Below are 142,803 nucleotides of genomic sequence, written 5' to 3' on the forward strand. Positions count from 1 at the left end.
GCAGTATAGAGAAAATTAATACTTGAAGACACCAACAGTTACCAGGTAAAAGTGCCAGAGGCTGCTAGTAGCAGTGTGTGCAATGGACCAAAATGTTTATGTAAACAAATGTTCTACTGTAATGATAACATTGCAAATTACTCAGTGACAAATAAAATAACTTAAAACCACTTTTTGGTCTTAATCAACTCAAAATCTATTAAAATAATACTGAACCATGTAAAAATATGGTGCTACATACAGCATAATTGGCAAGTTATGTAACAGTGAAAATTGCCAACGGGCAAAACAAATTTAAAAATTACGATATAGAATAAAATGAAATACAGATATCTCCATAGTATTCATAAAAGACCCTAAAGCACCCTAGATGATGTAACATGTTGTCATAGTAAAATATTGTACAATATCATGTTCATAGTTGTGGATGTAGATTGCAGCTTGCACAGGATAGAGTAGCATGGAGAGCTGCATCAAACCAGTCTCAGGACTAAAGACGACAACAACAACAACAACAACAGTTATGGATAGTATATTTCTTGTCATTTAATGAAAGAATTAATATGAAATTAAATATAATTATTAAAATGATGAAATATCTACAGAGTATCAGAAAAGGGACCTTATAACATACCCTGAGGCAGAACATATAACTAAATTTAATGTACAAAAATGTCTTTAATTACAAACAATAAAACTTCTTATAGGGGGGTAAGCCATCCATAGCACAATCAACCTTCACACATCAGTGAAGACAGCACACCTACGTGCACAACAAACATCTCACAACACAGCACACAGAAACAACAGGCTACAAAATCTGCTCATGCTAAAGTTGTTCAGTATTCTACTGTGAAAATTATGTAAGTTTATCATATACAGTATTGGATAAACAAAAGCAGTGAACGAGAGGCTTGCTAAATATGCTACCTCCATCTGTGCCAAGGTACACAAAACATGGAATACTCTTCATAGCATTAGGAAGCAGGCAGCAACATGCAAATATACAAGAACTAGATATCAGCTCAAAAACATACATATATAGTAAATATGAACATAATTGTAGACTTGCTATGCAGCACCATATTTGCTTAATATCATAGTAGTCCCATGAGTTTGGACTAATATCGGGTTTTTGCATGTTTGTGGTTGTTATTGTTGCAAGTAATGTCCCATATTTTTATACCTTGGGACAGATGGACGTGGGGACTGATGACCATAGATGTTAAGACCCATAGTGCTCAGAGCCATTTGAACCAACAGATGGACGTAACATGTTAAGCACACCTGCTGCACACTGCTTTAGTGTATCAGAAAATGTATAGGACATACTTATATCAGGGTGCACATAAAGTCCGGAAACACTTTCAATTATTTATTGCACAAGAGCCAAACATTGTACAGCTATTATACATGTGTCATTTTGAAGAGAAATGATGAAAGTTTTTTTTATGTATACCACCACAGCATAGTCTGCTAATGTGCCGATAGTCAGCACTAGTCGCAAACATGGCAAGTTAAGTGCGGAGCGAGTGTTCTGTATGTTGGAGTTTGACAAAAACAAGTGTGCTGCACCTGTTCAGTGGATGTTTAGAACCAAGTATGGTACAAGGGAGGCCATTTACCAATGGCACAACAAATTCGTTACGGTGGGTTGCTTGTGCCCTGCAAAGAGAAGCGGATGTCCCAGTGTGAGTGAAGTGAATGTGGAGTGTGTACAGGAGACATTCGTAAGGAGTCCAAAGAATCGGTGTGTCATGCATCCTGTGAACTCAAAATGGCTCCAATGACAGTGTGGAACGTCCTGCAACAGAAGCTGTCTATGAAACCATTCAAATTGGAGCTAGCGCAGAAACTGAATGACGACGACAAAGACAAGCATTTTGAGTTTTGTTCGCAGTTGCAACAATTGAATGAGGATGGGGATGGCATTGTTGACCGCTTAATTTTTAGCGACAAAGCCACTTTTCCACTAAAGGGAAAGTGAACAGGCATAATTGTCAAATCTGGGGGTACAAAGCATCCACATAAATGCATTGAATCTGAACGTGATTCCCCAAAGGTAAATGTTTTTTGTGCCTTGTCACATCGAAAACTGTACGGGCCATTCTTCTTCACCGAGAGCACTGTCACTGGATATTTCTACTTGGACATGTTGCAGCAATAGCTGATGCCTCAAATGCAATCGGACTCTCTGTTCATCTTTCAGCAGGATGGGGCTCCACCTCATTTTCATCGTGAATTTCGTGGTTACCTGAGCAAGGAGCTGCCGCATCGATGAATCGGCTGTGCTACAGAAGGGGACAGCTGTTTCATGAAATGGCCTCCCCGATCACCAGATCTCACTCTGTGTGACTTTTTTCTGTGGGGCCACATTAAAGATCTCGTGTATGTACTGCCTCTACCACTTGATGTAGCAGAGCTCTGGGAGAAAATATGGGTAGTGACTGCCATGCTGGGATGGATATGGCAAGAATTCAATTACCGTATTGACATCTGCTGGGTCACTCATGGTTTGCACATTGAATGTTTGTAAAAAACTTTCAGAGTTTCTCTTCAAAGTGCAATATGTATGACATCTGTACAATGTTTAGTTCTTGCGCAATAAATAATCGAAAGTGTTCCCGAACTTGATATACACCCTGTACTTTTATCTGTAGAATAGTGAGCAACTTTAGCATGAGCATATTTTGTAATCTATGGTTTCTGAAAGTCTTGTCATGAGAGATGTTTTGTGTCTGTAGGCATACTATTTCACTGATATGTAAAGGCTGATTGTGGTGTGGATGACCTTAGCATGCTTACTCCCCATAAGAAGTTTTATTATTTGTAATTAAAGGCACATTTTTGTACATTTAATGTAGTTATATGTTCTGCATCAGAGGACGTTATAAGGCCCCTTTTTTAATACTCTGTAGATATTTCATCATTTTAATAATTATATTTTATTTAATATTGATTCTTTCATTAGATGACAAGAAATATACTATCTGTTAGTACTGACACAGTTTTGTACAATATTTTACTATGACTTGATGTTGCATCATCTAGGACACTATAGAGTTTTTTATGAATACTATGGAAATATTTGTATTTTATTTTATTCTATATTGTAATTTTTAAGATGGTTTTGCCCGTTGGCAGTTTGAGCTGTATCCTTCTTATGTAACTTGCAAATTATACTGTAAGTGGTGCCATATTTTCACGTGGTTTGGTATTATTTTACTGTAGTTTGAGCTGATGAAGACCAAAAAGTGGTTTTAAGTTATTTTATTTGCCACTGAATAATTTGAAATGTTGTCATTACAATAGAAGAACATTTGTTTACATAATAAAAATTTTGGTCCACTGTGCACACTGCTATTAGCAGCCTCTGGCACTTATACATGGTTAACTTTCGGTGTCTTCGAGCATTAGTTTTCTCTGTACTGCTCAGCATAATTTGTGTATTGTGTGTTGAACTACCTGTATTGCCATTATGGTTTGTCTGCTGTGGTTACTTCCAAGAATGTGTATATGACTGTATATTAATTACTTGTGAAGATGGTATGTAACCTTTCAATAACATGAACTAAAGCCTATATTCATGCCTCATTTGTATAATTATTGTAACGTGTACTGTTACTTTGTTTTTATAGGAGGGTTTAAAAATGGACATGATGTGTGTAACTAGACACTACCAATAAATAAATGATACTTCTTAATGTGGCTTGTGGCGGAATTCCATACATTTATGTCAATAAACAATAATTACCTGCAGCTTGCTGGAGATCTCTAAAAAAAGAGGCTTTTAACTTTATTTTTGCTACTTTACACCACATCAAAAGATATGCTGTGCTAAACAAAGTGGAGGGTGTGGCTGTCGGTGAGCACACGGCATCAGGCATGATCATTTGCTGTGTCTGCCATTGAGCTCACAGCAGTAAAAATGTTTTAAAGAAGGTCTTTTTTAAGTGTGGGATGGAGTTATAACAGCCTTTTGGCAACAATAAAATAGCACTGAGCTGAAGATTTGATTGTTGCATTTTGTCACAAATGGTAGTACATCACTTACACATTAAACTTTCGTGGTGGGGCTTCTCCAATTATTTCATTATCACAGACGATTCTTGCCACGTAATGTCACTTACTCCACTGAAGACTTTTTGGTAGTTTCCTCGAATCGCCACTGGCGATCTCGCCTCTCTTCATCATCTTTTTCTGAGGAATGTGAGCTGCTGGAGGAAATTTCGTTCCCAACAGCTTGTAGTGGAGGTCCATAAGTGTCGATGTTGTTGTGTGCGCTACCTTTCTTGTCGCGTGGTTGTAATGGGGTGCTAGCAACGGTGCTAGTGGGTGAAACCACTCGTGTTACCGACGAGTTGCTGGCTGTGGAGTTGGAGAGGGCGGCTGCAGCTGGCTGTAGCAGGTCGTCGCCCAGGTAGAAGGGCGGCGGGCAGCGGTACAGCCGGTTCAGTTTGGCGACGTCGCCGCGGCTGAAGCGCTCGCGCTGGCCCATGACGGCGACGGCGGCCGGGTCGCGCGGCTCCAGCGTCAGGCTGGAGCCGTCCCTGGAGAAGGCGCGCGCCCGGTAGTGCATCACGCTGCCGTAGTCGTAGGGCAGCCCCAGCGTGCGCGTCTGCGACGCCGGTCGCTTCTTGAAGTTGAACTCTCGACCTGCGGGCATCCAAGTGTTAGGCTGATGCGTAAGTTCGTGGCGCTTTTGTTTTGCATGTTGGTTCCTGTTGCATTGGGTTTATTTATCGATAGCCATTTTTTGACTGTAGTTCACTGTCGCTATTTTAGGTTACATATTGTCATTTTGTTATTTGGAGATGGTGAGTGGAGTTGTGGACGCTGGAAAATGGAGTGCAAAATGGTGAAATCGGAACACTTCCTACATATTCTTCTGTTTGATTGCAGTAGAGGGGTGACAGCAGCGAAGATAGCGAGAAACATCTTCGCCATGTTTGGGGATAATGCCACTGGACAGAGCACGGCAAGATAATGGTTTTCTCATTTTAAGGTGGATCATTGTGACGTGGAGTAGATTGACTGTTTACGTTCAAGAAGACCTTCGGGGTTCGTTGAAGATCTTTCGAACGCATTAATCCACAATGGTGTACGTCAGTTACTCGAGAACTGACAAATGTGATGAACTGTGATTATTGCACCATCGTGCGAAATCTGCATGACGAGCAAGAAGAGATGCACTCGATGAGCCGGGCGCGGTGGCCGAGCGGTTCTAGGCGCTTCAGTCCTGAACCGCGCGACTGCTACGGTCGCAGGTTCGAATCCTGCCTCGGGCATAGATGTGTGTGATGTCCTTAGGTTAGTTAGGTTTAAGTAGTTCCAGGTTTTAGGGGACTGATGACCTCAGATGTTTTATCCCAGTGCTCAGAGCCATTTGAACCATTTGATTTGCACTTGCTGATTGTTGTGGTTTGTGGCTTAGAGCATGTGGTACCCATAAACCCGATTTTTGAAGAGGTGCATCTCTTCTTGCTTGTCATCAACCGACTCTTGAACAACACCAACCAGTCCTATCCTGTATCGCTACTGGTAACGAGAAATTGTGTCTTTATGCTGACATAAGGAAAACAAAAAGAAAGGTTGAACCCAAAGAAAGCAACAGTTTCCGCCTCTCCCGCTCCCCGAACAAAGACCTGCGCACATCCACAGAGTATAATGTTATGCACCTGGTGGAACAGCGACGGTGTTGTGTTCCACGAATTGCTTCCCAGAGGTGTAACCATCACTGTTGACATTTATTGTCAGCAACTGAGACGTCTTGCAGACGCATACCAAGAAAAACAACCAGATAGATTGCGTGAACTGTTGCTACTCTGCGATAACGCCCTCCTGCGTTCTACTAGGCACAAAAAACGCTATACGGTAGTTGGGTTGGGAAGTCAGTCTGCATCCACCTTATTCACCTGATCTTGCGCCTGCAGATTTCCATCTCTTCTGCTATCTATCGAACAATCTTCAAGGATCTTCCTTTCCGGATGAAAATGCGCTCTGAACATGGCTCGACGAGATCTTCTCAAAACCACATGATTTCTACAGTTGCGGAATCGAAAAATTAATCTAGCGTTGGCAGATTGTTGTAAACAGTGAAAGAGAATATATTATTGATTACTAAAATCTGTTTGTGTATCTGTTGTGTTTGTTAAACTCATGGAACAACATTACAAACTAATGCACCAACCCAGCACTTTGAATGGCGTGGAGGGATCTTCACTAGATGTAGAAGCACTATTTTATGATGGTCAGAACACTTCGCTAATGCCTCCTCCCCATCAAATCCCTCGTATATGACAACATTGAAAATTACTCAGTGGCAAATAAAATAATTTAAAATCACTTTTTGGTCTTCATTAGCTCAAACTCCACTAAATAATACCAAACCATGTGAAAATATGGCACCACTTACAGTATAATTTGCAAGTTACATAACAAGGATACAGATCAAATTGCCAATGGGCAAAACCATCTTAAAAATTACAATATAGAATAAAATAAAATACAAAATATCTCTGAGCACTATGGGACTTAACGTCTCAGGTCATCAGTCCCCTAGAACTTAGAACTACTTAAACCTAACTAACCCAAGGACATCACAAACTTCCAAGCCCGAGGCCGGATTGGAACATGCGACCGTAGTGGTCGCGCGGTTCCATACTGTAGCGCCTAGAACCGCTCGGCGACTCCTGCCGGCAATAAAATACAATTATCTCGTTATAAACACGGTTTTATCAACTCTCGTAATGTGATAACTTAGTCGTAAGCCTTTGTTGGGATGGAGATCCCGAAGCTTAATACAATTGTGCCGCCCAATTGGTAAGGTTTTCCTTCCTCGCGTACAATCTCACTTTTCCTTCTAAAAGTCTGAAGAGTTAAATAACAACGATGAGTTTTGTATAATGAATAAATCTCTCACTCTACAGCGGAGTTTGCGCTGTCTTGAGTCTTCATGATAGATTAAAACTGTGGTGGATTGAAATCGAACATGGAACCTTGCCCTTCACGCGCAATGTTTTCAAAACACATAATGTCCACTGGTGGACAAACTTGAGTTTGATAAGAAATCATGTATTTACAGACACTCTACACGCTCCTACAATCAGATCCCATCAAAATGCATTTTACACATGCAAAATAAGCTTTCAGAAGTAGCAAATATAACAAATAGCATTTTGTTCTCTAGTAGGAATGAATCAGACTGACTCAATTTACTTCATTTTCTTTTTTTATTAAGCAGTGTTGTTTGTCATGTCACACCAGTGGACTGATGTGAAAAGTTTTAACTGACTAACAACGGCCAGTTGGTATTCGTTTTCAGAGTTACAGCTTTTTTTTCATTCTGATTTAGAAATATCGAAGTCAGATGTAAAAACTTAGTTCTGTTGAGGTGTAGAGTATAATAAAGTTTGGATGTGTGACAGAGATTAAATGAATCGTGGAACAAGATGAATAAAGATGAAATAACAAAGGGAACCCAACAAACCGCATTTAGCCCATCACAAAAGTCCTCATATCTTGAAAATAAAGAAAAAACAATTATCTCGTTTAAAACAAATTTTTATCAACATCTCTACCTGAGCATATTGCCTAAAAATTCGAAAACTTTAGTAAAATACTTTTTGCGGCATAAGTTTTTCGTTTCTTCTGAAAATTTTGCTTTCGTAGTATCACGCGTTTTGAAAAGTTGCTCCTCTTTTTTTATGTACAGGGTGAGGCGGCAAAGACAGGCCACCACGAATACGTACAGAACGAATAAACATATCGAGCTGCGGTTGCCGCCAAGTTGTAGCGGTCAATATGGCGAATTTCCTTACGTTCGCAAGTAATTTTTATCCTTTGTAGTCGCCGAATTACAATACCGACTTTGTTTTATTTCTAGTGGAACGATAAACTTTTTCTGTGGCATTTGAAAGAAGCTGATAGGAGAACTTCAGCGACATAACATTATGGGACTCGATCAAATAGTATCAAGGTAATAGCGCCGCAACCACTGTCCCGCCATCAAGAGAAGAGGTTTCACAAAAGCCTGCCCTGTCATACCTAATGAAGGGTTATAATGCTAAAGGGGCAAACACGTGTAAGTAACAAATGTGTGTCTAGTTTATTCCAAATAAACTTCATTCAAACAACGTGAACTCCACATTAATACATTCTCATTGACTTCAGGAAAGCAATTTATCACTTGGCGTGATACAGCAATAACAAATAAACACTGACTTTGCTAAATAAATTTGCCCTGAATTGCTAAACGGGCTAAGTTCACCAAACAAGTTTTGTAATACTTTACCTCTAGTGGTATGTTACAGTTCAGTCTTGGCGCAGTTCACTGGAAAAGGGTTTGTCTACCTCTGGTAGATGTTCCAACATACTTTTGAGGTTTCTCTTCTCCGAAGACAGTCCTTTTGCACCAGTGACCTCACTGAATTAGGTCGTTTTAAAATATTCATTGCCGGCCGCTGTGGCCGAGCGGTTCTAGGCGCTTCAGCCCGGAACCGCGCTGCTGCTACGGTCGCAGGTTCGAATCCTGCCTCGGGCGTGGATGTGTGTGATGTCCTTAGATTAGTTAGGTGTAAGTAGTTCTAAGTCTAGGCGACTGATGACCTCAGATGTTAAGCCCCATAGTGCTTAGAGCCATTTGAAAGATTTATTTCGCCGCCATTATTTTTTTCTTTCAAAACTCATTTCCCTCCCCGCTGTTTCACCAAATGTCTTTTTTATCTTTTCAATCCATGAGACAGAACTTATATTAACCTTAGTTGTGTTAAGGATCATGTAAGCTACTTGCTGAAAGTCCACAGAGTAACTGCGTTTAACTTGAACAACTTTGAATGCTTGCTCATTGCGAGATGTTGCTACGGTGTTCATTACATCGTCAGTAACAAAATGCTTCCTTACCTCTCTCTTTTCTCAATAACTGACCTCTTTTAGAGTAACCAGTTTTTCTGTTATTTCTCTTTGCTGCATTATTCGCATTGTTTTCACTGTCCATTGTACCGCCAATGAAAACATGCAAGAGACCAGCTACAAAACAGCAGGAGCAAGCGGAAGTGTGATGTCGCTATTTCATCTATTTTGAGTACTTCAAAGTTTCCCTTTATGTGCGACTGTGTTTTGATGAAATGTAACCTCTTAATTTTATCAAAGTGATTCAACCATCTTAAAAGATGTATTTTGTAAGGATTAAACGTACTGACTGTCTACAACTACTCTGAGCGCCAGTCATTGTATGCAAGCCTCATCCCATTGCTCCCCTGTGTGTCCACGTGACGCTCTTGCCCTGAAGCTGCGGCGGTATGTCTGTGTATTCTGTTTAGATGTGTATACCCGTCTTTCGTGTGCGTGGTGCTACCATTGCATTAATCTGGCCTGCTATTACGACTCCATTAAGATATGTTTCGTTCAATTTCATTATTTATTTAACGTTCTATACCATCGTTACAAGATATTATATTAGTTATTTTTGACTGGGCCTCAGCGGGTTTATCGGGTTTGATACGTGCTTCAGTGTAGCACAGGGCCGTTTTATGATTTTTAAAATGTTGCAAATCAAAACTAAGGTTAGTAACAATTCCTTATCCACATTTAGAATCGTTCATGCTAGGACCATACGATAATTTTTGCTTCTTTTTGTTAGCCCTATAGGTAATCTGAAGATGCCCCATAAAGGCGCAATGCGTTATTACTAAAAGAATAGATTGCATCCAAGACTGTTTTCAATTCGAAGGTCATTTTCTGCGTACAAAAATACTCTATCAGATAAACGCATGAAGTTGAGTGAACAAAATTTGGAGAAATTGGTTGTTGTGTATTGTTTTGGGAGGAAATAGATATATAGTATCGAAGTTCGGTACCGCATATTTACATTGTTTTGCTGCCTCAATATGCACGTTTAGTGATATGATACTGTCTGACTGCAAGCATGTTTTACGATTAGATAGAGCATGAGAAGCCAGGTTCACGTGATATGTTGTGTAAAGCAACATTACGTGGGCTTCTTTTACAACTAGGTGACAAAACCTGTCACTTAACTGGCCTAGGTCAAATGTTGTTGAAAACGAAATGTGGAGGGTAGGAAGAAGGACTAAATGCGAAAACTTTTTGTAGAAACAGTAACAGTGCAGCAAGTAAATACAAAGAACCTGAAATAGTTGGCTTTGTAACTAGGAAAGAATGCCACAAGCAAGAATAGCAAGTAAAGTATTTGATGAAAACAGAAAATAGAGAAGGAAGATAAGCAATGGGCAGGTTGAGGAAACGCTTACTAGAAGTCAAAGAAATAATTTAATGAGAATGGGTCTCAAAGGTGCACAAGGGTGGAAGCAAGCAGACAAGAAGGAAGCAAATTCGTACTGGTGACATGAGTACTAAGCGGAGTGCATTACACGTAAGACCAAGAATAAATCCCAAAAATCACATATCACGTAGGAAGATAGCTTCACATCTTAAAATCCAGCTTGGTGCTAGCAGGTGAGACAAAGGGTTCCGAATCTGAAATAGAATGCACGTATAAACAGAACTGCCTCAGCGTAGAACCAGTTCAATCTGTGAAGCTATGTAATCACTAATCAAGCCGACTGTATTGTTGAAATAAAGAATGAAATTATCCTTTCGTTTAAAGGAATCTGTACCACACATTAACATGCAAAATATTCCCAGCTGCTCGTCAACTGTTATTTACAGGTCGCATTTGAGACAGAAACCGTAACTTAACCCCAATAACTACCATATTTCACTTGACAGTATGGCCTACGAGCAGCGCGGTCACTAAGTACCTGGCTGGATGCGCTCCCAGTGCACGGTGACGTGGCGGTCGCGGTCGGCGCGCGTGTGCTCGTGCCAGAAGCCGAGCGTGTGCAGCAGCTCGTGCTGGACCGTGCCGCGGCGGGCGCAGCCCGGCTGTCGCAGGTACACCGACATCGCGCCTGCCCCTGCCATGTAGCCTACTGGAGACGCACATCTGTAACACAGCACAGCCGGACAGTCAGGCGCTCACGCTACGGAACAACTGCACAGAGTTACAGGGAAAAGCCAAATACAAAGAAAATTTTAAAAAAAGAAACTTTTCATTGGGGAAACTGTACTGCAAGCAACATAAGTTCTCTAAATAATCGCCTTCAATCTCTTTGCACTTGTTCCATCTCCTGACAAGCTTCCTGGAAGAAACTTTGTAAGATTGTGCACATCCACTATTGCACTACCTCCACAACCTCGTCATCTAACCTAAAATTAGATTCACCAAACTGCTCGTCATCGCACCAACAAGGTAAAAACCACTTAGAGCTAGACAAGCACTAGTGGGAGAGTATAATCTTTACTCTGTTTATGATGACAGGAAAGAGAGAGAGAGAGAGAGACGGGGGGGGGGGGAGAAGGGAAAGGGTGAAACTCGTTTTTGGCCCATAGCATGCTCCCCTGGAACAGCAACGAGCTTAACGTCCCCATTCAATGCATAAATGTCCATCGAAGGTGTCACATGCCTACATGCCTCACTCCGTGCGTGAGACATTGTGTGGTCAGGGCACACTTCCTTTTTTTATTTTTATTTTTTTTTTAATTTTTTATTTTTTGAGTCATCACCCATCTGACGTGTTCCTTTCCTGTGCCAACCTCACGACCTCAGAGCAGGACTTGTACCGCATCCTCAATTACTTATGAATGTTGTGAGCGTGGGGTTGATCTGCTACTCTGTTATTCTGCGCAACGGATTAATCTGAGATTTACCCTTTACCCTGTGGCTCCTGCAAGATGCAATTTCCACCCCCACACTACTACAGAAGTCAGACAGACGCTCCTAACGTTCTAAAGAGAAATGCCTGAAAAACTTCCAGCAATAAATATCTTGTGGAGTCGTCTACTGTAAGGAAATGACACAAAAATTCACAAAATTTCTTACGTAACTAGTGGGACACTTGGGTACTGGAGTAGTGCTAGTTAGTGTAAGAAAAACTTGAAACTAACGAAAATTATAATTTATTTTACAAAAATTCTGAGAAATCACAATGGCACTTTTAGTTATGTATTGAACAAGTTATATCTGGGTTCTTTTCAGAATGTGAAGTTACCTCTCAAGGATAGGATTCGCTAATGAAATTTCTATACCAAGTTTAAGGTTGTTATTGACTTGGCAGAATGGCTGAGAGGTGCGCCTACTCAACTTGAATAATTATCCGTTAGAATGTTGCTAGGTACGGTCGAGGCTGTTGCGTGTGAAATGCAGTTGCAGTGAAGTGTACTGTTGTGGAGGAAGTATGGGGCTCGCAACAGCTGTAGCTCACAATACCGTAAGCTGTGATGACTGCTGTCTGCGCCGCTCGCTGCTGACAAATAAAATAACTCTCGTTCTATCTGGATTGACCTTCGCCAATCAAACTCTCACGCCTTGATGAAGTCAAGGATTCCTATTCGCTCCTAGTCTAACTATTGGCGTGGTACACCGGTCAGATAACCAGTCCACCGCGATGCCACTCAAAAATTCGCTCACAGGCGTTTCACTATAACTCTGTCTGTTCACACCGCACAATAAGTGTGTCGGCCAACACAGTGAACAACGCTTAATCGCAAGGACTCAATATAGAGTCGCATTTCGATTCGCTCTCGACAGAGGTGCTCTCCCAGTGAAGTACTGAGGAGAGACTTGTTCCTCACTTCGAGAGCGACAACAGAACGGCGCCTCTCCATGCCAGACGTTAAGGGGTATATCTTTCGGTCTCTTCCATTACTCCTTCAGCTCAAAGCGTCAGAAATATCGTCTGCCAATCAGCATTGCTCTTCTAAAACGGGAGAATGTCGTTTAGTTTACGGCGACCAATATGGAAACCTGTAGTATCGGCGTTTGGCGTTTGCTGTCTCTCTGTGAAAACCTCTGAAACTGCGTGCTATGTGTAAAGAATGCGTAGGCTGGTCGCTCCCACACAATGTAGCGGAATTTGCTTAACCCTGGGTCGTTCCTCCTTTCCCTCGGGCGAACGCTGTCTGTTCCACGGGCGACCGACGTAGACGGGTTGGGACTGGCCTTCTGGCGTGTGGTTGCCTCTCTCGAACTAAAAGCTCCTGTGACCGTCGTGTCTGGAATGTATGTGTGTACGCCAGCCTTGAGTGTTTCAACCACGGTGAGCACTTGCGATTTATTAGTTATTTGCATATCGTTTACATGAATTCATACAACATTGACTTTATCTTATCGAGTTTGGGTTCGAATGAAGCGTCTTGATGTGCGGAATATGATTGTGAGGGCGGAATATGTAAACAATGAAGGTCAGGAGACCACGACGTCTTACAATGTATTCCAGTCTCTTTCATTTCCTCATGTCTTGACAACTCTTTCTATTCATTGTTTTCGACATGTTTGATTCTTCGGCGAGTCTTTGGAGAACCTTTCTTTATCAGCTCACTTACTTTACAACATCATTATGTGAACCTACATTCCAAACTCTTCGATCCTGTTCTTTTCCCGTTTTCCGACAGTCTGTGATTCATTTCCATAGAATGCTATGCTCCAAACATAAGAAGGGGAGAGGAAAGGTTTCCGAAGGTGCGGTTTTCTTCAGGAAAATGGCCGCCCACTTAACGTTGGGAACATAGTCCAGTACATTCAAGACTTCGATATTCAGCGGCTGTAGCAGCTGAGGATCTATTAGATGACGATCAGTTTGGCCTACGGAAAGGTTACGGCACCAGAGGGGAAACTCTGACGTTGCTATTGATTATGGCAGCAAGGCTGAAGAAAAATCAAGACACGTTCAAAGGATTTGTCGATCTACAAAAAGCGTTGAACAGTGTAAAATGGTAATATTTGTTCGAAATTCTGAGGGAAATACGAGTAAGCTATGAGGAAAAATGGATAATTTGCAGTATAAACTAGAATAAAGAGGGGACAATAAGTATAAAAGAAGAAAAATTGAGCTATTCGGATTAAAATTGGTGTGAGGCAGAGCCGTAGACTTTCGCCCCTATTCTTCAATCTACATATCGAAAAGCAATGATGGAAATAAAATACCAGAGTGGGATTAAAATTCAAGGTGAAAGGATATCAATGATAAGATTCGTTGTTGATTCTGCTATCCTCAGCGAAACTGAAGGAACATTGCAGAAAGTATTGAATGAAATCGACAGTCTACCGAGTACAGAAAATGGATTGCATCGATCCCAGGAACTTTTTTCAATTTTAGCGATTCCAACTGTTTCTCAGCACCACTGACTCTAATATCTACATCACTCATCTTTTCAGTGGTGAGAGAATTAAGCTGGACTTTCGTTTGTAAAGAAACATTTGGAAACCGCATTAAGTTTTTCTGCTTTTGCTTTGCTACTGTCAGTTTCAGTGCCGTCCCGTCCGTGAGTGTCTGGACACTAACTTTGGTAACATTAACAGCCGGTACATATGATCAAAATTTCTTTCAGTTTTGTGAGAGAGCCTTCGAAAATACTCTGCTATGAAAGCTTCGCGCCTTAACAGTCTAATGCGTTTCATTCAGCTTCTACCTACACCGATGTCCAAAATTAAAGCAACAAACGGAAATTTTGTAAGGTTGCGTTTATTTTGCCACAAAACATTACAAACAGATGATAGTAAAGTAGAAACAGTGTAAAGAATACAGAGCATAATCAACTGCAACATGCATAACAGTAGACAAAAATCTTCTTCGTTTTTTCTAACTTAACGGATTTGCACACACATTCTAAAAACTGATTAATGTGCTCAGAATGGGGTGTGACCATCTCTGGCACCAATACATGCCTGACAACGATGGAATATGCTGTGAATAATGCCATCTATCTCATGTTGAGGCAATAACGCCCATTCTCCCTGCAGAGCTGCTCACAAGTTTTGGACAGTGGTTGGTGAATGCTGACGTAATGCAAGCCTTCTCCCTATGTATCCCATACATGCTCTATGGGCTTCAAATCGGGAGAACGAGCAGGCCACGCCATGCGTGCAATATCGTCCGTTTCTAAAAAAAAAACATCGAGCATTTTCGTCCATCGATACGAAGTCTGAGCTCACAGCATCTTGCAACAACCGTGCACGAGATCCCAGGATCTCCTTACGGAACCTGACAGCAGTTAAATCTTGCTGATTCACTCGTACATTTTCATGAAGAGGATTTCGAGTGGTCAACAGAATCCCTGCCCACACTATTAGAGATCCTCCTCAATATCGGTTCTTTTCACAATGTTTGGGTCCAGAAATCGTGTTCCATATGCCCTTCGACTCGAATCTGTCGAGAATCGCTCTCCAGATCAAATCGGGACACGTATGTGAAAAGAACGTTGACCCACTGTTCGACCGTCGAGGTGGTATGCTGACTGCTCCTCTCTAGACGTTCCCTTCTGTGAAGACACGTCAGAGGTAACAGACAGTAGGTCTTCAACAATAAAGGCCACTCTGCTGAAGCCTTCTGTACCCCACTCACCTCGGTACAACACGTCCAGGGGATGCTGCGAGGTCAGATTCCAGTTGCAGTGCAGTACTAGGGAGGTACCGTAGTGATCATACAACCAAATAACAGTCCACTCTTTCTGATGTCACACGTGACTGGCGCTGTCCTGGTCTCCGGGATACAGTTTCGGTCTCTATAAACAGTCGCCTCATCCGAGCAACAGCAGAACGAACCACAATAAACCATCGGGCCACGTCAGTTTGCAACTGCCCTTCTTCCATTCCTCCTATGGCCCTCCACAGCAGAGAGTCTGTAGGCGTCTTCTCTGTGCCATACTGCACCGTCTGTGACTGTGTACACAGTGATTGTGGATGTGGGACTACCCGCCAGACACCACCCTGCTTGATAGGTGTCCTGACGTCATTGCTGGCGTGGTTGTCCGTTGATCGGAATGCCATCTTCCGTGCAGAACACGATTGTACGGTCATCTGCTGACAGTTTGTATGATTATATCGTGAATTAAACACAGAACGGGGAAATAGCAGTTTGTTGCTTTCATTTTGGACACCAGCGTTCCTCTAGTCCCATGCTTTGTTTTACAGCTATTATGCAGTATTCTGTGTTTCTTCCGAAGCTGCTTTACCGAGCGAGGTGGCGCAGTGGTTAGACACTGGACTCGCATTCGGGAGGACGACGGTTCAATCCCGCGTCCGGCCATCCTGATTTAGGTTTTCCGTGATTTTCCTAAATCACTCCAGGCAAATGCCGGGATGGTTCCTCTCAAAGGGCACGGCCGACTTCCTTCCCCATCCTTCCCTAATCCGATGAGACCGATGACTTCGCTGTCTGGTCTCCTTCCCCAAACAACCCAACCCCGAAGCTGCTTTACAGAGACTGTATTCCATGGTGATTCCAAGTATTCTTCTAAACCTGAGCTTCAATTCCCGCAAACACGGCTCTTTATTGTACATCCATACCTGCACTAACCGCAATCTTACAGTGGAGGTCGCTCATTCTGCTTCTTTCGAACTCCTTCACGTGATACAGCGTCCTCTGATCACGACGACGTGTACTGTCTCTCGGAATTTCATTTGACGACAGCTTGGTCCAACACTGTCCGTTCCAGTTGTACAAGCGACGACGCTGATACGCTTTCGTGTGCCTAATCTCTCTGCGATGTTAATCACGTATTACTAAACAAGTGTTCTGTTCATTAGCGTTTTGTTTTTACGTTTTATAATTTTCACAATAGTTTGTTAATTTCTTTCTCCATAAGATAGTATTCATATTTCAAGAGGGAGAAAGTCATTAACCGATTGTAGTATAATGAACTGAAGGTTTTGACGCATTTGACGCATCAACACGTAACATAAATCGAATCGAAATAAAAACGACTGTATCTGTCGTTTATATGCAGAGCCACCATGAAACACCGTCGCCACACACAGACATTACCATTGATCGTATCCTCTGAAATCAAAGGGTAGAAATATTAGGGTTTAACGTCACGCCGACATCGATATTACTGGAGACGGTGCACAAGGCCGGATTGTTTCAAGTAGGGGGAAGGAAATCGGCGGTGCCCCTTTTCAAAGGAACCATCCGGGAACTATGTAGGGAAATAATGGAAAACCTAAGTCAGAGTGGTTGGAGACGGATTTGAACCGTCCTCCTTCCGAATGCGAAACCAGTGTACTAAGCGCTGCTCCACCTAGCTTGATACCTGCAATCGGCAACGACTTAGATACACTGCACATGCCAAGCAAATCAGCAACCCATCTCTTCAACCACATAAAGAATTACATTGACACAGAGACTAGGCTTTCATACTTTTTCTGTGGGACAAATTGCCCCAGGATTCAGTTAAAAATAGGTCCTATCCCCCAGTTCCGAACAGGGTTTCCGGGAGATTTATCTCGATTGTAAGGTAAATTCCGGGAATGCAAAGCACCTCTCAGATATTCCCAATTAGAACTCCTTCTACCGCACTATCAGCTAGTCTGGTTTTAAGATGAAAAACAAACTATAACTCGTAACTCTACAACCGATCAAAACTGAAACAGCCTAATTTACCTTTAGGGATAGTGAATGAAAAGTACTGAAAAGAAAATGTCGTCGAACGCTCACTACAGCATTTTAATTTTTTTAATTAAAATAATTTTCTCTGGCTACTTTATTTTGAGACTGGACGATCTAATAAATTCGTTCTGACTGGGTATTCGGTTTCTGATAAGGATATTACGCGAGTTATTGTAGAATTATATAGACGCGAATTAGTAGTATTGTGCTTAATACGCAGGGCTTGCCCGATATGAAAGGCACATGTCGCCGTATGCGATTTTAGCATGCAAGCTCAAAGTCGCGTGCGTTAATCGACCATTTGTAACGAGAAGTATCCGGCGTTCAAGCGTCATTGTCCAGGCCGCATATCCATTTCGCTTCGCTAAGCAACACCCCGGTGCGATCGAAACATGGTTCACAGTGAACAGCTGAACTGTTTTCAGAATTTGTTGACAGGAACTGTACTGATACGAAACATAGTCTCTATTTCATATTGGGATTGTTTTAAGTGAAAGTAAGAACCGGCATGTGGTAACTTGTGATACAAAATACACCAAGTACATAAAAGAGGTCTGATTATAGGTATACAGGTCGGTCAGAAACAGTCCGGAAGGCCTGTAAGGGTGTTGATGGGGATGTTATTCTGAGAAATAACTGATAAGAAAGGAATTCAGTACGTTGCGCCGTTTCAGAGTTGATTAACATTGAAGTTAGCGAAACAGACCGTTGCGCGTGCAAAATATCAAATTATTAGTGTTCACCATTATCTGATATCACTAAACTTCATTCTGTCCCTTTCGTGTAGAGGTAACGCATTACTAATGTCACGTAAACAGAGGAAATGGTGAAACTGCCTGCTCCTTATAGTTCTTGTATCGAGGCATGAATTTTGAATTCTTGCAACGAAATCACACAACGAAATCACATTAGTCGGGGAACAATTGGTGTAGCATGATTGGTCTACTGTAATCTGTTCCTGTGAAATTGGAAGGGTGAGTTACGAAATACTAAACAGACTGAAGTTGATGTACCATGATGAGATTAACAGTGAACAATCTCTGATATTCATCTAGGCTAGGTAACATAACTGGATACATAGGGCGATTAAGAGGAGCGATAATAGTGTGCCGCACTTGTTATGGCCTTAAATATTATACTGCACGAGAACAGGTAAGACCTGTGTGTGGAACATAAATATTTCTTGTGGTGGAGAGTCGTCGACAGATTCAGAAGTAACTTCAAGCGTGCCGCGCGGAAGTGAGTTGGGACGCTTGCTGCTCTCGCTGCGTATTAACGATGCGACAGCAAATTTTAATAGTGACCACAGATCTTGATATGGTGCAAAGATTGGCAGTCTACTTTAAATGTTCAGAAATGTAAAATGCACCTCACAAGCCGCAAAAGCGTAGTGTCCTATGAGTACAGTACAGGGAATTATAAATCACACAGGGTTAAACTCATAGAAATACCTTAGTGTAACAGTTTATGGAGTTGTGAAATGGAATGACCACATAGGTTTAGTGATAGTCATTGCAGCTGGCAGACTTGATTGACAGGTGGCACACTAAAAAAAAAAAAGAAAAAAAGACGCACCAACAAGGCTTTATTATGACGAAAATCGGTGGATGTGGTGTACATAGTACAGACAAACAAACAAGTACAATTTCAGAAAAATTGGATGATTTATTCAAAAGAAACAGCTTCACAAACTGAGCAAATCAGTGACGCATTGGTCCACCTCTGGTCGTTATGCAAGCTCTTGCCGCGCGAAGTGGCTGCGCGGTTAGAGGCGTCATGTCACGGATTGCGCGGCCCATCCCGCCGGTGGTTCTTTCCTCCCTCGAGCATGGGTGCGTGTGTTGTTCTTAGCATGAGTTAGTTTAAGTAGTGTGTAAGTCTATGGACCGATAACCTCAGCAGTTTGGTCCCTTAGGCATTCAGACACATTTGAACATTTTTTTGCAAGTTGTTATTCGACTAGACACTGATTGATAAGAGTTTTTTGGATATCTTTCTGGGGGAAATCGCACCAAAATGTCCAATTGCGCGATACATCAACAAAATCCCGCGCAGGTTGGAGTGCCCTGCCCATATTCTCCAGCGCTTAACTGGGTAGAGATCCGGTAACCTTACTGGCCAAGGTAGGGTCTGAGGACGAAGACACGCAGTAGAAACTCTCGCCATGCGTGGGGGAATTATCTTGCTGAAATGTAAGCCTGGTATGGGGTGCCATGAAGGGCAACAAAACGGTGCGTAGAATCGTCGACATACCTCTGTGCTTTAAGAGTGCCGCGGATGACAACCAAAGGGACCGTGCTATGAAAAGAAATGACACTCCAAGAACATCACTCCTGGTTCCCGGGCCGTATCCCACTGCTGTCTGGGGGCGTCCATAGACAAATATCCGCAAGTCATCGGGGCTCAATATGAAGCGCGGCTCATAACCAAAGACAATTCTATTCCAGTCAATGAGATTCCAGGCTGAAGACATGTCTGGAGACGCCCCATTCGGTGGGATACCAACCTGACTGTCATCCACTATACGGCACGACAACAAGGAATGTTGGTCTGGGGCGCCATTTCTTTTCATAGCACAACCCCTTTGCTTGTTATCCGCAGCACTCTTACAGAGCAGCGAAAATGGCTCTGAGCACCATGGGACATCTGAGGTCATCAGTCCCCTAGAACTTAGAACTACTTGAACCTAACTAACCTAAGGACGACACACACATCCATGCCCGAGGCAGGATTTGAACCTGCGACCGTAGCGGTCGCGTGGTTCCAGACTGAAGCGTCTAGAACCGCTCGGCCACTCCGGCTGGCCTTACAGAGCAGCATTAAGCCGACGATGTTCTTCGCCCCGTTTTGTTTCCCTCTATGGCAAGCCATCCTGGGCTTACATATCAGCAAGGTTACGGCCGAGTTTCTACTACTTGCCTTCGTGCTTGGCAAACACTCCCTTGGTCTGCACGGTCGCCAGGTGTCTCCCGAATTGAGAACGTTTGGAGCATAATGGGCGGGGCCCTCCAACCATCTCGGGAATCTGTCGATCTAAGGCGCCAATTAGACAGAATTTGGTACGATATTTCTCAGGAGGACATCCAATAACTTTAATCAGTCAATGACGAGCCGAATAACTGCTTGTATAAGGGCCAGAGATGGACCAACGCGCTATCGATTTGTTCTGTTTGTGGAGCTCCTTCTCTTGAATAACTCATCCAGTTTTTCTGAAATTTTAATCATTTGTTTGTCTATGTGTGTACATCACATTTACCGGTTTCCATCCCATTCGTATAATTCCTTCGCGGTGCGTCGTTTTCTTTTTTGTCTTACAAGGGAAGGCCACGACGTTTGGAACGCGGATTTACTGCAAACTTCGTACACTCGTAGTACTCCATGAGGACAACAAAATGTGTAAGCAGTAGCGCGTACTTCTCAAGTGTTACTGAGAAAATCGCAAGATACTTTCGGTCGTCAAATATATATCTGTGCGTGGCCATTTGTACCATGAAGCTGCGGCAGCCGAGTGGTTAGCGTTCAAGGCCCGTAATCACTGGATCGAGTCCCGTTCGTCTTTTTTTTATTTTCAACACAGTCATTTTCTTTACTATTTATATTACAATTGATATAATGGGGAAAATACGTGTAATCGGATGAACTTTTATTAAATTTACAACGTTATTTGGCAGTCTACTAATTTTTATTATCACAAATAATCTAATATTCATAACTATCGACTAGTAAACGACCAAACGCATAAAGTGATACTGAAAATGATGCTTGACCGTGATTTGAGAAATCAAATGGCTCTGAGCACTATGGGACTTAACATCTGAGGTCATCAGTCCCCTAGAACTTAGAACTACTTAAACCTAACTAACCTAAAGACATCACACACATCCATGCCCGAGGCAGGATTCGAACCTGCGACCGTAGCGATCGCGCGGCTCTAGACTGTAGCGCCTGGAACCGCACGGCCACAGCGGCCGGCGATTTGAGAAATCCAATATACCTGGAAGGAGCCCGAAACGACTTGTTACCTCCAAGTTTTGACCGGCACAGACGGCTTTCGAAAGATGTACAATTAATCGTCGCTTTCGACATTACGAGTACAAGTTGCAGGAAGGTATTTTTCGTAAAAACATGGAAAACATAAAGTTAAACGGCACCAGCTGCATTGAATAAATGCTATGTTTCCGCATACTCAAGGTCTTTTGACGTTTTCCGTGGCAAAACAAACCTCGCTAACATTTTCAAAAACCTCTCTTTCAGACGATAATTTGGAAGCAAACCATGCATAACGCAGTATTTCCTTAAAAATAGGCGCTGATAACTGGTTTTTCAGTATCGAGTGTATTTTAATAGCGTCTTCCGAGAAGCAATTTCTCGTTCTCTTTCGATTAAATACGAACAGTTTTGAAGACACGGACAAGCATACATTTTTAGTATCACTTCATGCGCTTGGTCGTTTACTAGTCGATAGTTATGAATATTATATTATTTGTGATAATAAAAATTAGTAGACTGCCAAATAACATTGTAATTTTAATAAAAGTTCATCCGATTACATGTATTTTTCCCATTATATCAACTGTAATATAAATAGTAAAGAAAAAAATACATTTTAGTATCACTTCATGCGCTTGGTCGTTTACTAGTCGATAGTTATGAATATTATATTATTTGTGATAATAAAAATTAGTAGACTGCCAAATAACATTGCAATTTTAATAAAAGTTTATCCGATTACACGTATTTTTCCCATTATATCAATTGTAATATAAACAGTAAAGAAAATGACTGTGTTGAAAATAAATAAATAAAAACAAACTGACGAACGGAACTGATCTAGCGGCTTGAACGCCAACCATTTAAAAAAAAATTAAAAAAAGATTTTTTTGTGTATTGTTCGTTGATTTTTTTCAGGGCGGACGTTCGATGACACCCGTTCAGCTTGTTTGTTGATCCGTTCGCTCAGTTTTTTTTTATTACAAAGGGTAACTAACGCTCTGACCGAACACGCTGAGCTACCGTGCCGGCACCACTCTGCTGTAACCGCTTCATGGTAAAATTGGCCGCGCACAGATACATATTTGACGACTGAAGTTATCTTGCGATTTCCTCAGTAACGCTTGAGAAGTACGCGCTACTGCTTACACATTTTGTTGTCCTCATGGAGTACTACGAGTGTACGAAGTTTGCAGTAAATCCGCGTTCCAAACGTCGTGGCCTCCCATTGTTAGTGTGTGTACTGGGGAAGTGCAATCAGTCTAGAAAGGAGATTGTTTCCGGGACGCTCTTGCGACTCATCCTAGTATATTGATCAAGTGAATGGCCTTACAGCAAACAGGACTACTGAACTACAGTCCTGGAAATGGAAAAAAGAACACATTGACACCGGTGTGTCAGACCCACCATACTTGCTCCGGACACTGCGAGAGGGCTGTACAAGCAATGATCACACGCACGGCACAGCGGACACACCAGGAACCGCGGTGTTGGCCGTCGAATGGCGCTAGCTGCGCAGCATTTGTGCACCGCCGCCGTCAGTGTCAGCCAGTTTGCCGTGGCATACGGAGCTCCATCGCAGTCTTTAACACTGGTAGCATGCCGCGACAGCGTGGACGTGAACCGTATGTGCAGTTGACGGACTTTGAGCGAGGGCGTATAGTGGGCATGCGGGAGGCCGGGTGGACGTACCGCCGAATTGCTCAACACGTGGGGCGTGAGGTCTCCACAGTACATCGATGTTGTCGCCAGTGGTCGGCGGAAGGTGCACGTGCCCGTCGACCTGGGACCGGACCGCAGCGACGCACGGATGCACGCCAAGACCGTAGGATCCTACGCAGTGCCGTAGGGGACCGCACCGCCACTTCCCAGCAAATTAGGGACACTGTTGCTCTTGGGGTATCGGCGAGGACCATTCGCAACCGTCTCCATGAAGCTGGGCTACGGTCCCGCACACCGTTAGGCCGTCTTCCGCTCACGTCCCAACATCGTGCAGCCCGCCTCCAGTGGTGTCGCGACAGGCGTGAATGGTGGGACGAATGGAGACGTGTCGTCTTCAGCGATGAGAGTCGCTTCTGCCTTGGTGCCAATGATGGTCGTATGCGTGTTTGGCGCCGTGCAGGTGAGCGCCACAATCAGGACTGCATACGACCGAGGCACACAGGGCCAACACCCGGCATCATGGTGTAGGGAGCGATCTCCTACACTGGCCATACACCACTGGTGATCGTCGAGGGGACACTGAATAGTGCACGGTACATCCAAACCGTCATCGAACCCATCGTTCTACCATTCCTAGACTGGCAAGGGAACTTGCTGTTCCAACAGGACAATGCACGTCCGCATGTATCCCGTGCCACCCAACGTGCTCTAGAAGGTGTAAGTCAACTACCCTGGCCAGCAAGATCTCCGGATCTGCCCCCCATTGAGCATGTTTGGGACTGGATGAAGCGTCGTCTCACGCGGTCTGCACGTCCAGCACGAACGCTGGTCCAACTGAGGCGCCAGGTGGAAATGGCATGGCAAGCCGTTCCACAGGACTACATCCAGCATCTCTACGATCGTCTCCATGGGAGAATAGCAGCCTGCATTGCTGCGAAAGGTGGATATACACTGTACTAGTGCCGACATTGTGCATGCTCTGTTGCCTGTGTCTATGTGCCTGTGGTTCTGTCAGTGTGATCATGTGATGTATCTGACCCCAGGAATGTGTCAATAAAGTTTCCCCTTCCTGGGACAATGAATTCACGGTGTTCTTATTTCAATTTCCAGGAGTGTAATATGAAGAAGGGCAATACCGGTTGGTGACAGGTTGGTTTGACTTGTGGAGAGTGAAAACACGAGGCGATCGCAGCTGTAGGTTGACCCCTATCTGGATAGTAGGTGCGCCAGCAGCGGTCGTGGCGACTCACCCGCGCCCGGCGTTCCTCAGCAGCAGGTAGGTGCGCTGCGTGGTGCGCCGCCGGAAGCGGACACACGTCTCCTTCTGCAGGTCTGCGATGGCGGCCTCCAGCGCCTTGCGCTGCGCTGCGGTGAACTCTGACGACACCTCGTAGTAGAGCGTCGCGTTCGGCCACAGCTGGCTGTCGTCTGCCACCAGGTTGCGTTCCTGCACAACAAGGCCACAAAAACAGCCGTCGGAGATGTCGCAGTAGCGGCAGCAAGTTACGAGCGCGCCGTATAAAAAAAGGAGTAAAAGACAGGGAGTGGAGTCTATTTGCAACTTATATAGAAACAAGTCGGCTGTTATAGGAGTAGAGTGGCGTGAAAGGGAAGCAGTGGTCAAGAAGGAAGTGAGACAGGGTTGTAGCCTTCGACCATAAATATAATAGACTGGCCCTGACGTCATTTTCGTGGCTCCAACATCTCTGGGCTAAAGTCACGTGAATGTTGGCAAAACTTGGTTGTTTCGTGTTGCGCTTATGGCTGTACTCAGCGTTTTGTCGGGGGAAATGGCATTACATTTCACGTGTGGTTCTATGATAGTGCAGATGCGTTTATTGAAATCTGCTGACGTGACTTTTATATGTTTTTTACACTTGAAATAGAGTATCACGTAAATTAAAGTGTTGAGAGTGATGCCTGTAAAGTCAGACTCATATTACATTTTGGAAAGTATCTGTGATAATTCGGTTACAGAAGTAAGTATAACTATTTCTCGTTCCTACGCATAGGTTCCCTAAAGATGAAAATCGAAGGCAGCTTTGGATACAGGCCCTGAAACGGAAAAACTTTAAGCCATCTGCACATATGCGCCTTTTTGTATATATAAGTGAAATTATAATATAATAACCTATGGTCGACACATGAAGAGAATTTTTTTCTACCTTCTAATACTATTAAATAAATGTAGGATCCAAAATTATTTTCTGAAACTTCAAAGTCTCACCTTTCATGTAAAATATAATTTTTTTAAACTAATAGTTTAAACTTTTGTAAAAATAGTAGGAACTGAACCTTTGAAGTGCGCCTAAAATTGATACTCTAAAATGGACCTGCTCCTAAAGTCGACAATTTTGGCACCTATAGTTGACATAATTCCCATATCCCATTTTCTTTTATAAGTGACTAGAGCTCAAAACGCGGCGAATCCAATGTTTAAAGCTTTTACACGAGCCCACTCTTACTGTTTAAAAGAATTTAACGACATTTTACTTTAATTGATCGTTTATAGTAATTTCGTCCCGCTGCCCACCAGAGGGGCGTTTGATGTATTTGTTAGATTTTATAAATGGTACTGTGAACAAAAATCAGGTCAAATGTAGTTCTGACATAATTTTTCGCAAATAAAAAAGTAATTTTTGTTGGAAGCGTTTGACAGTCAACTGAGAAATGTGGGTAAAATACGATACAAACATAGGACGGCAAACCGCTGATTTGAAATCCCGCCACGTTTTGCCAACAGTCACGTGGTTTATGTTGGAGCCACACCAGCCCTATAGCTTCTGCACAGCAAGGCCAGTCTACTAGTATCTATGGTCGAAGGTTGTAGCCTATTTCCGATGTTTTCAATCTGTACCCTGAGCAGGCAGTAAAGATAAATTTGTAGTAGAAAACCTTGAGATTTGTCAATGACATTGTAACTCTGCCAGAGATAAGAAGACTTTGAAGAGCAGTTGAACGGAATGGACAATGTCTTCGAAAGAGGACATAATACGAACAACAACAAAAACAAGACGGAGATAAAGAAATGTAATCGAATTAAATCGGATTATCTAAGGGAATTACATTAGGAAACGAGACACTTGGTCCATTAGTAAGGTTTTGCCGTTTGGGCAGTAAAATAACTGTTGATGCCGAAGTGAAGAGGATATAAAACATAGACTGGCAATGGCAAGAAAAACGTTTCTGAAGAACAGATGGCCGAGCGGTTCTAGGCGCTTCAGTCCGGAACCGCGCTGCTGCTACGGTCACAGGTTCGAATCCTGCCTCAGGCATGGATGTGTGTGATGTCCTTAGGTTAGTTAGGTTTAAGTAGTTCTAAGTCTAGGGAACTGATGACTTCAGATGTTAAGTCCCATATTGCTTAGAGCCATTTGAACCATTTTTGAAGAAAAGAAATTTGTTAACTTTGCATAGATTAGATTAGTACTTGTTCCATAGATCATGAATACGACACTGAGTAATGATGTGGAACGTGTCAGGTTAATAAAAGGTGTCTATACAAGATATTACATAACACAAAATATTACATGACACTTAATATTTTTAATTTTTGTTGTGGGGGTTAGGGAAATTACCCACTTATTATATCCAAAAATTCATCTAATGAGTAGAAGGAGTTGCCATTAAGAAATTCTATTAATTTCCTTTTAAATGCTATGTGGCTATCTGTCAAACCTTTGATGCTATTATGTAAGTGACCAAAGACTTTCATGGCAGCATAATTTAGCCCCTTCTGAGCCAAAGTTAGATTTAACCTTGAATAGTGAAGAAGGGAGACGAAAATTTAATAGTCATGGGTGACTGGAATTCGTCAGTAGGAAAAGGGAGAGAAGGAAACATAGTAGGTGAATATGGATTGGGGGGAAGGAATGAAAGAGGAAGCCGCCTGGTAGAATTTTGCACAGAGCACAACTTAATTATAGCTAACACTTGGTTTAGGAATCATGATAGAAGGTTGTATACATGGAAGAATCGTGGAGATACTAAAAGGTATCAGATAGATTATATAATGGTAAGACAGAGATTTAGGAACCAGGTTTTAAATTGTAAGACATTTCCAGGGGCAGATGTGGATTCTGACCACAATCTATTGGTCATGAACTGCAGATTGAAACTGAAGAAACTGAAAAAAGGTGGGAATTTAAGGAGATGGGACCTGGATAAACTGAAAGAACCATAGGTTGTAGAGAGTTTCAGGGAGAGCATAAGGGAACAATTGACAGGAATGGGGGAAAGAAATACAGTAGAAGAAGAATGGGTAGCTCTGAGGGATGAAGTAGTGAAGGCAGCAGAGGATCAAGTAGGTAAAAAGACGAGGGCTAATAGAAATCCTTGGGTAACAGAAGAATTATTGAATTTAATTGATGAAAGGAGAAAATATAAAAACGCAGTAAATGAAGCAGGCAAAAAGGAATACAAACGTCTCAAAAATGAGATCGACAGGAAGTGCAAAATGGCTAAGCAGGGATGGCTAGAGGACAAATGCAAGGATGTAGAGGCTTGTCTCATTAGGGGTAAGATTGATACTGCCTACAGGAAAATTAAAGAGACCTTTGGAGAGAAGAGAACCACTTGTATGAATATCAAGAGCTCAGATGGCAACCCAGTTCTAAGCAAAGAAGGGAAGGCAGAAAGGTGGAAGGAGTATATAGAGGGTTTATACAAGGGCGATGTACTTGAGGACAATATTATGGAAATGGAAGAGGATGTAGATGAAGACGAAATGGGAGATAAGATACTGCGTGAAGAGTTTGACAGAGCACTGAAAGACCTGAGTCGAAACAAGGCCCCGGGAGTAGACAACATTCCATTTGAACTACTGATGGCCTCGGGGGAGCCAGTCATGACAAAACTCTACCATCTGGTGAGCACGATGTATGAGACAGGCGAAATACCCTCAGACTTCAAGAAGAATATAATAATTCCAATCCCAAAGAAAGCAGGTGTTGACAGATGTGAAAATTACCGAACTATCAGTTTAATAAGTCACAGCTGCAAAATACTAACGCGAATTCTTTACAGACGAATGGAAAAACTGGTAGAAGCCGACCTCGGGGAAGATCAGTTTGGATTCCGTAGAAATGTTGGAACACGTGAGGCAATACTGACCTTACGACTTATCTTAGAAGAAAGATTAAGAAAAGGCAAACCTACGTTTCTTGCATTTGTAGACTTAGAGAAAGCTTTTGACAACGTTAACTGGAATACTCTCTTTCAAATTCTGAAGGTGGCAGGGGTAAAATACAGGGAGCGAAAGGCTATTTACAGTTTGTACAGAAACCAGATGGCAGTTATAAGAGTCGAGGGGCATGAAAGGGAAGCAGTGGTTGGGAAAGGAGTAAGACAGGGTTGTAGCCTCTCCCCGATGTTATTCAATCTGTATATTGAGCAAGCAGTAAAGGAAACAAAAGAAAAATTCGGAGTAGGTATTAATATTCATGGAGAAGAAGTAAAAACGTTGAGGTCCGCCGATGACATTGTAATTCTGTCAGAGACAGCAAAGGACTTGGAAGAGCAGTTGAATGGAATGGACAGTGTCTTGAAAGGAGGATATAAGATGAACATCAACAAAAGCAAAACGAGGATAATGGAATGTAGTCGAATTAAGTCGGGTGATGCTGAGGGTATTAGATTAGGAAATGAGACACTTAAAGTAGTAAAGGAGTTTTGCTATTTAGGGAGTAAAATAACCGATGATGGTCGAAGTAGAGAGGATATAAAATGTAGACTGGCAATGGCAAGGAAAGCGTTTCTCAAGAAGAGGAATTTGTTAACATCGAGTATAGATTTAAGTGTCAGGAAGTCGTTTCTGAAAGTATTTGTATGGAGTGTAGCCATGTATGGAAGTGAAACATGGACGATAACTAGTTTGGATAAGAAGAGTATAGAAGCTTTTGAAATGTGGTGCTACAGAAGAATGCTGAAGATAAGGTGGGTAGATCACATAACTAATGAGGAGGTATTGAATAGGATTGGGGAGAAGAGAAGTTTGTGGCACAACTTGACTAGAAGAAGGGATCGGTTGGTAGGACATGTTTTGAGGCATCAAGGGATCACAAATTTAGCATTGGAGGGCAGTGTGGAGGGTAAAAATCGTAGAGGGAGACCAAGAGATGAATACACTAAGCAGATTCAGAAGGATGTAGGTTGCAGTAGATACTGGGAGATGAAGAAGCTTGCACAGGATAGAGTAGCATGGAGAGCTGCATCAAACCAGTCTCAGGACTGAAGACCACAACAACAACAACAACAGTGAAGATCATCCTTTCTCCTAGTGTTGTAGCCATGTACACTGGTATTACTTTTGAATTCGTTCGGATTGTTAATAACAAATTTCATAAGTGAATGTATATATTGTGAGGCTACAGTGAAGATCTCTAGCTCTTTAAATAAGTGTCTGCAGGATGATCTTGGATGAGCTCCAGCAATTATTCTGATTACACGCTTTTGTGCAATGGACACTCTTTTACTCAATGATGAGTTACCCCAGAATATGATCCCATAGGAAAGCAGAGAATGAAAATAGGCATGGTAAGCTAATTTACTCAGATGTATATCGCCAAAATTTGCAATGACCCTAATAGCAAAGTTTAATGAGAGCCCATTTGCAGAGAACCACTTAATGATTTTCCGAAAAACATCATTTACAATTTCACCAGTTAATTCTTGTCTGTTGGGTGTGATAGCTATACTTGTATCATTGGCAAAAAGTACTACCTTTGCTTCTTCGTGAATATAGAATGACAAGTCATTAATATATATCAAGAACAGCAGAGGACCCAAGACCGAACCTTGCGGCAACCCTTTCTTGATTGTTCCCCAGTTCGAGAAATCGCCAGTTTTTTGCATTTTACGTGAACTGCTTATTTCAACTGCATATAGACTTAAGTGTTACGATTTTTTTGTGAAGGTATTTTTCTGGAGCGTAAGTATGTACGGGAGTGAAACAAGGACGTCAAACAGTTTAGGCAAGAAGGAACAGAAGATTTTGAAATGTGGTGCTACAGAAGAATGCTGAAGTTCATATGGGTAGATAGCGTAACTAATACGGAGATATGGAATGGATTTCCTTTACTTCATGTCTGTGGCCACAAATTTTTTGTTATCAGACTAACAGTTCCGGTCTATAATGACCATCTTCAGGTCTGTTTTATAAAAACATGTCCTAATATACTGGAGCCGTAATGGCATCGTCAAACGTTATTCTCTATATACACAGGGTGGGCAGCAATCTGCGGTTGTATGCAGCTAATGCCGTGGTGTAAGGGAAGGTGTTGAAGTTGAGTGACTGTAGGAGGATACAAGTTGACTTAGACAAAATTTATAGTTGTTGTGAAGAACGGCAGCTAGCTCTAAATATAGGAAAATGTGAGTTATTGCGAGTAAGTAGGAAAAACAAACCCGTAATATTCGGATACAGAATTAGTAGAGTCACGTCGTTTAAATTTTTGTGCGTAGCGAAGCGATTTGAAATGGGACGAGGATGTGAGGACTGTGGTAGGGAAGGCGAATGATAGTCTTCAGTTTATTGGGAGAATTTCAGGGAAGTGTGGTATGAATATAAGACGCTAGTGCGACTCATTCTTGAGTACTGCATCCGTGTCAGATCAGATTACAAGAAGACATCCAGGCAAATGTTACGGTGATGCTTCGCGAACTCAGATGGGAATCCCTGGAAGGAAGGCGACGTTCTTCTCGAGGAACACTATTGCGAAAATTTAGAGAACTGGCGTTTGACTGCAAAACAATTCTGCTGCTGCAAACATACATTTCGCGTAAAGAGCACGAGGATAAGATCCGAGAAATTAGGGTTCATAGGAGGCTTACGGACAGTTCGCTTTTCCCTCGCTCTATCTGCGAGTGGAACAGGAAAGGAAATAACTAGTAGTGATACAGCGTACATTCCGCCAGGCACAGTACTGTGGCTTGCGGAGTGTGTATGTAGATACAGAAGTAGACAATGCTCTCAGTTCGGCGAGACAGAGATTCTACAGTTTTCTTCAAGTATGTCTTAGCGAAGATCTGCATGAAAGGGGGACTGAGAGTGCCTCTGATGACGTCATAGCCTCGCATGCTACCCTAGCTGTTCGTCGTGCGATTTCCAGTTGTAAGTGGGCTGCTTCTGTGTTGGCAGCACTGTGTAGCGCTTTGCATTGGATCTCTGACTGCGCTTTCTTTGTAAGAGACTCTGTGGCTGGTTGGACTCGTTGTTGGAAGTTAATCGCCAGTAATGTTGGCAGTTGGAAGTTAGTCGCCATCAGTGATGGAAGTACTGTTGGGCAGTTTGAGGTGAACAGCCATCGGTGATGGATGTTAGATGTGAGAAGTTAGCATTGATGGAGGGTAGAGGTCTGAAGTGGTAGCGTAGGCTAACGATCTGTACATGTTTGAATTGGAGACTGAATAATATTCATGATTATGTTAGTCGCCATCAGTGATGGAAGTACTGTTGGGCAGTTTGAGGTGAACAGCCATCGGTGATGGATGTTAGATGTGAGAAGTTAGCATTGATGGAGGGTAGAGGTCTGAAGTGGTAGCGTAGGCTAACGATCTGTACATGTTTGACTTGGAGACTGAATAATGTTCATGATTATATATCTTTGTACTAGATGTCAATGACGATTTATATTCGGTCTCAACTGGATTTCACATTATTAAGGTAAAAAAAAAAAACAAATTATTTGGTTTGCAACAAAATCTTTCCTTTGCTAACCACATGCCTATTAGTAGTTACTGGTTTTAGTAGTTGGAATCTTTTATTTAGCTGGTAGTATTGACGCTCGCTGTATTGCAGTACTTCGCGTAATGAAGATTTTTGTGAGGTAAGTGCTTAATGAAATACGTAGGTTTTTGTTAGGATTTCTTTTTAGTCAGGGCCATTCTTCTGAATTAATTATTTGAAGTCAGGTTATTTTTTTTTTTTTTTTTTTGAGAGTCAGATTGCGTTGCGTTAGGATATTGTGGGTCTCCGTCATTCAGCAATTTAAGTACAGGGTTATTACAAATGATTGAAGCGATTTCACAGCTCTACAATAACTTTATTATTTGAGATATTTTCACAATGCTTTGCACACACATACAAAAACTCAAAAAGTTTTTTTAGGCATTCACAAATGTTCGATATGTGCCCCTTTAGTGATTCGGCAGACATCAAGACGATAATCAAGTTCCTCCCACACTCGGCGCAGCATGTCCCCATCAATGAGTCCGAAAGCATCGTTGATGCTAGCTCGCAGTTCTGGCACGTTTCTTGGTAGAGGAGGTTTAAAACACTGAATCTTTCACATAACCCTATGAGATTTCCTTCTGTGGGGTTAAGTCGGGAGAGCGTGGAGGCCATGACATGAATTGCTGATCATGATCTCCACCACGACCGGTCCATCGGTTTTCCAATCTCCTGTTTAAGAAATGCCAAACGTCATGATGGAAGTGCGGTGGAGCACCATCCTGTTGAAAGATGAAGTCGGCGCTGTCGGTCTCCAGTTGTGGCATGAGCCAATTTTCCGCGGGCTACGCGTGAAACTTGCCCGCACGCGTTCAACCGTTTCTTCGCTCACTGCAGGCCGACCCGTTGATTTCCCCTTACAGAGGCATCCAGAAGCTTTAAACTGCCTATACCATCGCCGAATGGAGTTAGCAGTTGGTGGATCTTTGTTGAACTTCGTCCTGAAGTGTCGTCGCACTGTTATGACTGACTGATGTGAGTGCATTTCAAGCACGACATACGCTTTCTCGGCTCCTGTCGCCATTTTGTCTCACTTCGCTCTCGAGCGCTCTGACGGCAGAAACCTGAAGTGCGGCTTCAGCCGAACAAAACTTTATGAGGTACTGGCAGAAGTAAAGCTGTGAGTACCGGGCGTGAGTCGTGCTTCGGTAGCTCAGTTGGTAGAGCACTTGCCCGCGAAAGGCAAAGGTCCCGAGTTCGAGTCTCGGTCGGGCACACAGTTTTAATCTGCCAGGAAGTTTCAAAACTTTATGAGTTTTTCTACGTATCTGTAGTGTGTCGTGACCATATGTCAATGAATGGAGCTACATTGAATTTATGAAATCGCTTCAATCATTTGTAATAGCCCTGTACAGACTAACACATGTAAATAAAGAACTTTCACAGTACGAACTTTTGCACAAACACATAAACCGTCATGTATTCTGTTTTTCACAGAGGTTACATTACAGCAATGGTTCCCAAAGTTCTTTACCGTTAACTCCGAAATTAACACTTCTTTTTTTAAAGTGACGAATTGTTTGTAATACGAGAGACATTCAATAAGTAATGAACTCTTGTTGCCTTCGACCAATTTACATTGAAAAATACGAAATTTGTTGAGGACACCGTGGAATATTCCGTTTCAGTGCCTACAGTTTCATGAAGTTCCGATAAGTGGCGGACCTATACATACCTGCAAAATGGCGTCCATAATGGAGGTGCGTTCCAAGCAGAGAGCTGTCATTGAGTGTCCTCTAGAGAAAAACCAGAGCATTCCAAGTATTCATAAGCGCTTGCAGAATGTCTATGGAGACCTAGCAGTGAACAAAAGCACGGCGAGTCGTTGTGTGAGGCATCTGTGCTCATCCAACAAGATCGCGCAAACTTATCCGTTCTCCCGTGTGAAACCTTCCCGACTTTTCTATATCTCTTTTGTTGCGCTACCTTCCCTTCTACAATAACCTATGAAACCTTCCCTTAGGATTTCTATCTCTTGCTTAATAATAACAAATGAAATCTTCCCTTTGAAATTAATTCTCTTTCTCCATAACAATAAGTGCAATCTTCGCATACAAATTTAAATGCTGCTTATTAAAAGTGATTTTCTGATTATTTCGACGAAACATAGAATGTGTCGTCGTCGTGGCCCTCAGTCGTTACCTGCAATAACCCAAAACTGTTCCTTACCTTTTTTACTGTTACTGGATCGCCATCGGACTGCTACATCGAACTGCGACATGAATATACTTACTCTGTTTTACTATCCTCTATTAGCTGCTGGTGGGCTTTCATAATAAGTGGCTGTATTTATTACCAAAGCTGACGTTATTCTTTAATAGCAAACCTGACGTTATTCTATAATTAATTTGACTGAAGTTACGTAATTCATAGTTAAACATTTTCTTGACAACAATAAAGTTTTGAAAAGTTTTACGTTGATGGTTTTTGGGATGGATTATTATTAGAAATGCAATATTGCTGGCAAATGTTAATTATATTCTGAATGAAATGATTTTACCTACTTTCAAATGGGACTTACTTTTTACAATAATTTTACAACTAGCATTGCGAAAACATACCTTCAGTAGTCTTGAGTTTCTCAAAAAAATAATTCAATAATATTAGTTCCTCTTATGATAATAGTTAGCTGATGTCTCTTTACATCCGTTTATAATCTCTTGTAAATCATAGCTGGTGGCTCTCTCGCCAACAATGCTTTCTGGTGCAGACAATCCCTGCTACCATTACAAAATGCATCAATGCGCCGTCTTTCCCGCTCTTTTCTTAAAATGTATCCATACGCGGTCTCACCCATCCTTTTTAAAATTATATTCAATGTGCGGTCTCTCCTGCCAACAATACTTTGGTGCAGACATTCCCTGCTACCACAATTATTTCCAATATGACAAATATTAATTATTCCTACTTAATCCTATTAGTCAACGGCCTTGCCGCAGTGGATACACCGGTCCCCATGAGATCACCTGTAGTAACCACAACCAACAGCGGGAACACCTTGGGCTGCGGATCGGAGTCGCCAGGCGGGGAAGCCGCCGGCGGTGAAGCACGCACCACCGGGTAAACACAGGACGAGTCGGACGACAGACCAACGACAACTGACAACAACCGACCACGACCGACTATGGGCGACACAACAAGGAAGAGATAAACAACAGAGGCTTGTGGAAACCACAACACTAAACACCAAACGTAAATCCACTCGGAACCAGAGCCAGGCAAATGTCAACGACGAGCAACGACCAGAAAGCAGTACCGCCGAGATAGAAACGAAATCCAGAGCGAGTACAAGGCTGGCTGGACTAGGGCAGAGCGGGTCCCTATATACGAAACCGGAAGGAGCGGCAATTGGCCGCTGCCTGCACGTGGCTTAGTGGTGGCGCCCTTGCTGCGCGAGAGCCGCTGCACGGAATAGCCGCCGCGGAGGCGGAGCCCTCAATGGGCTGACCACGTCCATTTGTTCTGCCGCGTGTTCGACTTCCGCGGCGGAAGGTACTAGATCCCTCCCCCCGCCCCCCCAAAATTGGTGCATAGGGGCGGAAATGCCCCGAGCGATGCCGAGGCGGGCGGAATGAGGGCATGGGCTGTGAGACGTCCGGAGGGACCACTGGGGGAGGGGAGGGCAGACTGTCTGCGGCATCCATCAAGGTGTCACCAGAGGGCAGGGGGTCAGTGGGCGTCTCTATATCCCGACGAGGAGGAAGGGGTGTCTGCAGAGCCGGCGAGGAGATGGAGGTTGAAGGGAAGGGCTCCACCTCGAGGGACGTGTCCGCACCAGGAAGCAGGGAAGGCGGTGGGGGAGGAATCAAGGCAGGGGCCCAAGGGCGGAGTTGGTTATGGTGGCGACGCTCGAGCCCTCTGTGTGTCTGTGTGGTCGTCACTCGCCGCCCATGAGCCACTGTTACCGTAGCGGGCGTTCATGCAGGTAAGCTGCCATAGGAGCGGGCCCACACGGCCATGCCTGGGGTGTAGCGCCGGGAGGGGCGAGAGCGGGGCCCAGAAGGGGATGGTGTCAGCAGGTGGAGGAGGGTCCGAGGTTGTCACCCGTGAAGGAGTTCGGCAGGACTATGACCGGCCACCGGTGTAGTGCGGTAGGTGCTTAGAAACAAGGTGAGGGGCGAGGTGGTGGCCGACGGCCCCACTGATTTCATCATCTGCTGTTTGAAAGTGTGGACCAGGCGTTCCGCCGCGCCATTGGATGAAGGATGGAAGGGGGGAAAGCGAATGTGTTTGATACCGTTAGCAGAGCAGAAGGTCAGGAACGAGGACGCCATGAATTGGAGCCCGTTATCTGTGACCAATGTCTGAGGAAGGCCTTCAATGGCCAACACCTGGGCCAAGGCGATGAGGGTGGCGTCAGTGGTGGTGGACGCCATGCGAACCACATATGGGTATTTGGAATAGGCATCAATGATGAGGAGCCACATGGAGCCTAAGAAGGGGCCTGAAAAATCGAGATGGATCCTGTCCCAGGGTTGGCTGGGTGTTGGCCAGGGCGCGAAAGATTGTGGAGGATTAGCCTGATGACGCGCACACACTGTGCAACCACGGACCAGGTGCTCAATGTCTCCATCGATCCCTGGCCAATAGACATGTCGTCGAGCCGACGCCTTCATGCGAGACATCCCCTAGTGTCCGCGGTGTAATAAGTGCAGGACGCAGTGGCGTAAGTCAGGAGGGGTGATCACCCGATGGGCGTCCGAGTCTGTGGACAATAGGACGCCCTCCATCACCGAAAGTCTGTGTGAGACGTGACGCCACAGGCTGAAGTCAGTTTTCAAACGTCAGGTAAGGTAGGGAGGCCAACCATGGGTCACATTGCGGAAGACTTGCCGCAGAATGGGGTCCCTGCGCATGGAAGCGGCGATTTGCGTGGCTGTAAGAGGAAATCCACCGAGAGTCTCCCGGCGGGCAGAGTCGATGTGGAAGCACAGGACTTCCTGCTGGTCGAACGCCGGATCGGGTCCTGCTTGGACACGTGACAAGGCATCTGCATTAGTGTGTTGACTGGTGGGCTTATAGCGGATAGTGTAAGTGTAATTACGCAAGAACAACGCCCAGCGCTGAAGACGCTGAGCCGTCCGTTCTGGGAGGTGCGAATGGGGTCTGAAAAGCGACACTAAGGGCTTGTGATCCGTGAGGAGGGTGAACTGCGCCCCAAACAGGTAAATGTGAAATTTCTGAACTGCAAAAATAATGGCAAGAGCCTCCTTTTCGATCTGAGAGTAATTCCTTCGCACAGGGGTTAACGTCTTGGATGCATATGCCACAGGTTGTTCCGACCCATCCTCATTCCTGTGTACCAGGACTGCCCCAATCCCGTACGCTGAGGCATCAGCCGCCACCACCAAGGGACGATCAGGAGAGAAAGGCATCAGGCAAGGGGCAGATTTCAGCATCGTCTTCAGGTGGGTGAAAGCCTGATCGCAGGCAGAAGTCCACATGTAAGGTACCCCTTTGCGACGCAGGCGATTTAGGCGATGTGCGATGTGGGCGGCTTGGGATAAGAACTTTAAGTAATAATTGACTTTCCCCCAAAATACCTGGAGTTCGGATAAGTTTTGTGGATGGGGAAGGGCATCGATGGCTGCGACATTGCGGTCCGAAGGGCGAATACCATCTTTACTGAGCCAATGTCCTAAGTTCTCCACTTACGGTTGAAAAAACTGCACTTCTACAGTCGACAACGTAAACCCGCAGCCTGCAGGGCGTGAAATAAGGTACTGAGGTTGCCCAAATGTTCCTGGCGCGTGCGCCCTGTGACTAAGATATCATCGAGGAAATTGACACAAGCTGGTATTGGTTGCATAAGTTGCTCAAGATACCGCTGGAAAATCGCAGGGGCAGAGGAAATGCCAAATGGAAGACGCTTGTATTTATAGAGACCGAAAGGCGTGTTGATGATGACGATGGCCTGTGATTCCTCATCCAACGGCAATTGGTGATAGGCTTCTGCCAGATCAGTCTTAGAGAAGTACTCGCCACCTGCCAGTTTAGCGAGAAGGTCTTCCTGTCGAGGAATGGGATAAGTTTCGACCAAAGACTGAGCATTGTCCGTAGCCCCAAAATCCCCACAAAGACGAAGGGATCCATTGGGTTTCTTGATGACCACTAAGGGCGTTGCCCAGGCACTCGATTGTACTGGCTCGATAACCCCCGCAGCCTGGAACTGATCGAGTTCCTGCTTGACGGCCGCACACAAAGCTACCGGGATAGGGCGAGCCCGACAAAAGCGAGGCCGTGCGTTCGGCAGTAAAGTGATGTGTGCCTGGAAATCGGAAGTGCAGCCCAGGTCTGCCGAAAACAGGGAGGAAAAGGACGCGCACAGATCGTCTAGGTCCTGAAATGGAACCGTAGTTGAAACGAACTGCACTTCGTCTTGAATGGAAAAGCCAAACCGTGTAAACGCATCTAGTCCAAAAATGTCCGAAGCCGACGGATGGTCCACCACAAATAGGATAAGGGGCCGGGGAACATTTTTGTAGATGGCCATGACAGAAAACTGCCCACAGAGAGGGCGACCAACCTCCGAGAGGGATGGGACAATTCTAGAGACCCGAGACGTGCATACATTGTCAGATTGACCAAAGAAACTGTGGCCCCCGTATCGACCTGCAAAACGGACGTCCTCGTTAAAGGTGCATAGGGTGAGGAATAACTTTTGAGCCAATGTGTTGGTCCGAGGGGCGACTGCATGTAAAGCATGGACGGCCTCCTGTTGGTCCGCAGGGGCGGGACGGGGGCGGGTAGAGCAGCTACGACAGACAGATCGAAGGTGGCCCTCTTTCTTACAGAGCGAACAGGTCTTCCAGCGATGGGGACAGTCAGCTCGAGTGTGTGCCGAGAAGCCAACGTCGAGGGGCGACCGATGGTTCGGACGCCATAGAGACGTCAGACATCGAGGCATCTCGACAGCGGTGTGCTCTGGAGAATGCGCCCCATCGACGGTGATAAGGAGTGGAGCTGGAAGTGGACTCGACCGCTGCCACCTGGGGCTTCAGACGATGCAGGCCCGTTTCCCAATCCTCTTTTGCGTCGTTGAATGGTGGGAAAGACGGCGGACGTGGGAACGTGTCTGAAAGCGGGGCACCTGGGGAAAGAGGTGGAAGGGAATCCCGCTTATTGACCCTGTCCGAGAGCAACTACAGTGAGGTCTGTAAGACCTCCAACTGCTGCTGCTGCTGTCGCATGAGCTGCTGCTGTTGCTCTAAGAGAGTGAGTAATTTCTCTTCCATACTCCTATGTTCTGTTTACCTCATCGCCAAATGTAGTAACCACAACCAACAGCAGGAACGCCTTGGGCTGTGGATCGGAGCCGCCAGGCAGGGAAGCCGCCGGCGGGGGAGCATGCACCACTGGGTTCAAATGGTTCAAGTGGCTCTGAGCACTATGGGATTCAACTGCTGTGGTCATCAGTCCCCTAGAACTTAGAACTACTTAAACCTAACTAACCTAAGGACATCACACACACCCATGCCCGAGGCAGGATTCGAACCTGCGACCGTAGCAGCAGCGCGGCTCCGGACTGGAGCGCCTAGAACCGCACGGCCACCGCGGTCGGCGCACCACCGGGTAAACACAGGAGAGTCGGACGACAGACCAACGACAACTGACAACAACTGACCACGGCTGACTATGAGCGACGCAACAAGGAAGAGATAAACAATGGAGGCTTGTGGAAACCACCAAACACCAAACGTAAATCCACTCGGAACCAGAGCCAGGCAAATGTCAACAACGAGCAATGACCAGAACGCAGTACCGCCGAGATAGAAACGAAATCCAGAGCGAGTACCAGACTGGCTGGACTAGGGCTTTTTTTTTCTTTCTTTATTGTGATTTCATTCCCCTGCCCCATATGGGCAGGGGAGGGCTGTCAGCGGCACAATCCGCCACTCTTCAGCTGAGTGACACGACAACTAAAACAAGAATAAAATGATACATACATAAGGAGATAACAAAAGGGGAACATAAAACAGGGTAAGGGGAGAAAATGGAGGTAAAAATACACTGAAATGTAGACGTTCATGGGGGACAGTTAAAAAGTCACCAGAAAGTTAAAAAAACACAGTTGGCGATTCTTAAAACACAGAGAAGACACTGAATGCGCATGCACAGGTTAAAAGTTGGCGACAGTGTTAAAAACACTCCGAAGCAACACACTTAAAACCTACTTGGAGCACACACGACGAAGAATAAAACTACCAGGTGGGACCTGCTGAGGGAAAGGTCAGAGAGGATGGAAAAGGAGGGGTGAGCATTGGGCAGCTGGGGAAGTGGCAGGATGAAGAGAGGAGGGGCAACCGTGGGTTCATGAAGAGGCAGGAGACACATGGGGCAGGAGAGGAAAAGGGAAGACAGGGCAGGCGGGAGTGCAGAGACACTGAAAGGAGGCACAAGAGATGGAGGGGGAGTAAGAGGGGAAAGCCGCTCAGAAGGAGGGAGTGGGAGGAGAGGGAGCCCTGAGGAGGAGGCAGGAAGAGGGGGTTAGAGTTGGTAGGAAGGGTAGAAGTCAGGGCGAAGCTCATCATCCGGGAGGGGTAGACAGTGGAAGTTGTGATGGGAAAGGAGATGGAGGGTGTGGAGATGGAGAGAGGGAGGGACACAACACTAAAGGCGCGGCAGCTGGTTCAGGGTGGAGAGGAAGGGAGACACCAGGGGGTGAGGGGGATCAAGGCGGCGGACAATATATACTGTGTGGATGTGTTCAAGGAAAAGGAGAAGGTGGGGCTGGACTAGGGCAGAGCGGCTCCCTATATACGAAACCGGAGGGAGCGGCTATTGGCCACTGTCTGCACGTGGCTTAGCGGTGGCGCCCTCGCTGCGTGGAATAGCCGCTGCGGAGGCGGAGCCCTCTATGGGCTGACCACGCCCATTTGTTCTGCTGCGTGTTCGACTTCCGCGACGGAAGGTACTAGGTCACCGAAGTTAAGCGCTGTCGGGCGTGGTCGGCACTTGGATGGGTGACCGTCCAGCCTCCATGCACTGTTGCCACTTTTCGGGGTGCACTCAGCCTCGTGATGCCAATTGAGGAGCTACTCGACCGAATAGTAGCGGCTTTGGTCAAGAATACCATCATAACGACTGGGAGAGCGGTGTGCTGACCCCACGCCCCTCCTATCCGCATCCTCCTCTGAGAATGACACGGCGGTCGGATGGTCCCGGTAGGCCACTCGTGGCCTGAAGACCGAGTGCTTTAATCCTATTAATAAAATATAAACATCTTTCATAAATTGTGCTGTGACAATAGACAATAGAAATATACACATCTTACACGTTCCGGCTGGCCGCACACTGCTGTGACTCCTGCAGTGTTGGAACATGCAGACACTCTTATTCGTGATGATCGACGGATCACTATTAAACACCTCGCTTCTCAGCTGGACCGTCTCTTTTGACAGTGGTGACACACTCGCCCACCTGTTGGTGTACGCAAAGTTTTGTGCCCGCTGAATTCCCCACCATCTTGCAGAAGACCATACAGTTCATCTGTTTGGCTCAATGAAGGTGTCCCCTGCAGGAAGCAGTATGTGGATGATGGGGGAGTTACTGATGCAGCAAGACGTTGGCTCCAACGCAGACCACGTGGGCATACATGCCTTCTCACTAAGATGGTGTAAGAGCTTCGCATCGAACGGAGATTATGTTGAAAAAGTAGATTTTGTAGGCAAAAGAGTGGCGAATAATGTGGTGCACTGGAATCCTGAATAAAACCAAACTGCTTTCAGAAAAACTGTGTTGCATTACCTCTTCACCAAATCAGGATACAATTAGTCAATGGGGTGCCTAGTTTACTTATTTCTACCAATATTTTTTGTATTTGTTTTTGTGTCCGTCATTGTACATCGTAAGTCACTTTTGTTTGCATTGCTAGCGTCGTGGATGGTCTATTTGCACTCCTGTAAGTTTTGGCGAAAGGAATCTGAATTCTTAAAAAGTTCTTACTGTAAGTTCTTACTATAATAATAGTTAGCAATCACAAATCCCTCACTAAATTAATGCCTGTTCTGTTTCACGAAAATCTATTTGTAGTGTGTTGCCTTCTCGAGGTCCAAGAACTGTGCTTTAGCTGGAGTTTCACTATCTGAAAATATTCCTTGGCCTTAGAACCAAGATATTTATTTACGCCCATTTTGAAAATCACGTAAAAGAATTTGTAATAGAATTTATTACATATGACGAGTGATAACTATTATCACTGGATGAATATCAAAAGAAAGAAATAGAAGAGTAAAAATGGTCTAGAGTGCTCTTGGGTAAGTTAAATAAGATTTCAAAATGAAGTTTTCAATGTGTATGAAACGGGACCTTTACAAACTGTTCGTATAGCCACTTTTTACCCCCCGCAGTGAGGCATGGTCTTTTAACACGAACACCATTCGAAATTTGAGGGGCCGACCGCTGTGTTCGACCGGTTCTAGGCGCTTCAGTACGGAACCACGAGGCTGCTACGGTCGCAGGTTCGAATCTTCCCTCGGGCATGGATGTGTGTGATGTCCTTAGGTTAGTTAGGTTTCAGTAGTTCTAAGTCTAGGGGACTCATGACCTCAGATGTTAAGTCCCATAGTGCTTAGAGCCATTTGAACCATTTTTTTGAAATTTGAGGATAACTCAGCGACCAATGGAGAGAAGCATCTTGCAAGTTACTAGGACTGACCGGAATGCAAATAAATGGATTAGGGAACAGACTAAAATGGAAGACATAACTACACTACTGGCCATTAAAATTGCTACACCAAGAAGAAATGCAGATGATAAACGGGTATTCATTGGACACATATATTATACTATAACTGGCATGTGATTACGTTTTCACGCAATTTGGATGCATAGATCCTCAGAAATCAGTACCCAGAACAACCAGCTCTGGCAATAATAACGGCCTTGAAACGCCTGTGCATTGAGTCAAACAGACCTTGGATGGCGTGTACAGGTACAGCTGCCCATGCAGCTTCAACACGATACCACAGTTCATCAAGAGTAGTGACTGACGTATTGTGACGAGCCAGTTGCTCTGCCACCATTGACCAGACGTTTTCAATTGGTGAGAGATCTGGAGAATGTGATGGCCAGGGCAGCAGTCGAACATTTTCTGTATCCAGAAAGGCCCGTACAGGACCTGCTACATCCGGACGTGCACTATCCCGCTGAAATGTAGGGTTTCGCAGGGATCGAATGAAGGGTAGAGCCACGGGTCGTAACACATCTGAAATGTAACGTCCACTGTTCAAAGTGCCGTCAATGCGAACACGAGGTGACCGAGACGTTAACCAATAGCACCCCATACCATCACGCCGGGTGATACGCCAGTATGGCGATGACGAATACACGCTTCCAATGTGCGTTCACTGCGATGTCGCCAACCACGGATGCGACCATCATGATGCTGTAAACAGAACCTGGATTCATCCGAAAAAATGACGTTTTGCCATTCGTGCACCCAGGTTCGTCGTTGAGTACACGATCGCAGGCGCCCCTGTCTGTGATGCAGCGTCAAGGGTAACCGCAGCCATGGTCTCCGAATTGATAGTCCATGCCTATGCAAACGTCGTCGAACTGTTCGTGCAGATGGTTGTTGTCTTGCAAACGTCCCCATCTGTTGACTCAGGGGTCGAGACGTGACTGCACGACCCGTTACAGCCATGTGTATAAGGTGCCTGTCATCTCGACTGCTAGTGATACGAGGCCGTTGGGATCCAGCACGGCGTTCCGTATTACCCTCCTGAACCCACCGATTCCATATTCTGCTAAGAGTCATTGGACCTCGACCAACGCGAGCAGCAATGTCGCGATACGATAAACCGCAATCGCGATAGGCTACAATCCGACCTTTATCAAAATCGGAAACGCGATGGTACGCATTTCTCCTTGCACGAGGCATCACAACAACGTTTCTCGGTTGGAAACTTTCCTCATGTCAGCACGTTGTAGGTGTCGCCACCGGCGCCAACCTTGTGTGAATGCTCTGAAAAGCTAATAATTTGCATATGACAGCATCTTCTTCCTGTCGGTTAAATTTCGCGTCTGTAGCACGTCATCTTCGTGGTGTAGCAATTTTAATAGCCAGTAGTGTATTAAAGTGAGGGTAAAAAGTGTAGTGAGCTGAATATTGGCCAGAAAGATGATTAACAGATGGCCAAAGGAAGTTCTTATCTGGATTCCAAGATATAAAAGAAGACTGTGAAGACAAACAAACGGAAGGTAGGCAGACGACATTACGAGATACGAGGAACAACCGAAATTCGCACCACTGAATATCGAAATGCATGGAAATTTCTAGACGAGACTTTTTCATCAGTGGACGGCTGATGATGACACGAGGGGCGTTCAATAAGTAACGCAACACTTTTTTTCTGGAGGCAGGTTGGTTTTATTTAGGATTCCAGTACATCGTATTATTCCCCACTCTTTTGGCTAAAACACTCTATTTTTCAGCCCGCATCTCGTGGTCGTGCGGTAGCGTTCTCGCTTCCCACGCCCGGGTTCCCGGGTTCGATTCCCGGCGGGGTCAGGGATTTTCTCTGCCTCGTGATGGCTGGGTGTTGTGTGCTGTCCTTAGGTTAGTTAGGTTTAAGTAGTTCTAAGTTCTAGGGGACTTATGACCACAGCAGTTGAGTCCCATAGTGCTCAGAGCCATTTTTCTATTTTTCAACATAATCTTCTTATAATTCGGCAGTCTTACGTCTCGTTATTGAGAGGGCTTGAATGCCTGGAGGATATACCTATAATGGCCGACGACGGAGTCAACATCTTGCTGCATCAGTAACCTCCCCATCATCCACGTACTGCTTCCCGATGACCGCATCCTTCAATGGGCCAAACAGATGGAAGTTGGAAGGTGCGAGATCCGGGCTGTAGGATGGATACGAAGATGCAGTCCATGAAGTTTTGTAAGCTCCACTCTGGTGCGCTCAAGTGTGTGAGCTCTTGATTTGTTATGGAGCAGGAGAATTTCGCTTGCATTTTTATGGCGACGAACATGCTGAAGTCGTTTCTTCAATTTTTCTGAAATTAGCACAAATAAACTTCAGAACTGTACGTTTCATCATGAGGAAGGATATCAAACAGAATAACCCCTGCAGACTCCCAGGAGATAGTCGCCACGAATATCAGCTTTGAACTCCGTGGAATGCCGTTTTGTTCCGCTTAGTAATGGTGAACCCATGTTTCATAGCCTGTGACGATGTCCGATAAAAATTGTCACGATCTGCCTCGTAAGGCGCAAGCAGTTCCGTACAGATGATCCTTCGTTGCATTTTATAGTCTACTGTTAGGCAGCGAGTAACGCAGTGGACATGCACATTTGAGAACCTCAAATGTGGTGAGTACCCTAACGAATGTGGCTGCTCTACCGACAGAGACGTCCAGTTGAGCAACGAGGTGTTTGGTAGTGATCCGCCGACCACCCTGAATGAGAGTGTCCACAGAATTCAAGATTACACGAGTCACAGCTGTGTGCGGCCGTCAACACACGTCAGATCGGACAGGTTTACGTGATTGGAAAAGAGCACAGGTATTCCCAGTTTTCAAGAGGGGTCGTCGAGCAGATGCGCAAAACTATAACCCTATATCTCTGCCATCGGTCTGTTGTAGAATTTTAGAACATGTTTTTTGCTCGCGTATCATGTCATTTCTGGAAACCCAGAATCTACTCTGTAGGAATAAACATGGATTCTGGAAACGGCGATCGTGTGAGACCCAACTCGCTTTGTTTGTTCATGAGACCCGGAAAATACACTCCTGGAAATTGAAATAAGAACACCGTGAATTCATTGTCCCAGGAAGGAGAAACTTTATTGACACATTCCTGGGGTCAGATACATCACATGATCACACTGACAGAACCACAGGCACATAGACACAGGCAACAGAGCATGCACAATGTCGGCACTAGTACAGTGTATATCCACCTTTCGCAGCAATGCAGGCTGCTATTCTCCCATGGAGACGATCGTAGAGATGCTGGATGTAGTCCTGTGGAACGGCTTGCCATGCCATTTCCACCTGGCGCCTCAGTTGGACCAGCGTTCGTGCTGGACGTGCAGACCGCGTGAGACGACGCTTCATCCAGTCCCAAACATGCTCAATGGGGGACAGATCCGGAGATCTTGCTGGCCAGGGTAGTTGACTTACACCTTCTAGAGCACGTTGGGTCGCACGGGATACATGCGGACGTGCATTGTCCTGTTGGAACAGCAAGTTCCCTTGCCGGTCTAGGAATGGTAGAACGATGGGTTCGATGACGGTTTGGATGTACCGTGCACTATTCAGTGTCCCCTCGACGATCACCAGTGGTGTACGGCCAGTGTAGGAGATCGCTCCCCACACCATGATGCCGGGTGTTGGCCCTGTGTGCCTCGGTCGTATGCAGTCCTGATTGTGGCGCTCACCGGCACGGCGCCAAACACGCATACGACCATCATTGGCACCAAGGCAGAAGCGACTCTCATCGCTGAAGACGACACGTCTCCATTCGTCCCTCCATTCACGCCTGTCGCGACACCACTGGAGGCGGGCTGCACGATGTTGGGGCGTGAGCGGAAGACGGCCTAACGGTGTGCGGGACCGTAGCCCAGCTTCATGGAGACGGTTGCGAATGGTCCTCGCCGATACCCCAGGAGCAACAGTGTCCCTAATTTGCTGGGAAGTGGCGGTGCGGTCCCCTACGGCACTGCGTAGGATCCTACGGTCTTGGCGTGCATCCGTGCGTCGCTGCGGTCCGGTCCCAGGTCGACGGGCACGTGCACCTTCCGCCGACCACTGGCGACAACATCGATGTACTGTGGAGACCTCACGCCCCACGTGTTGAGCAATTCGGCGGTACGTCCACCCGGCCTCCCGCATGCCCACTATACGCCCTCGCTCAAAGTCCGTCAACTGCACATACGGTTCACGTCCACGCTGTCGCGGCATGCTACCAGTGTTAAAGACTGCGATGGAGCTCCGTATGCCACGGCAAACTGGCTTACACTGACGGCGGCGGTGCACAAATGCTGCGCAGCTAGCGCCATTCGACGGCCAACACCGCGGTTCCTGGTGTGTCCGCTGTGCCGTGCGTGTGATCATTGCTTGTACAGCCCTCTCGCAGTGTCCGGAGCAAGTATGGTGGGTCTGACACACCGGTGTCAATGTGTTCTTTTTTCCATTTCCAGGAGTGTTTTAGATACAGGCTCCCAGGTAGATGCCATTTTCCTTGACTTCCGGAAGGCGTTTGATACAGTTACGCACTGTCGCCTCATAAACAAAGTAAGAGCCTACGGAATATCAGACCAGCTGTGTGGCTGGATTGAAGAGTTTTTAGCAAACAGAACACAGCGTGTTGTTCTCAATGGAGAGACGTCTACAGACGTTAAAGTAACCTCTGGCGTGCCACAGGGGAGTGTTATGGGACCATTGCTTTTCACAATATGTATAAATGACCTAGTAGATAGTGTCGGAAGTTCCATGCGGCTTTTCGCGGATGATGCTGTAGTATACAGAGAAGTTGCAGCATTAGAAAATTGCAGTGAAATGCAGGAAGAGCTGCAGCGGATAGGCACTTGGTGCAGGGAGTGGCAACTGTCCATTAACATAGACAAATGCAATGTATTGCGAATACATACAAAGAAGGATCCTTTCTTGTATGATTATGTGATACTGGAACAAACACTGTAAGCAGTTACTTCTGTAAAATATCTGGGAGTATGCGTACGACATGATTTGAAGTGGAGTGATCATATAAAATTAATTGTTGGTAAGGATGGTGCCAGGTTGAGATTCATTGGGAGAGTCCTTAGAAAATGTAGTCCATCAACAAAGGAGGTGGCTTACAAAACACTCGTTCGACCTATACTTGAGTATTGCTCATCAGTGTGGGATCCGTACGAGGTTGGGTTGACAGAGGAGATAGAGAAGATCCAAAGAACAGCGGCGCGTTTCGTCACAGGGTTCTTCGGTAAGCGTGATAGCGTTACGGAGATGTTTAGCAAACTCAAGTGGCAGACACTGCAAGAGAGGCGCTCTGCATCGCGGTGTAGTTTGCTGTCCAGGTTTCGAGAGAGTGCGTTTCTGGATGAGGTATCGAATATATTGCTACCCCCCGCTTATACCTCCCGAGGAGATCACGAATGTAAAATTAGAGAGATTCGAGCGCGCACGGAGGCTCGCGAACCGTACGCGACCTGAACGGGAAATGGAGGTAATGACAGTGGCACGTAAAGTGCCCTCCGCCACACACCGTTGGGTGGCTTGCGGAGTATAAATGTAGATGTAGATGTAGACGTTGTTGCGATGACGACAGACGCCACGCCCAACGATTCACCGTGCTTTTGTTCACTGCCAGGTCTCCGTAAACATTATGCAAACGCCTATGAATATCTGCGATGCTTTGATTTCCATCAAAAGAAACTCGATGACAGCTCTCTGCTTGGAACGCACCTCCGTTACAGACGCTATATTTAATGCCGCGTATAGCGCCGTTGCCTATCGGAGCTTCATGAAACTGCTGGAGATTAAGCGGGAATATTCCACGACGTCCCACAACAAATTCTGCAATTTTTCAACCGAAACTGGCCGAGAGCAAAATGTGTTGCATTACTTATTGAATTCCCCTCGTAAATTAAAGTTTATAATAATGATATTTTTTAAAACGATAATGGTCACCAAATCTTCACAAAACTCATTTTGTTTTTGCCCTTCATGAAGTTGCATTTTACCCTTCTATAGGTAATTACCCTCAGGTTGGAAACCATTGCGATAGAGGAACTAAGAAGAGTGAATAAAAACTAAAATCTTCAGTAAAGTTACTTTAAACGCAACTTACCTTCGAAGTGATTACTTCCTTCATTTTCGAGCTTACGTGAAACATGCAGCCCTGGAGCTTGTTATAACATCAAAAATACAGCTAATATATCACGTGTTACAGAAAAACAAAGGTTCGGAAGGGGAAAATGGTAAGTAAAAATCATCACTACACAGGAGCATGCGTTTATTTTGAAAATCTAAGTTTTTTACCATCTACTGTTGTTTACAGAGTGATGGTTTTTTATTTGAGAATAATTTATTGTTTGTGCACATATTACGCAAAATGTGACGTGTTTTGAATTGATTTCATCCATATCTTTACCACAAGTACATGTCTCAAAAAACCGAATATGATCATTTGCCATTTACAAAAGTGCTTAAACACTTCTGTGTGATTTGCACATCATAGGAACAAAAGTCATCTGGTAAAATATTTGAACTATTTTACATCCTTAACAATAATTTGAAATATTAAATCTCATGGATACTGTAAGATGCCTCTGCACAATGAGTAGGTACAAGTTAATGCCCCGCTTGCAGTGAACTCACCACCACTAGCAATATGTGCTGTACATTTATCGTACCCCTTAATGAATTTAATAAACAATGCGATACGTAACCTCATCTGTAGAACAGTACACGTAAATTATTCCGAGAAGTTTCTTGCATGTTTATGAACGAACTCCAAGTACCTAAAGTGCACTTGTGTATGAAGCGTTTTCTCAGAAATCAACTTCAGGTATTTTATACAGCAGCCCTTAAAGAACACTTATTTTTAATGCTCGTTATTTTCATTTTTTTCTAGTCTCTAATATCTACAAAACTGACACATTGTAACATGCACCACGCATTTGTCTATAATGACAAGTATGCTGTCTAGAGCATCTGTCTGTAACCTCTCTGATAAAAATTATTTACAGCCCACAAATGAGCTGAAAACATATTCAATTAAATAAATGGTTCTTGTTGTGGTATGCAGTAAATAAAAGAAATATATGCATTACAAAGTATTTGGTATTCACATAAAAAACATCGATATACACAACTTTTCAGGTATTTTTAAGATTTAGACTTTACACCACATAAAGATAAGCTGTGCAGTTTATTTTTAAGAACATAATTGTTTTATATATGCACAGATCAAGCAATGTCAATTGTTCAGACTCTACAGCCCATAGGTCAAGTTATAGTCCGTAGGGTTACGGAGTTGCGCGAATATTAATTGCTACCTTTCACCTGCTATTCCGAATAGACCCAGACATTTTGTTTGTGTGATTAGGATCGAGTGATTTAGGCGTCGACGTGCGATATGGCGCCTGAGTGTGCACCAAACCAAGGAGGATGCGTGCATCCCTGTTAACATGGTTGTTACCTTGGAAAACTGGTGTTTCCACAGTAAATTCTTCACAAAGATGTAAAAGAAAGGACCACATTTGCCGACCGACACTCTTGAAAAAAAGAATATGATTCAAGTTCATGGTAAGTAACCTCAATGAGTTGACATATGTCGTGGTACGACAAAAAAATAAAAAAAATTAAAAAAAACAAACAATATCACAGAACTACTTCCAGTCCGAACTACAGCCTCCACGCATTACGTATTAAATGGTTTATTTGGCCGTCCATGACCTCGATGCTTTGCATTCCTTTGAAACAGGTGAAATCAGGAGTCGTCATACCGCACTATATGTCTACAGTCAGCTGCTGTCCAGTTTCTGTGCTGTTCGGACCATTGAAAGTATCCATCGGCGAGTAACTGCCTTTTGCTAGCGGACAAAATGCCCAGAATGAGATTTTCACTCTGCAGCGGGAGTGTGCGCTGATATGAAACTTCCTGGCAGATTAAAATTGTGTACCCGACCGAGACTCGAACTCGGGACCTTTGCCTTTCGCGGCCAAAGGGCCCGAGTTCGAGTCTCGGTCGGGACCACAGTTTTGATCTGCCAGGAAGTTTCAGACAAAATGCCCATTGCGTACAATTACCTTCGCAATGTTCAGTCGCAAAATGGATGAGGTGGGCTTGTGTTCACTGACAATTGTGCTTAGCACATCACACTTGGTTTTCCAGAAGGGTTGTTCTACTGAGAATGCTATTTATATATTCACTCATGAAATTTTACAGGCCTTAAATAATAATGTATCACCAGTTGCCTTTTTTGTGATCTTTCTAAGGGATTTAATTGTGGAGATCATGTTTCTCTCTTAGAAAGAAAAACAAGTCTCATGGAATTTATGGATTTATCCACAGCTGGTTTGAATCATAGTTAACAAATAGAATGCAGAAGGTTGTGCTGAATAATTCAGACAGTGTCAGAAACGCAGCAAATTTTTGTGACTGAGGGGGAAAATTCACAAAGGGAGTCCCACAGGTTTAATTTTGGGTCCACTCCCATTCCTTGTATATGTGAGTGATCTTCCACTTAACATTCAACAAGAAAAACGATACTAGTGTTATAAAAATACCATTAGAGAGAGAACAAAAGAAGAGTTGGCAAATGATATTTTCCAAAGAATTACTAAGTGGTTCTCTGAAAATGGACTCCCCCTAAATTTAGAAAAAAAAGAACACACTACATTCAGTTCTATACAACAAATAGAGTCAAAACAATAATTTCTGTAGCAGTTTAACAGTATAACCAATGTGTAACGTCGCTGCAACAAATGTGTAACGTTGCTACAGCCAATATGGCCTATGTTCGTCTGCAAAAATGGACTCGATAAGCAACCTGAGCTAGCAGTAAACGGAATCTAACCTGCATAACACTGCGTGCTTGTTGTATGAGTGTCAGTTTCACTGTCATTTAAGCACTCAAGAGACCGTTACACGAAACACTTAAAACTAACATTTGGATAAGCTACCTGACTGCGTATTGGAATATGAAAAACTACTGGAACAAATGAACCTGTAACAATGAATACCTATGCTATCGGTGTTTCTGAACAAGAATTTACAAGTGATACAGAATCTGACTTGTGCAACGGAATTTACTAGATTAGAGTACATGACATGTTGTGGTGTGTCAGTGTCTCTGTTTTCGCCCTAATTTTTGTACTCATCTTTTAGATGACTGCCTTTCTCCATGTGGTTTACAGAAATTCGCAGCAGCGGCGTCTAAAGCTTATTGTTACTAAGAATGAATTTAATAAAAAGGAGTTCGTTTGTGTCCTGTCAACTACTAAATAACTTGTGAGAAGGGATTTCACAAATTAAGTCTATTTAAAACTTCAGAATCATCATGACAATGATGTAGGTATCAATAATTGCTGAGTGCCAGATTAACAAATTATTTCAATATCAAAGTTATGTTAGCAGTTAATAACCACAGCATATTTATTAATTCAATGTGGAGAATAATTATTATTATTTGGAGGATAAGGAGGCTTCTTCAACTGACAAGCAAAACATGGGATTATTGCAAACTCGGACTAACAATCACGAGCCTCACCCTGCAATTGCTTTCGCCCTATGCTTGCGAATTTTACCTTGAATTCCATCTTCAAGCGTAGTTAAGTCATCTAAATCTCTCCTGGTTATACAAGTTAAATCAGGCCTTTCGTGTGACAAGATCTGCCATCACCGAGGTGAGGGCAGCGTGGCATATCTTCTGTCTCCGACCTCCCGCCGACACCACTACTTCCACTGTCGAAGACAGACCTCGTCTCGCAACAGTACTTAGAATCGCGCTCTCATGTTTCGCCAACAGATTGTTACTATCGATATCTGAGAACTTACACAACGCAAAGAATAGCGTCAAGTTGGCTATATTGTTTTCAATGTAATGGAGAGTTCTGACATACTCTTTACAACAGGAATCAGTAAATAGGGTAGAACGCTCCAAATTTTTGGGTGTACATACTGATGAAAACCTTAAGTGGAAGGAGCATATTTCTCAGCTTCGCAAATAATTAAGTTCAGCTACTTCTGCTCTTCGTATAACTGTTAATGTTGAAAACAAACGCATCAACCTGCCTACATATTTTGGATGTTTCCACTCAGTAATGTCTTACAGAATAATTTTCTGCGATAGCTCATTACTTACAAAGTGCTGACCGCATAAAAACGAGCAGTAAGAATAACGTGTTGTGTTCATCCAAGGACGACATGTAGGTACCTCTTCAAGGAGGTAGGCATTTTAACTTCACCGTCACAACACATATATTCGCTAACGAAATTTATCATAAATAATGCACCACAATCTGAGAAGAACAGTGATGTCCACGCCTACAACACTAGAGTGGAAAGTGACCTTTCTTTTACCCATTGTTAAAGCTGTCAGTGGCTCAGAAAGGAGATCAGTATGCAGCAAGAAAAATTTTTGTTCATTTGCCCAATTATATAAAATGTGTGACAGGTAACAAAGCATGTTTAAATCTAGTTTAAAAACGTTTCTGCTGGACAGTGCCTTCTATTCCAGTGACGAATTTCTACCTAAATACTGGTAGCCAGTAAAACTAAAATTTAATATAGTTGCGTGAGGACTGAAAATAATAATGTGTTCATTGATGTTAAAAATAATCATGTATATATATGCTGTGAACGGAAGCGTTCCACGTCATTTCAACAAAAAGAATCGTTCAAATGATCTGTGGAACATGCAATTAACAGCAGCAGCTCCTGTCGACTTCGGAACCGACACTTATCTCCGCTTTCTGTCGATTACACTCTCTTTACAATCGCTGTTCATAGACCGTGTTACTTAGCTGTGCGCAGGCCGCGGTGGCCGAGCGGTTCTAGGCGCTTCAGTCCGGAACCGCGCGACTGATACGGTCGCAGGTTCGAATCCTGCCTCGGGCATGGATGTGTGTGATTTCCTTGGGTTAGTTACGTTTAAGTAGTTCTAAATTCTAGGGGACGTATGACCTCAGATGTTACGTCAAATACTGCTCAGAGCCAAGTGTGTGAACTTAGCTGTGCGTACTAACCCCTTATAGACACGTTGGACAGTTAACGCTGATAAACAAATCGGGTTACTTTGTTCAAGGTGTTGCCATGGGCACGTCGAAATACCAACCACCTTCCTCCCGCTCTCTTAGGTCCCGACGCCGACGCAGCATGGACTGTTTACTTGTGTCTGATGACTGCTGTATTTAGCTAGTGTGGCGATATATTGACTGCTAGAGCAATGTCTGTTCTAGACGTATTACTCCATGCAGCTACACCTAACACCGTCGCCTTAAAACTCCTCTATTGACTGGTTTAGATATTCATCCTTGCAACTCTTGTGATTTACCTCAGGGTCCAGCTACACTGTGCTCTGTTATTCCTCGGCATCGAACTGCTTTCTTCTGTGCAGATTTCTATAAGAGAAATGGTTATAATACAAAGCACTGCTTCTCTACTTAAATAGAGTGTAGACTGGTTCCAATTAACTCTGAATATTGTCACAAACTTTCACAAAAGATTACACGTTACATTGGAACCAACTAATATTACTGTCTAACAAAAATCGCTTGTATACATCATATTCGTCTTCCTTGGTGCCGGATATCTTCGATTCATTCCTCCTTGCTCCACGGAGATTGCAAATGCTCTCCAGCAGGCAGACTCCGCACCTGTTGAGTGGTACCCTCCCAGACTATGTGACCTGGGATCATGTGATCATGCACATCTCTATTCTGAGCTCTATATTTCAAGTACAGTCGTGGACAAAACGAGCGAGACCCCTCGCCTTTTCGTTATTCTGATCCGCTCAGCTTTAAAGTCTGCTACACAGTATAACAGGCAAGGCGACGAAGTGCTACCAACATACTATGCACAGGCGTGAAATTGAAAAAGTATCCGAAATTTGTCAGACTGTTTTCAATCATGTGTAAGACTATATCAATTCTGATTAGTGTCTTAACCACAACACCTAAATATAACATATAAATGAAAGAAGAAACGCTAATTAGTATGAACTGTACTAATAAAAATGAATTTCAGCTTATTGAGATAACATAACTGTTTTAGTGAGACAAAGTATCCCACATCGTCATGAATTAGCAAAATATCATGCTCATTCGGCCGCGAAATGGTCTGTGTCAACCTTCAGACCAGTCATACTTGACTACCGTTGCTGACCTGCCATGAAAGTATGCAAATTTAGCAATGCGTGAAGATTCATAGCGAAATTCAGTTAAAAACCATTCAGTGCCACACTTAAGTCAATTCAATTATGGACAGAAGCGGAAAAAGTAGGCAGTAACAAGTATGAAATCCTGCAAGAGTTTCATATCGACATTCACGGAGCGCCGGTACAGAATACAGGCAGCAATAAAACGTATTGGGGGTGCGAGAATTTCTTAAAATTCCTTTACTGATTATCTATCTGCCTCCATCGAGATTAGAACCGAAAACAAACCAGACCTCCCTTGCAGTAGTAAACACTACGCTAGCAGACAACCCAGCCAACCGCCCATTATTATTACCCCAGACATGAATAAACTGGAAATATCGCAATGAAAATGGCAAAATTATCTGCAGTTTCTGTTGCACAGAGCTTTATGGACTCAAAAACATGAATTGTCTAACTTTATGTCACCGCTTATGTGACAATCATTCGGGGTGTTTATCGAAATAACAAAAAACTGTTATTAGCGAATAAATATAGTAGGATAATTCTGCACCACCCCAGGAAATAAACGGCGACGTATCCAAAATGTTTCGAATTCTCCATTAGACGTGCCACAGCCAGAAAACGTTCATTAGCCGAAGTGATCCTTAAGGTAGCTAGCAATGGGAATGATCGCACATCTAAAACGCTGTGGCATTAATAGTGGGATTTGAATTACCACGTGTATAGGCAAATGGATTTTATTTGCATTCCTGTAAACGTGATTTGGATCGAAAGCGTAGCTACGATTAATACGCTGATGTATCGACTGCAATGGAACATTTCGAATAAATTTTCGCGAAAGGTTAAAAATGACTAGAACAACTATGCTACCAAACTGCTTCAGTTCCCAAGACCTAGAACTACTTCAATGTAACGAACCTAACACACATCCATGCCCGGGGAAGGATTCGAACTGACGGTGCAAGGAGCCGCGCGGTCCGCGATATGACGCCGGCTGACCCGCGCCGACAAGCTGTTAATATCATCTGGTGTTGCTAAAAAGTTATTCACTTCTGGTGAATGATTTTCTGCGCAGTTCATTTAAGAAAGAATAATTAAAATATGTTTGATGTTACGGAAGAGGAAGAACGCCTAATTCATTTCCCCTTGTCTTTGTTCATGATGTTAGATTCGCAATCTGAGCATACGTACTATCCATAACCACACTTTAGATCCAACTCATAGTCACACATATGCGAATATAACACATTGCCTTATACTTGTGGTATTTTTTTTCACGAAGTTGTGGTAGACGATGCTGTGGCGTCTTTGAAGCGCGAGTTTTTCCAGCGCTAGCTGTCTCAGCATATCAGCTGAACGAACTTGCATAGTATGTTGGTAGCACTTCGTCGCCTTGCCTGTTATGCTGTGTAGCAGACTTTAAGGCTGTGCGGATCAGCATAACGAAAAGGCGAGGGGTCTCGCTCGTTTTGTCCACGACTGTACATGATACATACTCTTCCATGAATGGCAAGGATCACTACAAGCTTCCTCAGCATTCGTGACGTACGTCATCGACGTCAGTCGCATGACCGTCTGGTACTAGTTCTACACTGCCTACAGCGCTCCAAAGAAGTATCCAGCTTAGTTTTATTCATCCGTGGATCGTTAGTTCAAGGTATTTCACATGTCTTGATATTACAATACAGGAACCAAAAAGACACATTCATATTCACTGATGAGCCAAAACATTTGACCGATGCCCACCGCGAGAGTGATTGCTACCTGGTGGCTTTGCGAACGTAACACTTAATGAAAGCATACACCGAAGTGAAAAAGTCGTGGGATAGCGATATGCACACATACAGATAGTGGTAGTACCGCTTACACAAGGTACAGGGTTATTACAAATGATTGAAGCGATTTCACAGCTCTACAATAACTTTATTATTTGAGATATTTTCACAATGCTTTGCACACACATACAAAAACTCAAAAAGTTTTTTTAGGCATTCACAAATGTTCGATATGTGCCCCTTTAGTTATTCGGCAGACATAAAACCGATAATCAAGTTCCTCTCACACTCGGCGCAGCATGTCCCCATCAATGAGTTCGAAAGCATTGTTGATGCGAGCTCGCAGTTCTGGCACGTTTCTTGGTAGAGGAGGGTTAAACACTGAATCTTTCACATCACTATGCGTGAAACTTGCCCACACGCGTTCAACCGTTTCTTCGCTCACTGCAGGCCGACCCGTTGATTTCCCCTTACAGAGGCATCCAGAAGCTTTAAACTGCGCATACCATCGCCGAATGGAGTTAGCAGTTGGTGGATCTTTGTTGAACTTCGTCCTGAAGTGTCGTTGCACTTTTATGACTGACTGATGTGAGTGCATTTCAAGCACGACATACGCTTTCTCGGCTCCTGTCGCCATTTTGTCACACTGCGCTCTCGAGCGCTCCGGCGGCAGAAACCTGAAGTGCGGCTTCAGTCGAACAAAACTTTATGAGTTTTTCTACGTATCTGTAGTGTGTCGTGACCATATGTCAATGAATGGAGCTACAGTGAATTTACGAAATCGCTTCAATCATTTGTAATAGCCCTGTATTAAAGGGTAAAGTGCACTGATGGAGTTGTCATTTGCACTCAGGTGATTTATGGTATAAAGTTTCCGACGTGATATTGGCCGAACGCCTGGAATTAATAGACTTTGAATGCTGAAAGGTAGTTGGACCTAGAAGTATGGGATACTCCATATCGGAAATCTTTAGGGAATTCAGCGTTTCAAGATCCATAGCGTCAAGAGTGTGTCAAGAATACTTAAGTTCAGGCAATACCTCTCACTACGAACAACGCAGTGGCCGACAGCCTTCATTTAACGACCGAGAGTACGGGCGTTTGCATTGAGCTGTCAGTGCTAACAGACTGCGTGAAAGGCAGATATCGATCTGGCACGTACGACGAACTTATCCGTTAGGGCTATGGCAGCAGATGGCCGACACGAGTGCCTTTGCTAACAGCTCGGCTCGTCTGTAGCGCCTCTCCCGCGCTCGTGAGTGTATTGGTTGGACCCTAGGCGACCGGGAAACCGTGGACTGGTCAGAAGGTTCCCCATTTCAGGTGATAAGAGCTGACGGCAGTGTTCGAGTGTGGCGCAGGCCCTACGAAGCCATGGACCCCAGTTGTCAACAAGGCACTGCGCAGGCTGATGGTGGCTCCGTAATGATGCGGGCTGTGTTTACATGGAATGGACTGGGTTTTCTGGTCCAACTGCACCAATCATTGACTGTAAGTGGTTATATTCGGCTACTTGAGGACCGTTTGCAGCCATTCATGGACTTCAAGTTGTAAGTAGGCTGTTTAGGTTTTCTTATTGGTAACGACACGTAGCGCTTTGTATGAAAATCACTGGCTGTGCTGTATGCAGTCTGTGGCTAGTTTGCATTGTTGTCTGCCATTGTAGTGTTGGGCAGCTGGATGTGAACAGCGTGTAGCGTTGCGCAGTTGGAGGTGAGCCGCCAGCAGTGGTGGATGTGGGGAGAGAAATGGCGGAGTTTTGAAATTTGTAAGACTGGATGTCATGAACTGCTATATATATATATATATTATGATTTTTCAACACTATTAAGGTAAATACATTGTTTGTTCTCTATTAATATCTTTCATTTGCTAACTAAGCCTATCAGTAGTTAGTGCCTTCAGTAGTTTGAATCTTTTATTTAGCTGGCAGTAGTGGCGCTCGCTGTATTGCAGTAGCTTGAGTAACGAAGATTTTTGTGAGGTAAGTGATTTGTGAGAGGTATAGTTTAATGTTAGTCAGGGACATTCTTTTGTAGGGATTATTGAAAGTCAGATTGCGTTGCGCAAAAAATATTGTGTGTCAGTATAAGCACAGTCATGTATAATTGTTCAAAGGGGACGTTTCATATGTCGACCCTGCCAGGATACCTCACTGGAATCTTCTGATTTTTTCTTGTAGTTTGTGTAATTAGTGTAGCTTTTGTTTATTGCTAGCGCGTAATTATGGAGAGAATTTCCTTTGCAGTTGTAGTTTTTCATTGTTGTACACAGTTGTGGCATGCATGTAGATTTGCACAAAGTATTTCGCAGCTGTGCTTGCAAAAAAGAACACAATATTGTAAATACTGTAGTCTCAGGTTTTGGGTCCTCACCGTTTTCTCAAATGAGTCAAGACACATTTTCTGCTTGTCAAAACGTGAATGTTGCCGGTGAAAACGCACTGTAAAAAAGCATAGAGAAACACATTCCAGACACTAATACATTATTATTGTAATTAATGCAACAAATGGAATAAAATCAGAGACATACACAGCAAAAGCTTCAAAAGTTAGACACAATGCAATAACACCAGAAACAAACACAGCAACAGTTAGACACAATGGAACAAAATCTTCGGAAGTTAGACACCACACTTGAACAAACACGTGAAGATTTAACTACTGAGTTACATAACATTGAATCGAAATGTCAAAAAGTCTGTAATGACGTAAAAACACAAATTTGTGAGCATTTCCAACCTATTTTTTCGCGTCATGAAAATGCATTACAGAATCGCGAAGCAGCCATAAAAGAACTGCAAACTATTGTTCATGAAAATCACGACACCTTGCAAGCTAAAATTGACTGAGTTGCATCTACCGATTCGGTTACGCAACTTGCAAAAACTCAGGAAAACTTAAAGGACACAGAAGATACGATTTCAACACAAATGGACACTCTGAAACTTGGTTCAGAAAAACACACAGAGGAAATAATTTCACTAACGGATAAAGTAGCCGAACTTTCGGATCAGTTCACTAACTTCTCTACAAAGGCAGATGATGATCTGAATGACACAAGACCTGTAGCCTTCACGGACACTGAAGAGTATGAACAAATTAGAAAATTCAAACAAAATCAAAATCAAATCAATACACAGTACAAAAGAGAAATCCGGGAAGTACAAGATCAGTCGGCACAAGTAATACAAGAATTACATATTTCAGACGACACTCGCGCTCCAGCACGGGAAGAGGGATATAAAAATACGGAGCAACCACAAAATAATAACACAGGACACTTCGGAAATTATGAAAGAAATTGGCAAGGCGCATTTAATTTTGAGATGGAACTGCCGAAACGAAGTAACAATGAGCGATGTGCGACTCGCTGACACGATGATTTTGACTATAACCTGTTCATTACTACACGTAAATTCAAAACATTTAACAATTCTGGCAACGACATTCATCCACGAGCATGGCTTCATCAATTCTCTCATTGTTTTCCTCCCAACTGGTCATTGCAGCACAGATTAGAATTTATGTGTGGCTACTTAGAGAATGAACCAGCTGTAAGAATGCGATTGGTCATTCACGATTGTCACAGTGAAGGAGAATTTTATCATGCCTTCCTCTCAGCATATTGGTCTCAAGCTATACAAGACCGAGTAAAACATAGCATCATAATGATGATACATTTCGAACAATCTGAATTCTCCAGTCTTGTGAAATATTTTGAAGAAATGTTGCACAAGAATCAGTACCTGTCAAACCCATACAGTCCCTCAGAACTCATCCGCATTTGCTTAATGAAATTGCCTGATCATTTAAGAAATATTATTTTGGCAGGACGTTGCAAAGACGACATTGAAGTTTTTCAGGGACTCTTACAAGAATTAGAAATTGACACTGACAATCGCGGAACGCGAAAACAGGAACACAACAATTACAGGTCACATCCATCACAATTCCGTGATGAAAGAAATAATATCTGGACACGACAAGGCTATTCTCACAACTCAAATCGTGACCAAAACAGACACCACCCTTATGACAACCGTTGGCAGAATAATAGTTACAGAGACCTATCGCATTTCCGTAGTAATGAATATGACAGAGACAATCACAGAAACCGACAATTTGGCAACCAGAACTATTATTATCATGGGAGACAGAATAATTTCAGACGCAACGGTCCACCGTGCAGTGATAATTCAGGGAGAAATTCTCCACCGCTTAACCAACAAGAAAGAAACTACAGGAACTACCGACATGACGACAGACGATATAATCATAACGACAGACGTGAATTTCATCAGAACTGGCGGGATTCTAAGAGGGCTGGGCCCTCTCGGCAAGGCGAATTTGTAGAAGTTAGGTCTCCTAATCCCAGTAACGACGCGCGCCAACAAAGAAACAGACAATGACTCGCACCGCAGGCAGCCACGTGCGCCGGCTGGCTCAGCGAAAAATAACATATAACATTGACGCTAACCTTGAGCAAAATTCCAGTATTCTTTACTGACGTATACCGCATGACAACTGCATTCAAGTTCAAACTCTGAGTACTATGAAGAGTAAAGGATTGCACCACACTTCACATGTAAAACCGCTTACTGAGGGATAATCTGGTTTTTTTAACTTAGTCTTTGCCATAAAACTTTTCACTTCACGCTACTAGCACAATTTGTCACACTGAGAAACTGTTAACAGGCAACAATGTTTGAAGTTAAATATCCAGTCAAGAACCAAGAGAACTTATTTAAACAGAAATTACGAATGCATTGGTATAGTGAGCAGACGACACAGTGTTGTTATTTGTACATTCTTGCTTGTTAGTTCCACTATCACGCAACGACTATATGGATCACATACTTAGAACATATTCCGGCAACGCTAATGAGATTTTAATGCAACATTTTGGTTTAGTTGAAAAGACATTCTTTATTTGAAGTACTTTCTGTGGAATTAAAGATGACTTAGCATTTGGTTTCTTTGACAGCTACACGATTATATCACGATGCTACTAATATGTGACACAATTTACATTGTTGCTTTTGCGGTGTATCTGTTTTATATCCGCACAGTTTTTCTGTATTATTCTGGAAAGTAAAACATGTTTTAGTAGTAGCATTTGTGGTATAGCTACAATGTGACAGCCTTTTTCGTAGCACAACAATATGTTACAGTATAGTACTTTCTTGATCACGGTAAGGTACGTAATACCTGCGATATCTATACGCAAAGCATTTTACTTTCGTTTATGATGAGGTAAGTACTTTGACTTCAGCAGAACTTTGCTTACAGAGGACGATGACTACGACACTTCCACAGAATTATCTTACAGCAAGACGCACAGTTTAGCGCTACAGTACACGTATTTGAGTGATTAATTTTGTACTTAAATCATTTATTTTTAAAGATATTTGAAGTACAATGATACAAATGCTTTCCGTGATACATTTCATTCCATCGCTGTAATTTGTAACACCTGAGGGTATAATTACATTAATCCTCAGGGGGGCACACGCTTACTTTGTGTACCATGTGTTTGGCAAGCACAAGGAGCCCTAGCTGATATGGTATTTGCTTACACAACTTTACACATCGGTACCATATTTCTGTAACACAGAATTACACAGCTATCTGATCATTTAACTGAGAGAGACAAACCTTTTTTTTACTACATCAGTGACACATGTTTACACAATTACACAGTTGAATAACTTCACACTTATGAAACTGTATTTCGTCTGTACTTTGTGAACTGTTCATATTTTTTCGGAACCATTGTGATACTATCAGAGCTTTGAATGATGTATTTGGTATGGGATCATGATTTTTAAAGTACAGGGTGAGGCAGTGAAATGGCACGATTTCGATAGTGGTTGTCGGGCGCGGAGGGGGGTTGCGAGAGTGGGGGAAGTGACCTTGGGCGTCTAGAGTGGTGGAAGTTTCAGTAGCCATGGAGCGTTGGTCGAGTGCGCAACGTGCATATGCCGTAAAGGCATATTACAAAAACGCGGATAGTGTGGTTGGTGCTCAACGCGCCTTTCGTCGTGAATTCAACCTGCCGCCATGGGCTCCCGTGCCATCAAGGAAAGCCATTCTCCTTTGGGTTAAAACCTTTGAAGCTACTGCTAGCACAACAAAGAAAAGAGGCGGCAGCACAAAAACAATCCGGACACCCGAGAACATTAATCGTGTGTGCGAAGCGTTGGGACGAAGTCCGCGAAAATCCGCGAGACGGCACAGCGCAGAACTTGGTCTCAGCAATCAATCAGTAAGACGGATTTTGAAGAGTGACCTTCACTATCATCCATACAAAATTCAGGTAGTGCAAGCCCTTAAACGTAATGACTACAATAACCGTATACGCTTTTGCCAGTCAATGCTTAACGTTATTGAACGAAATGAAGAAAGAGTGCATAACTTATGGATGAGTGATGAAGCCCACTTTCATCTTAGTGGGTACGTAAATAAGCAAAACTTCAGATATTGGTCCTCAGATAACCCGCACGAACTTCATGAAAAACCTCTCCATTCTGAAAAAGTAACAGTCTGGTGCGCAATGTCATCTTGTGGAATCGTGGGGCCCTATTTTTTTGAAGATGAAGATGGCAACACAGTGACGGTAAACTCTGGACGTTATGCTGACATGTTGACCATTTTTGGTCTGCCTGGAATTGATCGACATGATCCAGATGCTGAAACACTCTTCCAGCAAGATGGTGCAACAAGCCATACTGCTAATGTCTCAATGGAATTGCTCAGACTTGCATTTCCACGACGTCTAATCAGCAGGAATGGCGATTTCCCCTGGCCTGCCCGTTCACCAGATCTGACGGCACCAGACTTTTTTCTTTGGGGCTACCTCAAGTGCAAAGTCTTCCAGGAAAATCCACCAAGAACAAAAGAAGACCTGAAGGAGCGAATTCGACAGGAAATTAACAACATTCCAAACAGATGCTACGAAACGTCATGGGACAATATCATCTCAGGCTTAGACAATGTGTGCAAAACCAAGGACGACACCACACTGACACCATATTTAAAAAATGATTGTTTTTAAGTTAAATCTTTAATTTCCACTCTTGTACTTGAGATCCATGTTCAACTATTATGATTTTACTTGTAAATAAATCTTTGGTGGTTTTACAAAATCGTGCCGTTTCACTGCCTCACCCTGTACATTTGAGGTAGATGACACTATTGGAATGAGCAGAGAATTTTTTTTATGTTTTGAAATTATTGGAGGAAGCTATGCCGATTTTGAGAATTGACTGAGATGTTATGATATTATTACGATGACGATGTATATTATGCTGTTGAGATATGTTTATGATCAATAAGCTGATGCTATATGAGGAATTTGATTATGCTATGTATTTATTATGATGAAATATTGAAGAAGTGTTGACAAATATGTATATGTATAATAAGGTAAGGAATAATGAGTAGTGGTTAGGGACTCTGGTTTGCGAAAAAGGATGTTGGAAACCGAGAATCGTACTTTAAGAGTTATGAAATGTGTGTATATGCGAGAATGTATCACTATGCTGGCGAAAATTTTTTGGACATGATTATACTTAAAGGATTTTGTTTCTACACATTTGTAACGCAAATTCTCAACCTGTGAATTTTTTTATATGAGACTGCCACTGTAGCAGAAACTGGTGTCGTAAATAATTCAGTAAGAAAGTTAAGTGACCACCTTCACGTAATGAGTCGTGGACACCCAGCTGTGCGATAGTCGTCTGGGAAAAAGCCATTAGTGTGTGCCTTTCAGAGGCACAGGTGGAGAAAAAAAGAGACCATTAACCTCACTATTGACATTCCTTTGTAGAAAGCATCGCAAATATGACACGCTCATTACTTGAAAACATATGATTACTCGTACTTTGTGCTACTTACTGAAATGCTTATGAATTGATGGGAAATATTTGTACATCTGCACACCTGATTATGACAAGTGTCTTTCTACGAGAATTGAGAGAATTTCTACTAACTTATGAAATGCCTCATGACTACTGAATGATTATTTTATGCTTTACTTTGTACATAGTTGCTTATTTCATTTAATATCTGGTTTCCAGCTGTGTTGCAGCATTAGTTTTATAAAATAAAATTAAATGCATTTGCTAATGTGAACACTTTCTGTCAACAGATCTAGTCAATAATAATTTTATGATCCACAGTCTTCGAAAAAGGAGCACTTGGAAAGGAAAGAACAATAAGAAGGGACTAATAACAGGAATTGCATACGGAATTTTCTTTTCAACTACTTGGTAATTTTTTTGGTAGAATAACTTCTTGTGGTGCACCACTTTAATTACATAAACATTGAGATGTGAATATACATTTCCCTTATCTGCATTGTTGTTTTTAGTGTACTATTTTTTCTGCATGTGAGTTTGTCATGTTTAGATATAAGTTATTGCATTTGCTGATGCCGTTTGCCAGGCATAGTGCTACTAAATGTCACTTTGTATTACTCTGTTAAGCCAGTTTTACTACTGATTTATTTTTCTTGTTCCTGACATTGGCTCATATTAGTTGTAATGTTGCATTTGCTTGGTAATTTACATTTACTGTAGCTTGCTTTGACAATTTCCCTTTTTTGTCATTGCTGTTTGTGTTAATTGTTTTGTGCTGCTGCAGTGCCTCGTCCCTTAGTTTAACATCTGAGCTCAGTAGATTTAAGTTAGATTAAGATGGGGTAGGCCATATAAGAGAACAAGTTGTGATGAATTGGAAGAAATGCCTTGAGAAGCTATAAGAAACTGGTTTGGCCAAAAAAGTATTTTGAAAGAAAATATGAACCAAAAAAGTAGGGTTTAGGGACAACAGGTTTAGGTAGGATTTTCTTGGAAATAAATGATGAGATAAGATAATAGAAAATAAATAATGAGGTAAGAAATATGTGAACATATAAATACAGAAAGCATGCTTGGATAGGATTTTTTTGTTGGAAACAAATGTTGAAATAAGAGGAAAGATCTACGGAATGAAGTTTTTGGTTGGACTGCAGTACCAAATGTCACACTGAAAACAAACCCTGTCCTGTATTTTTGTGTTATTACACTATTTATATTTGTGTTTTTCCTTTCTTTATGTGTTTAGCTGATATGAGTTATGTTGTGGAATTTTTCTAATAATATGTTATTTACTTTGTAAAGATGCTTAGACATTATTTATTCTGTTTTAATGCTCATGTGTGAAGTTGATGTTTCAAAAGTTATTCTGATCTTTTATGTATGTAATTATGTCATAATTCCTGTAACACTTATTTATATGTATATTTCGATTCTTTTGTAAAGCTTGTACTACAAATGTTATCTGTATTGTTATGTTCTTTAATAATGTATTTTGTACCTTTGTAATTGTATTCTTATGTTATAAAATTGTAATTGACACCAGTTCATCAAATTAAGTAACTTGTAAGTTACATTTCACTGCACACGTTTTTGTTGGTCATAGTATATGGACAATATGTGAGAAGTAGGGACTGATAGTGTTAGCACGTGTGTTAATAATTCAGCAAGGGACTGGATAACAGCATTGCTGGTTCTAAGGACAATTCCAAAAACTTTGTGAGTGCACAAGTGGTGGATATGGACTTGCTATATTCTCCGCAAGACTCTTCGATGGTGATTGTGCACCTGCACAGCCGCAACAGATGGCTGCTGGCCGTCTCTACAAGGACTACAGTGGGTCCGCACCTTTGATGACCCACCAATACCATTATCTCTACAAGGACTACAGTGGGTCTGCACCTTTGATGACCCACCATTACCATTATTTCTACAAGGACTGCAGTGGGTCTGCACCTCTGATGACCCACCAATACCATTATTTCTACAAGGACTGTAGTGGGTCTGCACCTCTGATGGCCCACCAATACCATAATCTCTACCAGGACTACAGTGGGTCTACTCTGTGATGACCTACCTACCAATATTCTTCAAAACTTCGAATGACTCTGCTGTGGGTTTGCTCTGTTGTGGCCCATTACCTGTCTGCATGTCAAGAGTCAGCACTGTCTTTCCGTTGGAAGGATAACACTAATTCTTCAAGACTGCATGGAAATCCACTACTTCCGTGTGCATTTTCTTTTACTGCTCAGACTTTGAGAAAAACACTGCAATTTTACTGTGATGAATGATCAGGACTGTCTTTATGGACTGTGAGAAAATTTTAACTTTTGACCAACATTGTATCAATAAGTGTGTGCATTTGATATCTTTGTTATTGTAATTACGAAAAATTTTTTCAAATCATTATTGGCCACTGCCCAAAACAATTTGTAAAATTTTTTGTGGGGAGCATGGGGGCTATGTAAGTAGGCTGTTTAGGTTTTCTTATTGGTAACGCCACGTAGCGCTCTGTATGAAAATCACTGGCTGTGCTGTGTGCAGTCTGTGGCTAGTTTGCATTGTTGTCTGCCATTGTAGTGTTGGGCAGCTGGATGTGAATAGCGTGTAGCGTTGCGCAGTTGGAGGTGAGCCGCCAGCAGTGGTGGATGTGGGGAGAGAAATGGCGGAGGTTTGAAATTTGTAAGACTTGATGTCATGAACTGCTATATATATTATGATTTTTCAACACTATTAAGGTTAATACATTGTTTGTTCTCTATTAATATCTTTCATTTGCTAACTAAGCCTATCAGTAGTTAGTGCCTTCAGTAGTTTGAATCTTTTATTTAGCTGGCAGTAGTGGCGCTCGCTGTATTGCAGTAGCTTGAGTAACGAAGATTTTTGTGAGGTAAGTGATTTGTGAAAGGTATAGTTTAATGTTAGTCAGGGCCATTCTTTTGTAGGGATTATTGAAAGTCAGATTGCGTTGCGCTAAAAATATTGTGTGTCAATATAAGCACAGTCATGTATAGTTGTTCAAAGGGGACGTTTCAAAGTTCCCAAACAACGATGTCATGTTACCGGGCCGCAGTTGTTCTCGATTGGTTTGAAGAATATTCTGGACAGTTCGAGCGAATGATTTGGTCACTCAGATCGCTCGACACAAATCCTATCGAACTTTTAGGGGACATAATCGAGAGGTTAGTTCGTTCACAACATCTTGCACTGGCAATGCTTCCGAAGTTATGGACGGCTATAGAGGTTGTAAGGCTCAGTATTTCTGCAGGGGACTTCCAACGTTGACTCCATTCCACGTCCAGTTGCTGTAATAACCCCAGACTGACACGATACAGAGAAGTATTCCATGACTTCTTCACCTCATTGTATAAGTGAGGCAGGGACGAATGGTAGGCCTTTCTAGCGGCAATACGGGCTACAGATGGGGCACTGCACTGACAAAAGAGATTTTCAGAAAGTACAGGTTGTTACGGCCATGCACCTGGGAACGAGCATCTCGGAAATGCAATACCTGGTCGGCTGCTTGCGTACTTCTGTCGTCATCTTCTATGTAAAGTGTTTGAGGAATGGCGAAACCAGGAGTACGCGATAAGACGTTGGTCCTTGTGACGTTTCTGCCACATTTTCCGCCCACATTACTTTTTATGTTACTTCCCCTCGCAATCAGTCAGACAAGGATACTTAGTAGCAGCAAGGTAGGAAGAGAGTACTATGCACTGAATTATGCAGCAGATGGTTTCACAGCATGGGAACGTGCCTGCTACCGGTGACTGAATCATGCTGGAGTACCGTATAGACAACTGGGAACCGCATACTGAGCGTGGCGACAAGCAGTACTACGTATGTTGTTAGTTAATATTTATTATTTGAGCACCGATACGCTCCTCTGACCATACCGTCAACATTAATTGCACTGATTGAAGGTTAATAATAATTTCTTACAGACAGTTGTTGCTACACACTAGTGAAATCAAGGACACAGTAAAACTTCTGCTCACACACACCTTTATTCTCACACGTCCATTTTACAGTTATAGTTGAAATATATCCGCTGCAGAGGGCAGCACAATGTACAGACTTAACAGAACACCAACAGATGGCGTAGGAGTCTTCATTCCCCGACATCCTCCCCACCCTGGTCCATCTCGAGGGGGATGACCAGCTGGACCGGTCGACAGATCTTCATACCATCTGGCTGGCGGAGGATGATGCACCGTATTTTACTGTCTCTGCCATGCCACACTTCTTCTACCACAGCCCTCTTCCACAAGCGCCGTGGTTTGCTGTCTTCTTGGAGCAGAACAACCTCTCCAATTCTCGGTTTCCTTTGCGAAGGGTATCCCTTCACCTCATGATATTGTCTTAGCAGCAGGATGTATTCTGTCTTCCACCTGCGCCAGATGTCGTCGTTGACCTTTTGTCTGAGCCGGAACTCCTTGGCAAGGTCCTTTCTAGTTGCTGGCTCTGGCCCACATGGAATTGTTACTAATTTCCCACCATTTAGAAAGTGGGCTGGCGTCAATGCAGTGTCACTGTCTCCTTGAGTGATGGGTCGTGAGTTTATTGCGGCTTCTATGCTGATCAAGGTTGTGTTTAAGCTCCCTTCATCCACCTGGGAGCGACCAAGAACTTTCCTCAGGCAGCACTTGACTGAGCCTATCATGTGTTCCCACCAGCCTCCCCCTCGCAGCTTGTTTTGTAAGGAGCGAAGACGTGCTTCAGCAGTTGTGTGGTTGCAGGAGAGAGGCATATCCTTCTTTCGAGGCAGATATGCAACTCTGCGGCCATATTCCACACAGTATGATTCTCGGAATTCCTGATAAATAGGGTGGTCCATGGGTTTTAATGCTCGCTCTTGATGTCCTGTTATCTCGATTGTCTCCAGGTCCCAAAATCGGCGCACTGACTCATCAGATATATCACTGCAGCTTCCCTGAATAAAGTTGACAGTTGCTAGAACATATCCAAAGATTGTTGGGAGAAGAACCAATGATGGTGATACCTTGATTGGTTGTTCCAAAGTCACGATTCTCCAGTAATAATCAGCTCCAATCAGGATCTCAATAGGTAGATCTTCACTGTCTCCTTTAGGATCTGCGAGTGGTGTACCACCCCTCAAGGCCATATCTCCTACATCTTGTGGCACTGTTGGTTGCTGTGAAAAATTATTTGTGCTTTCAAAGGCTGTTATTGATATGTGGGAATTAGTGGAGCACCCCATCATATTAAACTGCACCTCCTTCCTTGAGAGTGGTGAACTGTAACTGGATTCGAAAGTAGTTATCTCGAGAGTAGTGCTTCCAATGACACTTAGTTGGAGAGATTCGATCAGTGAATGGTGAATGAAACTCGATTGACTCCCTGTGTCCAGGATGGCACGTGTCTGTTTGCTCTTACCAGTGGGTCCTGTGATACTCACACGAGCAGTCTGCAGGTATGTGAAGTTAGAAGTCATAGTTTCAATTTTATTTACTGTTGTGGTATGGCTACTACAGATAGAAATGTGATGCTCCCCCTTACATTTCGCACAGGACGCTTTTCCCCATTTGAAACACTGATTTCTGTTGTGGCCACGTCTCAGGCATAGAAAGCAACGGTTCATTGTCTTGAGGGCGTCGATTCTTGCCTGCAAGCTTGCAATCTTTTGGCAGTCTTGGCCCCAGTACCCTCTTTCGCCGCAATACACACAGAAGGGCTCTGAATTCTGTTGTTTCTTCTTGTCCCTCTTCGTTTTAACCTTTACATGGAAGGCAGATGCTGTTGGTACGTAATTTTCGCGTGGTACAGTATCTCCACGAATTTTGCGTGTGTTGATAGCTCCTTCCACCTCTTCATTTAAGAACTCCATAAGGTGGGTGAGGTTCCCTTCTTCAATCTTTTGCCTTCGGGCATGAACAAGCCAATTTTTGCAAATTTTTTCAGGAAAGGCTCGAAGAAGTTTGGGTGCAAGCACTCTCCCATAAGAGTCCACATTTTCTCCTAGAGCTCGTAGTGCTTGGATGCGCTTATGGCACTCAATGTAGGTGGAATTGAGAGCCTCTGGACTGCCTGAAGTCTAAGTGTTAAGATTCTCCAAGAAATCCAGGGGACTTTGGATAATTCTGTTCTTATCCCCATATTTGGATTTCAAAATTTGCTTAGTCTGCTCAAATGTATCAGCTGTAACAGCAATGCCATCGACCAAGTCCTTAGGTTCCCCATCAAGGTAACCACGGAGGAATACATGCTTGTTCATTGTTGACACCATCGGATTCTCGTCTATGGAAGCTGTGAATTGCTCCCAAAACCGAGGCCAAGCTTCTATGTCCCCTGAAAATGGGTGCAGTTTGATAGTAGGCAATTTTATGTCCATACAGACGTGTTGTTGAGCCGCTGACGTCGCGTTTCTGTCTCCTGAGCGCGCTCCTCCTAGAAGGCCTTTCGCCTTTCGGAGGGCCCGTTTGCATTTATCAGTATATTCCTCACAAGCTTCCGTGTCGGCTTCGTATTCAGAGTCATCCAGCAAGTCCTGTATTGTATCGTTGAGTCGGGTCAACTCTTCTACTGTTTCCTGAAGGCGTTCCTGGAAGTGTTCTACTTCTTCTGCAGCTGTATAACCATCGAAGGCGTTTATTTGGCTGACGAAACGCGTCGCATTCGATCGCAAGGTCGTCCGCTTCCGGCGCAGCCTCCCCAAGTTCGTAGCTACTGCTTCTGCCATGGTGAGTTGGTGGTTTTGCCTTCTGTCGCGAGAGTGCGTTCAAGGTCAAGACACCCCGTCAGTTGGATGCTATCGCTAAGGGATGGCGCTATCCTGGAGTGTGAACCGTTAGCAGCCCCCTAGTGGTTTTTGTAGTTCTCAACAGATGACGCGACCGTGCAATTTTCAACTTCCGCGACCTTTAGTAGTGGTCGCTGTTGCTAACAGATGGCGCTGCAGTCTACCAATACTTTAGCAAGTCCCATTTGTGCCTTGCAAATAATACGCCAACTGCCCTCTATTGCTCTGCCACCAACAAACATGCACCAAGTAACATCACATACAAATCAGTCACCCCGCAGTGTCCTTTGCTACAGTTTCAGAGCAATGCCGCAACTTATCTGTGTGAGCTGAACGTGGCGTGACGTGACCGGATTTTGAGATTGAAGTCGCTCAAAACCTTCTCCGCCGGCGTCGAGTCCTCTTTAATGTGTAGTAGCACTCTATCTCTTCATGTTTTCCCGGGTTTCGGCACCAAAATGTTGCTACACACTAGTGAAATCAAGGACACAGTAAAACTTCTGCTCACACACACCTTTATTCTCACACGTCCATTTTACAGTTATAGTTGAAATATATCCGCTGCAGAGGGCAGCACAATGTACAGACTTAACAGAACACCAACAGATGGCGTAGGAGTCTTCATTCCCCGACAACAGTAAATAAAAAAACGTAGATGAGAAGAACATTTTAACTTAATTGTTATCGGTAGAGGGGGATGGATCAATCAGAAGATTGTAAGAGGTCCATGATTAAAGAATTTGTTGCTAGCGCAGTCGAGCAGATGTAATTTCGATGGATTGCTCACGCGCTGCCTGCGATTTGTAAGGTATCAGAGAATCTCAGACCGCCGGCCGTATTTGCCGTGCGGTTCTAGGCGCTACAGTCTGGAACCGCGAGACCGCTACGGTCGCAGGTTCTAATCCTGCCTCGGGCATGGATGTGTGTGATGTCCTTAGGTTAGTTAGGTTTAAGTAGTTCTAAGTTCTAGGGGACTGATGACCTCAGAAGTTGAGTCCCATAGTGCTCAGAGCCATTTGAACCATTTTTTTTGAATCTCAGACCAGAGAGCAGTGTTGTATGCAGTAGCAGTAAGTAGTTGCTTGCTAGCAGTCTGGTGTATCGTGTTGGCTGGGCCGGTCCTGGTGGAGCGATGGCGGAGCCTGAGCGTTGTAGTATAAGGTAAAAGCAGCCTCGCGCATATGTAGTATTGTTATATCAAGTCCCATGTAAATGTTTAAAAAAATCTCTTAATAATAATCTTTCTCATAAAAAGTAACTTTTGACAATCATTCATTACAATTTAAAAAATTTACTAATTTCTCCAATCCTTGGTCATCCCGATTATTGAAAGGAAAAATCAGTTGTTTCTTTTTATACATGACAAATCTATCGGGCAGCATTGCACAGAGCTGCGCCAGAAAAATTTCTTATAGGAGCAGATATATACGCGTTATCCGGCGACCTAATGGAGGTAAGATTTTTCAATTTATTCAGAATGAATTTTCAGGGCCATGGCGCAGCACTGCTGACGTCCTAAATTTACGTTTAAATACACAGTCAATTACTGAAAGGTTATAAGTGAGCGACAGTTTTATCGAGAGGTTAGTCACATTGTATTATTGGTAGGTTACGGAATTTATCTGTTGGTAGGTTACGCTAAATGTCAATGTTATGGTTATATTTTTTTACTGTTGAGAGGTTTCGGAACTTTTACTGTTGGGAGGTTACACTAAATGTGAATATTATTAATAGTTATTTTATTTTGTGGGGAGGCTACACTTGTCGACAACCGGCCAGGATCGTATTTTTGTGAATTTCTGAGAGGTATTCAGTTATATATCTGCTCTTATTTACTTAATATTAAATTTAGTTTGCACCTGGCGCAACGCATTTACTAATTTGTCACTCTTTCTTTCACAGATCATCGGCAATTTATTGCTCTTTGTTGTAATTGTATTTGTTCCATTTTTGCTTTGTCTTTGTTTCATTTTGTGCTTAACTTTGATTTGTGAAAATGCCGCGAAAAACTGCTAACAGTACATCGCGATGTGCAATGAGTGAGAAAGCCGACTCGAATAATTTGACAGATAATACTAGCGACACTCAGTGTAATAGTGATAATCCTCTAATTACAGATAATAAGTGCGTGCCGATCACTAGTATTGATTTAAATCCTAATGATGTGCAAACAAATTCATTTATGTCCACAGTAAATTTAACAATTGATGACGCGGCACGTTCCGATACAATGAACGCTGCCCAGTTTGACACACCTGATTTGCAAAATTTGCATAGTGAACAGATAAATTTTTCTCACGAAGATGAACAATGTAGTCAGAATACGTCAGATTTATTTGATTCCGATGCAGTGACCCACGGTGCACATCCAATTAGCAAACCTTTTCGTGAATCAGACAATGACCAAATGATTTCACAAAACGTGACAAATACAGATACACCATCACACAGTACAGAGAATAGAGTCGGTAATTTTGGCATGGATCAAGTTGTAGCATTATTGCTACAATTCAATGAAAAACAAGACAACAATTACACACAACTTAATGAAAAACTAGACAACAATCTCAAACAGTCGAATGAAAAACAAGACAATAATTACAAACAACTTAATGAAAATCTCAAACAGATTAATGAAAAATTTGACACCTTTACTGAACAGCTTACTGAACAGATTACAGCCGCTGCCGAGCAATGTAACGAAACTAAAAAACAGTTACGTGAGGAAATTAATGCTAGTGCTAGGAATAGTAGTGAAGAAATTAGATCTGTTGCACAAGAAATATGTAATACACATGCAGCCACAACAAATTTACTTAGAGATGAAATTAGTGCAGTTGCTAAACAATGTTCTGAAAACGCAACACAGTTACGCGACGAGTTTAAATTAATGTCATCAGAACTTTCACGCACACTGGATGCGAAAGTAGACACGAAATTTGAACAACAAAACAGCCAAATTGACGAACGTTTTAATCATCATCTACAAAACAGTGAAACGCGTTACCGTAAATTTATACAGGAACAGAACAAAGTAAAGAAACAAGTCATGGAAACAATTACTGCACAGAGACAGGAAGATAAGCGTAAATTGTTTACGAAAGCAAAAACATACGTAGACAACAACATTATTGCAGTATCAGACGAAATCAATACTATCAAACAGTTGAACACCGAACTGCATGATGAAATCTCTGATCTTAAAACAAAAACACACACAGAGTAGACTTTCAGACAGTGACCAGCAGACTTGAACAATTGGAATTAATACAGGATCCCGATGCCTCCTCCTCCTCCTCCTGCCATTAAAGCAGACGTTAAGAAATTGAACAAAACCACCCGTAAAATCCAAAAACAAATCAATGTTTGTGACACTAAAAATGACGATCATGTAAAAGCACAGACTGAAAAATTTGATGAATTGGCCAGTCGTATTGACGTTATGGAAAATAACAATGATACCAAATCAGACGATACGTCACTAATTTCTTTCAATCAAACATCCGAATTCCAAAATTTACAGCAGACAATCAGTGAGATACGTTCGTCCAATAATACATTGCGTGGAAAAGTGTCGTCTTTACAGCAAGAGATAGAGATGAGAAATGTCTCAGCCTGTAACACGACACAGCATACGCCACTCTCCGAACATTTATCACACACACACAGCCAATATCATTTAGGTCATTTACAGAGAGTACGTGACTTAGATTCAGAACAGTCACAGACAAACAGATTAGCATACAATCCTGAACCTGTTCAGACATTCAGAGACGAAAATTTTGATTACAAGCACTTTCTATCCCTTAGGAAATTTAAAGTATTTAAAAATGACAGAACACAGATTCACCCCTTGGATTGGATACAACAATTCAGCTTTGCTTTTCCACCAACTTGGCCCGTCACACACAAACTTGAAGTTATTTGCTACTCGGTAGAAGAATTTCAGAATGCTATTCTGTCAGCGTGTTGGTCGAAGACGACACAGCGCGGAATCAAGGATCAATTAATTAGTTTACCGAATTATGAGCACTCAAATTTTCCCACTGTCACGCAATTTTTTGAACGCATGGTCCAACAAAACCAGTACTTAAGTGAGCCATACAGTGAATCTGCACTTATCCAATTGTGTATTTCTAAATTACTCGTTAAGAGTATCACTTTTAACAGGACAGCAGAAAGAAAATATTTCGGCATTTAGAGATCTGTTACAGCTTTTGGAAGTTCAGCAGTCAGACTATTCTTTCATAAACAAAAATTTTTCACATCATAACCAAGGCTGACAAGCATACGGCAATTACGATCAGCCACGCTATTTTAATAGCAAAGGTGATAGACGCTCCAGGACTGACAACCATCAGAATTTTAATAACAGACAAAATTTTAATTATCAGTATCATCAAAATTATCAGCAACAGCAAACACATTTTGGCAACAATAGAGGCTTTTCCCCACAACAGCATCAAAACCACCCGGTTAACATACCTATCCAACAATGTAGTCTGCAAGGTCAACCAAGCTTTAATGTTTCGCCGCCTACACGTATAGCACCAGCTCCACCAAATAGTAATGTACAGCAACAAGGAAATCACTACGTGCAGAAGACACATCCTTTAAATTCCTATCGCAACGCGCCGTATAGCAATGACTATCATGACAGACGGAAAAGTGATGAGCACAATTTTCAGCGTAACAGTCGGTCTTACCAGCAGCAGAATCAACCACAACAACAGATTATCATGAATGAACCAGACAGTAGGTATCATCCAGAACCTAATACGTCAGGACGAAGTAACAGGGCAGTACAAATAGTCGAAATGCCACAGCATCTTCCTGCAAATAACAGCGCGTCAGATAGAATTTAACTAGATACAGTACAGATTGAACCTTCCAGCAACGTAAGCAATACTTTTGATACACAGACTCTTGTTCACGAAAATGTTATTACCTTTGACGACATCCGAGACACACTTTTGCATGAAAAACCAGTTATTCAAAATACCATTTCCCACCCTGCCACTGAAGTAAAGATTGGATCATACACATTTTCAGCAGTAATCGATTCTGGATCACCTGTCAGTAATAAATGAAGAAACATTCAACGAATGTAACAAAGAGAATACCTATCCTACGTTACCACTAGGCAGAACTAAAGTAAAAGGAGCAGTATCTAGTGAAGGAGTAGATGTAAAGTTACAGTCACACATATCATTTAGTATTGCAGGTCATACGTTTCACTCAAATTTTTGGATTGTTCCCTTATTGACAACAGCCGTTATTTTAGGTACGAAATTTCTGGTACAACTCGACGCAATTATTGACTTTCAAAATTCCTATTTAATGTTCAAGGATGAAAATGTACAACTGGCATTAGAATTTCAGCTCTCTTTATCTGCAGAAGAACAAATAATTAATCGGACAGAGGTCTTTTCTGCATCACGTGACATAAACTGTCATTCCACATTGTTCACAGATACGTATGTTCACAACTACAATACACCAGACGAAGCCGACTATGACGTTATGCAAATGATTTATGATAAAGTTAAACAGAGCAGTGCAAATACAGACGACGAACGTACAGAGCTACGCAAAATTCTTTTACAGCAAGCTCCAGTTTTTGACAACTTCCTTGGTACTATGTCCGGTTTTATGTATGAATTTCAAGTTAAACAGCACGACACGTTTAAAGCCAAACATTATCCCATTCCATATATTCACAGAGAACAAGTTAGGAAAGAATTGCAAGCTATGCTTGACCAAGGAATTATTGAACCGGCAGTCAGTCCGTACATAAACCCGCTCCATATTGTTAAGAAAAAGGATGGCTCACTTCGGCTCGTACTTGATTCGCGTCACATCAATGACATTATTATTAATGAAACAGATCGCCCTCAAACACTAGAAGAACTTATACAGAAATTTCATGGTACTGCTGTTCATTCCACATTAGATTTGAAATCGGGATTTTGGCAAATTCAGCTCCATCCGAACTGCAGAAAGTACACAGCATTTCTCTGTTTTGATGACTGTTACCAGTTTTGCAAATTACCGTTCGGTTTAACTATTTCTTCAGCAGCATTTATTCGCGGTTTGAATACTATACTTCCGACAGAACTGAAAGACAGAATCACAACATATGTAGACGACATCCTTATCGCAGAAGCTAACTGGTCTGAACACAATCTGATTCTGGAACAACTGTTGCAAACTTTTCGTGCACAAGGACTCACAGTTAATCTCAGCAAATCGCACTTTGGCCAAACTTCTGTAAAATTCCTTGGACATGTAATTTCAGCAGAAGGCATTGCGCCTGACCCGGAAAAACTTCAAGCTTTACGTGACATTACTGTTCCAACGACAAAGAAACAACTGCGCAGCTTTTTGGGATTAATTAATTTTTTCCGCAAATTTATTCATTACACTGCTTTTGACACCCAAGACTATGCCAGCTGACGGGTAAAAACGCTATTTGGTCCTGGGATAGCCAAGCACAGTCTGAGTTTGTTAATTTGAAACATGCCTTGTTGAATGCACCACTTTTATCACACCCAGATCCTACCAGAAATTTTTCCGTTGCCACCGACAGTTCTAACACCGCTTTAGGCGTACACATTTTTCAGGAAATTGAAGAAGACGGTACTACAGTAATTAAAAACATCGCCTTTGCGAGTCGCATTCTGTCACCTGCTGAACGCAATTATTCTGTTACAGAACTTGAAACATTATGTGTTGTATGGGCATTTACGAGATTTAGGCATTTTCTTTATGGAAGACATACGACCGTTTACACAGATCATAGAGCTATACAGTTTTTACTTTCCGCAAAATTTACACACGAGAGGTTAAGCAGATGGAAACTTTATTTACAGGAATTTAATTTTACAATTGTTCACATTCCCGGTACACAAAATATTGCAGCAGACGCACTATCCTGTTCTCTCAGCAACAATCAGCAAGACATCGCAACCAACTTCTGCCAAGCAAATTCTAGCGTCATATATATTCAACAAGTCGCATTTGAAAATTTCATTTCGTCATCATTACGAGACATTGTACAAGAGCAGAGCAAAGACAACGTGTGGAAAGAAATTAAACGCCTTTGGCAAGATAAGAATAATGTTACCATTAGAAACCATTATACTGTACGCAATAATATTGTTTCGCCGCTCTCACCCTGACAGCAACAACTGGTTATTATGTATTCCTGACAAGCTTGCTAACAAATTAATTTGGTATACTCATTTAAGTTACGCACATTATGGATCCAGAAAATGTTTTCTTATACTGAGACAGAACTGTTATTTTGCGAACATGGAGAAACTTATTCGACGAGTTTTAGCGTCATGTAAAATCTGCCAGAAAGCTAAATCAGACACGACATCACATATTCCTCCGTTACATCCCATTGTACCCATTAAATTGAGACTCATGGCCACTGTAGACATTTTTGGTCCGGATTCCCAGAGCTAATAGAGGTTTTTGTTACATCTTTGTCGCTGTTGAACTCACTTCGAAATTTGTTACCTTCACTCCGTTACGCAAAGCTACTGCTAAATCTGTTTCGAAAGCATTTGTAAAACATTTTCTATTTCATGTAGGGCATGTATTGAAAGTAATTTCCGACAGTGGACCACAGTTTCGATCTGCGATATGGACACGTATGTTACGAGCTAGAAACATTTCTCCGATCTATATATCCAAGTATCATGCTTGCCGCAGAGCGTCGGAGAAGACAGCAGAAACAGGTTTGTACACGCCGTGACTTTCACATTGGACAGAAGATATTAGTACGCACGCATTATTTATCCAACAGAGGAGATTGCAGGCTGCAAACTGTTACTGTAACTCACTACGAGTCTTCTAACAAGTATCAGCGAAGTAATACGCGTCAGGACGGTCAAGTGCAATATGATGCCGATAATTACTCGCCGCAATGCCTCGGAAAACGTTTCTGTGTAACAGCCACTTGAAATTTTGTGTCACGTGCGAGCTATGGAACAGGCGCTTGGACGATATAGAGTAACGAGTTACCGAAAATCATTTGTCTTGTTGAACAGTGCGTTGGTGAATGTCCGTGTGAAGTTTTCAACATCTTGTAATACTGTAAGCAATTAGACCGTGTCCCGTTGCAGTATTCTGAACACAGTTAGCTGCCTTGGAATTTGATTTAATGAATGAACTTGCATTTCTTGACAACCACCAAACTTCAATGGAGAAAAAACAAGTTGCATCAAATGTTTTGATAACTTCATGTCGTAGTTCTGGATTTTCTTCCACACTGCGAGTTCAGTTTAGCACAGTTTGTTGTTTGCATGTCGACTGTTGCGCCTACAGGGAGAAGAAGCCAATCGAAACGAGATCTACGTAACAACTTTAGAAGACGCGAGGTAAGCAACAGCGCATTTTACACTACTGGCCATTAAAATTGCTACACCACGAAGATGACGTGCTACAGACGCGAAATTTAACCGACAGGAAGAAGATGCTGTCATATGCAAATTATTAGCTTTTCAGAGCATTCACACAAGGTTGGCGCCGGTGGTGACACCTATAACGTGCTGACATGAGGAAAGTTACCAACCGATTTCTTATACACAAACAGCAGTTGACCGGCGTTGCCAGGTGAAACGTTGTTGTGACCCCTCGTGTAAGGAGCAGAAATGCGTACCATCACGTTTCCAACTTTGATAAAGGTCGTTTTGTAGCCTACCGCGATTGCAGTTTATCGTATCGCGACATTGCTGCTCGCGTTGGTCGAGATCCAATGACTGTTAGCAGAATACGGAATCGGTGGGTTCAGGAGGGTAACAAGGAACGCCGTGTTGGATCCCAACGGTCTCGTATCACTAGCCGTCGAGATGACAGGCATCTTATCCGCATGGCTGTAACGGATCGTGCAGCCACGTCTCAATCCCTGAGTAAACAGATGGGGACGTTTGCAAGACGACAATCATCTGCACGAACAGTTCGACGACGTTTGCATCAGCATGGACTATCAATTCGGAGAGCATGGGTGCGGTTACCCTTGACGCTGCATCACAGACAGGGGCGCCTGCGATGGTGTACTCAACGACGAACCTGGGTGCACGAATGGCAAAACGTCATTTCTCATTCTCCAGATCTCTCACCAATTGAAAACGTCTGGTCAATGGTGGCCGAGCAACTGGCTCGTCACAATACGCCAGTCACTACTCTTGATGAACTGTGGTATCGTGTTGAAGCTACATGGGCAGCTGTACCTGTACACGCCATCCAATCTCTGTTTGACTCAATGCCCAGGCGTATCATGGCCGTTATTACGGCCAGAGATGGTTGTTCTGGGTACTGATGTCTCAGAATCTATACACCCAAATTGCGTGAAAATGTAATCACATGTCAGTTCTAGTATAATATATTTGTCCAGTGAATACCCGTTTATCATCTGCATTTCTTCTTGGTGTAGCAATTTTAATGGCCAGTAGTGTATGAAACCCACCGGGTAACGGATGTATAGGCGAACATATTGTTCCGGCCTAACCATAAGCGCCGGAATGAAGACGAAGAACGTAACAACAGAGAAGGTGATGAAACGACGTCGGCCAATGGGGCGCTGATTAGGTCCGCGCCACGACAGGAGCGACACCTGCAAGAAGTGAATATAAGCGCCGCTCCTGCCAGCCTCGGCCGGACATTAGTGAACAAGATTCGCAGAGTATTGGCACGGTCTAGCAGAGAGTGCTGCGATATCAGATATCCATTGTGTATAGCAAGAACTCGGATTTATGTTGCATGTCGCCTATCGCTTGCGACACCTTTGTACATTAAAGTCAAGTATTGTCAATCTGCTTTGTTGTTCTTGTGATCTTCAGTCCAGAGAGTGGTTTGATGCAGCTCTCAATGCTATTCTATCCTGTGCAAGCTTCATCTCCCAGTAACTGCTGCAACCTACATCCTTCTGAATCTGCTTAGTATATTCATCTCCTGGTCTCCGTCTACTATTTTTACCCTCCACGCTGCCCTCTAATACTAAATTGGTGACCCCTTGATGCCTCAGAACGTGTCCTACCAACCGATCCCTTTTTCTAGTCAAGTTGTGCCACAAATTTCTCTTCTCCCCAATTCTGTTCAATACTGTGCTTTATAGAAATAAAACTACTAATGTTATTAACTTGAATTGTTGTATAGCATTCCGTGAACGCAGCAACCCTATACGAGACGTTTGGGCCAGACCCAACAATTATAATATCGATCATCCAACGTCACCAATTCTCTCTCACACTATCTTTTGTTTACGTTTCACTTGGATTCCCTAACCGGGGAATCGGTCAGCGGACTGTCCTTGATCGGTGTGGGAGGAAGTGTTAATGGTCAGTGGACATTCGCCAGACAGTGATTAAAGAGGGGAAATTTTAAATCAGTGCATTAAAAAACTGATTTTGAATAATAGCAGGAAACATTTTTTGAACTGTGGTTGTACGAAAAGTGATGACTGAACAAGTTATTTTTAACATCATTAAGTTTTGAAGGTAAATGAACTGAAGTTGATACTTAGAAATATGGCGCGTTAGAACTGTTATAATAGAACAATTGGCAACGCAAACGGAACTGGAAGAGTGAAGATGTGGACATCGGATGGCGAGCGCATTTTGGAGTGCGGCAACGACGGAAGCGTGATACAGGCGGCTGACAACGCAGATCGACAGCGGCATCATTGTCACCTCGACTTACGTTGGAATGTAGAGGGCGGCCGTGGCAGCATGTCCGAACATCAGCGGCAGCACTCACCGGCTTCTTGCAGAGATCTCGCCAGGAACGCAGTTTTCGAACACCGCAGGCTCAACTACGTGATGGTGAGACGGTGACGCTTGACATTGCTGTTGTTAATGTAAGTTGTACTTACAACGTTATTAGAGATAGGGACCCTTTAATTCTAAGTAATATTAACTTAGGAGTTTTGTAATTTTAAATTTGCTTACTTTGTGAATCAGTAATAGAGTTAAATGGCTTCTTCTAATGAAAATGTGGATAACGAAGTCATCACTCAATTGAATTTTGATAGTAATGGAGAGAATAATAATGAATTAGTTAATGTGGGTAATGAGATCACTGGCCAGGCAGATGTTTGTAGTGCTGGAAACAATGTTAATGAGTTACTCAATAATGATGATAGTAATTTACTAACATCGTGTACATATCATGATATAGTATATCATGACACTGTTGGAGTAAATTAGGAACAAGAAATTGATGATAGTGGAAATCAGGTTGACACAACAGAATTATCAAATAATCAAGAACTGATGATGAGGTTAGCGCTGGAACACCAGAAGAACATAGTCTTTGGAATATTATGCATACACAAGACAGACATCTGAAGCAAATCATAGGAATAATATGAGGTTGATTAGAAGAATTAATAATATTCATGAGTCTAATAAAATTTTGGGTAGGAAAATTGACCAAACTAATAATGAATCAAAACAAATTAATGATAATTTTATCAAGGAAATTAGACAAACTAGTGAGTTAAGACAAACTAGAAATGATCTATCAGAAAAAAAATTGATGAGCGAGTTAATCTGCTGACCAAATCTTGTGAAGAATTAAAAAAGGAAGTTAGTTTCAAATTGTCTAAATTTAAAGCTCAAACGAAAGGTATGAGGGGAATGTTTAGCACAGAAAATCAAATGACAAATCAGGATTGATCAGATGAACAACTCATTGGAGGAAACAAGAGGGGAATCGTCAGAAACGATTAGTGCAATGAAAATAAAATCAAATAACGTGATCAAATTAGTGAGCTAACGTCTAGTGTTAATCATTTAACGAAAAAGACAGGTAATAATGCTTAGTATTGACATAACAGCCTAACGTACTTCAATGCTGGCATTACGCAAATAAATAAAAAAGTAGGTGACAACAGCCATTAAGTAAGTAATGCCAAATCTCAGTGTAATCACAGAGCAGATGAAATTGATGAAAAGATAAAAGAAATTGAATAATCTTTAACTAAAAATATTGATGTTAATAAGCAGGAATTAAATCAATACGGTGCTCAAGTTGAAAATAGTATTAGAGAACGGTTATAGGCTTGATATTTGCAGAAAAGGAATCTGATTGGAATAGGAAAATGCGATGCAGCTGATGACAGTTTTTTTGCAGATATGCACATTCTATCAGTTTTCAACAAGGGGTTTAATTCATCAAATGGTTCAAATGGCTCTGAGCACTATGGGACTTAACAGCTATGGTCATCAGTCCCCTAGAACTTAGAACTACTTAAACCTAACTAACCTAAGGACATCACACAACACCCAGTCATCACGAGGCAGAGAAAATCCCTGACCCCGCCGGGAATCGAACCCGGGAACCCGGGCGTGGGAAGCGAGAACGCTACCGCACGACCACGAGCTGCGGACTTTAATTCATCCTGTTGCATTTGTGAAACAAATGCATTACCTAAAGCATGGGATGATAGAAAGAAAACTGGATGTGTCATTAGTAGGTTGGAAGGCGAAGCACTGTCACGCAGAATCAGAATGGGTATTTCTTGTAGTACATATGAAGAATTTAGAAGTGCTTTTCTTAAACAAGGTTGGTCAAACACTCCGCATTATAATGTATGCAGTGATATTTTTATGGGAAGGAATTTTGTTGGCAGTGAGTGTCAATGCTATAAAGAGTTCTTCCAAAATTACTGGGAGAGAAACGTATATTTAGATGATTCTCTGAAGGAAAGGGATTTAATTTCCGTTGTATTGGTCAAATTACCAGTAAGTGTGAAAGAAAAGTTATTAGGAATTCTAAAAGATGGTGCTGACGATATATTGCATGTTCTTGAACTGCTGGATTCCTTGTCTGGCTTAAGTCAACACAGGTGAGGATGGAGAGTTAATGGGTGAAGAAGAAATAGGCAAGATAATAGACAAAGAGACAATAGTAGGGAAGATCACAGGGGACCATCTGCTGGAGGTGAAGGTGCATGGAACCGTGGAAGTTTCCGCAATACTAATGGACAGTATCAAAGACAGGCAGGAGAGGACATAAAAAGCACAAGGCCAGAAAATTCAGGTGTTAGGACGTAAAAGGTCATGTCACCATGTCAAGGAAGGAAAATTAATTAGGAGTTCTCATGAGGACCAGCAGAGAACTGATTTTGAACAAGTGGTGGCCAACGTTAATTATTTGGGAATCGAGGAGAGGGGTGACATTAAGGACGATTTGACATCTGAAGAGGAGGAGGAGGTCAATGAAAACTATCAGCTCACATTAAAGGTACAATTATATGGTACAGAAGTATTAGCTATTCTTGATTCAGGGACTGACATTTGAGCGATCAATGAGGAGCTATATTTGATGTTAAAGAAGGGGAGTGATATTCTAGAATTTCAAGTACAAGGGGTAAGAATTATTGGAGTCACTGGTACTAAAAGTAAATCAATAAAGAACCAAGTGACGTTGCTAATTGAAATTAAAGATAGGAGGTTTAATGTAAATGTAATGATCGTTCTTGAATTGTGTGTAGAATTAATTTTGTGGATGAATTGCCTACTGGGGACTTGCGCTGTGGTGGATTTGGCAAGAGAAACTGTTAGGTAAATGCACATAGAGAGGAAGATGAATTATTATTTAGGGGATGTGTGATCCTGAGCGATAAACAAAGTGAGATTCGTGTTAAAGCACTAAAGTATAAATTTAATGATTACTCTGAGGAAATTGGAAATGGACTAATAAAAGATGTAATTGGCTCAAATAGAGCAATTGAGGAGGCAATTAGTTGTACAATGTTTGATCAGGAAGAACTGTTACCAAATAGTGAGATGAGAATAGTGGATATTACATTCGTAGGTTGATGTCAAATTTAATGGCATCTCGAGAAGATATTGATGTCATAATTACTGAAAAAGCAGGGCAACTGGAAAGTATACAATTTGATGGAACAGAGTCACTGAGAAGCTTGATGAGGAAACACGTAAAAACATTTTCAGATGGACCTGGTCTAAGGAGGGACCATGTCTTCTGATAAAAAGTAAAATAGCATAGTCAATTTAAACTGAGACCATATGTTATCCCTATAGCAAAACGGAAAGCGGTAAACAAAGAAATTAAATGTGTGTTGGATTGTAATGCCGCTGAAATATCACTAACTCAGTGCTATAGTCCATTGGTACACGTTTTAAAGAAAAATGGATTTGTAAGAATAACCATGGATGCGAGAGCAATAAACAAAGTTATTTTATTCCACAAATTGATAGACCGAAATCTAGAAATATTAAAGATGCTGCTTCATAAGTTTAATATTCAGATTTTGACAAGTATTGATTTGACGGTCAGTTCCTGGTGGATATCACTGGCTGAAAAATGCAATTTTTTTTACATGGGTCGGTGTTCTCATGTTAATCTGGTACCCTTTGGGCTAAATATTTTTGTATCAGCATTTATCCAAATGTTAGATGGTGTACTAGGAGAGGAATTACTATCAAAGGTGACACGTTATGTGGATGATGCGCTGATATGAAAGTGCAGCCAGAACATTTCAAGTCATAAACACCTCAGATGGATATGAATGAAAGGCAATTAGTTTCATGAGTAGAATGCTGAATAAATGGGAAAGCAATGTTCTGTAACAGAAAAAAGGATTTGGGCATTACGTGGACATTTGATAAATTTAGATATTATTTGGTGGACAGGAAGGTTACATTTTACACACATCATAAAACTTTGTCATTTTTACAAACTGTAGGTTGACTCATGATCGACTTACAATGTGGGCTGTATTGACACGAGAGTATAATGTTGAAATTAGATCCCGACCTGGAAAGGAAAATGTTGTGGCAGACGCTGTATCCTGTTAACCAACTGGTATGGATGATGTTGATTTTAAAGATAATGGAGAAAAAGATGTCAATGTATTGGTGTTAAAAAAATATTACGTCTGAAAGCTATGTGCAAAAGTGTTTTAAAAATGTGAGAGGAGAGAGCAGAATAATGACATTGTTCTAAGAATTGTTAAGGCTAAATGGGGGATTACATAATTAAGGACAGGGTGTTGTTCATCAACTCAGAATCAAATGATTGAACAATATCACTTAGAATTTTATGTAAGTCACTCGCCTTGGGTATGGTCATTATAATCATAAAAAATATGCAAACAAACTTAAGAAACCATGGAAAAGAGGGCGAGGAAAGTATTGGAGAAATGTGATTTGTGCCAGAAAAGTAAAGATTCAAATCAACAGATGAAAGGGCTTATGGATAGCGTTGTTCAGAGTTTAGTGTTAGAAACAGTTGCTGCGGAATTCTATGGATGTCTTCTGACAACTATGGGGGAATATAAGTATGTGTTAGTAGCTTTGGATGTTGTGTATAAGTCATTAAATTTCCACCAAGGAGACAAATGTCACTGGATGAGATCAGAGAGTTGGCACTAAATAGGTTAAAAGAAGAAGTGGAAAAGAGGAAAGTACAACAAATGAAAGAAGGCCAGAGAAAGAGATGATTTGTTGTTCAAAACAAGGACTAAGTCTTGAAAAGTAAATAATGAAATAAAGAAATTTTATGAAATATGTCAGGGCCATACAAAAATTGTTGGTATAGCTCATCCTAATGTGATGGAATTAGCGACATTTGTAACAAAGTTGTCAAGAGGTGTCTACAATAACGTAGACCTCTAGCACTTTTGTAAGTAGAGCGTTACTCGTTTTACTATTACGCTAGGAGGCTGACTGACTCACGAGTCAATACTGCAAAAAAGGTCAATAAGAAATGTAAATAATGGAAAGACATGCGTTAAGTTCATTTTTTTAATGCCATGTTTTTATAATGTGACATGGATCACACTTTTTGTTTATCTTATCTCGGACTGTGAAACCCAGCCTAGTAGCTAACAGCAGCTCTGAGAAGAGCTTAATGTGGCTTAGGCCATTGAACTGACTGTGCATCAGCTGGCATGGCAAGATCGCCTGTAGGAACGGCATAGTGGAAAGTAGATGACGCATTGATGTATGACGTGCGTCGAGCCCTAAGATGTTGATTTGAATCTTTAGTTTTCTGGCAAAAACTTTCCTCACACTCTTTTCCATGTTAATAAATACACATGTTTCCTTAAGTTTGTTTGGATTCTTTTTGGGATTATAATTATGGTAAACAAAACAGCTGGTTCACGGAAAATGTCATGAATGAAATTAATATCATTAAATACGAAATATATACATACATTAGTATGATATCTTTCTCTTTTATAAAATATGCAATTGTATAATTGTTTCAAGAACAGTATTACGTAAAATATATCTATTATATGTATCAAATATTTGTATTGTTTGATGTATGTTGCATGTAACCAAATTGTACATGACACAAACCACATGTAAATCAACAGAAGACTCTGGGAACAGCGACAAGAGATGTAATCAGTAAATATGCTGTAAGGGGTCGTGAGTCGTAAAATAAATAAGATTTTTATTATCTCAAATGTATACAAACTGTAAATTAAATCTGTATTTCAAACCAAGGAACCAATACTCTTTCTAATTAAATATTTATCTATTTGTAATTTCGACAATAGGGAGAAGCACCTTAAATAATGAGAATAAAATACTAAGGTTCTAAAATGTGGCTGTGCAAATAACGCTGTAGTAGAGTTGAAAGTAACTTTATTTAAATTATTATTTTTTCTAAAAATCCATGACATCTTTAAAAAAATAATTTTGGTTGGGGGATGTGTGGCATTTCTGCCACATTTTTCGCCAACATTACAGTTTTAGTTTACTTCTACTCGCTACCAATCAGACAAGGGCAGTCAGTAGCAGCAAGGTAGGGAGGGAGCACCGTGCACTTAGTTTTTCGGCAGATGGTTTCAGAGCGTGGGAACGCAGCTCGTAGCTGTGGATGTCTCATGCTGGAGTACCGTATAGACAGCCACACATACTGAACGTGGCGCGAAGCAGCACAATGTTGTTAGTTAATATTTATTAATTGAACACTACAATGTTCCTCTAACCATACCGCCAACAGCAGTTGCAATGATAGAAAGTCAATAATAATTTCATAAAGTCATTAACTAAAGTAAACACGTAAATGAGAAGAACACTTTATCTTAGTCGTTATTGGTGGAAGAGAAGGCCAGTCAGAAATGTACACCTGAATAAGCATGCTCCAAAGTGTTACTGTAACTCACTGTGAGTCTTCTACCGGGTACGAGCGAGGGACGGACAAGTGGTATACGATGCCGATAATTATTCGTTGCAGTTAACAGCGTCTCTGAAAATGTATGTGTGCAGCAAAGAACAACAAGTGTTATATAACGTGCGAATGATGCAACAAGCGCTTTGGACGATATATTGTAACGAGATACCGGAAATCGTTTGCTGTGTTGAACAGTGCGTTGGTGAATGGCTGCGTTAAGCTGTAAACATGTTGTAATACTGGGTTTAGGAAAAGTAAAGGGACGAGAGAGGCAATTCTGACGTTACGGCTAATAATGGAAGCAAGGCTAAAGAAAAATCAAGACACTTTCATAGGATTTGTCGACCAGGAAAAAGCGTTCGACAATATAAAATGGTGCAAGCTGTTCGAGATTCTGAGAAAAGTAGGGGTAAGCTATAGGGAGAGACGGGTCATATACAATATGTACAACAACCAAGAGGGAATAATAAGAGTGGACGATCAAGAACGAAGTGCTCGTATTAAGAAGGGTGTAAGACAAGGCTGTAGCCTTTCGCCCCTACTCTTCAATCTGTACATCGAGGAAGCAATGATGGAAATAAAAGAAAGGTTCAGGATTGGAATTAAAATACAAGGTGAAAGGATATCAATGATACGATTCGCTGATGACATTGCTATCCTGAGTGAAAGTGAAGAAGAATTAAATGATCTGCTGAACGGAATGAACAGTCTAATGAGTACACAGTATGGTTTGAGAGTAAATCGGAAAAGACGAAGGTAATAAGAAGTAGTAAAAATGAGAACAGCGAGAAACTTAACATCAGGATTGATGTTCACGAAGTCAATGAAGTTAACGAATTCTGCTACCTAGGCAGTAAAATAACCAATGACGGACGGAGCAAGGAGGACATCAAAAGCAGACTCGCTATGGCAAAAAAGGCATTTCTGGCCAAGAGAAGTCTACTAATATCAAATACCGGCCTTAATTTGAGGAAGAAATTTCTGTGGATGTACGTCTGGAGTACAGCATTGTATGGTAGTGAAACATGGACTGTGGGAAAACCGGAACAGAAGAGAATCGAAGCATTTGAGATGTGGTGCTATAGACGAATGTTGAAAATTAGGTGGACTGATAAGGTAAGGAATGAGGAGGTTCTACGCAGAATCGGAGAGGAAAGGAATATGTGGAAAACACTGATAAGGAGATGGGACAGGATGATAGGACATCTGCTAAGACATGAGGGAATGACTTCCATGGTACTAGAGGGAGCTGTAGAGGGCAAAAACTGTAGAGGAAGACAGAGATTGGAATACGTCAAGCAAATAATTGAGGACGTAGGTTGCAAGTGCTACTCTGAGATGAAGAGGTTAGCACAGGAAAGGAATTCGTGGCGGGCCGCATCAAACCAGTCAGTAGACTGATGACAAAAAAATATATATATATACAGTGAATCATTAGATTATGCCTGGTAGCGGTGCTCTGAATATAGTTAGCTGTCGCAGTATTTGTTATAATGAATGAACATTATCAGCCTCTTACTTGCGTTTCTTGATTACCGCTGAACGTTAATGAATAAAAACCAAGTGGCATCCTATGTTTCGGTAATTTCATTTTGTAGCACAGGGCTTTTTTCCACACTGCCACTTCAGTTTAGCACCGTTTGTTGTTCGCACGTCGGATCCTATATAGAGAAGAAGCCAAATGGGACGAGATTTACGAGACAGCTTTGAAGGCGCGAGGTAAGCGAACCAAAGGCAGTAGTGCTAGGAAAGTGAAAGGGGATACCCTCATAAACTGTAGTACTGATGGAACCTGGCATTTCTGCAAGATGGGTAGGACATTTTATGAAACCCGCCGTGCAACGGATAGTTAGGCAAACGTTGTATCGATAATCCACCGACGCTACTTCTCTCTTACACACTGTTTTTGTTAAAACGTTAGGGCCACGCCTCATCACGGAATGAGATCAGAAGCTTGCCTATTTTGTCAAGCAGGATGGGCCCCGCCCGTGGCATTTATGATCACCCAATTACAACTGCAGAGGACACAGAATCATCGATATCGGACAGTGAATCGATGGAAATGTGTCGCCTAGTAAGACGGATCAAGATTCTTGTAGCACCTGGTTGATAGCCCATGTCCGGACACGCTCGCATCCAGACGAATGACAGCTCGAAACATTCACTGCGTCACGGACACAGGACAACAGGGGAAGTATTATGCTACGGGGTACATTCACCTGCGCTTCCATGAGACCTAAGGCAGTCATCGAAGGCACCATGACAACTCTGGAGATATGGCAGATATGATGACCCAATGGCATCATCAATCACGATTGCAGTCGACACGGGATCATCGAAATTTCACCGTTGATCAAAGGATGAATCGCGTTTCTTGTTGCCCCAGATCGATCGCGAAGGTCTTTTATACTAATTCAACATTTGACATTTTATGGTCTGAACATTTCCTTTGAAAAACGCGGCGTAATCAGTCGTCCACAAAACTACGTTAAAAATCGTTCACTTTCACCCTCAGACACAGGGCACAAAATCGTCTGCTTGTGCTCTCTATGGCCTTCTCTCTTTTCTCCGTTCTACCAGTGCTAAGTCTCATTTGTTAGTCTGCATTTTCTTTCTAAGTGAGTTTGATAAGTTGCACACCAAAATGAGATTGCTTAATTTCCTCTCAGCGCAGGTGAATCGAACTGAACAAGAAAAACAAGGTCAGCAAAGTTAGCTTGAAAAAAAGTATGAGAAAACGTTCCACCCAGAGAGTTACAGAAACAGAAAATAACTATTGTGATTTATAACTTCTGAGGTGGGATTGTTTTGAGATTTGCAGCCAATCACTTGTTGGATCCCACGCAGCGAGACCAGGTAAGATCACTGCATAGAACACCTGAAGAAGACGACCAGGTACGTCGCAAAAACATTGGGCTTAAAATGGATTCGTCAACATGGCTGGAACACGAAAAAAAAAGTATCAGAGGGAATAGTTCCTCCTCACTGCTAGGAGGAGCGATGCGCTTGAAGCCCCGTTTATTAGCCAGCATCAGTGACCTTGGGTCACCCTGCTGCCTCGTGAGGCAAGTTACACCTCGGTCACGCGTGTGCGACTTAAACATGTCGACATTGCCTCTGCCCTAAGTATGAAACGATAATCAGATACCAGAAATAATGGAAGCAAATATAACGTGTGATATATAAAATTCACAGACGCAACATCGATCAGATATCTGTAAGGCGTAAAGAGTCAAAAGACAAATTTTGTTTTGCAAAAGAGCAAAAGTGTTATTCGTAAGTTAGAATTTGTTCGGATACTGAAAAGCTTGAGGGAAAGGGTAAACGGATTTCAGGTAGGCAACGAGCTATGACGAAGTTCTTATATTCGAAGACTTTCATCGTAGTAATATTCGCTTCTGTAGATGCAGAGGTATGTGATTGTAACCCTTATGGTGGAAGAAAGTGTGATCGCCAGTATTAATCACCAAAGGAAGGAAAGGTGGTGGTGTCAAGTTCCTGATCTCAAAACTTTGCCCCAAAGTCCTGCGCTAAATTCAAAATCTCCCATGACTGAGAGCATGTGACACTCACAATGTTGATATATCCAATGAATGAAGATATTAAATTCATCGGCCACTTTGGTGCTATTCGAGAAGAGTTGGCTGTACGGGTGTACCTGTTTTCGCCGTGTGCCTCTTCCTCCTCGCAGTTGTCAACAATATAAGCGCATTATTGAACTCTACACACGCTTATCATAGCAACCCACATGAACAGTACTGAACGCTACAAACGCTCATCATAGAAACCTACATGAACAGTCACACTTAATGTACAACTGTAACACTTCGTAAAGGGAAAGTGACTTTGTGCGCGAAGAAGAAAATTTTTTCCAGCTATGTGGCTGAACCTGCATCTCGGGGTACGACTTTCTCGCTATATTCACTCCTTGGCATTTAATATTCATGTTTATAGAGAAAATACAAGCAGTCAAAGATAAGAAAATGGATACAGGGTAAACGAAATATCAGTCACTACAAGAAGCGAACTAGCGCTCGTCACAGAGCCTGGAAGTTTGCGCAAATCTGCAAAGTAACTTGCGCTATCGAGGCAATAGGTACGTGATGCTTACGCTAGTCTCGACGGAAACGTGTGTCATTGAGGCAAGAGACACATTGTCAATGGTGTGCTGTCCTCCGAAGGAGTTAAATGAAGTGCATCAGTTTGTTATAAGAAATGCTGCTTATTCAAGTACAGTATGTTGCTGTTTAAACGTCAAGCTATCGATTCGTTAGAAATGCATTAATCATTCTCAGCAGTACAATGCCGTTTACTAACGAAAAATTTGTTGACACGCTGTTAATTTATGGCGAATTTCCTTAAAATGCAACAAGAACATCGGAACTATATGCTAATGAAACAGGAAGTGGAGTAAATGATATTTGTACTAGAAACACCCTCTGCCACTCACTTACATCTAAACTTACACTCTGCAAGCCACTGTGAAGTGCATGGCAGTAGGTACTTCCCATTGCACTACATATCTGGGTATCTTCTCGTTCCATTCAGGTGTGGAGCGCGGAAAGAATGACTGGCTGAATTCCCTTTTCATGCGCCGTAATTATTTTAATCTTGATTTCGCGGTTCCACACAGGACCCACATATACAGGGTTGTACTACATTCCTGGATTAATCAAAACTGATTTTTGACATTTCTTAAAGTGGGCTTTCGTGGGATAGTTGGCATCATTCTTCAAATGTCTGGCAGTCGAGGTTTCCTGTGACGCTCTCCCGAGATTCAAACAGGTCGTTCACAAATCGTGCTGCGCTCCTTTGTATAATCTGCAGTACCCACTGTTACTCCTATTTGGTACGGATCACACGCACTTGAACAATATTCAATGACGCGTCGCACGAGTCTTTCGTAAGTAATCTTCTTTTTATACTTCTAGCATTTTCTTGTCGTCCTACCAGTGGATCCACGTCCGGCATGACCTACGACTGAGCGTATGTGGACAAACTGTTTCATATGACTGAGCGAGGAGGCGCAGCGGTTTGCACACTGGACTCGCAATCGGGAGGAAGACGGTTCAAAACCACCTCCGTCCATCCAGAGTTAGGTTTCCCGTGATTTTTCTACATCGCTCCAGGCAAATGCAGGGATAGATTCTTCGAAAGGGAACGGTCGATTTCTTTCTCCTTTCTTGAAAAGACCCGAGTTTGTGCTCCGTCTCTAATGAGCTCGTTATCGACGGGATGTTAAGCCGTAATTTTCCTTCCCTTCGTTTCTCATCCCCATATATTGTTACACACAGGTTATTTGTGTAAGTTGACTGATGCCACTCGTTCCTCTTTTATATTGTAATTACAGGATACTGTTCGTACGTTTTTATGTTTTTGTGTCCCAATCTGAAAAAAATAAATAAATAAATAAAAATGGAACCCTTATAGCCGGCCGAAGTGGCCGTGCGGTTAAAGGCGCTGCAGTCTGGAACCGCAAGGCCGCTACGGTCGCAGGTTCGAATCCCGCCTCGGGCATGGACGTTTGTGATGTCCTTAGGTTAGTTAGGTTTAACTAGTTCTAAGTTCTAGGGGACTAATGACCTCAGCAGTTGAGTCCCATAGTGCTCAGAGCCATTTTTTGGAACCCTTATAGGATCGCTTTATTGTCTGTTTCTCTGTCTGTCTGTCTTGACTTTTAAGAACCCGTCTTCTCAGCCACGGGTAGACGCTTTAAGCTCAAATTTAGTCAGATATTAAGTTATATGGTTCCTTGACGGTGTCAAAATTTTAAGCTTCCAAGTCAATTCAGTCAAAAGATACGGCTATTTATGTCACATATTTTGATGCTCGAGAACTCACTCATCAAAACTTGTAGGCTTCTTTCTGTTGATCTAGAATCATGAAATTTGGCAAGAATCATCTTTTCACACTACAAGTAAAGGAAAAAATACGACATTTTTAAATATGTAATTATATAACAAGAAAAAATATTTTATTTTTATTTTTTTATCCGTCTGTCTGTTAGTTTATCCCTCTATGAAGATCCTTTCTCTCTGAAACAGGCTGGAGCATCAAGTTAAAATTTATGTCACGTGCTAAGGTCTATGGGCCTTGGCCGTTAAAAAAATTAAGCTTCTAAGTTAATGCTCTGAAAAGATTCGTCCATTTACGTCCCAGATTCTGAAACTCGCAAACTTGCTTATCAGAACCGGTAGGGTACTTTCCGTTGATCTAGAATCATGATATTTAGCAAAAAGTAAGGATTCACAGAGAAGTAAAGTAAAAAATCTGAAACTTGTTAAATTATAATTGTATCACATGGAAAATATCTTTTTGTTATTTGAATATACATTGCATTAATTGCAGCAGACGAATATTACTGCATGCAAACATAAAATATAAGTTGCAGTCATGTTTTAGTAAGTAAATAAAAATGTTTTGTCAGAATCTTCTCTCTCTAGATAAATGAACTGAAGTCTGCTGCTCACTTCTTTTTGTACGTCTGGGCCAATCTAAGGAACTGCTGTAGAGATTTTGATACGGTCTTCGAATTCCATGAACGTATATGATGCCAGTATCGATAACGATAACAGGCAAATATCATTGATATTCTCGATTTCCAGAGTGGGTTGACTATCTATAATATTAAGTTTGCACCCTAACACCAGTGCGCTAGTCCTACCCGCTCTTGACCAATTTTTTGTTTTGTTTTGTCAAATGTACTATTGCATTTTTCTGAAAATTTAAGACAAATTGTAAATTTTTACACCACTTTGAAATCTTATGAAGATGTGGCTGCGTATTTGTCTGGATTTTTTTCTTCTATAACTTCATCACACGAACGGTGGTCGTAATGCTTTAATTAGAACCTCAAAAAAATAAATAAGCTTAGCTGATTTTTTGTTTATTTGCAGGTACATTTCTGCAGTCCTGATACACTGAAATGACAGCGTCACGGTACCGCAGCTCCACACTACGGTAAGAGAAAACAAAACATCACAGCCCACTGATAAAGCGGAGTCCGGGTGAGGTGCAATCAAACAGTTTTAATTATCAACCCGAAAAAATTACGTAATTGCTGAAGTAATTTTACTTTCTCGAAGTGATACTTAAAACTTCATTAGCATTCCTTTTAGATATCTATACGATCTGCAAAATGCCCGAGGTTATTATTAACATCGTCTTCTAGACCATTAGTACACAAGATGAATAGAAAGGGTTCCAAAAGATTTCTCTTGGTCGCGCCTGAAGTTACCTCGACATCTGCCACCAACTCTCCACCAAATAGAAACACGCTGAGGTGACAACTCACGGGATAGCGACATGCACATATACAGATGGTGGTAGTATCGCGTACACAAGGTATAAAAGGACAGTGCATTGGCGCAGCTCAGGGTGATTCATGTGAAAAGCTTTCCGACGTGATTATGTTCGCATGACGGAATCAACAGACTCTGAACGCGCAGTGGTAGTTGGAGCTAGACGCCTGGGACATTCCATTCCTGAAATCGTTAGGGAATCCATTGTTCCGAGATCCACGGTGTCACGAATGTGCCGAGAATATCACGTTTCAAATTTTCTCTCACCACGGACCACGCAGAGGCTGACGGCCTTCACTTAACGACCCGGTGCAGCGGCGTTTTCCTAGAGTTGTCAGTGCTAACAGACAAGGAACACCGCATGAAATAACCGCATAAATCAATGTAGGACGTACCAAGAGCGTATGCGTTAGGACAGTGCGGCGAAATTTGGGGTTAATAAGCTATGGCAGTAGGCTGAGGCGAGTGCCTTTGCTAACAGCACGACATCGTCTGCATCGCCTCTCCTGGGCTCGTGACCATATCGGTCTGACCCTAGGCGACTGGAAAACCGTGGCCACGTCAGATGAGATGGTTCAAATGGCTCTAAGAACTACGGGACTTAACATCTGAGGTCATCAGTCCCCCAGACTTAGAACTACTTAAACCTAACTAACCTAAAGACATCACACACATCCATGCCCGAGGCAGGATTCGAACCTGCGACCGTAGCAGCAGCGCGGTTCCGGACTGAAGTGCCTAGAACTGCTCGGTCACAGAGGCCGGCTCGTCAGATGAGTCCCGATTTCAGTTGGTAAGAGATGACGGTAGGTTTAGAACGTGGCGCAGACCCCACTAAGCCATGGACCCAAGATGTCAACAAGTCACTGTCCAACCTGGTGGTGGCTCCATAATGGTTGGGCTGTGTTCACATCGAATGGATTGGGTCCTCCGGGCCAACTGAACCAATCATTGACTGGAAATGGTATGGTTATGTTCGGCTATTTCAAAATGGTTCAAATGGCTCTGAGCACTATGGGACTTAACATCTGAGGTCATCAGTCCCCTAGAACTTAGAACTACTTAAACCTAACTAACCTAAGGACATCACAAACATCCATGCCCGAGTCAGGATTCGAACCTGCGGGCCACAAAGGGCCGCCTCGGCTATTTGGAGACGATTTTCAGCCATTCATGGACCTCATGTTCCCTAAAAACGTTGGAATTTTTATTGATGACAATGCGGTATGTCACCGGACAACAATTGTTCGCAGTTGGTATGAAGATCATTCTGGATAATTCGAGCGAATGATTTGACCACGCAGATTGCCCGACATGAATCACATCGAACATTTATGAGACATAATAAAGAGGTCAGTTAGTGGAAAAATTTCTGCATCGACGACACGTCTGCAATTATGGTCAGGTATAGACGCAGAATGGTTCAATATTTCTTCAGGGGACTTCCAACTACTTTTTGAGTCCATTACACGTCGAGTTTCTGCACTACGCCAGGCAAAAGGAGGTTCCGACACGATATTATTCGGTATCCCATGTCTTTTGTCACCTCACCGTTTTATGCGTTCTCTAGACTACGAAATTTTCAATCCAGTCACAAATTTTCTTCTATACGCCATACGATTGTATTTTCATTAATAAGTGCTAGTGTGGTACTGAGTGAAATGTTTTTCGGAAGTCCAGAAATATTGCATCCAATTGACTGCCTTGATCGATAGCTTTCAGGAGATCATGTGAGAAAAACGCGAATTTGTTTTCACAGGAGTGATTTTTTCGGAAAATATGCTGTTGAGCATGCGAGAGGTCGCTCTTCTCGACGTATCTCATGATGTTTGGCTCAGAATATTTTCTAGCATTTTATAGCATACCTCATCAGTCCAGAAAGTTCTGAGACCAGATTAATAAAAACACAGAAAAGTTAAGATGGTCATTTAACATTTGAGGTGTTCTACATAGTCTCCCCTCACTTGAGTGCAGCGCACAGAACGTTCATACAACCACGTGAAACTGTCACAAAAGACAGTCCATGGGATGATGTTAAATTCGCGCGCCGCACTGGCTTGAATGTCGGTAATGTTGTTAAAGCGTTGACGTATGATTTGCGTTTCTGCACTTTGCTGTTTCGTGGTAGGTTCGTGTTGGTAACACCAACTCTCCTGACCGTAAAGATTTTTTCCAAGAGAATTGTCCACATTTTGCATTTCAGTCAACTCGCGACAGGCATTATCGTGTCGTTGTTTTTGGTCAGGAGTGAAGGTGTCCGGGACAAACTCTGCACACAGTTTTCCCTTCTTCAAATCATTCTGGAGTACGAAGTGTGTGAGAAAAGTAATGGTACTGACAACACTGCACGCGACCTGGCAACGCTGTGTTGTTCTACTTGTTGGGACTGGTACGTTCATCCCTTCCAGATGTACAGTCAGAGTTTCAGCTCCGTACAACCGCCACGTGAAGTTGTGTTTTCTTTGTGTGCTTCTAAAATGGAACAGCGGAATTTAGAGCAACGTTATGCCATCAAGTTTTGCGTTAAACTTGGAGTATTAGCGAGTGTGAGCTTTGAAAGGTTGAAACAGGCGTATGAACATTTCTTATCAAGAGCACAAGTTTTTCGCTGGCACAATCATGTTTGGAAGGCCGAGAACACGATCAAGATGAACCTCGCTCGGGGAGAGCTTCAACTTCAAAACCCAACAGCGTCAAACGTGCGAACACTCTTGTGAGATCAAACCGGTATTTGCCAATACCATCATAGTATTATACGAAGAAATGCTTTAAAGGCTCAGGAAAGGGTCAATTTAGTGAGAGCAGACACTGCAGTCAAGTGTATGCTTCATCAGGGCAAAGCCACGGTCACTTCCATCACGGAATTTTTGACCTCAAAAGGCATTCCTGTTGTTCCACAGCCCCCTTATTCATCTAATCTGACTTTTTGTGACTTTTTTCTTGTCCCGAAATTGAAAGATGTCTTAAGAGTACATCATTTTCGTAATATGGAGAACATTCAAAAGAATGTGACCGACATGTTAAAGGCCGTACCAGTTGTAGCCTTTCAGTGCTGCAACGATGACTGGGAACAATGACTCCGCCGAAGGGAACTACTTTGAAAGGGGCAATATTGTTTGAAAAAAATAATTTACTTACGCATCTCATATGTTGACATAAAAGTTTTTTTACTGTACTTTATATTATGACGCAGTACTATACTCAGAAAACTTTTATGTACCAGTCTGGCCGCGGTAGCCTACTCAGTTATATTCTGGAGTGTGTCTAAACACTTGATTCAGAGATGTTACATCATTACGGTTTGTGACACATTAACTTTGAAACACTACAGTCGTTCGACCACTACAATCCCGGTTCACAACTGACTGGTCTAAACATATGCTTTCACAGTTATTAGTTCAAACTGCCACCGTAGTTACAGCGCTGACGTCTCTTATCCGCCATGAATAAAATAAGTCTCGTAACTTTCTGGACGGACGGTGTATGGATGTCAATGGAAGTGGAAGACACTGTAGGTTCAAACACGTTTTCCTTCGGAAATGATATATACGATACTGCAGTCCCTATGTTGTTCAACATTACGATGCAATGTTCCTTCAGACATGCATGCATATTTGAAGGAACAGGCGCTGCGGCGACTAGAGCTGTTATGAAGTAAGTAAAATGTAATCGCCGTTGAGAATATGGACAACCATCAGTTTATAATGGGGCGACGACAATAAAAATTTATGCGTGACTGAGGACGCTCCACAATCAGAACCAAAGTTCCATATGTCGTCAACCATATGTCTATGACCTGCATTCGTACATTCATTATGTACACCGGTGCACAAAATTAAAGCAACAACCGGACATTTTGCTAGGATGTATTTAGTTTGCTACAGAACAGTATAAACAAATGATAGCAAACAGAAACAATGTAAAGAATTCAGAGCGTAAACAACTACAACATGCAAAACAGTAGACGAACATGTTCTTCGTTTTTTACAACTTAACAGACATGCACAAAAATTCAGACAACTGGTTAATGTGCGCACTAGAGGGTGTGACCACCTCTGGCAGCAATAGCGGCCCGACAACGACGGAAATGCTGTGAATAACGTTATCAATATCATGTTGAGGCAATAACGCCCATTCTTCCTGCGGAACTGCTCGAAATTCTTGGAGAGTGGTTGGTGGATGTTCATGTGATGTAACCCGTCTAACTAGTGCATCCCAGACACGCTCTATGCGATTCAAATCGGGAGAGCTAGCAGCAATGGCTTGTGTGCAGTATCATCCGATTCTAAGAAAACATCAACCATTCGTGCTAAATGAGGTCGAGTATTGTCGTCCATCAATACGACGTCTGGGTGCACAGCACCTCGCAACAACCGTACATGAGGTCCCAAGACCTCGTCACAGTACCTGACAACAGTTAAACCGTTCTGATTCACCCATACAATTTCATGAAGAGGTGTTCGTGTGGTCAATAGCATCCCTGCGCACACCAACACCTAACCTCCTCGATATCTGTCTCTTTCCGGAATGTTCGGGTCTCGAAATCGTGTTCCACATTCCAATCAGATGCGAATCCGTCGACAAGCATCCTGCAGACCAATTCGGGACTCATCTGTGAAAAGAACATTGGCCCACTTTTCGACTGCTCAGGTGGCATGTTGACGACTCCACCCTAGAGGTATCCTTCTGTGAAGACGCGTCAGAGGCACACGTAGAGCAGGTCTCCGACAAAAGAAGGCACTCTGTTGAAGCCTTCTCTACACCGTTTCCCCCGATGCAACACGTCCAGTGGATGCTGTGGGGTTTAAATGGTTCAAATGGCTCTGAGCACTATGCGACTTAACGTCTGAGGTCATCAGTCCCCTATAACTTAGAACTACTTGAACTTAACTAACCTAAGGACATCACACACATCCATTCCCGAGGCAGGATTCGAACTTGCGACCGTAGCGGTCGTGCGGATCCAGACTGAAGCGCCTAGACCCGCTCGGCCACATCGGCCGGCTGCTGCGAGGTCCGATGCTAGTTGCTGCGCAATACTAAGGCGGTACCGCCGTGTCCTTACAGCCAAATAACAGTCCTCTCTTTCTGATGTCACCCATGGTCGGCCCTGCTCTGGTCTTCGGGGTACAGTTTCGGTCTCTATAAACTGTCGCCACATCCGAGACACAACAGAACGATTCACGTTAAGCTATCTAACCACATGAGTTTGCGACTGTCCTACTTCCATTCTTCCTACGGCTCTTCACTACAGAGAGTCTGGTAGACGTGTTCTCTGTGTCATATTGCACCATCTGTGACTGTGTACACAGTGATTTTGGATCTGGGACTACCTGGCAAACACTGGTCTGATAGGTGCTCTGTGTTTTGACCGAAATGCCACCATCCGTGCAGAACACGATCGTATGGACATCTGTTGGCAGTCTGTATGATTATATCGTGAATTGGACACAGGACGGGCAAACAGCGGTTTGTTGCTTTAATTTTGGATTCCAATGTATATTGCCAAACAGAGAAGAATTTTAATCGAAAGTCACTTACCGACTGTCGGCGAAGAAACATTGCATCGTAATTCTGAACAACACAGGCACTGCAATTTCTTATTTATTCGCCGACACTGGGCAAGCGACTATCAATCAAAATTTCTCCCCTGTACGGGAATATAAAGAACGGATGCACGAGTGCTGGTTGTAGACACATAGTTGGCGACATATGGAACTTTGGTTCTGACCGTGAGTTGTGTTCGGATAGCCTAATGTAAAGCGACAGCTCGCGATAAGAGGGAAATCCGGGTTCGAGTCCTAGTCTGGCCAAATCAAATGGTTCAAATCGCTCTGAGCACTTTGGGACTTAACATCTGAGGTCATCAGTGCCCTACTTAAACCTAACTTAACCAAAGAACATCACACACATCGATGCCCGAGCCAGGATGCGAAACTGCGACCGTAACAGCAGCGCGGTTCCGGACTAAGACGCCTAGAACCTCTCTGCCACAGCGGCCGTCTGTCTGGCACAAATGTTCATTGTCATCACTCCATTATACAGCTGATCGTTGTCCATATTCGCAACTGCGAATATATTTCATGTTGTTGTTGTCTTCAGTCCTGAGACTGGTTTGATGCAGCTCTCCATGCTACTCTATCCTGTGCAAGCTTCTTCATCTCCCAGTACCTACTGCAGCCTACGTCCTTCTGAATTTGCTTAGTGTATTCATCTCTTGGTCTCCCTCTACGATTTTTACCCTCCACGCTGCCCAACAGTACTAAACTGGTGATCCCGTGATGCCTCAGAACATGTCCTACCAACCGATCCCTTCTTCTAGTCAAGTTGTGCCACAAACTCCTCTTCTCCCCAATTCTGTTCAATACCTCCTCATTAGTTATGTGATCTACCCATCTTATCTTCAGCATTCTTCTGTAGCACCACATTTCGAAAGCTTCTATTCTCTTCTTGTCCAAACTATTTACCGTCCATGTTTCACTTCCATACATGGCTACACTCCATACAAATACTTTCAGAAACGACTTTCTGGCTCTTAAATCAATACTCGATGTTAACAAATTTCTCTTCTTCAGAAAGGCATTCCTTGCCATTGACAGTCTACATTTTATGTCCTCTCTACTTCGACCATCATCAGTTATTTTGCTCCCCAAATAGCAAAACTCCTTTACTACTTTAAGTGTCTCATTCCCTAATCTCATTCCCTCAGCATCACCCGACTTAATTCGACGACATCCCATTATCCTCGTTTTGCTTTTGTTGATGTTCATCTTATACCCTCCTTTCAAGACACTGTCCATTCCCTTCAACTGCTCTTCCAAGTCCTTTGCTGTCTCTGACAGAATTACAATGTCGTCGGCGAACCTCATGTATGAAAATGATAAGATATTGTCTAATGAACTAGCTATCGACGACATTCCGGTTCGAAAATGAAAATAACATAAACAGCAAGAGTCCCAACACGTTTACCTGGCACACGACTGAAGATACATACTTCTACATCTGTCGGCGACTCCCTATCCAGTGTAACATCCTCGAACCACCGCAGTGTGGGGTGTCTGGCGGCAAGTGCCGGAAGCTGAGAGCAGCGCGTTGCGACTGACCTGGCGGCCACGGAGGACGCTGGCCACCTGCGAGGGCTGCAGGATGATGTCTCCCTCGAAGAAGCCGGCCTGCTCCGGGTCCCCCAGGGGCGCGGCGCTGCCCTGCAGGCCCCACAGCCAGACGCAGATGCAAAGGCAGAGCCACACACAGAGGCAGCGGCAGAGGCGGACGCCTCCCGCGGCCATCGCCGGCCGCTCACTGCGGCCCTCCAGGACCATTAAGCTATCGGCGCCCATGACACGCCGGGCGTTAATGCGTCCGCGACACCCGTATCTGGGCCGGCAGAGCTAGGCCGCTTGCGCAAAGCCCGCCGGCCACGCCGCATCGTCCGGCCCTAGCGCGCTGCTGCCGCGTGGTTCTAGTTGAAGTGCGGCTACTCGCGGACATCCAGTGTGGACTGTAATTACCGTACGACACGGAAACTTGGCAGATATTCAAGTGCTTTAATGTGGGGGAAAAAATTAGTTCCAATTTTGGCCACCAGGTGGAAATCTGGCGCTGTTCAGCATCTCGTCGACGTCTCCGGTGCCCATATTGAACAAACAGCATCGCGTCGACGTCTCCGGTGCTCACATTGAACAAAGTGTGTAAATAGTGGTTAATAGTAACATCAACATTATGCCTTTCGCTCTTGTTTGACCATTTCTGCTCATGTCTCCTTTCTAATCCCTTACATGTGGAAACATTTTGCATTCACAGCGCCAGGTTTGCACTTGGTGTCGAAAATTAGAACTAATTTTTTTCCGGCGTAAATCGGTATTGGTTGGTTGGTTGATTTGTGGGTGGCGACCAAACAGCGAGATCATCAGCCCAACAGATTAGGGAAGGATGGAGAATGAAGTCGATCGTGCCCTTTCAAAGCAACCATCCTGGCATTTGCCTGAAGCGATTTAGGGAAATCACGGTATACCTAAGTCAGAATGGCCGGACGCGGGTTTGAACCGTCGTCCTCCCGAGTGCGACTTCAGTGTGCTAACCATCGCGCCACCTCGCTCGGTAATTCGGTTTTAACGCGTTAGAATATATACCAAGTTTCGCTGCCATACGATAACTACAGTCCACAGTGGGCCTCCGAGATTGGCTGCATTTTAATTATAACCATCTGGTACGGCCGGCCGCGGTGGCCGAGCGGTTCTAGGCGTTTCAGTCCGGAACCGCGCGACTGCTACGGTCGCAGGCTCGAATCCTGCCTCCAACATGGATGTCTGTGATGTCCTTAGGTTAGTTAGGTTTAAGTAGTTCTAAGTTCTAGGGAACTGATGACCTCAGATATTAAGTCCCATAGTGCTCAGAGCCATTTGAACCATCTGGTATGTCAGTGCTTCACTGACGAGAGTGTCGTTTACCAGTTTATGAGCAATAGCAACAGGAGACGTACCTCCAGAATTTCCGAAGAAGAAGCACACTGGGCAAAATATTAGTCACTCGTAGGAGAGATCACGCTATTACCGTCAAGCAATACGTCATGCTTGATAATAACCTCAGTTTGGCGAGGAAGGCACTCCATAAGTTACTACAGATATGTCATATACGCAGAGTATAGAAGTAAGTTGAGGGGCCTTTCCTTTGGCGAAGGACCGGAGGGCGTGTGCCAGGGCACCCCCCCCTCCTCCCCCCTCCCCCACCCAGCTTGCCACCCCCCCCTCCTTCACCTTCTTTGCGTATCTACAGCGCCTAGTGCAGCACCAGTCGCTTTGCTGTTTTCTCTGTGTGTGCTTCTTTACTCACTACCCCGTCTCGCCTTCCTATCGGGTTTGATTTAGATTTTTTAGTTTTCAAGTTAACAATTAATTGTTCATCCAACAGTTGTGACGGCCTAATGCAGAACTATGTTTACGTGTAGATAGGACCAAAGACGAATGACAGTGCTCGACAGCACACCACTGACGCACCTGACTCGGCATTGTACAATCACGTTATAGTCATAGTGTCTTACTACTTCTGCGTATTCTTGGTGTCTGCTGAAATGGATTGCCATCGCGCAAATATACGTTATCGAAGAGTGTGATGAGATGGAAAAATGTTGATAAATAATGTACCTCAGTTCTGTCGAGAAGAAGAACGGAAAGGTTTGCTTCACTTTAAAAAATTTAAAAATGGGGTAACATTGCGTTCATACGAGGGTTATTCGGAAAGTAATAAACGATCGGCAGCGAAATGGAAAACACAGTGAAAATCCGATGACGTTTTGCACAGGTGTTTTGGGCAGTGTCTCTAGTATGCCCGTCGATCGCATTACGTCGTTCTTTTTAGTTCTGAGCACACAGGGAGCACATAAAGATACCTAGAACAATTGTGTCTCCCGCCAAGTGCGAGGGCCTGGTGAGAAATTTCGCCTGAAGCTATGCAACCAAACTTACATAACTGTCGTGCGTTTTCTTCTTCAAGACAATTCTCAGCTGCATCCTGCAGGGGCAATGAAGATGCTCCTGCATCGTTTTCAATTTGAAATGTTGGAAATGTTCGATTACCCACAATACAGCCCGTAAGTGTCTCCCTCTGAGTTTCATCTCTGCTCACATGAACCGCTGGCTATGAAGACAACATTTTGGCACAGACAACGAGCTGTACGCCAGTGTAGAGAATTGGCGGAAAGTGTTGGCGGCTGCCTTCTATAACGAGGGTATTGGAAAGTTGGTACAACGCCACGACAAACGTCTAAGTCGGATCGGCGACTATGGAGATAAGTAGCTAACTTGTTGTAGCTAACTGTTGCAAATAAAACAGTTTTTAATTTCACTGTGGTTTCCATTTCACGACTTATCGTTCCTTACTTCCCGAATAGCCCTCGTACTTTCTTGGAACAAAGAGAGGAAACCAGAAAGTGCGAAGAAACTTAAAATTGTGATCTCATCCCCAATTCCAGTTATTATATAGTAAAACAACAGTTTTATTTTAATTTCATATGCTTCTCTGTAGGTGAATGTGTTAATAGCAGTTACATTAAACGTTCGCTTTAGTTAGTAGACAGTAACACAAGTTTTTTTTCATTTCCTACGCTTTCCTGTAAAAGATATTAAAAGCATAAGTACCGTTGCCTCCTAAACGCAGAGCTGCAGTGTTCAACTGCAAAACAAGTTTTACTTTCCTATTGTTCATTTCGTTTGTTTTTCTGTAGAAGAGTGTTAACGGAATGTATGTTTGTTGCCGGCCGGGGTGGCCGAGCGGTTCTAGGCGCTACAGTCTGGAACCGCGCGACCGCTACGGTCGCAGGTTCGAATCCTGCATCGGGCATGGATGTTTGTGATGTCCTTAGGTTAGTTAGGTTTAAGTAGTTCTAAGTTCTAGGGGACTTATGACCTCAGCAGTTGAGTCCCATAGTGCTCAGAGCCATTTGAACCATTTTTTTTTGTATGTTTGTTCTGTCTGCTGCACTTATACCAAGTACAGTTCATTTTGGCTGAGCTCAGTTATATCACTCGTGCGTCATTCAAAACAACCAGTACAAGCAGAACACGTGAACAGTTCGTAGGGCGTTCAGTTAAAACGGCAGCTGTAAAGTAAACAGGCTATACATAAAGAAGCGAATAAATTCAGTAACAGAGGTAACGTCATAAGCAAAATAATGTAGGTACCATTGTTTTCTGAAACCAGGCAGCATACCGTAAAAAAACATACAGTCAGTGTCATGAGCCGATGACGCCCAGTGTCTTTTCATTTCATTAAGTTTTTTCTTTCATTTCGACATTTGGTTTGTATCGGCAGCATATGGAGAAAAGAAACACGAAACAGGTCCGCAATTCACTTAGTAGGCGGCAATAGCCGCGAGTGTGGCGAGAAGCTGCCAACCCCCTCGCGGATAGAAAGAGGTATCACTCTACTTTGGCCATTAAAAACAACTTCCGTATGTTTACATTTCGTACGCAGCATTCTGTGTCCTAAAACCCACCAAACGTAAACACGGCAGCGACACATTTTTCACTGCAAACTTTTCAAAATATGTGCGGTGTTGTAATTTACTTGGAAGTACCACAATAACTATGGGCCATACAGAAAAGAAAACAAGTTCATTATCAGGCTGCAATGTGTGGGCATAAAATGTGGAAAAATAATATTTTACTACCTAAGAGTTTCCTCACAATCGAATGAGAAATACTGCATAGCGGAGAACACACACCAATCCCAAAATAGTGGTTTTTATATTTTTACGTGCACTAAAAGTTGTACTGAAAAACTAAGTACAAAGACGAATGTAGCTTTGCTTCATCTGCAGTAAACGATTTTTTTAGGCAGGTTGGATTATATGAAATTTCACTCCCTGTATGTCATTGTCTTCTTCTTCTGACAAGGTGTCTGTATATTATTGATTAAATAATAAATTTCATTTAACAGTGAGCTGTGGATACAACTCATTGGCACTATACATTGTGCTCGTTACTAGCGCTTTGTCTGTGATAAGAATTGCACTCGATGTTGTATCTTAAATATGGAAATATGTTACTGTGTCAACAGGATGAATAGTTCATTGATTGTAATCATTACACGCAAATGTCTTTTATATAACATTATTATGCCAAAAACATTTATGTTACAAAGATCACTTTTACGATATACAATTTAATGGATTGCCATGCTTTACAACGTAGCGTCACGTAGACTAGTTCTCCTCATGCCATACCCTATGAAGTTCGTTTGTTGATAGTAAGCACAACATGTTGCCAAAACAGAATTTATCTCTGACTTCTTCCGCTGACTATATTGTAGATCGTCGTTTATTTCAATCTTTGATATTATACCCTATGGTATTCTTATGTTACGTGTGTCTTTGATGACTTTTACATTTTAACTGTCAGCAGTTTTTATGCAACCTGTTATATATTGGATTCTAACATACTTGTGTGACTTATAACATTTGCCAAATTACGTGTAATTTACATGCCACTGTAGAACATCGTTGTATTGCTGTGATGATGATTCTTTTATGAGTAGCACGTTTTCTTGGCCCATCTCATGTATGCCTCCGGAAGTACGGACAATAATTTTTATGTATATAAGTGCAGTTCTTAAATTTTTCTTTCTTTTCATCTGGCTACACTACATACGTTTTCTGCTTTTGGTTATTTAGTTTTCCAGTGATGATGGTAATAAAAACCGAAACCGGTCGAGAATAAAGTTGGATGTGTACAGCTGGTGGCTATAAAAATACTTTAAAAAAAAGTTCTATAGGATTAAGATAAACCAAAAAGCTTCATGGACCATGACCATACGACCTGGAACATTTCACAGCATCCTGGTTCTTGTTCACGGTAACGTGAATGAGTGGGTCCGTGTTATGGTTCGAATAACACCCCTAAAATACCACAGAAACACCTTCCGTCAGATCTACGTCCTCCGCACATCGTGAGTTAAGCGCTCTCAACGCTTTGCATTATTTGGAGAGACAAAATCGCGACTCGTCTGACAACACTACATAGCCCCTGTCTGCTCTTCTTCAGTGCATGTTTTGTTTGGCACATTGAAGACAGGTAGCGTTATATGTCGCTGTGAACAGTGGCCTTTTGCCAGCGACCCGTCTCCAAATCTCCACACCACGACCGAGCGAGGCGGCGCAGTGGCTAGCACATTGGACTCTCATTCCCGCGTCCGGCCATCCTGATTTAGGTTTTCCGTGATTTCCCTAAATCCCTCCAGACAAATGCCGGGACGGCTCCTTTCCCTACTAATCAGATGAGACAAATGTCCTCGCTCTCTGGTCTCCTCTCCCTAACAACCCAACCCCCCCCCCCCCTCCTCCACACCATGCAGTTTCCTTCTCAATATTTGCTAGGAAACTGGTTGAGATAGGCACGTATTCTCTGACAGCAATGATTCCTCTCGGTTTCGAAACTGATTGTTACTGATATGGAGTGACAGTCGTTTCCAGTCCCTTTCGGTTAGAATATTTTTACGCTCACTGGTCTTACACCACGTTGCATGATCGAGTGATACGTGTCTGTAAACACGTTGGAGAGCGCACGTCCATCCACTAATCGATAGGGCAATTACATTCAAGGTGTTGTCATGGGAAGGTTCAAATGGTTCAAATGGCTCTGAGCACTATGGGACTTAACTGCTGAGGTCATCAGTCCCCTAGAACTTAGAACTATTTCAACCTAACTATCCTAAGGACATCACACACATCCATGCCCGAGGCAGGATTCGAACCTGCGACCGAAGCGGTCGCGCGGTTCCAGACTGTAGCGCCTAGAACCGCTTGGCCACCTCGGCCGGCTCATGGGAAGGTCCACACACGCTAGCTGCTTCCTCCCATTCCCAAACGTATCTTCTTCGGCCCATCTCACTTCACTGATACCATATAGCCAACTGGCACATAACACCGCTTCATTGCCATCACTCACATAACAGTCTGGTACCAGTTCTGCATCAATTACAGCACTCGAAAGTGACCAGCGTACTCTTTTAAGGGAGTGAATAAGTCCCTCAGGCTATTTATTTATTTTCAGACTCCAGATACACATACAAATGGAAGAACATCTGGATGTGGATAGTAATAATGGAACAATATTGACTGTAATACACTCTAAGAAAAGAAAACAGCACACCACGAAGGAATTATCAGAATGGGACACAAATCGGTAGATGTGATGTACACGTACAAGTAAACAAACGATTACAATTTTTAAAAAAAATGGATGATTTATTGAAGAGAAAGAGCTTTGCAAATTGAGCAAGTCAAGAACGTGTTGGCCCTTGTGCAAGCAGTTGTATTGCTTGGTATTGATTGATTGAGTTGTTGGACGTCCTCATGAGGGATATCATACCATATTTTGTCCAACTGGCGTGTTAGATCGTCAAAATTCCATGCTGGTTGGAGGGCCCGACAACCAGGAGTCATTGTCTGCATTGCCATTTTTTTTCACAGAAGGATCCCTTTGCCTGTCATCCGCAGAATCCTTAGAACACAGCGGTAGGTCGGTGATATTCTACACATCGTTTTGTTGCTCTTCGTAGCAAGCCATCCTGGGTTTATATTTCAGCAAGATAATGGTCGCCCGCAAACGGCGAGAGTTTCTACTTGCCAAGCCTTACTTTGGCCATCTAGGTCGCCGGATCTCTACCCAGTTGAGAATGTTTGGACCATTTTGGACATGGGTCCTCCAACAAATTCGAGATTTTGATGATCTAACGTGCCAATTGGATAGAATTTAGCTCCATATCCCTCACGAGGAGCTCCAACATCTCTGTCAGTCAATGAGAAGCCGAATAACTTCTTGTATAACAGCCAGAGGTGGACCAACGTGTTATTGACTTGCTCAATTTGTGAAGCTCATTCGCTTGAATAAATCATCCAATTTTTCTGAAATTATAAGCATTTTTTTGTCTGTCCTGTACATCACATCTACCGATTTTCGTCCCATTCGGATAATTCCTTTGTGGGGCGTCATTTTTTTCTCTTAGAATGCAATATGACCTCATGGCCGATCAATTTCAAATGTCTAAATAGGGAAGGTTAGGTCAACAGACTGAGCCACGCATGTTCATTGCATATACGGTACTGGCCATTAAAATTGCTGCACCACAAAGATGACGTGCTACAGACGCCAAATTTATCCGACAGGAAGAGGATGCTGTGATATGCAAATGATTAGCTTTTCAGAGCATTCACATAAGGTTGGCGCCGGTGGCGACACCTACAACGTGCTGACATGAGGAAAGTTTCCAACCGATTTCTCATACACAAACAGCAGTAGACCAGCGTTTCCTGGTGAAACGTTGTTTTGATGCCTTGTGCAAGGAGGAGAAATGCGTACCATCACGTTTCCGACTTTGATAAAGGTCGGATTGTAGCCTATCGCGATTGCGCTTTATCGTATCGCGACATTGCTGCTCGCGTTGGTCGAGATCCAATGACTGTTAGCAGAATATGGAATCGGTGGGTTCAGGAGGGTAATACGGAACGCCGTGCTGGAACCCAACGGCGTCGTATCACTAGCAGTTGAGATGATAGGCATCTTATCCGCATGGCTGTAACGGATCGTGCAGCCACGTCTCGATCCCTGAGTCAACAGATGGGGACGTTTGCAAGACAACAACCATCTGCACGAACAGTTCGACGACGTTTGCAGCAGCATGGACTATCAGCTCGGAGACCATGGCTGCGGTTACCCTTGACGGTGCATCACAGACAGGAGCGCCTGCGATGGTGTACTCAACGACGAACCTGGGTGCACGAATGGCAAAACGTCATTTTTTCGGATGAATCCAGGTTCTGTTTACAGCATCATGATGGTCGCATCCGTGTTTGGCGACATCGCGGTGAATGCACATTGGAAGCGGGTATTTGTCATCGCCTTACTGGTGTATCACCTGGCGTGATGGTCTGGGGTGCCGTTAGTTACACGTTTCGGTCACATCTTGTTCGCATTGACGGCACTTTGAACAGTGGAGGATACATTTTAGATGTGTTACGACCCGTGGCTCTACCCTTCATTCGATCCCTGCGAAACCCTACATTTTAGCAGGATAATCACGACCACATGTTGCAGGTCCTGCACGGGCCTTTCTGGATACAGAAAATGTTCGACTGCTGCCCTGGCCAGCACATTCCCCAGATCTCTCATCAATTGAAAACATCTGATCAATGGTGGCCGAGCAACTGGCTCGTCACAATACGCCAGTCACTACTCTTGATGAACTGTGGTATCGTGTTGAAGCTGCATGGGGAGCTGTACCTGTACACGTCATCGAAGTTCTGTTAGACTCAATGCCCAGGCGTATCAAGGCCGTCATTACGGCCAGAGCTGGTTGTTCTGGGTACTGATTTCTCAGGATCTATGCACCCAAATTGTGTGAAAATGTAATCACATTTCAGTTCTAGTATAATATATTTGTCCAATGAATACCCGTTTATCATCTGCATTTCTTCTTGGTGTAGCAACTTTAATGGCCAGTAGTGTAACTTGGCTACAAGGTTGGTTACTTAAACGTTCTGCAAATCAGATAAATCAGATTATGAAATTGTTACAAGTGAGAATGATGATAGGATTCAGTCAATGTTCATTTATGTCCACTACTCTTTCATTGCGCAAAGTAAGTTGTACCGAATCTTCAATACGTTTCTTTCCTTTTAAAATTGCAGTGAGATAGCGTTGCAAATAATTTATTTGGGCTAAACTTTATACAGGTGAGGACATTTTTCAGGGCATTTACATGAATAAAAATGTCGTGTGACTAGGGCCTCTCGTCGGGTAGACCGTTCGCCGGGTGCAAGTCTTTCGATTTGACGCCACTTCAGCGACTTGCACGTCGACGGGGATGAAATGATGATGATTAGGACAACACAGCACCCAGTCCCTGAGCAGAGAAAATCTCCGACCCAGCCGGAAATGGAACCCGGGCCCTTAGGATTGACATTCTGTCGCGCTGACCAATTTTTTTTTGGGGGGGGGGGGGAGGGGGGACGTCTCCCATTACCCCTTATAGCCCACCCTTGCGCTCGCCATAATCTCCTTCGTCGGCGTCGGCTTCTTACGCCGTGTACAAAACCGTAAACCACTCAGCTACCTGGGGCGGATAGGGTAGTTACATGAAATTCGAAGACTTTTAAAAGAATGTAGGCAGCTTACAATTTCCGTACAATGCTGAGCTGAAATTAGAGTGTTGAGAATCTCTTCTAGTTAGTAATGTCAATCTTTGACTTCTTTTGGCGAGGAATACTGTCTGTAGCTGCGCTAATTTGCTTTCTGTGTAGTTATTACCTCGTCTGTCTTTCGTTATTTTGCTGCCTGGTATTAGAATTCCTTCACTTTATCAACCAAATGGTCATCAGTTTTTATGCTATGTTTATCCCTACTCTCATTTCTACTACTCCTCAACATCTTCCGTTTTGTCTGATATACTTTCAATCAATAATCTGCGCTCGTTACACTATTAATTCCGTTAAACAGATTCTGTGATTCTTCCCCACTGTCGCTGAGGATAGCAATGCCATCAGCGAATCTTATCGCTGCTATTCCGTCACTTTTTTTTTAGTCCCAATTCTGAACCTTTCATTTATTTTCTTCGTTGCTTTTCCGATGTTCAGGTTGAACAATAGAGCAGAAAGACCGTATCACCGTCTTACACCCTTTTTAATCCGAGCACTTCTTTCTTGGTCTTCCATTCTATTGTTCCCTCTTGGTTATTGTACCAATCGTATATCAACCGTCATCACCTACAGCTTGTAGCAATTTTTTTTGATGATTTTAAACTTCTTTCATCATTTTACTTTGACAAACGCATTTTTTGGCTCGACTAATCCCGTGAATGTATATTTATTTTACTTAGGCTTTGCCTCCATTAACAAAGGCAAACTCAGACTGGCCTCTGTTTTGCCTTTTCCTTCCCTAAAGCCAAACCAATTATCATCTTGTGTATCTACATTTACAGATGTACGAGGGCCGTTCAGTATGTTATGCAACACATTTTTATCTCGGCCAATTTCGCCTGGAGAAATGCCCAATCTGTTATGGGACATCGTGAAATATTCCCGCTTCAGACTCTAAAGTTTTATGAAGTTTCGATAGGTTGGTTGGTTGGTTGATTTAGGGGATGGGACCAAACAGCTTGGTCGTCGGTCCCATCGGATTAGGCAAGGATGGAGGAGGAAGTCGACTGTGCACTTTCAAAGGAACCGTCCCAGCATTTGCCTGAAGTGATTAAGGGAGGCCGCACGAAGTGACCGCGCTGTTTAAGGCGCCCCGACACGGATTGCGCGGCCCCTCCCGCCGGAGGTTCGAGTCCTCCATCGGGCATGGGTGTGTGTGTTGTTCTTAGCATAAGCTAGTTTAAAAGTTAGTTTCAGTAGTGTGTAAGTCTAGGGACTGATGACCTCAGCAGTTTGGTCCCTTAGAAATTCATACACATTTTTTTTTTTTTTGATTTAGGGAAATGACGGAATACCTAAATCAGGATTACCGGACGCGAGTTTGAACTGGCGTCCTCCCGAATGCCAGTCAATCGTATTAACAACTGCGCCACCTCGCTTGGTCGTTCCGATAGATTGCTGTACACAGACCCAAAATGGCGTCTTGATAGGAAATGCTGTTATGAGTTTTGTATTCATTATTGGTAACGCGTAAATTCAGTTCAGATGTTGCACCGTGATCGTGAACAGAGCTGTTATTTTTGTTGGCATAATTTATTGGTAAATGTACGCATATGGCACAGATAAAATCCTCAATGTCTTTACAATGAGCCCGATTACTATTTTTCGGTTATTCTTCTTGTTCTTACGTCACTGGTGATGTGAATTCGTTTATGCCGCCTAATTAAACATTAACTGCGGGAGGTCAGTAATAAAAAAGCAGAGTACAGTTGTTTGAGTTTGAGGTTTCTGAGTTTGATTCTACTGTCTTCCGACGCCCGGCAATCTCCGCAGTAGCACACCTTAACACTTGGCTGGTCGAAATCCCTCGCCTCATTTGCATCTACGGCTTGGCGTTGGCCCCGCCGCGGAAGTAAGCGTCAGAAGATTAACGTGTCTGCTGCGCCGGTAATTTGTATCTGCATTTGTAACAGAGAGCCAGGCCAATGACCTTAGTGGCAACACAGAAAAGGGAATAGCCGCAGGTACTTTTCCGCGCTGGTAAAGGAACGGGAATCTCTGAAAGAAAATTACGTCTGAAGTCGATCGTTACCAACACCTGCAGGTTTCGCTAATAGCACTGTTTGTAGTGTTAAGTTAAACAAATCTTTGCGGGTCTACTGGCCCGGCTGTTACTGACAGAAAGCTTTTTTATTTATGGTTTAACCTTCGATCTATCACAGTTCCTTATCTTAAGGGATTTGGCTAACTGTACCACGTTGCCAACAGCTTGGTACAAATATAAAAACATCTACACCGAGAAATCACAATACAAAGAACTTAAACGAGGAATCAGTATTATTTTACCGTATCCTCATAGGCACAATACATGGAGCTAAATAATCTTAATATGATATCAATTTTTGAAATCAAAACATAAAATAACTCAAAAGGGATTGGGGAACTTACACCTGGATATTAGAGAGTAGTTATAACCACAGATTGAGTACCATATTTTATAAACACACTATTTCGTACAAAGTCAAAAGGACTTTGCATTTTAAGTTGAAACGTCGCCTTAGAAAAATTAGGAATGACTGTGCTGGTAAACCTCTACGTTATTTGATTTTCAAACAGCTGAGCAAAACTGAACATACTCAGACATTTCTCTCTTTACTTATTCTGATCAACACTAAACTCACACATAATTTTTTTTTTTTTTTTAGCGCAACGCAATCTGACTTCCAATAATCCCTACAAAAAAACGGCCCTGACTAATAATAACCTATACCTTACATGAATCACTTACCCCACAAAAAATCTTCGTTACTCAAACTACTGCGATACAGTGACCGCCAATACTGCCAGCTAAATAAAATATTCTAACTACTTAAGGCACTAACTACTGATAGGCATAGTTAGCAAATGAAAGATTTTGATGGAGAACAAACAATGTATTTACCTTAATAGTGTTCAAAAGTCATAATATATTTATCAATTCATGATATCCAGTCTTACAAATTTCCTTTTTCTGACAGACACACGTCTAGATCGTCCGCTCTCAAAACTCTGCCATCTCTCTCCCCACATCCACCATTGCTGGCGGCTCACTTCCAACTGCGCAACGCTACGCGCTGTTCATATCCAACTGCCCAACACTACAATAGCGAATATTCCAATAATGTCAACCAGCCACAGATTACACACAGCACAGTCAGTGATTTTCATACAGAGCGCTACGTGGAGTTACCAACGTAAAAACCTAAACAGCCTACTTACAAAGTATCTACATGACACAAGAAAACTGGAGCTCTTGTTGAAATGGGCACCTTCATTTTCGCAAGGTTTTGCTGTAAGCGGTTTCGCTGTGCTCCGAAGAAGCTGGCAGTCGTAGGAAGGCTTAATCCTTTATGATGCTTGTCAAATGTGTAACTGCGAAGGAACTGAACCATTCTGGCTACGCATTGAAAGGTCTCTGTTGGATTCCTTTCACGTTAATTTCTTAAATCTGTTGTCATTTACGGCAAAAATTCCTCTTCTAAATTTACAGTGGTGGTTCTGACTATCTGGGAGGAGACTGAGCAGTGAAACGTGTTACTTTTACACACAAACAAGAACGATCTTTCACACTACTACACTTTAAAACACAGTTTATATGTAATTCATGTCACACAGTCTCATACGGAACCTACACCCGCTTTCTTTTATATACTGTATATGATAAGATACTGTCATCCCCCTTCCCTTCTGTGTGAAAGAATGAATGAGCAAATGTATTTCTAGTTGCATGCTTGATGGTAGCAGACAAGCCTGTCTGCTAGAGAACAGTAAGACCAACGTCGGAACAGGTAGCTACGCTTTCTAAAAGCAAAGAGGTTTCTATTCTTAGTATGGTCCTGTCCGTCCCTTGTCATGTTGGTATAGGAAGCTGCCTCTCTGGTCACTTCCGTTTGTATTTGTGAGGCACCCCTCAGGAGGGACCCACGGCAGTCTGCCTGCGGCGAGCGTATGAAGTGGTAAGATCTCCGGCTAAGCGCGTGTCTGCTAAGTCTGTAGGACAATGGATTTCTTAAGTTCAGCCTAACTGAAAAATTTAATCACCTTTATTTCAGGTTTAGCTCTAAAATATCTAATGTTATCTCAAATTGCAACGGAGTGTAATTCGAGTGTAATGTTCAGAATATCTTCCGGTAGTTGCTTTGTCACTACTTTGTGAGTCAAAGTAGTGACAAACCACGTGTTGATCAGTAACTCTAACTAAGATCACCAATCTTAAATGCGAAAGTGAGTGAGATTATAACGTCGCGTCTTGACAATATTTTTCAATATAGCAACTTTTCTTTACGTTCAACCCACGTGGGGTGTACTTTGTGAGACCAGTACCACGTGCTTATACAATTGTTTGACCCATCAGGTTAATAATAAGACGATAGTAACCAGTTCGAGGTTTTTCTTTTGTAAATTGCGTTTCGATGTAATTTATTTTAATTATCAAAATTATTGTGGAGTTACACTCTTTGTGTAAACCAAGTTGACCACGTGAAGCATGTGGTGTAAGCATCAAAGTAGCCCTCAGCTATTCTTTTCGGGAAGATTTCACAGAGAGTTAGTATGAATTTAGTATACCAGTGTGTGGTAATTTCATGACGGACAGGATTGCGCTACGAACGTAACTTCTTTGGGTGAAAATTGAATCGGTTGGTTGTGGTTAATTTCCTCTTGGATATGTTTCAACGTTCTTCATGTGTTATTTTATAAATGCAGTGTTGTATGTAGTCTCCCAATCTTGGCTCCCTATTTGATGTGTTCCGTAACATTACAAACTCACATTTTCACAATCCTAAATAAGGCACCAGTTTAGTCATGAATCAAGTTTGATATGCTGAAATTTCAACGGAACAATCATCAATGTTAAAATAAATGTCCAAATATAAAATGATTTATTTCTTTTTATTTAAATTGTCTTTATCACTGGTTATCGTAACATGAGTATTAAAAGATTATAATTAATGTTAGTCTGGTTGGGAATTTGGTAAGCTAGACTGGATACCTGGTGAAACAGTTGCGCAGTAATGCAAGGTTAACTTCCTCAGATAGCTCACAGCTTTTAACCCACTTTTATGGTCTAGAATTTCAGCACCGCTTTCAGAACAAATTAATGCAACAACATTACGGCATTCTTACCAGGGTAGTCATCAGACTTCTGCTCACCTGAAATTTTAGAAACCATGGGCAGTTTCTAATTACCGGTTGGATCGCAGCGTTGTGTTGTCCTTTGTGGCCAATCGAAACGCGGCATGTCTCTGTCCATTATCCATATCTTGAAATTGGGGGACGGTAGATTGACGTTTCTTTTAGTGCCAAAAACACTGTTGACGTATAAACCAGTACTACGTGACTTGTAACTAACTGAAGAGATTATCATTCCTCTTCGTTTATTTTACAACAATTCTCGTATAATTTCTAGAATCTGGACAATCATTTTACTATCTCACTTCGAATTTTCAGTAGATTGTAGTACGTTTTCTGTAGCGGACGCTATAGGCACTGTTTGGAACTTCGAACGACGACCAAATACCTAACATTGTATCGTTACAGTTACTGTTACCAATGATGATCGACAGTTTGCTGCTTATTCAGCTAGGAAGCGAAAAGAACTGTCACTGAGAATGGCGGCTCACTTATTACCACTCTGCACTCGCATTCGTGCAGCGTGCAGTTCAAACTCATCTACATTGTGAGTGTGTGGGTTTTATTTTGTCAAGTTGCGCAGTGGATTGATCCAACAAGTACCCTTTGGCTCCTACAAGAAACAATTTCCACCTCACACTACTACAAAAGTCAGACAGACGCTCCTAATGTACCAACAAGAACTGCTCGAAAAACATTCAGCAACAAATATCTGCTGGAGTCGTCCGCTGTAAGGAGAAACAAAAATATTCTATATATTCTTACGTAACAAGTGGAATGGTTGGGTATGGGAGTATTGCTAGTTAGTGTAAGAAAAATATTAAACGAACGAAAAATATTATTTATTACAAAAATTCGAGGAATAAGGTGAAACTTTTTCTTATAAAATAATAATAAATTTCCGGTTTTTTTCGGAACAGTAGATTGCCTCTTATGGATAGGAATGTTATTATCTTACAAAGTATGGAAAAGTTCTTTTCCCCCTTTTCTTTAAGAATGTTATTTACTTGTCAGAATGTCTGAGAGCCGCACCTACACAACTTGAATAACTTTTATGTCGCGTGAGAAATGTAATGGAGTGTAATGCTATGGAGGACAGATGGGGCTCGCATATGCTTTAGCGCACAATACCGTGAGCTGCGACGATTGCTGCCTGCATCTCTCATTGCTGACAAATTACACAACTTTCTCTTTCTATCTGGATAGACCTTCGCCACTCAAACTCTCCCTACACCTTGATGAAGTCAAGGACTCCTATCCACCCCTAGTCTAACTATTGGTGTGGTACACCGGTCAGGTAACCAGTCCACCACGATGCCACTCAATACTCGCTCGCAGGCATTTAACTAGTACTCTGTCCGTGTTCACACCACACAGTAAGTGTGGCGGTCAACACAGTGAACAACGCTAAATCGCGAGTGACTCAATATAGAGTGTCACTCCGATTTGCTCTCGACGAAGGTGCTCTCCCAGTGAAGTACTGAGGAGAGACTTAGTTCCTCACTCTTTGCATACAAATACGAGCGCATTCGCTCCCGTTACGTGGTCCCACTCCAAGAGCGGCAACGGAACAGCCCCTTTTTCTGGAAAAGTTGCAAGGGTATATCATTCGCTGCCTTCCCTCACTACTCTGACTCTTTACATTAGAAATATTCCACCAATCAGTGTTGTTCTTTTAAACGGGACAATGACCTTTCGTTTAAGTCGACCAATGCGGAAATCTGTAGCATCTCAGTTAGGCATATTCTGTCCTCCTGTGAGAACACTGTAACTACGCAGACAGTCCGTGAAAAAATGTGTCTTCTGGGCGCTCCCACGCAATGTAGCGGAATTTGCTTTTAAGCCGAACACGGGGGTCGTTATCCCTTCGTTCCAGCAAAAGCTGTCTTCTCTCTGGGCAGTCGCTTCGGCTGAAGTAGGTATGTTGTTGACCCAGCGGGCTGGTTTCCTCTTTAGAACGAAAATTCCTGTGGCCGTCATGTTGTATACGCCAGCCTCGACTTTTTTCAACCTCGGTGAGCACTTACAATTTACTTATTAAATTTGTTACATGAATTAATACAAAACGGACTCTACCTTATCGAGTTTGGGTTCGAATGAAGCATCTTGATGTGCAGAGTACGATTGTGAGGACGGTATATGTAAGAAATGAAGGTCAGGAGACCACGCCACCTTACAACATCTACATCAGTAGCCCACAAGCGGAGGATACTTCTGGCACCACTAATTGATTCTCCCCACCCCCTTCCCCTTCCTCTTCCATTTGCGAATAGTGCGTGAGAAGAACAGCTGCCGGTAAGCCTATGTATTAGCTCTGATTTCTCGAATTTTCTCGTCGTGGTAATTTCACGAGAAGTATTTGGGAGAAAGCAATATGTTGTACGACTCTTCCTGGAAAGTACACTCTCAAAATTTCAACTATAAACGCCTATCTTGTCGCGTCTACCACTGGAGTTTGTTGAGCGTCTCTGTAACTTTCTTGCACTGACCAGACTATCCCGTGACGAAACGTGGCGTTCTTCGTTGATTGCGCTCTATCTCTTCTACCAGTCCTACCTTGTAAGGGTCCCATATTGAGGAACAATACTCAAGAAACGGTCGGACAAGCGCCTTGTAAGCCACTTCTCTGGTGAACGTCCGCAGCTCGTGGTCGTGCGGTAGCATTCTCGCTTCCCACACCCGGGTTCCCGGGTTCGATTCCCGGCGGGGTCAGGGATTTCTCTGCATCGTGATGACTGGGTGTTGTGTGATGTCCTTAGGTTAGTTAGGTTTAAGTAGTTCTAAGTTCTAGGGGACTGATGACCATAGATGTTAAGTCCCATAGTGCTTCGATCCCTGCGAAACCCTACATTTCAGCAGGATAATGCACGACCGAATGTTGCAGGTCCTGTACGGGGCTTTCTGGATACAAAATATGTTCGATTGCTGCCCTGGCCAGCACATTCTCCAGATCTCTCACCAATTGACAACGTCTGGGCAATGGGGGCTGAGCAACTGGCTCGTCGCAATATGCCAGTCACTACTCTTGATGAACTGTGGTATCGTGTTGAAGCTGCATGGGCAGCTGTACCTGTACACGCCATCCAAACTCTGTTTGACTCAATACCCAGGCGTATCAAGGCCGTTATTACGGCCAGAGGTGGTTGTTCTGCGTTCTGATTTCTCAGGATCTATGCACCCAAATTGCGTGAAAATGTAATTACATTACAGTTCTAGTATAATATATTTGTCCAATGAATACCCGCTTATCATCTGCATTTCTTCTTGGTGTAGCAATTTTAATGGCCAGTAGTGTATTTTATGGCAGTCTCCGTTCCCAGCAATTCATACTCGAGTTAACCATTATCCCTCTGTGAGTGTATCATCCTTGAACGGTCGCAGAGAAATGCATAAAGACTTGGACAAAATTACCATTTGATGGAATGAATGGCAGTTTCGTTTAACTGCGGATAAATGCAAGGTAATGCTGATGTGTCGATAGCAGATGTGGCCAATAAAGACAGTGAGTCATAAACAAAAAGATAACACGTTAACAAGTTTGTTTACAATAGGTACACTTAATAACTGATATATAGATAACTTTAAATTGCTGTAGGTTCTTCTGCAACGCAGAGCTTTATTCGACGAGGGTAAAGTGATCCCTGAAATTTTCTCGGCGTAAGGAGTATTCAAAGAAGTTTCGGGATTGCATCCGAATTACGTCGAGTTCTTGCCACGATATTTCGGCTGACAACCTTTCAATCATCTTCTGGTTAGTGTGCAATACACTCACCTCAAGACGGCTAATGGTTGTCAGCCGAAATATCATGGAAACACAGTCACCATAAGGTGGATGACTGGTTTTCAGCCGAAATATCGTAACAATCCCGAAGCTTCACGTAATGAGGGTAATGTTCTTGATATAAACAGCCTTGAATACTATTACTATCCGATCAGACACTGACAAGCAATAAACTGAGATGGAAAAAGTCATGAGATACCTTCCAAAATCGTGTCGGGCCTGCTGTTGCCTCGCGTAGTGCACCATCTCGACGTGACATGGACTCAACTAGTAGTTGGAATTCCTTTGCAGAAATATTTAGTCATTCTGCCTCCACAGCCGTCCATAACTGCCAAAGTATTGCCGGTACAGGATTTGTGCACGAACTGACCTCTCGACGATGCCCCATAAATTTTCGATGGGATTCATGGCGGGCAATCTGGATGGCCAAATCTTTTGCTCGAATTGTCCAGAATGTTCTTTAAACTAATCGTGAACAACATGTCGGGTGACATGGCGCATTAACATCCGTACAGATTCCATTGTTTGGGAACACGAAGTCTATGAACGGCTGCAAATGGTCTCGAAGTAGTGAACATAACAATTTACAGCCAATGATTGGTTCGGTTGAGTTAGAGGACGCAGTCAGTTCCATGTAAACACAGCCCACACAATTATGGAGTCATAACCAGCTTGCACGGAGCCTTGTTGACAACTCGGGTCCATGGGTTTGTGTGGGCTGCGACACGCTCGAACACTACCATCAGCCCTCACAGTTTCAGATTGAGGTGACAAAAGTCATGGGATAGCGATATGCACATCCGATTAATATTATTATTATTATTATTATTATTAAAAAGGCAGTGAAGGCTTACTTAGATAGCGCAGAGTAACGGTTCGATAAAAAACGTAACAGATGTAAATAATAGCAATGAAACAACTCTGGAATTTCACATCGCATTTACACGATATAACATTCTTTTTCTTTACCCGCAAATCTTACATCAGAGCTCTGCAATGGTCAATTTTAAAATCTTATCATCTTTCTGAGCACAATTTCTCACTTTTATAAAGGAAGCCTAATTCAGTTTTTCAGGAAAGCACGTGATAAGTTCTGGCACAGAGAATGGAAACCGACCATCAGCGATATAGACCCGATGTGAGGTACCAGTGCGTGCGTAGTGTTACATCACGAAATAATGTATGTTTAGTATGGGCAATGAATGCAATTAGTTTTGAAAATTGAGTGATCAGTGTATACAAGCGTTTTACATTATTAAATAACTTGTTTACTGAACAGTACTGTACAGCCGGCCGGTGTGGCCATGCGGTTCTAGGCGCTACAGTCTGGAACCGCGCGACCGCTACGGTCGCAGGTTCGAATACTGCCTCGGGCATGGATGTGTGTGATGTCCTTACGTTAGTTAAGTTTAAGTAGTTATAAGTTCTAGGGGACTGATGACCTCAGATGTTAAGTCGCATAGTGCATATCTGAGATGCCTTAAACGTGGTGTTGAGAAGAGAAGAGATCTCCACCACCTCGTACTCTCTCGGATTTATGGATAGCCCTGCATGATTGTGTCAGTTCCCTCCAGCATTGTTTGATACATTAGACGAGTCCATACCACGTCGTGTTGTGGCTCTTCTGCGTGCTCGCAGGTGTACCAGTTTCTTTGGATCTTCAGCACTGTCGCAGTGGCATTCAGTATTACACAATATGTTGAGAGTTGATAAATGTTTTTTCTCTAATAAGCAACTGTTTCGGAGAAAATAGGTCGAATGATTGGTACAGTCAATCACTGTATTTCGTGGTCTGTATTAAGTTTGTCTTACTACTGTAGTTTATTTATTTATTTACATATGTTTTTGCGTGTAGTCATCACATAATGACTTTAGTAAACGTATTATGTAAAAGACGAATGCATATCATATTTCTGTAACAAAGGATTAATAAATATGACATGTACGTATAAAAGTTACTAAAATATAGTTTACATATACAGGATACCCCAAACAACACTGACAACGCTTAGTATGTTGTGCGGGAATGCACAGTAATCGGTTTTCAAGAAGGAACCAATATCTGGGATCACAATGCATGGGCGCTGGAGAGCGCCGAAATCTGAGATCGGTGTGCGTTCCACATTACGTGAATAAACCCAACGTGACTTCCACACTGCGCTGTCCACGTTAAAAATGGGATTCGAACTGCGTACCTCCTACGTCAGTGTAGACCGTACATCGGCGATGCTGAGCCTCACGCACATGAGCCAATCGCTCCGTGGACTCGAGCAATAACATCCTCCGCTCACGTTACCGGTGTGCTATACACCATACTCTTCATATTATCCCACAGAGAATATTCCAGAGGTGTCAGATCTGGGGACCATGCTGACCATGGAATTGGTCTACCGCCGCCGATCGATCGATTCGGATATGCGACGCTGAGGTGATTCCGCACAGCGACATCAAAGTCGTATTATAGCCACATGCTCATCTGAAAATTTAGTGGCTCTACATCCAATACGGCAGGCAAAACATTTCTAATAAATGTGAGGTAGATTGGTACTGTAAATCTGTTTGGCATTCGATGTGGGCCAGTGACATACTCAGGGATTATCCCAGCCCAGATATTAATACCGACCATGTATTGGTGATTTTCAATCACCTAAGCACGCGGATTTTCGTCCGTCCAAACATGCATTTTGTGTTAGTTTAATATGGCGTCTCTAGTAAAAGTGCATTCATCCATGAAGAGCACCAAGCTCGGGAATTGTGTCTAGAATACGCATTATTGTCAATATCACAGCGCAAACTGTACCCGTTGTGGATGGTCTTCCTCTTGTAATGCGTGGACTTTCTGCAGATGGTATGGATGGAGCCGGTGTTGATGCACAAGAAGCCACACGGCACTTTTACGCCTGAGCCACTTGCTGAGTACTGGTAGCTGGGTCATATTCGAACACTGTCAGCATGTCCTCCTTCAACTGTAGTGTTAGGACAGAGGTGGATGAGACCTGTGAGAGCATAAACAGTAGACTGGGGATAGTATTCGCAAGTATCAAGTACGAAGTGCTACTACTTTACTGTACAGTACACACACCTCAGGCAGAAAATATCAAGGTGCAGCTTCCCGGCTTTTCTGAGGCATCTCTTGACATGTGTGAACGTACTATGAAGTGTGATATGTATGTTTGGACAACGTTTCGTATAGAATCTTGCAGCAGCTCTTCTACTGCAATTCGCTTTGCCGTATGCAAGTACCATGTCGGTCATTCCGCAGCTGTGTACTGGTACATGTCTCACTACAGTCAAAAACGTTACTGCACTGGCAGACCACCCAAGGGCCGGCCGGTGTGGCCGAGCGGTACCGGTCCTAGGCGCTTCAGACTGGAACCGCGCGACCCCTACGGTCGCAGGTTCGAATCCTGCCTCGGGCATGGATGTGTGTGATGTCATTAGGTTATTTAGGTTTAAGTAGTTCTGAGTTCTAGGGGACTGATGACCTCAGATGTTTAGTCCCTTAGTGGTCAGAGCCATCTGAACCATTTGAACCGCCCGCGGTCCGTAGTAGAATGCGCACAAGGGTTGTGTGGAGCAATGTAGCACATGCGCAGGAATATTATTAGGTTTCGACTGATCCCGGCGGTGGTTCGAGTCCTCCCTCGGGCATGGGTGTGTGTGTTTGTCCTTAGGATAATTTAGGCTAAGTAGTGTGTAAGCTTAGGGACTGATGACCTTAGCAGTTAAGTCCCATAAGATTTCACACACATTTTTTTGTTATTAGGTTCAGGTGGTCCATCCGCAGTACACAGATGGCTAAAAGGTTGCATACCTTCCGTAGTCAGACACCGAAACGAAACGAAACACGCTGTCACAACCGTTCGTTCACAGACTTCGACGCTCTCCAGCACCCAAGCCGTGCGCTTGCAGATATGGGTTCCTTCTTGAAAACCGGTCAATTTATCTTTCTGCGCAACATATTAAGCACTGTCGGTGTTGTTTTGGGACACCCTATGTACAAGTATTTTGACAATGTATCAAATGCTTAGTAATGTAATAGTTTCTAAGCTTATTTGCAAATGTTTATATATGCTTCAAACTTACAATTTCTTTTGACCAAAACAGGATACTTCATACTATGCCGTAGGAAGCTGTGTGAGTGGAAAGTGGCTGGGTGTTGTTTGGGCGATAATGTTTGACAAAATTTAAATCAATTAATTTATCGGTATTAACAACTTCGGGAGCATACACATGAAGGAACAATCAAAGGAATCAGCGCTCAGTTTTAAAGATCCCTGATAGAAGAAAACACACTATAATATAAACTTGCAATACTTACAATAAGTCGGAGCAACAAAGAACACCAAAAGAAACCGCTCTAATAACTACCACAAAACAAATAAGTAGGAATGCTGGGAAGATTATGGCTCACTTCTCAACCCTGAGTTCGAATCTAGAAGTCCTGGCCCTGTGAGGGCATCTTTGCCAAGATGTCATCAATAACTTTATAACGTGAAGACGTCTCGCGAGGTCAATAACCTTGAATGCATGACGTTATAAAGATGGCCGGAAATTTAAAAATTAAAGATTGCAGATTTTATTTTCTTATGTGCATCCGAGGAAGGCATTTGACACACTGCCACCCAGAATCCAAGAAATCCTCAGGAAGTGTCATACAGGGCATCAATGAAACCACCCTTTTCCTCGGGGCGTTGATTCCCACACATTTCGCGCGACATCGTGGATCAGCAATCCCACTGAAAATGATCGCTTTCCTTTGAACTGCAGAGCAACAACAGTTTTTGCCCTGATGTACAGTGTGGAACCACTAGAGACCATTAAAAACCATTCAACTAAGTTTGAAAGTGATCCGAAGCAGCAAAGGATCCTTGCGTTTTCTCAAAGCTCCTGTACCGAGCATTTCTGTGGCGTGATCACAGAGGAATGTGACATTGACACATGGTTGAATAGATCGGCAAAGGATCGGTCTAAGCCGGCCGGAGTGGCCGAGCTCTTCTAGTCGCTTCAGTCTGGAAGCGCGGGACCGCTACGGTCGCAGGTTCGAATCCTGCCTCGGGCATAGATGTGTGTGATGTTCTTAGGTTAGTTAGGCTTAAGTACTTCTAAGTTCTAGGGGACTGATGACCTCAGAAGTTAAGTCCCATAGTCGTCAGAGCCATTTGAACAATTTTTTTTGATCGGTCTAAGACCGCCCCCCCCCCCTCCATTTCGGCAACAACTTTGGTGCTACATACACATATTTGGTGAGCATTTTGAAAATGTACATATGAAGAGACAAACTGTGAAGAGAGTCCTAGGAGCTTGCACACAGGCAACCCCTTGCAACCCTTCCACAAGCCTACAAGCAGACAGAAGAGCAGTAACGTAGGTAGTCTGTTTACAGGCGCCTACGACTCTCATCACAGTTTGTCTCTTCATATGTTCATTCTTAACGTGCTCAGTGAAGGTGGGCATGTGGCACCGACATAGTTGTTGAACTGGGTGTCTTAGAGGGACCCTTTATCATTTTATTCATGCACGTGTCAATGTCGCACCCTTCCGTGATCACACCACAATTTATCACGGAATAGGGGGGTCTGAAAAAGTGGCGGCCGGAGTGGCCGAGCGGTTCTAGGTGCTTCAGTCCGGAACCGTGCGACTGCTACGGTCGCAGGTTCGAATCCTGCCTCAGGCATGGATGTGTGTGATGTCCTTAGGTTAGTTAGGTTTAAGTAGTTCTAAGTTCTAGGGGACTGATGACCTCAGAAGTTGAGTCATATAGTGCTCAGAGCCATTTGAACCATCTGGAAGAGCATAAGTATCCCTTGCCACTTCAGATCGCCCTGTTTGCCTTGTCACAGTTGACGAGCGTCACTGGAAAATAATTAATCCGAGGTTCCATTGTGTCCTGCACCATCTTGCTTTCTTTCTTTTGCTGATGCCTTGTCCCGCGCTTTCACAGGGTCGGCGTGGTTAGGACGGATTTGGCAAGGTTAATTTTTAAGAGGTGGCCAGATCCCTTCCTGCCGCCACCCCATACCCCCTGGGACGGAATTGGTGTACCCCAGCTGTCTGCGTCTAGTGTAATCCATGGAATAGTGCGAACGTGTTCAGATGTCTGCGAGTCGTGTAACTGAGGCGGAAAGTGGGGACCAGTCCGGTATTCACCTAGCAGGATGTGGAAAACCGCCTAAAAACCACATTCACTGGGCAGATTCGATCCGGGGCTGGCGCGTCTACCCGAGTCCAGGAAGCAGCGCGTTAGCGCTCTCGGCTATCCTGGCGGGTCCGTGTCCTGCACCATCTATGGTACAGAAATCGAACTCTGCACATATGCAAGTAATAGTTTATGTAATTTTTGGATAAATGCTTTTTGAATATGGTGCAAAAAGAAAATTACTGAGAGTCTGGATACCGTTCAGCAACCTGTGAAGTTCTCTCTCTCTCTCTCTCTCTCTCTCTGTGTGTGTGTGTGTGTGTGTGTGTGTGTATGCTTAAGAAATATTTTTTGATAAATGATAGAATACATATGAGCATGTCGGGTATTGGGAAAATATCTGCAACTGTGATTGGATGTAAAATATGTCTCACCAGAGCCATCTTGCACCGTGACTGAAAAACTTTCCTGCCGGCACCATCATGCACTATGAGTGGCTCAAATATTTCCCTCCATCCGCAACGGTACATTTAATTATTTAATTTCCCAAGATGTTAATTTTTAAATTTTGCACATTCTTGATGGCGTCTGGCGTTCAAGATCATTGTACATATGTGACGTCAGTAAGTACAAGGTAATTGATGAAGACATAGCAAAAAATGCCCTCACCAAGTCATGAAGCCATAACCTCTATATTCCGAGCCCATGGGTTAGGTGTGTGCCGAAAGCCTTATAACATTCCTTCTCAAATAATCAGCCCTCTTAATTTATCCGACCTTACAATAATGAGATATGAAATAATATACCAAAAATGATACACCCTGATAGGAGAATAAGAGAACACCCAATAATGAAACTTCCCAAAAAATACTCAATCCTCACGTATACCCCCATCAATGCCGACCTCTCAGGACACTAAACAGGCAATACAAGAGAACAGACATCAGCAGCAACACACCAATCCTAGTTACTCTCTGCTGGACACGACAAATATGGGCAATAAAACAATAAATGCGAAGGTTTCACTGAACACAGTGGAACCAACATAGCTTCTTCAGTACGAACATACCGGGGTCTGCAGTGGCCTCGTTGTGCTTAACAAACATGTCCACCTGGTGACTTAATTTGGCCCGCCCAGACACAGTTGTCTACCCTACAAAACAGCATTCGTCACACTGAATACACTTTCTTGTAACTGTCGTAGCTGATAACACCACAACTAACATCACTTGACCCTTGCTGTGCTGCGTTCTCCGGACCCATCAAGTTAGGCACCGTCCGCTGCTCGAGACTGGAACGGGTCTCGTGTTGACCTCAAGCCACCGCAAGCATCGACTGTAAGTCCACCAGTCTGCCTCACTCCTGTGATCCAAGCTTCTGGCTACGCACGTCCAACATGCCGCTGCCTCTCATCAAGTCCCTAGCAGAGTTGCTTCTTGGGTGGCCATCTCGATACTCCCTCTGCTCCACTGAGGCTCTCCACTGACCTCTGCTCCACCCGTAGACCAAACGCACTGGACACGCCCCACCAGTGTGTGGGAAAACAAATGTGCCGTAATTCACGGCACAGTACCTACAGCTGATTTTATTCCTTCTTTCACATATTAAAATAATCTTCAGGCTGCAGGGTGACTCCATGATGATAATACAAACTTTCATGGACGATGGTGAAGGGTAAATATATCAGTTTGCGGTAAGTGAGCCTGGTCAGGAAACAACTGAGTCGGAAGTGATGAGCGAAAATCGTTCTTTAAAATGAAAATAAACAGTTTCGACCGCAATAAACCTTTACTTTTATGGTTATGGCTTCGGTCAGTTACTCACCATCTTCAGACCCCATACACTATGTGTTCAAAAGTATCGGGACACCTGGCTTGAATGACTTACAATTTCGTGGCACCCTCCATCGGTAATGCTGGAACTCAATATGGTGCTGGCCCACCCTTAGCCTTGATGACAGCTTCCACTCTCGCAGGCATACGTTCAATCAGGAGCTGGAAGGTTTTTTGGGGAATGGCAGCCCATTCTTCACGGAGTGCCGCACTGTGGAGAGGTGACGACGTCGCTCGGTGAGGACTGGCACGAAGTCGGCGTTCCAAAACATCCCAAAGGTGTTCTATAGGATTGAGGTCAGGGCTCTGTGCAGGCCAGCACATTACAAGGATGTCATTTTCGTGTAACCACTCCGCCACAGGCCGTGCATTACGAACAGGTGCTCGATCGTGTTGAAAGATGCAGTCTCCATCCGCGAATTGCTCTTCATCAGTGGGAAGCAAGAAGGTGCTTGAAACATCAATGTAAGACTGTGCTGTGATAGTGCTACACAAAACAACAAGGTGTGCAAGCCCCTCCATGAGAAACACGACCACACCTAACACCACCGCCTCCGAATTTTACTTCTGGCACTACACACACTGGCAGATGACGTACACCGGGTGTTCACCATACCCACACCCTGCCATCGGATCGCCATATTGTGTACCGTGATTCGTCACTCCACGCAACGGTTTTCCACTGTTCAGTCGTCCAATGTTTACGCTCCTTACACCAAGCGAGACGTCGTTTGGCATTTACCGGCGTGATGTGTGGCTTATGAGCAGCTGCTCGACCATGAAATCCAAGTTTTGCCACCTCCTGCTAAATGTCATAGTACTTGCTGTGGATCCTAATGCAGTTTGGAATTCCTGTGTGATGGTCCGGATAGATGTCTGCCTATTACACATTACGACCTACTTCTACTGTCGGCGGTCTGTCAGTCAACAAACGAGGTCGGCCTGTACGCTTTTGTGCTGTACGTTTCCACTTAATTACCACATCGGAAACAGTGGACCTAGGGATGGTTAGGAGTATGGAAATCTCGCGTACAGACGTATGACACAAGTGACACCCAATCACCTGACCACGTTCGAAGTCCGTGAGTTCCGCGGAGCGCCCCATTCTGTTCTCTCGCGATGTCTAATGTCTATGACATCCCTGATACGGAGTACCTGGCAGTAGGTGGCAGCACAATGCACTTAGTATGAAAAACGTATGTTTCTGGGGGTGTCTGGATACTTTTGATCACATAGTGTACCATGTTGATACCCGGTGGCGGTGAACGTAGCAGGGGTTATGAAGTCTACGAACAGCTGCTGAACAGTTGACGTACGTGGAGTTCGTAACCCCTGCTTCGTTCACAGCCACCACCTACCATAATGGTATGAGGTCTGAAGATGGGCAGTAACTGACTGAAACCGGTAACCACAAGAATAAAGACAATCTTGTAGGGAGGTCAACCACAGCTATGAGTAGCCGTCTTGGGTATTAATAACTGCTCCAGCTGTATTTAGTCCTTTATTGTTGGATCACTAACGGTTTCGTAGCACTACAAGCCACATCTTCAGGTGAACAGATAACTTTTCCGCTCTATTGTGTTAGTCATTTGTTCACCTGAAGATGTGGCTTTTAATGGCACGAAACCGGTAGTGACCCAATAATAAGGACTAAATACAGCTGAAGCTGTTATTAATACTCAAGACAAAAATAAAGGTTTCTTGCGGTCGAGACTGTTTATATTAATTTTAAAGTACTAAGAAAAACCGCTATTCTCTAAATTTTCTAAAAAATTCCTGAAAGTCGTTATGATACCTCTGGCAGTGGAATACAAGTACTGGAACTGTAGTTGGTAAGACCGTAGGCTAGGCAACTTTTAGGGGTGATAGTATGGAGTAAAACAAGAATGTCTAGTAAGCATAGTCTTTATAATGCATACCTAAAGAGTTACGGGAACTTGATCAATAGGAGAGATGCATTTCATAGTAGCGAAGATGAATGAGGGCTCACATCTCTTAAGATATACATTTTCGAGCCGAAGTTTTCTAGACTTTTTCTTGTTTTGTTCTACGCTACCACCTCTGAAAGTTGTCTAGCCCAAAATCTTAGCAAAAACAGTTCCAGAGTATCAGTACATGTATTCCACTGATAGAGGTATCAGAATGATTTCTCGCTAATAACTTTCGACTCGGTCTTTTCCGGAGCAGGATCCCTTACTTCAAATTAATACATTTACCCTTCTCCATCTCACCTGAAATTCTGTAAAATCATCACAGAATCGCCCTGTATAATAACCTTCAATTTCTGCTGTAGAGTAAAATTTGTTTTAAAAGTGTAGGGAAGCTACCTTAAGGAACTTAGAATTCTTCCAGTGAATACAGAGATTTATTTACAAGAAAATAATTTAATTCTGTTTTAAACGCATCCCCGTTGTGTGGTCTTATATACTCTGGCAATTCGTTGTACCACTTAGTGGCCTTGAAGGAAGAAGCAATCAAGATTTGGTTTAACGTTCCGTCGACATCGAGGTCATTAGAGACAGTGCGCAAGTTCGGATCGTGTCAAGGCTAGGGAAGGAAATCGGCCGTGCCCTTTCAAAGGAACCATTCCGGAATTTGCCTTGAGCGATTTAGGGAAATCAAGGAAGACCTGAATCTCGATGACCGGCTTGGGTTTGCACCGTAGTCCTCCCGTATGCTAGTCCAGTGTGCTAACCACTGCGCCACCTCGCTCGGTTTGGTCAGCGACATTCAGACTGTGACTTAATTTTAATTTTGTTCTTTGTCCGTAATACACTATGTGATCAAACATACGTTTTTGATATTAGTTGCATTGTGCTGCCACCTACTACCAGGTACTCCATATCAGCGACCTCAGTGGTCATTAGACATCGAGAGAGGGCAGAATGGGGCGCTCCGCGGAACTCACGCACTTCGAACGTGGCCAGGTGACTGGGGGTCGCTTGTGTCACACGTCTGTACGCGAGATTTACACACTCCTAAATATCCCTAGGTCCACTGTTTCCGATGTGATTGTGAAGTGGAAACGTGAAGGGACACGTACAGCGCAAAAGCGTACAGGCCGCCTCGTCAGTTGACTGACAGAGACCGCCGACAGTTGAAGACGGTCGTAATGTTAATAAGCAGACATCTATCCAGGCCATCACACATGAATTCCAAACCGTATCAGGATCCACTGCAAGAACAACAATTAGGTGGGAGGTGAGAAAACTTGTATTTCATGGTCGAGAGGCTGATCATAAGCCAAACATCGCGCCGGTAAATGCCAAACGCTGCCTCGCTTGGTGTAAGGAGCGTAAACAATGGATGATTGAACAGTGGAAAACGTTGTGTGGAGTGAGGAATCACGGTACACAATGTGGAGATCCGATGGCAGGGTATGGGTATGACGAATGCCCGGTGAACGTCATCTGCCAGAGTGTGTAGTGTCAACAGTAGAATTAGGAGGCGGTGGTGTTATGGTGTGGTCGTATTTTTCATGGCTGGGGCTTGCACCCCTTTGTGTTTTGCGTGGCACTATCACAGCACAGACCTACATTGATGTTTTAAGCACCTTCTTGCTTCCCACCGTTGAAGAGCAATTCGGGGATGGCGATTACATCTTTCAACACGATCGAGCAACTGTTCATAATGCACGGCCAGTGGCGGAGTGGTTACACGACAATAACATCCCTGCACAGAGTCCTGACCTGAATCCTGTAGAATATCTTTGGAATGTTTTGGAACGCCGACTTAGTGCCAGGCCTCGCCGAGTTACATCGATACCTCTCCTCGGTGCAGCACTCCGTGAAGAATGGGCTGCCAGTCCCCAAAAAACCTTCCAGTACCAGATTGAACGTATGCCTGCGAGAGTGGAAGCTGCCATCAAGGCTAAGGGTGGGCTAACACCATACTGAATTCCAGCATTACCGATCGAGGGCGGCACGAACTCGTAAGTCATTTTCAGCCAGGTGTCAGGATACTTTTGATTACATACTGTAGCTCTGCTTATTTCTTGTTCTGGAATTATGGCATTTCAAAACATTTTGGTATGTCGCCCTGGCGGTTTACAATAAAAGTGATATATCGTTATATACAGGGTGTTCCAGGAGGAAAGGTCAATATTCAGAGATATGACAGGAACGACCATTTGAAGCAAAAAACTTCGTGTGGGCAGATGCCCTATTCCAAATGGTTTCCGGAACAGAACATATGTAATGTACATTGTTATTTATTTTCTGTGTTATTCAGTACATTGTCAAGTTAACATATGTACAACAGCTAGTAAAGATTACAACATGATTTTACAAATAATCAATTGAAAACTACGTATTTGTATCACTTTCACCTGTAAGCATTATGGTACAGTTCACTTTATAGCTGTTGTAAGTTCACAATAAATGTTCGAATACTCCGGCGGCAACTTCACTGCATTTGTGCACCCTTGTGAGAATATGCTGGGTTGTCTAAGTGCGTCTGCACGTCTGCGGGCAGCAGCGTCCGTCATGCTACCCAGCAGTTCATCTCACGTGTTCACCTTTCGTTTGTAAACCTCAGACTTCATCGAAGCCCATAAATAAAAATCTGTTGGTGTAAAGTCTGGTGATCTTCGTGTCAGTTAAATGAATTACCACGAATAATCCAGCGATTAGGATAAGTGCAGTTGAAATTTTCCCCCACACGTGTGGTAAAATGTCTTCATTTCGGAAACCATCCGGAATAGGGCATATGTCGATACGTAGCTTTTTGCTGCAAGTGAGTGTACCTGTCATAGCCTTGAATATTTACCATTCCTCCAGGGACAGCCCATATAAAAGAAGAATACAGCCAGACATTTATTTTGGATAAGAGCACCAAGACAGGTCTCCAGGCACTCTAGACAATGTATAACCGCTCTCTTGTTTAGCGTCAGTATTTTGTTCAGATGCACATGAGCAGCAGATTCACATACAGTAGTTCTATCCCATAATTCGTAAATAGGAAAATTGTTCCATAATATACTGCTTTCAGTGTAGGTAGAAAATTATTCAGTAAATCGACGTTTTTGTTAGCATGCTAGCAGAAGTCTGATTCTTTATCGTGCACTAGCTGCTGCCTCCTAGTTGGCAATTAAATACTCTCTCAGGCTGCGTAGTAGGTCATCGATTAGTTGCTGCAAACACTCACGTACGACCGTGTGACACACGCGAAGCTCACGTGATCTTAACACAGTGTTTTACTGTAGCGTTAGCGTAAAGACTGTTCTCATCCGAGCCGCCCGAGCGCTGTGAAACTAAAGCAGATCATTTCTCAGTAGTGCGAAACGCAGACACTGAATCGTTCTCTAGCTGACAGAGCTGGCGCACATCCTGTTCGAATTTCTCGGTCAGGGCACATGGGTGGATTCGGGATATGTTGTCGTATACAGTTCGCTATGGACTTACCAGCTATATGTGACCACTGACACAAACATCGAGTTTACTATATTTCAGTTTGTTCTTGATTGCGTCAATGTCGCGGGGCAAGGGGGTCATTAGCGCCAGTCCACTAATTCTTAAAGCTGCCTGTCAGATGAATGATACAATAAAATATACAATGGAACTACGTTTTTCCGGCCTTACTAATCCGGATCTCCAGTTCTTCGGTCTAATTTATTTATTTATATATTTTAGGATAGCTGTAGTCGACGATGAAAATACATAAGGCAGGGCTTCCATTGACGTGACGTAGCAAGTGACGCGTCACTTGTCGGGTCAGATACATCGCAGGGCGTGGCATTCGTGTAACTCGACTCCAGTAATAATAATAAACCATTATAGCTGCTTCTTAAGAGAAGGAATATGGGATCCAGCATTCAGTCTTGAGGAACAGCATTGTAAATTTCCCTTGTCTACAGGTGATGAATTGTGAAGTACAATTTCCTGCATTGATTTTTTTAGATATGTAGCGAACCTTATGTCACATATACTATTAATTACATAAAACGCAGTTCAGACCAGAGAAAATATCGACTAGAGCTGCCATATTGTTTAAACATTGTAGAATTTGCCGAGTAGGATTGTAGACAGCATTGTCAGTTGAGTAAAGCTTCTGAAAACCAAATATTTATTTGCTGTATACTGTTGTTATCAAAATGGGACACTACTCTAGAGCACTGCCCTTTTTCAAATACTTTAGAAAATTATGCCAATAGTGAAACAGGTTAGTAATTATTATTCATCACTCCTATGATTTTTCTTAGCAAGGGGCTTAATTACTGCATATTTTAATATTTCTAGAATGATAGCCTGACTCAGTGATGCTTTAACTATTTGAGAGGCGACGGTACTTATTTCATGACGAGAACTTTTCAGAATTTGACTTTAAATATCGTCAGACTTTTCATTTTAAATTTATTATCTGTTTTCAACAAGATAACACAAGACCACACGTTACCTGTGCTATGACCTACCTCGATACAAGGAGTGTTAGACTGTTGTCCTGGTCAGCACGTTCCCCATACCTGTCACCCGTTGATAATTTTGGTCTCGGATTACAATGGGATTGTGACGTGCCACCTCTCACACGCCACTGCGACTGATGAAGCAGCATGGAATGACGTAGTTCCACTCGATGCTCACCTGGGGTAGAACCATTGTTTCTGCCAGAGGTAGTAGGTCTGTGTACTAAATTCCGCAAACTGTATACTTCCTAGTCACCAATAAATTTCGTAATATATTCTTCCTACTATAGTCTGCCCTCGTAGCCGGGTGGTGTCGACACAGTAGTTCGGTAGCTCAGCTTGTACAGGTCTGGCTGCTCCATATATATAAAACCAGAGTGAAGTATTCAACGATGAACTTGAGGAAAGGGTGTCATGTGATGACATATCACGTCGTGGGGAACAATTTTTGCTATAAACAAAATGTTGGCTAATGCTTCCCGGCGACGCTGGTCGTTTGAGACTTGTTATGCCTCTGAGCTGCGGCAGGGCGTAGACACTCCGCTACGTTTGTGTGCAGTGTGTATTGCCTATCATCCAGTCATCTGCACTGTGCGAAAGACGGACCTCTAGATATGACAGTGGCTCAACCACAGAACAGAAAATTCGGCAGCAATCCATGCGCCAAAATTTAGAGCGCATGCGCAAAGTCTGCCCTACTGAAAACTAGCAAATAGCTGTGTCTGAAGCCAAAGGCGAACGGATAGGTTTTGTTTATTTTATTAACTGTGCATTTTAGGTGTTGGGCGTACCTAAAAGTTAACTGTTGTTTGGTGAACTGTTAGAGTTAGAAATGTATAGTGAGCAGTAGTACGAGAAAACGCCACATGGGAAAGTAATGACTGTCTCACACGAAGCTGCTTATAGCAACACTTGAGTAAAAACGAATCCTCCGATTTCCTTGTTATAAACTATGAAAGTTCATTAAAATGTAAAAATACTGCATGTAAATGAAGCAAAGCTACCTCAACTCCTAGAGTTAATTTTTCGGTAGAGATTATCGTTTGCCTTCAAAAAATCAAAAACGATTTGTTTCGCATTTGCGCCTTATTCTTCGCTACTGTATATAATACTTTTCGTTCGATTCTGGGGAAGCTAGTGGGGGCACAAAATTCATTTCTTTCGTATCTTATAGTTTCATATCACAGCTCGATGAGGAAGCGTTTATTTTTTTCTGTATTGGTCATAGTTACTGTGATAATTTCCTAGTGTTCTGCAGCATAAAATCTGAGGGGCTCGCAGTGAAAACTGTGGTCGCTGGCTACTTCACATTTGGTTCATTTTAGGTGATGCGAGGGTTGAATGAAAAGTAATTCCTCCACCTTCGTTAATTGGGTTTGGATGGGAATATTTTAATAATAATCCTTAGAATGTGATCTTTAATTACCAATATTCACTCTTCCACATAATCACCAGCCAATTGAACAAATTTCTGCCAACGATGAACAAGTTTTCTGAAGCCGTCACGGCCGGCCGGTGTGGCCGCGCGGTTCTAGGCGGTTCAGTCTGGAACCGCGTGACCGCTACGGTCGCAGGTTCGAATCCTGCCTCGGGCATGGACGTGTGTGATGTCCTTAGGTTAGTTAGGTTTAAGTAGTTCTAAGTTCTAGGGGACTGATGACCACAGATGTTAAGTCCTATAGTGCTCAGAGCCATTTGAACCATTTTTTTGAAGCCGTCACGAAAGAAGTCGACACTCTGTGTCCGCAACCACAGTCTCACAGTTCTCTCAACCTCTTCATCAGACGCATAATGATGTCCCCGCAGATCGTCTTTTATTATCGGGAACAGATGGAAGTCAGACGTTGATAAATCCGGACTGTATGGAGGATGCCGTACGATGGTGAGATTCAGACTCTGAAGTTCTGCTGTGGTGGTACGTGAAGTGTGTGGTTTGGCATTGTCATGCTGCAGGAAAACATTTCCCTTTTCCTTTCGAACCCTTATTAGCCGTCGTTTCAGAGTTCGCAGCGTTGTGATGTAAAGCTCTGAATGTATTGTTGTTCCACGATTAAGGAGATCAACATGGATAACACCATCTGCGTCCCAGAACACTGTGCCCATGATTTTTCCAGCTAAGGGCTGCGCCTTGAATTTCTTTTTCTGGGGCGAGTCTCTGTGTCGATATTCCACGGACTGACGTTTCGTCTCCGAGTCGTAATGGTGTATCCACGTTTCGTCTCCTGCCACAGTTGAATGGAGAAAGGCGTCACCTTCATTCTTGTAAGGCGAGAGGAGTTCCTGGCAAATTTCAAGTCTGTGCGCTTTCATTTCAGGAGTTAGCATCCAGGGTACCCATCGTGCACAGATCTTCCGATATCCAAGCAAAGCAATAATGTGACCCACACGTTCTTGTGAAATGCCGATTGTGCTTGCAATTTCTCTCTGAGTAATACGACGATCATCCTGTGTCAATCTGTCGACATTTTGCTTGTGAAACTCGGTGGTTGCTGTCACAGGACGTCCAACTCTTTGTTTGTCACGCAGGTCAGATGTTCCCGCCTCACCGTCTTTAAACTTACTCGCCGAACGACGCACAGTACTCACATCAATACAGTCACCATTCTCTGATGAATCGTCTTTGGAGTGACACCTTCTGTTGTCAAAAATTCAATGACTGCACGTTGCTTCAATATCACTGACCGACCGTCTGCGCAGGGTTCCATACTCTACACTGTAACAACACAACCGTTCAATGCTAAGGCTACACAGCAGCCGGCCGATGTGGCCGAGCGGTTCTAAGCGCTTCAGTTTGGAACCGCGCGACTGCTCCGGTCGCAGGTTCGAATCCTGCCTCGGGCATGGATGTGTGTGATGTCCTTAGGTTAGTTAGGTTTAAGTAGTTCTAAGTTCTAGGGGACTGATGACCTCAGATGTTAAGTCCCATAGTGCTCAGAGCCATTTTTTTTTTGCTACCCAGCAACTGGAGCTGTAGGGAAGAGGCTACGATACAAGCCAGTACCTGCCGCATACCAATGCTGCCAACTGTTGACGAGTTACGAAGGTGGACGCATTACTTTTCAGTCAACCCTCGTACGTTACTTTGTCCTAAACCTGGTTAAAATATCGAAATTGTTGTTAAGGTTGGAAAGTTGAAGTATTTCATTTGAGCGTGGTGCCTGACGGTTACACGTGCAAGTGGTCTGCAGCTCAGTCCTGAACAGTTCGTGCAAGAAGACGCGTGTTTCTCAGATCAGTGATCGCGATTTATTTTTGTACTTACTGCTCGAAGAAAATGATGGAGAAGACATTCCACATCAATAGTTACATAAGGGAAAAGCTGAGACACATCTCATATTTAGAACAAAACTTGACAGAAGTTTCTTTGCGATACTTATCAGTTGTCATTTATTAAACAAATATGATTTATATTAGATAATATGTTAGGCTGAACTTACAGGCCTGGGCCTAATTCGAAACATGAGTATAAATTAAACTTTAATACCGCCTACTGTCTACGTTTAAAGTAATACCTATGTTAATTCGAAATAAATTCCTGACTGCAAATATCTTGGCATCACCTGTATAAGGTACAGAAATACTACCTTTTCTGACATGAAAATCTGTGCCGGATCGGGACTCGAAGTCCTATTTCCCGCCTATCGCGACTGGTTAAGGCGACCAACCGGTGCACGCCAATTTGTTCCGAAATAATTTCGGACGCCTGTCAGTCGTTATTAATGACTGCTCATCCAGACAAGTAACTAAATAATAGCTGCATGTTACTTTCAGGTTAAAAATATGAATGAAATTTTTGATGCAAACATTGAAACTCCTGCAGTGTGTCCCATAAGCGCTGTTTCTGTTGGAAGTGTAGTTGATTTATGAGCTCAAAGTCTCAGAAAAGAAAAATTAAGAAATAAAATAAAATTACTGCAAAGGAAAAACCGGTATTTTCAAAGCAAAGTAGCTTCATTGTCATATGAAGCTAAAAGCAGTGGCATTCACAGCTTTCACATGTGAACAATAATGAATTTAAGGGCTTATGTGATAATATTTAACTAAAAATTTATCACAACTTGTTTCATTAGCGTTTACTTCCGTAAAAGTTTTCATTTAGCCGGTTAGATTAGTTCCGTTTGGTAAGAAGGTCCATTTCGAGCCGTTTCGCATTTACTCGGTATCAATAGGGCGACGAGCACAACGCTTGACTTCATGCAAATCAAAGGAGCCGACCTCTGCTTTCCTTTCTGTATATTCGCCGTTCTGTGTCTCGATGTTGAACTGAATGGGCAGGTGCAGCCAGGCACACTCGTCGTTATTGTTACAGTAGAACAAGTCTGACCACGGCAAGAGAGGCTCGCCATAATGTGCACCGAGCACATCTTAACCCCTTCACGTCTGCGTCTGCCAGCTGAGAACATGAAATGGACTGCCTGCAGTATTCTAAACTATGTGATCAAAAATACCCGGACACCTGGCTGAAAATGACTTGCAAGTTCGTAGCGCCCTCCATCGTTTATTCTGGAATTCAATATAGTGTTGGCCCAAACTTAGCCTTGATGATAGCCATTCTTCACGGAGTGCTGCACTGAGGAGAGGTATAGATGTCGGTCGGTGAAACCTGGCACGAAGTCGGCGTTCCAAAACATCTCAAAGGTGTTCCATAGGATTCAGGTCAGGACTCTGTGCAGGCCAGTCCATTACAGGGACGTCATTATCGCGTAACCACTTCGCCACAGGCCGTGCATTAGGAACAGGTGCTCGATCGTGCTGAAGGATGCAATCGCCATCCCCGAACTGCTCTTCGACAGTGGGAAGCAAGAGGTTGCTGAAAACATCGATGTAGGGCTGTGCTGTGATAGTGCCACACAAAACAACAAGGGGTGCAAGTCCCAGCCATGAAAACCACGACCACACCATAACACCACCGACTCAGAATTTAACTGTTGGCACTACACATGCTGGTACATGACGTTCACCGGTCATTCGCCATACCCACACCCTGCCACAGGATCACCACATTGTGTACCGTGATTCGTCACTTTGTAAGTAGGCTGTTTATGTTTTCTTTATGTAAGTAGGCTGTTTATGTTTTCTTATTGGCAACGTTACGTAGCGCTCTATATGAAAATCACTGGCTGTGCTGTGTGCAGTCTGTGGCTAGTTTGCATTGTTGTCTGCCATTGTAGTGTTTGGCAGCGGCAGCTGGATGTGAACAGCGCGTAGCGTTGGGCAGTTGGAGGTGAGCCGCCAGCAGTGGTGGATGTGGGGAGAGAAATGGCGGAGTTTTGAAATTTGTGAAAATGGATGTCATGAATATGTATATATTATGACTTTTTCAACACTATTAAGGTAAATACATTGTTTGTTCTCTATTAAAATCTTTCATTTGCTAACTATGCCTATCAGTAGTTAGTGCCTTCCGTAGTTTGAATCTTTTATTTAGCTGGCAGTAGTGGCGCTCGCTGTTTTGCAGTAGTTCGAGTAACGAAGATTTTTGGTGAGGTAAGTGATTTGTGAAAGGTATAGGTTAATGTTAGTCAGGGCTATTCTTTTGTAGGGATTTTTGAAAGTCAGATTGCGTTGCGCTAAAAATATTGTGTGTCAGTTTAAGCACAGTCGTGTATAAATTGTTCTAAGGGGACGTTTCAACTTCACACAACGTTTGTCCACTGTTCAATCGTCCAATGTTTACGCTCCTTACACCAAGCGAGGCGTCGTTTGGCATTTACCGGCGTGATGTGTGGCTTATGAGCAGCCGATCGACCATGAAATCGAAGTTTTCTCACCCTCCGCCTAACTTTCATAGTACTTACAAGGGATCCTGATGCAGTTTGGAATTCCTGTGTGATGGTCTGGATAGTTGTCTGCCTATTACTCATTACGACCCTCTTCAACTGTCGGAGGTCTCTGTCAGACAACAGACGAGGTCGGCCTGTACGCCTTTGTGCTGTATGTGTCCCTTCACGTTTCCACTTCACTATCAAATAGGAAACAATGGACCTAGGGATGTTTAGGAGTATGGAAATCTCGCCTATAGACGTATTACACAAGTGACATCCAATCACCTGACTACATTCGAAATCCGTGAGTTCCGCGGAGCGTCCCATTCTGCTCTCTCACGATGTCTAATGACTAGTGAGGTCGCTGATATGGAGTACCTGGCAGTAGGTGGCAGCACAATGCACCTAATATGAAAAACGTTTGTTTTTGAGGGTGTCCGGTTACTTTTGATCACATAGTGTATGTCGTCTCGCACCAGTAGTCGACTAGTAGCAGCTGGTCTAAGCAATTACCGTCTCATACGTAGACTCCCGTTAACACTACAAATCAAACGGCACCTTGCAAGGCGAGCACTCAAGAACGAATTTCATGCGAGAGTGGGTATAGCAAGTATCACAGTCTTCGAGAGTCTGGACCCGAATTTTGGGCGAGCAGGTTGCAAATAGAGGTCCCAGTTAAGGAGGAGCACGTAGCAAACAGATACTGCTTTATGTTATTGAGGTTCTTCTAGATCGCTTCACGTACACATTGGATTTTTCTAAAATAGTCCGCGGCTGCTGAATATGATGGATTTGTGTACCAGGAAAAAGTGTCTGTTAGAATGAAATAGGCGAGGGTCTCGAGGTTATGTAGCACTTTATTACGGAATGGAAAAAAAGAGCTCTATACGATGATACTAAGAATTATACAAGTCTTTAAAGTCAGTACCGCCATTTATTTACAGTGTTACACATACACTTACACAATTATGATTTCGGCTTCAAAGTGCCATTATCAAGTGTTTTCTGAAAGCAGGTTAGACAATAACAGTGAAATACATAACAAGTGATATAACCCTATAACAATCCATATTTGTAGTGCTTACTTACAAGTGTTATAAATTGCCTAAGAAGGCATACTGTCGTATTAAAATACACTGTTAGACACATTGTCTGAGAGTCGATATTTCTGGCAGAGCCTACTGCTTACACAATCTTGACTGAATGGCAGTTGGCTAAGTGTCAAATTGTCTCGGTTAAATAAATTTCTGATACAAGCAGGTGACCTTTTTTAGTCTTTGGACTCAGTGTCCGGTAGGATATAAAAGGTTAGGTGCAATTTATTTTCATTGGTAGTTGTTACATCTTTGCAGTACCTGTTTATCTTAGTATACAATGGAGTTGCCTGCTCATAAACATAAACAGTAACAAACCTCTCGATAATATTCGCTGCATCCAGAAATATAACGCACAAAGCTGTATATTTACCTACTAAAATGTACTTTATACAATGTCAATGACTAGCTGGACTTTTATATTAATGGATAATCTCCACATCAACG

At 43.0% G+C, this 142,803-nt stretch overlaps 1 protein-coding gene across 1 annotated transcript; it reads right to left on the bottom strand.

The window, feature by feature from the left end:
- Window positions 1-4,024: 4,024 nt before the first annotated feature.
- On the bottom strand, window positions 4,025-102,781 carry LOC126127957 (bone morphogenetic protein 1-like; the record flags this gene model as incomplete). The annotated part of the gene is made up of 4 exons (XM_049915149.1): window positions 4,025-4,656; window positions 10,779-10,963; window positions 24,368-24,564; window positions 102,650-102,781. Coding segments are annotated over 4 exons (1,044 nt in total), but the record flags the coding sequence as incomplete, so codon positions are not given.
- Window positions 102,782-142,803: the final 40,022 nt, after the last annotated feature.

Source organism: Schistocerca cancellata, chromosome 1, assembly GCF_023864275.1.
Source record: "Schistocerca cancellata isolate TAMUIC-IGC-003103 chromosome 1, iqSchCanc2.1, whole genome shotgun sequence".
Taxonomy (NCBI): Eukaryota; Metazoa; Arthropoda; class Insecta; order Orthoptera; family Acrididae; genus Schistocerca; species Schistocerca cancellata.